Source organism: Temnothorax longispinosus, chromosome 1, assembly GCF_030848805.1.
Source record: "Temnothorax longispinosus isolate EJ_2023e chromosome 1, Tlon_JGU_v1, whole genome shotgun sequence".
NCBI lineage: Eukaryota > Metazoa > Arthropoda > Insecta > Hymenoptera > Formicidae > Temnothorax > Temnothorax longispinosus.
In genome coordinates, this window is record NC_092358.1 from 16,466,884 (window position 1) to 16,610,232 (window position 143,349).

The window sequence follows — 143,349 nt, forward strand, 5'->3', positions numbered from 1 at the left end:
AAATATAACGCGTGCAATTTAAATGTAAATAATAGTTTTATCATGTATCAGAAATGTTTCTAAACCATTACATCTGCAATATTGTAGAAATTCACTGCCTGCAATTCAATTTTTCATTACCTACGCAATCCTTCAGAAATTTTTCAGAAATTTTTTAAATGCAATGTTGCGTTTGATATTGTTTGAAATCAACGTGTAAAAGAGAGAGAGATTGTATAGTTGCGGCAGCCAAGCATTCGTATTGCGGTAGGTCGGCACGCGCGAAGTAGATCCGACCGCGTAGTAACCCGCGCGCTCGAGAGCGGTCGAGCGCGAGCTTCCCGCGCGCTTGCGTAGGGATATCTGGAGGGGCGTGCAGCCCGGGCAAGGAACTCATTCTGTTCCCTGATTGCGTGCACGATGCTTCGTGCTCTGTTGAGATAGACCGATATTATTGCGTCATATTGTTGGTGTCGCGTATTTCAGTTTCGGAATTATCTAACCGTGTTTCATATTATAATTAACTATTCTCAAGACTTATTCCACGAGATATAATTAACCCTGCGAATATTACTGAGAGGAATCCAGGGATATCCGTCCCGGCGAGCCACGAGGAACGAAGGAAGGCAGCCATTTGCTGCAAAACTTGAGAGAGCCTTGACGATAGAAATTCAGAGCCTTTTCGCCGTAATAAAGTTCAGAAAGAGAGAAGGACTGAGATTTTTATATATATATATATTCCTGGTGAGAATATTCGAGGTGACTTTATCTTCTGTGAAAGGTAACATGTTTAAATATATTATCGTGAAAACGTTAGACTTTCGTCTACCGTTCCTGAGTGTTAACGTTAGACATTCGTCTGCCGTTTCTAGAGAGAGAGATCATCAATCCTCTCAAGATTAGTCTCTGATGATACAAGCTTCACAGAAATCATGAAAAACAAGTGAGAGGAAAACTTCCTCGCTATTTTGTTTGGACAGACAATAAAAGTTATCTCGAGTCTTAATTGTTACTGAGCTCAGTGTAAAGTAAAATCAGTTAAAAGAAATTGTGCGGTTGCAACCAAGTTTCGTGAACTGTAAAAAGATAAACTTTCTTACTGATTTATGATGTATTATATTATCTTGCGAACATTTTATCTATTTCTTTGAAAATAAGTATTGAATGAAATTGCGTTCTGTGCGAGACATAATCCTTCTTTTGCGTTATTATCAAATTCATTTCTGTGCGTTTCTGTAAGCATTAATTACTTGATTTTAATGATTATTTCACTAAGTACTGTGTTAACTCTGATTGCTCAAATATATTGTTTCTGCGATTCTGAATTAATGTATCGATTCAATAATCTTTGTGAATTCTGTCTATTGAGAAATTCTTACACTTTGTAATTTTGTATCAAATACAGGATTAAGCTAAAAGAAAATTAGTAGCTTTATAGAAGATGTCGATATCTGATAAACTTGAACAAGTTAAAGAGAAATAATCTATATTTACAAATCACAGATTGATACATTGATTCAATAACTATATTACTTATTTTTGAATTTATATGCTGATTGAATTGATTGATTTGTTGAACAGTCCTCTCCTAAAATCACATGTTTCTTTTATTTTTTAATTACGTCAACAGAAACTCTGAGATTACGTTCCAGGAATATTTCCTCGGTAATTAACTTGAGAATATATAGAAACAAAGATTCAGTGAATTCCACTTGTATTTCATCATCAATAACAGGAAAGGACTGTACTATAATAATTATGAAATTGTTTACTTTGCTTGTTCTATTCATTTCTTGTATATTCATTATATGATTTATAACCTATGTATAATAACTTGTTTAAGAATACTGAGAAGGTTTTGGGCAGTTTCCCTTCTCCTGAGCAACGAATGTTGGTATTCTTTGTCTAATTCTGCCAAGTCGAGTCATATTAAAATTACTGAATTCATTAAATGCAATCTCTCTCTCAACTACACCGAATTCTTAATTATTTGTTCCTTCCTCATCTAAATCTGGAGTTCAGGCTTGTGCGCGAGCTTGTGCAAACAGATATGTTACAAAAATATTATTTGTGCAATGCAAACGTAATATTACTTTTATAATGTTTCAGAAATAGTTCTGAAATATTGCATCTGCTACATTTTTTTGCAATATTACAGACACTTACAAATATTGTAAACAACTTTCTGAAAGATTTCAGAAATATTGTCAATGCTATATTATAAAAAACATGATGCAGGTACATTTCTGAAATATTTCAAATGCATAGTTACAAATGAAATGTTAACGAAATATTTCTGTACTATTTCCGAATATTTCAATAATTCAGCAACATAACATTCCGAGTGGTTAAGAATACACATTATAAAAATAATATGTAAGATAATAATGAAGATAAACGACATTGGAATCACATTTGAAACGATAGTAAGAGTAATCAAACATGGAACAAACATAACAAAATGAGTCAAAAAATAAAGAAAAACTGAAATGTCAAAAGGGAGAGCTTTTCCGTGTTGAGATTCTGTCAGAACTGCGATAGATTTAATTTTATCTTTTAGAAATTAGTTTAATTAAAGGACGACAAAACTAATATCTTTTTATAATCAACTTCATCTATGAGTATTCTATATGTATAAAAATCATTCTATGTATAAAGTCATCAAAAAATAAATACTTTACGAGATATTTCATATTTTAAATTCGTATATCCCTTACAGAAAAATGTTAGTAGTTAAATACTTAAAAGAATCAGTGATTTAAATACTGTCAATATTTATTTGAGAAATACTGGTGGTAGTGATAAAATACTAGGTGAGTGATTTAATATATATGTAGTAATATAAAAGTATTTACCACTACCACTCGTATTTTCCAATTAAATACTGACAGTTTTAAATCACTGATTTTTTTAAGTATTTAATCAGTATTAAATTTTTGTAAAGGCGGTCACTCATCTAAGTGTATATTAGTAATCGCGCCCATGCAACGTTGCTTGACTTATTCGCTGATCAAACGGATTAGCGGTAACCTCCTGACTCCAACGCTTCCTCCTTCTTGGTTTTACTTATATTTAACATAATCTTATAGTTTTATATAACAGTAAGAGTAAAACTATTAATTCTTTTTTAACTTACTCTCATTAATTAAACACATAAATATTCAGTTCAGTACTTAAGCATTAACATTAAAATACTGGCCAGTGATTTATTTCATATGGAACACTCGGTCCAGTACTTCAGCACTGAACATTGAAACCCTCATAAGTAATTTAATACAAGTATTCAATACTCATTCTGTATTAGATGTGATTTATGAAATTAAATGTAATTTATGAAGGTAGGGACGAATATTGAATACATGTCTTAAATCTAATACAGGATCGACGAGTTTGAATACTCGTCCTGTATTAGATCGCGATTTAAAACAATTAGTGTTCAATACTCGTCCCATCCCAGGTAGCACATATTATAGTTTCATATACGTTTTTTAAACGTATATATTATAGTTTCATAATCGTAAAGAACCATTAAGAAACGTTTGAACAAAAATGTTTTTGAAACCATGATTTAAGAAACGTATTTTTTACGTTTCTACAATTAACAGAAATACCTATTTGTTAAATTTTTTATTTCAAAATTATAATTTGTTTTATCTATATATAACAACCTTTTTTGAAATATTTAAATTTATATTGCACTAATTATTGCACAAAATAAATCACTTTATCCATGCACTTATATCCCCTTATTTACTTAAATTAATGTTGTCCTACCGGTCGTAATCTATTTGTCATCGGACAAATCTGAGCTTAGAAAACTTTGAACGTGGCCATCGAAAGAACATTTATACGTGTGTTCCGTTTTAAAGAACTTCTATGAACTGGTGCACATCAGTAATGCAATTAAGTTAGAGTGAGACAAGTATATTTTGTTTCACTTCAACTTTATTGCGCACGAATGTGCAGTAGTTCACGAATTGCTTCGAAAAAGAATGTCATAGATGGTATATGCATAAAGCTTCTAGAACATTCTCACGCATGCCTCAAAAACGTCATAAACACGTACAAAAGACGTGAAAAGTAGGAATTTTAAATGTCTTTATCTAAAATGTCTTTATCATTAAAACAAAACGTTTCTATAATAGGTTTTTAAATGTTATTTTATCGGAAAAGAAACATTCCATCGAACGTTTTTCGAATGGACATTTTTACTTATGAGAAACGTTTCTAGAAATCAGTTATAAAACGTTTCGAAAAAACGCTTATAAAACATTTCTGAAACGTGTATGTGCTACCTGGGATACTTTCACAAATTATATACTCTGACCTGTTATAGTGACATACTGATGTGCAAAATACTTGGATTAGTGATTCAAGCACTAATAAATACTCAATTGTAGTACTTTAAATACACAAAATAAGTACTTAATTATTATATATAACACTTTTTTGTAAGGGATATTGAAAATATCATAACAAAATTTAAATTAAATATCTCAGGAAATTCTTAACGAAAGAGAGCTTTATTATGTTTTGAAAATGTCTTGACAAAGGCTACAAGAATAATGCAATAAAAAAATAGGAGGTCCAGTTTAAAAAATTTAAAGTGACTTTAACTTGACCTTAAGGCCGTCACCTAAGATCAAACTATAATAAGGTCAGTAAATAGATCTTTTTAAACCCTACAACTTATGTCTAAAACATTTTTTTCTAAAATGCATTGTTTATGCGAGATATTTGACTCATAATTGACTGTACTTATACCACAGTATAACCATACCCAGTAGCGACACTCAGCCGTCTGACCCGGAATAAAATTTTAGTGCGCATGTGCGAGTCGTTCCATCTCACAACATGGTTGCGCCCAGTTGCACTTCGAACATCGTAGGTAACCTCAACCTCCATAGTTTTATGACATGTTTTTTATTTGAATAAATTTTGTCTCTTTATTAGTGATAAAAAATTCCTGGCAAAAACAGCGTGTGTCGTGCTACATTAAAATGAAGAAAGGTGGATATAGTTGTGCCATGAAGAGTTGTTCAAATATTTCTGGGCGTGAATCTAGTCCCAGTTTTTTTCGTTTTCCAAAAGATCCAGATCGGTAAAAATAATTTCCATTAGCGGATTGTTAATTGAATTATATATCAAGTGTTTTCTCATTAATATTTTATACAAAACATTTTTCAGAGCAAAATTGTGGTTGAAAAAATGTGGTCGCAAAATTAATACGTCACCAGGAAATTTATATAAAAATTACAAAGTTTGTGGTGATCATTTTAAACGATTTGAAAAACAGACTTCAACCACATGCAATCCCCGAACCAATGGAAAATGATAATAATGAATCTTTTGACTTATCAAGTGAAAACAACGTAACATTTAATTTGAGTGATAATTCTGAGGAAAATACAGTAATATCAGGTAAGCAGTTTTGAACCGTGTGTGTGTGTGTGTGTTTATGGTTGGAATATCAAAAATTTGGTGAACATAATTACTATATTTCAGTTGAGTGTAATATCATTAAATCTAACTGTGATAAGCAATAATTGGAATTATTTGAAACTGGCTTTTCAGACAAGGTTGAATGTCAGTCAATATCAGGTAGTAATTTTAGTTTAATGTAGAATTAACTAATGCTAGTAACATAAAATTTTAGTGAATTAGAAAATGAAATTGATGTATGGTTATTACAATTTATATATTCGTTCTTTCTTCGTAATAAATGGAATATAATCATTAATTTTTTAAATTTTGTAATTGATGTAGTATTTTTAAATATTACAGTTAACAATCATCACGGGCAGTATGAACATGAGCAAATGGAATCAGTGTCACATTAATATGCTCAAACAGAGCTACAACAGTTGGATCAGTATGCTCAAACAGAGCCACAACAGTTGCATCAGTATAGTCAAACAGAGCCAAAATTTTCTAATCATTCCCCGCGCAAAAAAATTTTGAGAGGCAGAATTGAGGCGTTACATCGAGAGGTCCGAAAATTAAAACAACAATTAGAACGACAGAAAAATAAGATACAAACTTCAAAAATAAGACACAAAAAAATGTCCTTGAATGAATATTGTGAAGCTACAGACGAATTTCTACCACCAGAGATTGCAAATTTTGTAAAAACTCAAGTACGTCTTAGTAAATATAAGTCAGCCAAAGGACGAAAATATTCGCTTCCATTTAAAAAGTTTTGTTTAGATATATTGTTTTCTGAGGGAGGCAGAGTTTATAATTCTTTTGCACAAAAATTTATCCTTTCCAGTGTAAGAACCTTACAACGCATGATTGAACATTTGAAAATTACTCCAGGTTTGCATGATTTTGTTTTTGATATTTTGAAAAAAAAGTTACAAGCTTCTTCGTCACCTCTCGAGAAGTATTGCATTTTATGCATTGATGAAACATCAATTAAAGCAAATCTTTATTATAATATAAGTCAGGATGAAGTCATTGGGTTTGAAGACTTGGGTGATGGTAAATTAGATCTTCCAGCATGTAATGTTGCAGTTTTAGCCCGGTATTCATAATTATTTAAGACCGTCTTAAGTTCAATCTTAAGATGTTATGAACCAATCACAGAGCCGTATTAGCGTCTTAAGACATTACTTAAGACGATCTTAAAGACTATGAATACCGGCCTTAATGATCAGAGGGTTTTGCAACAATTGGAAACAACCTTTGGCTTACTTCTTTCTTCATTCTTCTTTCTCTGCTAGGATAAATTAACAGCCATTATTCCTCAGGCAATTACAAAACTGCAAAATGCGGGGTTTAAAGTAGTCGCGTTTGTTTCAGACATGGGAGGGAATTTTAAATTAACCGCTAAATAGTCATACCTAGGTGTGACAGAGAACAATCCATTTTTTTTTTGTTTAATAACGAGCGAATCTCACATCTTTTTGATTTACCTCATATAATTAAAGCTGTCAGGAATAATTTCCATGACAATATTATTGAGTATGACTCTAAAGCGATATCTTGAAAGTGCGTTGATGATTTATTTCAACAAGATCAAACTAGGCAATTTCGACTTGCACCTAAACTCACTGATAAGCATATGAAATTTTCAAATTTCGATAAAATGAGAGTATATTTGGCTACACAAATTTTGAGCTGTACAGTGAGTAGTAGCTTGAGAAAAATGGTAATTTTTGGAGCTTTTAAACCTGCGGTTGCTTCAATTGCACTTAGAACAGCAGATTTTATCCAAAATATAAACGATTACTTCGATTTATTCAATTCATCTTCGGTTCAACATCCATCACAATTTAAACAAAGCTTTTCGAGGAGCGCAATATCAATTAGAATTTCTTTCAAAAATTAAAGATTATTTATCCAAAATAATGATATTTAATAAAGCTGGTGTTAATATTTCTAATAAAGTTCAAGTTTTCAAATGCATGAAACATAATATAAATTCTCTTCTTCAAATGTGGGAACATTTGCAAAATGTGTCTTCAGAAATCCAATTTTTATTATTACGACGTTTTACTCAGGACTGTTTGGAACACTTTTTTTCGGCTATTCGAGGATTGAATGGCAATGTTATTAATCCTACCCCAGTTCAGTTTTTTTATTCGTTCAGAAAAATGTTCTCTATAAAATATTGTACTGCTGAAACTGGAAATTGTAAAAGAGACAATGCTGATATATTTGTAGCTATTACAAACTTTAGAGAAGAGAATTATATGGATGTTGAACCCCAGACAGATGACATTGCACCAATACTTTTGGATGATCATGATTATCGTCAGATGGACGTAAACGAACAAGATGAGTTCCGATATATTTGTAGATACGTAATACGTAAATGTCTTCAAAAACATTCGTGTGAGATTTGTTCTCAATATGCAAACTCGTACATCGACTTAAATGAAATTTCATATTACTGTTTCTTTAGGGCTTACAATTCTACTGAAGATAATCCTTTCGGAAATTTATCTATGCCGCACGATGATTTCGTAATATATCTTAAAACGTTAAAAAATTTATTTTTTTCTAAAATTGAGGAATTGATTGTACAAAAGCATATAATTCGTAACCTCATTACCATTTTTGAAGAAGTTGAATTTATTCATCCGTGTCAACATTTTCCGCATAATTATTTATTGAAATTATATGCTCGAGTACGACTATTTTATACATTAAAATTTATCAATTTATTAATAAGCGTTTCAAATCGCAATCCGGATACAGAAAAACTATAATTTTACGTCACGATTAGATTTAATGTCTATACGTTCTTTCCTTATAAACGCAAATTATTTAATATCTATTTTTATAAAAGCGACTGTGTTTTCGTTAATTAAATTTATTATTGAAGTTCGTTTATAATTTTATTATTATAAAACTAAATGTGTTTGGCAACTTTGTGCATGTGAAAATAATGTATGTGTTACTTTCTGAAATAAATTTTTATTATTTCTGCTACTCCTTTTAACATTTCTGCTACTTCTTTTAACATTTCTACTACTTCTTATATAAGTTTATTACACAGTAACAGCACATAGTAATAGTGAATATTACATGTTTTTAATTATTCCAATTATTGTTTCAGTTGACATTGACATCTGGAGTACATTCTTTCTACTAAAGGATGTCCATGAGGAACAATTAATTTAAAAAAATGGATATTAATATTTATATTTTACTAAAATTATCAGTAAAAATTATGAAATTTTAACGCATCTCGGAATAAACATAAGAATTTTTTTTAAATATTTTTATGCATTTTTTACTCAATGACAAAACAAATAAAAATATTAGCTTTTGCGCCCAATGATCTATATTCGCTTAAATTTTGAGCTCAATAATTATATATATTTTGTATACATTTTACAATTCTATTTACACAATAAATTACGAAAAATTTTAAAATAAAATGATACAAAATACACAGAAGTGTTATTTCCATTTCTTCTACTTCAAGAAATGTTATGGATTTTAATTAAAATTGCGCAAAAAATATTTTTTTATTACATATACTCATATAAATTTTTTTATTATATATGTACATTTCAAACGTAGCGCCGGGTACATCTAACAATATGGCGACGTGACTTGAAAACAACTACATCAAAGGTGCCGACACTCAGTGTCGCTACTGGGTATGGTTATACTGTGCTTATACTTTTGGTTCACCCTATATATAGATTTCAGTGCTCCAAACGCTACTGCTGCGCATGCGCGAGTGTGCGCGTGCTCGGAATCGCAACTCTCAACCTTACTCACCGCCGTAGAGTTAGCAGACAAATTGAATATTTTGGAATTATTCTTTTTTATATAATTTGGGAATCATTTGGGGAAGTTTGGGAAAATTGTTTAAACATTTGGGAAAGAATAGATTTTTTGTTATTAACAAAATTTATCGAGCGTCAAGTTAGCAGATAGTGACTATGTTTAATGTTTATTATAAATGGAATCGACTGGAAATCATTTGGGGATGACATCTTCATTGTAATTTTTATTTGGGAAAAGTCGGTTTTTTTGTAATTTAAATAAATCTTTGTATTACTTAATGTTCTTTTTCGCTGCACTTCTGCACTAGTACAACAAGTGAACTTATTGCACTAGTTCAGAAGTGTAGCGAAAAAGAACAGACCATTATCGGCAGTAGTGTGAAAATTACATATTTTTCGGAGGAGCAGCGAGTTGCTTACGTCGAGACCGTCGAGTAGACCTCGACATGACAACATACTCCGAAAAGAAAATTTGTAGATGTTATTTTCTTCATATATACATTATTTATATCTTATAAACAGAGTAATTCCTTTATTTCCTTTTCCATAATCGTGGTACATTAACTCGCATGAGTCGGAAATTCATTGGGTTGAAAGAAGAATTCCTTTTCCGTCACGCGGCTACATTTATCACTAATCCCAGCAAACGCAAAAGGATTAAAAGATATTGAAATTTTTTAATACTTTTGAATCCCTTTTTTGGCGGAATTAGATGAAATTAGATGGGATTCGAAATGAGATGGTCCAATCCCATGGAATCCAAAAAAGAAAAATTTCAATTCCATCCAATCCTATGGAATCCGTAAAGGTTATGGAATTGCATGGCATTAGATGGTTTAGAAAACGTCTCGCGCCTCCGTTAGGCGACCAAGCGCCGTTGTTCGTCGGTGAGCTTTTGTGTATGCCTAAGGGCATTACACGCACTACTGCCGACGGGCAATTAGCTCGAAAATGAGATTTGTAAGATCTGTCAGGCACCGTAGGCAGTCCCTTTACATAGCGGTCGAGACGAAACTTTGAACTCGAGAAGATGCCCCGGCCTAGCGACCGGAAATAAGTTGGCAATGCAAGTTCATATTTTTTAATTTACTATAGCTCAAACGATTGCTCCCTAATTGCTCCCTCAGAATCGACGATTGCTCCCCTTTTAAGATTATTATTTTTCGAGATATTTAATAAAAACGAAAAATTTTTAATTTTTATTGAAAAACATATTTATAATAACTCTATGCAACTTTATAGGGCATAGAATGATTGCTCCTTCATTGCTCCTTATTGCTCCATCATAATTTTAATGATTTATTGCATTTTTATTGAAAAAATAACAAATTAATCATTTCACAAGGCCGCCTATTGTAACTATGGCTCGGCAGCGCATGCGCATGCTACCATAACTATGCGCATGCGCGATAGTATCTGTTAGAGCTTTTACGAATACCATAGCGCATGCGCGTATGGCTTCTGCTTTCTGCTCATGGCTCCTGCAATTTTATGTGCTTCCATCTTAACTATTTCTCGCTTCGCTCTATTGGGATTTTTAATCGCTCCATTCGTATAATTAATTTTGTATGATATTTTAGCAGAGAACTGTTTATTTTCTTGGAAAAATACATTTCTCACAGTCTTCTGCAAGTATATCCAACATAAAACGATTGCTCCTTAATTGCCCACCTGTCAGCATTGTGCATGAGCCCTTATTGACGTTAGGCTTAGTTTCCACGCGTCGCGTCATCTGTCGTTAAAGCCTCTTGCACAATGCCAGGCAACAGGCAATAGGAACAGGGAATAGAAATCAGAAATCATGTATAAATGCAGAATAAACAGTGACACAATCAATAGACACAGAGTTTCAGTCACGTTGGAAATTCTGTGCCTATTGCCTGTTGCCAACCAATCATAGCATTCGAACTTTTTAGGTTGTAATTAACGATTTTTTTAGTTATTTCCTGTTCCTATTGCCTGTTGTCTGGCATTGTGCAAGGGGCTTAACCAATCTAAACATCCCATTACAAATAATGTAATAAAATAAGATGTTTTGATTGGTCGCGACGGATAACGCGATGCGTGACGCGCTCAGTGGAAACTCGGCCTAAAAGGCTGAGTTTCCACTGAGCGCGTCACGCATCGCGTTAAGCCCGGTGTCCACGATGCAAGAACTGTGTCCAAGTTTCGATTTAAAGTCCGGTGTCCACGATGCTAGAACTGTGTCCAAGTTTTGGTTTAAGCCAATCATCTTGCAGCTCTTACAGAAAAGTAGCAGTTTCATTGGCTTAAACCGAAACTTGGACACAATTCTTGCATCGTGGACACCGGGCTTAAGCCAATCAACTTGCAGCTCTTACAGAAAAGTAGCAGTTTCATTGGCTTAAACCGAAACTTGGACCCAGTTCTTGCATCGTGGACACCGGGCTTTAGGCCCGGTCTACAATGGATGTCGGAAGTCGGAGTCGTAAGAAATTGACCAATTACAATCTATTATTCTCCTTGCGGTCGAAAAATAATGAATGGTCAATTGATTGGTCAATTTCTTACGACTCCGACTTCCGACATCCATTGTAGACCGGGCCTTATCCGTCGCGACCAATCAAAACATCCCATTTTGATCCCGTCACAAGTAATGTAATAAAATGGGATGTGTTGATTGGTTAACTTGTGATGACGCGACGCGTGACGCGCTCAGTGAAAACTCGGCCTTAGTGCCCATCTACAATAACTACAATAGGTGTTTTAAGCCCTAAGGGTGCCTCCCCATGCAAGACGGAATCTCGGAATCATTCTGATTGGTTAATCCCATGAGGCTATTGGTTAGCCTCATGAGACTAACCAATCAGAATGATTCCGAGATTCCGTTTTCCGCGATTCCGTCTTGCATGGGGAGGCACCCTAAGCCTTAAGAAATTGTTCAATCACAATTGAATTTGAGGAGAATAAATTGACTGTGATTGGTCAATTTCTTAGGGCTTAGGGCTTAAAACACCTATTGTAGATGGGCACTTAAGCCTTGTGTCCACATTGTTAGAACTGCGTCCGAGTTTTGGTTTAAGCCAATCAACTTGCAGCTCTTACAGTAAAGCAGCAGTTTCATTGGCTTAAACCGAAACCGAACGCAGTTCTAGCATCGTGGACCAAGGCTTTAAGCTATATCCACACAAACTTGCATGAGCCCATAAACATAAGCATAAGAGAATTGATTAGTTCATATGTATGTGCATAATGAAATAGACCAATCAGTTTTCTTATGCTTACGTATTATGCGTTATGCAAAAGTCTGTGTTTCTCGCTTTAAGGCCATTGCACGTAACAAAGTTTTAATTTTAATCGTAAGGCCGTAAGAAAATAAGACAAATCACACTCAATTATTCTTCAAACGCGAGGAAAATAATCGACTGTGATTGGTCTATTAATTGTTTACAGCCTTACGATTATGACTAAGGGCTGGTTTATAATAGCCGTAACCGTTGATTTAAGCCGTAATCTTTAAGAAATTGACCAATCACAGTCGATTATTCTTCTCACATTCGACTGTGATTGGTCAATTTCTTAAAGATTACGGCTTAAATCAACGGTTACGGCTATTATAAACCAGCCCTAAAACTTTGTTACGTGCAAGGGCCTTTAAGAACGTTGCGGACGTTAAGTGAAACGCACTCATAAAAAATTTTGATTGGTTGATACCGTTCAGGCGTAAACATAATGCAAAACACAAAGCAATAAATTTTCAACCTATCGGAAGCCGTGTATCAATGCATTCTGTTCCTATTCCCTATTTCTATTGCTTGTATTGTGTTGCGCCCCTAAAGCCCCTTGCACAATGCCAGACAACAGGCAATAGGAACAGGAAATAACTAAAAAAATCGTTAATTACAACCTAAAAAGTTCGAATGCTATGATTGGTTGGCAACAGGCAATAGGCACAGAATTTCCAACGTGACTGAAACTCTGTGTCTATTGATTGTGTCACTGTTTATTCTGCATTTATACATGATTTCTGATTTCTATTCCCTGTTCCTATTGCCTGTTGCCTGGCATTGTGCAAGAGGCTTTAACGACAGATGACGCGACGCGTGGAAACTAAGCCTAACGTCAATAAGGGCTCATGCACAATGCTGACAGGTGGGCAATTAAGGAGCAATCGTTTTATGTTGGATATACTTGCAGAAGACTGTGAGAAATGTATTTTTCCAAGAAAATAAACAGTTATCTGCTAAAATATCATACAAAATTAATTATACGAATGGAGCGATTAAAAATCCCAATAGAGCGAAGCGAGAAATAGTTAAGATGGAAGCACATAAAATTGCAGGAGCCATGAGCAGAAAGCAAAAGCCATACGCGCATGCGCTATGGTATCCGTAAAAGCTCTAACAGATACCATCGCGCATGCGCATAGTTATGGTAGCATGCGCATGCGCTGCCGAGCCATAGTTACAATAGGCGGCCTTGTGAAATGATTAATTTGTTATTTTTTCAATAAAAATGCAATAAATCATTAAAATTATGATGGAGCAATAAGGAGCAATGAAGGAGCAATCGTTCTATGCCCTATAAAGTTGCATAGAGTTATTATAAATATGTTTTTCAATAAAAATTAAAAAATTTTTGTTTTTATTAAATATCTCGAAAAATAATAATCTTAAAAGGGGAGCAATCGTCGATTCTGAGGGAGCAATTAGGGAGCAATCGTTTGAGCTATAGTAAATTAAAAAATATGAACTTGCATTGCCAACTTATTTCCGGTGGCCTAGCGGCGTCGACGCGAACTGCCGGTAATGCAGATACCGCGCGGGCGTGTACTATTGGTGGCGCGTACCGCCACAGGTTTAAGGAGGTTGAAGCGATCCAGTTGAGTCAATTGACGGTTTAGAAAAAAGTTTTTTATTAGGTCATTAAAAAATCTGTATTAGGTATCATTTTATTCTCCATATGCTGCTATTGCATAAAACGTATAGTAAAAGTATCATATTATGCATCTTTATATTTTAATTAGCTAAAAACGAAACACTTTTTTGCCAATGCCAACTTGAAAACTTGTAGTATTGCTAATTATTTCAATATAAAAATGGCATGAATATATGTTTTGCCGTTGATAGAATGAAATAATGATTCTTACTGGTAGTTCCCTTGACAATTATATAAGCTATCGATTTTTTAATAACTTTCCGTCGATTATATTAAATACGATTGAAACTTGGCAACGTTTCACTTTTATGGGGTTGGTAGCAGTACTCGCCTCTGTGTTGAGCCACGTAACGGCAGTTGCTAAACGTAAACATGCCGGTGAATTTTCTGTCATTCTGGATAAGAGGTTAGGTGCCCGCGTTTTGGCTATACCCAAATCCTGTCGGTATGTGCACGTTTTTGGTTCTCTTCCGTGCTGTGTCTACTATTTTGTAGTAATGTCAACGATTTTAGGGTTCTCTTTTATGTTATGTTCACAATTTTTTGGTTTTCTTCCGTTAGATTCATGATTTTTTGGTTTTATTTCCAAAGAGAATCAAAAAATCGTGGACATAGCACGGAAGAGAACCACAAAAATGTGCACATACCGACAGGATTCGGGTACAGCCAAAACGCGGGCGACGCTGCGTTGCCACATCTACCTACTCGCGAACTATCAACTGCTATTTCAGTCTAATTTCGATCGCTTTAACTTGTAATATATTTGTTATTAGATGGTGAATACGTGTTTTCTTGCGTTCTAAATGTTCGCATTAATTTACTGTACGCGTAGGCACGTTTTTTGAGCGTTTATATAGACTAGATATTAAAGAAAATTGGGATCAATCATCGCCGTCAACGCTTTCTCCATCTAACCCCATGTAAAACGACGCATTTTTGGAAATTAATATCTCAGCTTCTGGATGGTCAATAAATCTGAAATAATTCTCACACATGCGGTAGATCCTATACTATCATATATATTTTTTACAAACTAAAATCTAGAGTTGACCAAACTGCTTCAACCTCCTTAACACGGACACTTTTCAATCCCTATCCTGGCATTCAATGGTATTTATTTTATTGTCAGAATAGACGGAATTCAATGGAATTCAATACGGAAATTTTTAATTCCTAGTTTGGCATTCAATGGTATTCATTTCGTTAATGGAATCAATGGTATTCAATGGAATTCATCACGAAACTTTCCAATCCCTAACCTGTCATTCAGTGGTATTCATTTCGTTAACGGAATCAATGGTATTCAATGGAATTCATCACGAAACTTTCCAATCCCTAACCTGGCATTCAGTGGTATAATATTTTTGTGTCGGAATTGGATGGGATTCAAAAAAGACAAATTCTTTCCAAAATAAGGAATTCCATGATATTGAAACTATTTCAATCCCTTTTTTGGACAGAATGGAATTCGGAAAGTCCTTAATTGAATTCCTGGCAATCCCGTTTTAATTCTTTTCAATCTTTTTTCGTTTGCTGGAATAATAAGAATCTATCTTCTTTTCTCGTTGTTTTAGTGTGTATCTTATTTGAGACAAACGTGCGAGCAAGCGAGAGTGTGAATGAATATATGAAAAGTAGAATAAAAAAGAAACAAAATGTAAGATAGAGAATGAGAATAACGAGTATTATTTAGATTGTGTTAGCAGATTCTGTTATACTTTTGTTAGCGTTCTACTGACAAGTATTTTGTGTTAATGCATAGATTTCATTAAATTTTTAAAAATTACAAAATAATTACATTGCTTTTGCATTTACATTCATGCTTATTAGTTTTTACATTATTTCAATTCTTATAAAATACTCAGACGGTTAAGTCTGTCAAAAGCAGAGTATCTGCTACAAATTTTTGTCAGCAGAAAGACTACAGATTTGATGACGGTTCTGATATATTACATGCGATGTCAGTAGAACGCTAACAGAAGTATAACGGAATCTGCTAACACAATCTAAATAAATAATAAATGCTAACACAATATAAATAATGCTCGTTATTCTCATTCTCTCTTACATTTTGTTTCTTTTATTCTACTTTTCATATATTCACACTCTCGCTTACTCGCACGTTAATTTGTCTCAAATAAAGATACACTGAAACAACGAGAAAAGAAGATAGATTCTTATTATTAGTGATAAATGTAACCGCGTGACGGAAAAGGAATTCTTCTTTCAACCCAATGGATTTCCGACTCATGCGAGTCAGTGTACCACGATTATGGAAAAGGAAATAAAGGAATTACTCTGTTTATAAGATATAAATAATGTATATATGAACTATATATGAAGAAAATAACACCTACAAATTTTCTTTTCGGAGTATGCTGTCATGTCGAGGTCTACTCGACGGTCTCGACGTAAAGCAACTCGCTGCTCCTCCGAAAAATATGTAATTTTCACACTACTGCCAATAATGGTCTGTTCTTTTTCGTTACACTTCTGAACTAGTGCAATAAGTTCACTTGTTGTACTAGTGCAGAAGTGCAGCGAAAAAGAACATTAATACAAAGATTTATTTAAATTACAAAAAAACCGACTTTTCCCAAATAAAAATTACAATAAAGATGTCATCCCCAAATGATTTCCAATCGATTCCATTTATAATAAACATTAAACATAGTCACTATCTGCTAACTTGACGCTCGATAAATTTTGTTAATAACAAAAAATCTATTCTTTCCCAAATGTTTAAACAATTTTCCCAAACTTCCCCAAATAATTCCCAAATTATATGAAAAAGAATAATTCCAAAATATTCAATTTGTCTGTTAACTCTACGGCGGTACCTTAAGCCCCTTGCACAATGCCAGGCAACAGGCAATAGGAACAGGGAATAGAAATCAGAAATCATGTATAAATGCAGAATAAACAGTGACACAGGCAATAGACACAGAGTTTCCGTCACGTTGGAGATTCTGTGCCTATTGCCTATTGCCAACCAATCATAGCATTTGAATTTTTTAGGTTGTAATTAACGATTTTTTGGTTATTTCCTGTTCCTATTGTCTGTTGCCTGGCATTGTGCAAGGGGCTTTACTCTCTGGCCAGAGAGAAACCTTAAAGGCCTTCACACATAAAATCCCGTAAGAACGTAAAACGTAAGCGTAAGAAAATCGACCAATCCCAATCGAGTATTGTGCTGTTCGTAACCCCAGTAGGGGAAAATACTCGATTGGGATTGATCGATTTTCTTACGCTTACGTTTTACGCTCTTACGACATTTTATGTGTGAAGGCCTTAAAGGTGGAAGCACATAAAATTGCAGGAGCCATGAGCAAAAAGCAGAAGCCATATGCGCATGCGCTATGGTATCCGTAGAGCTCTACAGATACCATAACGCATGCGCATATGGCTTTCTGCCTTCTGCTTATGGCTCCTGCAATTTTATGTGCTTCCACCTAGGCTTGGGCAGCAGGCTTCTTTCGAACATACGCACTAGATTCATAGCTGAGAGGCCGTGATATTTTTAAGGAATGAAATTAACGACTCGTGATGGAAACGGAAGAACTTTATAGCGTCAGTATCTCTCCGTTAGTGACGAACCCATTCGCGATACAATGGTCACCTGATAATCAAATCTCGATAATCACGGAGAAGGGCGTCCACGTACTTGTAAGTTACTCTTCCATCGCAAAAGGTTGATCTCCGGTACTGCATTTATATCGAGAGGGAGATCGAGCAATTTATTTCTGCAATTTACACGATCTTTGAGTTTTATATATACCTGCATCGTAGTATTTTTAAGAGATCTCAACATCTCGGGTACTCGCAACTCGTGCGTTCGCGTAAACGAGTCACGGTGCGTCTCGCTCCGCGTGTACTTGGCGCGAGACACTGCCGTGTCTATTGATATTTTTATGTATAAATGCAAAACACCAGCTAAGTAAAGCAACTGAGGTAACCTAACCTAACCTAACCTCGATTCTTTGTATTACAGCAGTTGGAACCGTCGCCTATGTCACCGACTCCAGCTTTCAAGTTTACCCGGTCTTTCATATATCCTCCTGACACTTTTCCAACATGTGCACTTAAGAACGAGACGGACATCTTGATGGGGCATCTGATGCGCAAAGACATTTATTCGCTTCTTATGAATGATGTGATTACGCCGAAATTTGATGGAGCAACTGACAAATTTCCAAGAATAGTAAAGACGGCGTGGTCGCCGAAAAATTTGATCTCTCCAAATCAATGCGTGTTAGCGATATTAACCTCGGCAGGTGCGGTTGATTTGCTGCATAAAGTTTCTAATAATTGGTATTCCATATGCGATGTTTCATCCCTGCACTTAAAAATGATAGGAGGTGAAATCAAAACTAGTCTTAATATATGTAATTTTCCTAAGAAATTAAATAACCAGAGTGCAAGGATAGCTAAGAGGATAAAGGAATTGCAAGCTTGCTCTATGACGTGGGGTGAACTTTCCAAGACAGGGGAAACTTCCTTTGCATATTTTCCCGTAGCCTATTGTAGTGGCGACATATTGATTTGGAGGGTCCCTAGAATATCAAATTTTACAAAAAGCTTGGAGCTTGTGTTTGTTGGTACAATATATTTAAATGATGCATTAAAAGCTAATGTATTATGTTGGATCACTATTAATGTAAACGAGCATCTGATCATTGTTGGATATTTTGATGGAAGAATATGTGGCATAAAATTAACGGATAGGGATAATATTGTAAAAACAATATCGGTAGAAAAATATGTCAATCCTGATCATGTAGCAGTTAATTATTTGTATATGATTCCTCGAGATAAATCAGATATAAAGATTCTTGCCGCTAAGGGTTCTTTCCTCTTGTTGCTATGCATAAATTCGGCGGGAGAATTGAAAAATATACGACACTTGCATGTGCAAGAATTCACTATTACAGGTAAGAATTATAGCTTACAGTTAAATTTTATAAATGTACTTTATATTATATATAAACGTTTTAATTAATCTTTAAAATATGTTAGGATATGTTATTTATTGTTTTATATATATATTTATATATATATATATTGTTTTAGGTATAATTCCTATTGTTGCTCAACAATTTCTAATCACCACGCAAGACAGTCATACTTTTGTCGTTGACACACAATCGAATGATTTAGTTAATATCAGTATTAAAAGTCATTTACCACAGACACGTGTTCAATATTTAGGGCTCGCTTATTCGCCAAATAAAATAATGTTTACAAGTATAACTAGTCCGAATACAGTATACGATCATCTGGTGATGAGGGAACCAAGTACAATGCATATCTTCACTTTAAGAGGTGCAATATGTGATCCACTGTCTATTATTAATAATAGCACAAATCTTGGAAGCATATGGGATTGTATGGAAGTCCTTAGACTAAAAGCTGCGAAGGCAAATGATCCCTGTGCGGTACTTTGTCCAATTCCGAAGAAACTTGAGCCGCTATCGCTCTACAAACTACAAATATCAATGTGGATGACGGTGATAAGGAGCGTATGCACGACGAAGAAGCCAATGCCGAATATGGATCACGTAAGAGAGTGTAAGATAACGGAAGCGCTCCCGTTAATCTTCCTACATTCCGCTTGTGCATATCTTGAAAATTTGATAAAGAAGAATACGCTGTCGGAGGATCAAATGTCTGCTGTGTTTCTATTAAGACGATATCTAGAGATATACCAAGGTATAGATGAGGATACGAAGAACGAAGATATAAATCAACGCATTCGGGAAATATTAAACACGACTACATACTATCCAAATCAGATAGAAAAGTGCAACCTATGTGGCGAAATAATAGATGGATGGCACGTCAGATCGTGCCCGCGGGGCCACAAGTTACCTAGATGTTGCACGACATTGTTGCAGATAACGTTGTTGGAATACCGTGTCTGTCAGATATGCAACCAAATCTTTCACCCGTGCTTGGAAGACATGTACGAAGAACCGCAATGCCAGTTCTGCGATATACCTATTTTACGCAACTCGTATGACTTTGATGCAGAAAATTCGGAATTGTACGGAAGGAATTTGTCGCTATCACGAATTGCCGATACCACGGAATCATCAAGAGATCCAGAATTGGAAGAACCATCCGACAAGCAAAAACGAAGTAAATGGGATACTTCTCATACGTATTCCGTAATTGTGAATGATGACGACGACGAATCAGGTAGAATTACGGAAAAATGGGAGGAATTTTAATTGTGATATTAGACATTAATACAACACGTACACAGATACGCAAGCGCGTGTATATGTGTGTGTGTGTGTGTGTGTGTGCGTGTGCGTGCGTGCGTGCGTGCGAATATCTACGTTCATACTCGTATTTGTTTTTACAAATATTTTTGTAAATAGATTCTACACAATTGCATATTATTATTGGGATTCTAATTTTTTGGAACTGGAATCAATATTTATGGATTTTACTTATGTAAAAAACGTATGACACAATCAACGACTTCAGCATTAGTATATACATGTATATTATCATTTGGATACATTGCTGTATATTTAGTACTTATATTAAACTTATTATTTAAGAATATAATTTTCGGGATACTTTAAAAGTTGTGGGAAGTTGTCTACTTCCTTCTGTGGAATATGATCTAGTCGGACAGGGACGGCTGTTAGCTGTTTGATTTGATTACTAACATTTTTCAACATATCTTCAGGTATTTTTTCATCTGGAAATATATGCAGTCTTTGCATAGTGTACCTCCGTTGTAAGTTTTTCGGCAGTGCTCTGTATACAGCTTTTTCTACAATCTGTTCCAATTATATACGGTTATATAATTAAATTAATAAAATTTTATATTATCGTGCGCTTAGAAATCGCAAGAAATCAATTACCAGAGTTGGATCCTTGTAATGTAATTCCCATGCAAGAGTCCAAGTGGCACCTCCGTGATACGTATTATGATGAAAGTACACACGTTTTCGCCATTCGTCTCCGCGTAAGGCGATCTCCTTGCTGTTTATCACTACTACATGATCGCCGCAAGAATCTATATAAAAATTATTAAGTACATGTTAATAGTCCACATCAAAGTTTTTTTTATAATTACGCTTATTACATTTTTTTATCTAAAGATTTGGATTTGCGATGCATAATTAGGTCTTTATATGTTTTTATTCTATAGTATTTTATATAGTTATATAAATATTTTCGCTCTATGAAAATAATTATAGGAAAAAATCTTTTATTCTTATTCTTCCATTGTTTTAATCTTCCATAGTTTTTCTGTACAATAGGACAATAGGTGCATAGATAAATGTTCTTTTTCTCCCTATATTAATATTTTCATATAAATTGCTTTATTCATAAGAATACAAAGAAGTTAACGCTTTGTTATATGGAATTAAACTTGTATAAGCATTCCGAAATAATGAAAACTTAGCCAAATCTGTCAAGAACAGATTTTTGAAAGTGTCTGCTACAAATTTTGTCAGTTCAGATAGAATGTCAGCAGAAATATAATGAAATCTGTTAACAGAATATAAATAGTATAATAGCAGATTGTAAAAATTGAACACAGAATCTGCATTTTTATAACCATTTAAATGTTTATGAAATAATTTTGTTCAATAGGCTATGTAAAAACACAAATGCGGATGCACAAGTGATATCAGATCTCTGTTGCAATATTTAAACAAATCTGCTACCATAGACCTGTTCTTTTCAGCTGAACTTCTGCACGGTTCATCTTTCCTCTTTTTCTTTTTATGTTAGAAAGAAAAAGAGAAAAGATTGAACTGTGCAAGAAGTTCAACTGAAAAGAACAGGCCTAAGGGCCGGTATCACAGTCTCCGATTAACGTGATCCTCCAATTAAACTCACTCTGCATCTCTTTCTAACTGTCCCTCTAGAAAGAGACGAAGAGTGAGTTTAATCGGAGGATCACATTAATTGGAGACTGTGATACCAGCCCTAAAATCTGTTGTTATACTGCAGGCAGTTTGCTTGTTGGGAGAAAGGAGTTATTACAATACATGATACTTACTCAGTGGATGATATATTGGCTTGTACATTCCCATAAGATAATGTTTTATTACTTCAGCACTCTTGTACGGATCTTGCCATTTTGCATCGTATATGTGCCAAATGCGAGCAAATGTTCCCCAATGCTAAAAATAAATTGGAAACAAACGTAGATTTTGCAAAATTTGCAGTGAATCTAAAGATAGCAAAAACGACAAGGGCTGCATTCCGGTATTCACTACTAGGCTGTTTCGATATTTACTGCAAGTACTGAAAATCTATTCTATAGTTTACGTCACATATATTATAGATTTTCAGGACGCAGTGAATTTTGAAACGCAGTTTCTTAGTGACTGAGAATCCGTGATACGCATGACGTATGTTATAAATTTTCAACATTAACCCAAGCATACTCGAACGTACAAACATTCGCTAATTATAAATAATAAGTACATAAACATGACGATGTTATTGTATGCAATATCAACGAGACACAAACCTGTCCTCGTCGCGCGAGTGACATAATAATTTTTTACAATAAACGTCTTATTCACTTTTATGAAACAATTATTGCAAGTTATATCATATCTCATGCAGCTTGAGGTTAAGGATACAATAGCCGGCTGCGTTTTGCCGAACCTCTGCTTAGCTAAGCGCAAAATAGCAATTGAATGTGATTGGTTCTTACCTTTGGATCCAACCAATTACACATAGCGTTTTCGATTTGCTACTCGACCCTAGAGTCAGATAATAGAGAAGCGACATTGAAGGGAATAGTCTGATTGGCTAAGTAAATCATGTGATCCAGCGCCATTTTGTTTCTCGCTTATGGTTAAATAATAGCGTTTTCGATTTGCGACTCAAACCGACTCGGGTCGCATCATGTATACAGGACTCTAGCATCATTGACATGGAATACATACATATGTATGTATTCCACGTCCATTGATGCGACCCGAGTCGGGTCGAGTAGTAAATCGAAAACGCCATAAGTAAGGTTAATACACGTCTGTGTCTCGCTGCACGTGAGACAGCGCAAGACATTACGTGGTTCCGTGTATTCGCGAATTAATAATTGAAAGGCCTCTAAGCCCCTGATTGGCCTAGTTTACACCGATCACTTGATACGCGTATTAAATAGTAAATAACTAGCAAATAAGTCTGATTATTGGCTGATCAGTTCAAATATACTATTTGATACGCGTATCAAGAGATCGGTGTAACTAGGCCATTGTGTAACAATAAGCCCCTTGCACAATGCCAGACAACAGGCAATAGGAACAGGAAATAACCAAAAAATCATTAATTACAACCTAAAAAGTTTGAATGCTATGATTGGTTGGCAACAGGCAATAGGCACAAAATTTCCAACGTGACGGAAACTCTGTGTCTATTGCCTGTGTCACTGTTTATTCTGCATTTATACATGATTTCTGATTTCTATTCCCTGTTCCTATTGCCTGTTGCCTGGCATTGTGCAAGGGGCTTTGTATCAGAGAGAAACCTGAGAGCGGCCACCGGGATCATTCCGTTCCAGCGGACGTATACTGACGCGCCGCCTGAGAAAGTGGACGTCAACTACGTCGTTACGCTCGGTAACGGTACACACATGGTTCGTGTCCGTGCTATGGTTCGTGTCCGAACTACTCAGATGGAGGGGATATGCTGGTCGCGCAAGCCCCTCTTCTGTTCGTGTACGCTCGGCACTCGGTAAGCTTCGAGCGGGGAGAGGACAGACATACGATCTGCTGTCTCTTTCTCTCTTGAGCTGGGACATTGCCGGCGCGGCGTTGCCGTTAGCACGCGCCGGCTATACCACATACCACAATGCCACGCATTTCGGGTTTCGCGTCTCGTGTCTCGTGTCTCGCCGAGTGCCGAGTCTCGAGTTGGCAAATTGACGATGCGCTATACGTTACATTTGCGTTTATATTTACAAATTTTATTTTTTTTATTTATAAATAAATATACATATATATGTATATATATTAGAAGTTTATAAATATATAAAAATTGCAAATATAATTAATTAATAAATATTTATAAACTTAAAAATTAAAATTCGCAAATGTAATGTATAAAAATCACGGTTCTATACATATGCTTTTCTATCTAAAAAAGTCTTACATTAAAAACCTTTACTTTAGCATAATAATATTTACGTGTAATATTTAAATGAATACCAATAATTATATTATTAACTATGAGAAATAATTGTAGTTTATAATGTTCTTTTACTCTCATTAAATTTATTTTACCTATGCATGTTTAATTGGCCAAATTACGGCTAAATTACAAGCAACAACAAAAGGATATTGGATAAAAATAAAAACATTTTATTAAATAAACAATACACGTGGGTAACATTTCGACTGTACTTATTATAATTTTAGTCTTCTTCGGAACGGATTACTATGAATATAAAAGAAGAAGATGTAAATATTAAAACATGATAATGTTTCAGTTAACATACTAAAACATTAAACATTAGTCTACTAGACTAAAACATTAAACAATTTCCTAACAATATAAACAAAATAAACAAATAATCTAATTGAATCACAAATATAAAAACGCCGGAATAATCGAATGAAACCATGGCAAGATTATTTATATTGAGAGGTGATAAAATCTCTTCCGTCAGGAAGAGAATGTAAACAATTATTAACGGGAATATTCTGATTTAAAATATCTTTAAAATAGATATTTTTCAGGAATTTTTTATAGGGAAACAAAAAAAGTGAATAACGTTAAACTTTGCATGTTCTCTTCACCTTATTTTAAAATTTTATTTTTATTTAAGTAACAAAAATGCTCTTTTTTTCTGTTATATCCTTGTCACTATAAATGACAGACGGTGTAAATAATTCTAGCTGTTCTAGGTATCTGAAACACAAAAAGCTAAAATTTTCTTTCTCTAAAATTTCTAATTCTGCAGAAGTGTGGCTATTGTCTGAACTAAAATTAAATCAATATTTCTATTTTGTGTGTGTAAAAGCGGCTTTTTTATTAAAAATATTATAACTTTTTTCAAAATTTTATTAGTATTTTATTTAAAAAAAAAACTAATAAACAATGTTTATTCTAGTTCAGACGATAGCCATCACTTATTTTGAATAAGAAAGTTTTTGGTTTTTACATTTCTGATATTTAGAACAGCTAGAATCATTTACTTCATGTCTTATTTACGTCTTTTAGTGATCAAGATATAACATAGATAAGAATATTTTTCTTACTTAAAAAATAAAAATATATTCTTAAAATAAGATTAAAAGAACATGCAAAGTTTAACGTTATTCGCTTTCTAGCTTCGTTCACCTAATTAAAAATTCCTGAAAAATACCTATTTTTAAAGACCTTCCCCGGCTCCAGTCGTGCTCAACTTGTATTCATGCCTAAAAAGGAAAATTTATTTTACTAAAGTTAGGGCCAAAGCACATATGACAGTCGTAGTCGTGGACGTAAGTAACGCACAAACTTTGGCGTATCCTGATCTGTCAGGTCGGGTACTATATACGACCGTCGTATATCGCTACGCCATGTTATGTGCTTTGACCCTTCATTGTTTATATACAAAATATTACATATAACAACTAAAAAATAAGAAGTTAACTTCACGCGTGAGAACTCATGCGGCGTTGCCAAGTAATAACTGACGCCTCTCCTCTTCTGTCATTCCTGAACCGAGCGAAAAATTCATCAAATCGCGTACTTTACACTAGTATTTCTCGAAAACGCGTACCGCAAGGTTATTGACACTTATCGCATATTATTTCTATTTTTATGGATTATATACTAGTTTTTCAAAAATATTTAGAGAAAACTTTTTTCACAATTTATTATGTCTATATTACAATAGCTCGGAATAGGAATTCCATGTTAAAAGTTGAAACTTTAAAGCTCAATATCTCGATTTTTAATATCGTAAGAGGTACTGAAATTTATACCACGCATAAAGCACACCTAAATTAATGTATATTCACAGTTTTAAAAAAAATCTAGAGAAAATCGATTTTTCGGAGAACGTCCTTAAGATCTTTCAAACTAGAATACGCCCTTGTAATTTATTATTTGTCATTAACATATTGTTATTAATTACATACATATAAGTGTGAAGAAGCATATGGTACAAAATAATTTTAATATTCAAATGTAATAATAAAGAAATCAATTATTTACATTTTCTACTGTGTGTGCGTGTGTGTGTGATATTATTGACAAGTTTTTTTGCACGTTTACATTTTTTTTGCAGATTTATTACACGCTTAACTTTCACAAGTGTGATGTGAAATACAGACAAGATTTTTATTTATCTGTTATAAGCGTGACTTCAAATGCAAGATTACGTTTAACATTTTCAATCTGCAAACGAGTGATCAGCAATATGATCCACAACATGTAGTCTTAAAATACTACGATTTTCTCTAGAAGCACTAGCGTATAATTTATTCGCCGACATTACGAATTTCTTCTGCAACAATCACATAAAATATTGAACAGTTTTCTTGAACGATTATAACAACGTCTGCATGCTTTTGCATCATTAACCCCCCCGCGAGGCCACACCTCTTTTTTTAATACGCCCCGGCCACACGCGTGTGAATATGAAAATCCAATTTGTATTTCTAAACATCGTGAATATTATTAATTAAACGGACATATTTTACATTTAATTATATAAATTTGTGTATTTTTATGTTGTAAATTTTTTATCACACACAAACGTCTTGCCGTTGATTATTATTGTCATTAAGCTTTTAAAAAATAATATTTATCATATTTAGAAAAACAAATTGCACTTTCATACTCACACGCGCATTATATGCATTAAAGAAATTTAAAATATATTTTAAAAGTTAAGATAAGTTTCTGTCTCTATATATAAATTAACTCTTTCTTCCAAGTCTGTCAAAATTTTTTGAAAGAATAACATTTGCAATGAGACAGCATTTTCTTTAAAGAAGAATAAACATTTTTTAATAGGATTATTATTTTAGAATGAGAATGTGAACAATACCTTAACAAATTAATAATGCAAGTACAGACGTTGTTTCAACCATTCGAGGAAACTGTTTAACATTTTATGTGTTGCTGCAGAAGAAATTCGTAATGTCGGCGGACAAATTATACGCTAGTGCTGCTAGAAAAGATCATAGTATTTTAAGGCTACGTGCTGTGTAGATGATATTGCTTGTCCCTCGTTTGCAGTTTGAAAATGTTTGATTATTAAAAACGTTTGATTATTAAAATCTTGCATTCGAAATAACGCTTATAACAGATAAACAAAAATCTTGTCTGTATTTGACATCACACTTGTGAAAATTAAGCGTGTAAAAAATCTGTAAAAGAAATGTAAACGTGCAAAAAAACTATTGTCAATAACATCACGCATACACACACAGAAGAAAATGTAAATAATTGATTTTTTTATTATTATTACAATAATTTGAATATTGAAATTATTTTATACTATATGCTTTCTAATACTTATATGTATATAATTAATAACAATATATTAATAACAAACAATAAATTAAAGGCGTATTCTGGTTTGAAAGATCTTAAAAATAAGTATTTTTCATAAATGGGAATTTTTTATAGCGGAACTAAGAAAGCGAATATTGTTAAACTTTGCATGTTCTTATTTAACCTTATTTTAAGAATTTATTTTTATTTTTTAAGTAAGAAAAATGCTATTTTTTTCTATGTTATATTTTGCATGATCACTAGAAGGTGTAAATGACAGACGGAGTAAATGATTCTGGCTGTTTTATAGGTATCAGAAACCCAAAAACAAAAAATTTTCTTATTCAGAATAAGTGTGGTTATTGTCCGAACTAGAATAAACATTATACGTTTATTAGTTTTTTTCTTTTAATAAAATACTAACAAAATTTTAAAAAAAGTTATAATATTTTTAATAATATAAGAGAAATAAGACCCCCCGTTTTATGTGACCGTTATACAATCAATCAATATTAAATAAGCCGTTTACGGCGGTCCGAGCTTGGATCTTAATAGCCTAATAATATTTTTTGTGTACTACACGTATATTTTTTCCAACCTTAATAAACTGCGCGCCGACATAACTTGTCAGACTTACAACACAGCTCCTGTGTTGGAGTAGTAAATTCTTTACTATTATTTAAATCGATTTAATTAGAGGGGAATGAGGAGATTTTACTACTCCAATAGGAGCTGTGTTATAAGTCTGACAAGTTAGTCGGCGCGTAGTTTATTAAGGTTGAAAAAAATATGTGAATATAGTATATAAAAAATATTATTAGGCTACTATAAAATACAAGTTCAAACCGTAAATTGTTTATTTAATATTGATTAATAATATTTTTGATAAAAAGGCTGCCTAGAATGGAAATATTGGTTTAGTTTTAGTTCAGACGATAGCCACATATACTTCTTCTGAATAACAAAATTTTAGCTTTTTGCGTTTTAAATACCTGTAGAACAGCTAGAATTATTTACACCGTCTGTCATTTATACCTTCTAGTGACTACAATACCTATAATATAATAGAAAGGAAAAGCATTTTTGTTACTTAAAAAATAAAAATAAAATTTTAAAATAAGGTGAAGTGAACATGCAAAGTTTAACGTTATTCACTTTCTTTGTTTCCCTATAAAAAATTCCTGCAAGATATATATTTTAAAAATCTTTTAAATCAAAATACCCCCGTTAATAATTTTTTACATTATCTCCCTGACGGAAGAGATTTTACCACTTCTCAATATAAATAATCTTGCCATAGTTTCATTCGATTATTCCGGCGTTTTTATATTTGTGATTCAATTAGATTATTTGTTTATTTTGTTTATATTGTTAGGTGATTGTTTAATGTTTTAGTCTAGACTAAATGTTTAATGTTTTAGTATGTTAAATGAACATTAATTATTATGTTTCTTGATATTTATCTTCTTCGTTCGTAATAATCCGTTCCGAAGAAGACTAACTATAGTCGAAACATTAACCGTGTGCATTATTTGTATAATAAATTGTTTTTATTTTAATCCAATATCCCTCTTTTGGTGCTCGTGATTTGGCAAATTTAATAAGAGTAAAAAGAACACTATAAACTACCTTTTTTTCTTGATAGTTAATATTTTACTATTATTATGCATTTAAATATTAAATTTAAATATTATCCCAAAGTTAATGTTTTTAATATGACTTTTTTTCTAGATAAAAAAGCATATTGGCCAGAACGGGAATTTCTATACATTACATTTACGAATTTTAGTTTTTATGTTTATAAATATTTATTTAATTAATTAATTTTATGTTTAATTTTAACGGTACAAAAACTACGGAAGTACATGATCATACGCGATTTTATGTTTAATAAAATTTATTTATTAATTTGCAATTTTTTTGTAAATATAATTGCAATATTTATAAATATAACAATTAAAACTCGTAAATATAAACATAAATGTAACATAGCGCATCGTCGATTTGCCAACTCGAGACTCGGCACTCGGCGAGACATGAGAGGCGATACCCGAAATGCGTGGCCTCTAACAGCTCAAGAGAGAAGGAAACAGTAGATTGTATGTCTGCCCTTCTCTCCCCGCGCGAAGCTTGCCGAGTGCCGAGCGTACATACACTGACAGAGGAGGGGCTTGCGCGACCAGCACATCCCCTCCATCTGAGTAGTTCGGACACGAACCATAGCACGGATACGAACCCATGTATCGTTACCCGAGATCTCTCTGATCGTTACCTAGCGTAACGCCGTAGTTGACGTCCACTTTCTCAGAGGGCAGATTAGGACAGGCGTCCCCCGAAGCGGGATGGCCGCTCTCAGGTTTCTCTCTGGTTGTATATATTCCGATTTCCTGCGTATTCTTCTATTAATTATGACGTAAGTACTCTCATGTATATAAATCTTTATATTAAATATAAATTATTCTACCTATTGAAAGGAATGTTAAACTTCATTGTTTTTTATGAGAAACATTCTTTTTCCTCTTCAGAATAAAGTGCTGTGTACATCATATACGTGTTAAAATACTTATAAAAGTAAGGGACGGAAGGTAGGAGACGAGAACAACAATGAAACTCTTATGTTTCATTGTTTTCCTAGAAATAAAGAACAGAAAGCTAGATGGATTAACAGTATTAGAAATATTAATGGATCTACTTGGGAGCCTAAGGACCCATTGTTTGTGTGCTCTGTAAGCTGCAGTGTAGCAAATATATACATATACATATAGCGAAGTTATTTACTGATAGCATGCACATTTTTTCAGGAGCATTTGAAGCAGGTCCATTACAAATAGAGACTGAAAAGAATGAAGCAAATCCATTACAAATAGAGACTGAAGAGAATAGAACAGACCCATTACAAATAGAGACTGAAAAGATTGGAGCAAATCCATTACAAATAGAGACAAACTCCGCAACAATACAGCTTGGATACAAACCCATACAGCACAGATTGTTGCAGAAAGCTTCTAGAAAGGTTTCAAACCTTTCTGGAAGCTTTCTGCAAGGTTCGAAACCTTTCTGGAAGCTTTCTGCAACAATCTGTGCTGTATGGGAAGGTTCAGATGTAAAAAGAGATTGTTTAGATGTATGCACATCAACTGTTAATTCTGTAAGTTGTTTTTTAAATATTGTAACAACTTCAGTTCTTGCCTTTATATTCCTGTACCAACACTGTGATATATATCCTTGTACAATGATTTGTTCCATACCTGACTAGTGAAGCAAGTCTGAAAGATGCTTATTTTGTTCCATTTAATATGTATATGCGTTATGTATGTACATATATACGCGTGCATAGGTATATGAATCTACTATAGATGGAACAGTATGAGTATCTTTCAGATTTGCTATACTACTGTAGCATGGGACAAATCATTATTTATGGGTGTAAATGAAGAGAAGGAATAATTTTCAAAATAATTGTTTATTTTTCTCAGGTTGAAGGAAGTGCTGTACCTATACCACTAGCTGTTAGCGCAAACTTAAAGGGTCAAATATCAGGGAAAGTTAAAATATTACTCTGCAAGAAAGCAAATCCAAAACCTTTGGTTGCAACGATCGTAATATTGCCAGCTGCCGAGGAAGATTCTGAAATCTGAAGAGCACAATTATTCGAATTGTAATTGAGAGTTGAACCAAGTACAAATATAAAATAAATCATATTTTATTTAATTTAAAATGAATTTTCTCTTAGGGTAGACCGGGGCGCGTTGTCACACGGGGCACGTTGTCACATCGGCTTTATTTAAAAAACTAATAACCACAGGGCAGCACCCGTCATTCCCAAAACGTGTTAGTGTATGCCCATCTTTGGTGTGTTTACAGTGTTGAGATTGCTCCAGCCGTGTTGACGTAAAATCAACTTGAAAGTTTTTTGCGACCGTAAGTAAAATTTTATTGTCTAATATTCAACGTACTGGACATGAAGCTTATGTTTTTTCAGAATAGACCTTTATATTATCTTAAAGTATGTACTTTTACCTACCGCGTGCAATACCTAACCTTATGAATATCTCAAACGTGTCCGCCATGAGGCTGTTTGAAGTAAAAAAATGCCCTCGGGGCACGTTGTCACGAATTTGATGGGAATCTATTGCGAATCTTCGGATGACGCGCGATAACGAGTAAAAATATTTTATGTTTAATCACCGACATGATTATAAAAGAAAAAATGTGTATCAATAAGTTGCGCATTCGAGTGGAATTCTTGTATTCAGCTTAAGACGAAAACTTCGTGCTTTTTGTACTTTTTTGAAATAAAATAAATGTTTCTGTGAAGGATTTTACTTTTTTACATTGCAGCGCACTATAATATATTAATATTTACGTTGAATACAGTTTGGATAACATTTTGCATGCAATTACATTTGATGTGACAACGTGCCCCGGTCACAAGCGACCTATCGTTATTTATTGTTATGTAACAACTGTAAAGTAACAATCACACAAAATTTGATACTGTCCAATTGAAGCTGAGGGTTTACTCGAAATTTTGGCATATCAAAGTACTCTTAAATATTGAATGTAAAAAATACAAAAATGAACCAAATGTGTGACAACGTGCCCCGGTCTACCCTATAGATGTCAAATAAATTGAATATTATTGTCTCGTAGATATATGTATCTATAAAAAACGTAGTAAAGTTATAATATAAATTTTTTTACACTATTCCTCAAAGAACTGTATTAATAATTTACAATAAAATACACAGTACGTTTTCATTTACTTTATTATGTATCTGCAAGTATAATCTTGTGAATTAATATATCTTTTGTTTTTTTTATTGTATGTACATGTTACATTGATTAAGGCAACAAGAAGCTATATTCATATCCATATCAGGTGTGTTGTGTATTAATATAATGTTTTATAAGCATTCTGACTCTCTAACAACTTTCCTTGTATATTGTCGACATGTTTCAAAGTAAACTTTCATATCTATATACATAGAAGATAAAATTGCGTAACTAAAATTAAAAATGACGCTCTTTTTGATATATGATACAACTTTTCAAAAGATAAAAAGATATAAATACATGTTTTTACAATTTCAGCCCGATTAATTTGTATAAATAATTCGTTTTTGTTATTATTAAATTTGCTAAACTTACAAAATTTTCAATAATTAATAATCAAATAGACTATAAGAATAACAGAAATGTAATTTTTTTTTTATTCAGAAAAAAGAAGGACCATGGGGAGAGCCCATATGGTCTACATACATGAGCTCCGGTAACTTAGCCGGTCAACTTCGACTTTATTAATTTTCATATTTTTTTATCGTTTGTTGGTCGTTTGTTGGTGATTGTTGGCTTAATTACAACGTTTGTTGGTTCTTAATTTTTTTTTAAATTTAAAAAGAAAAATTAGCATTAAGTTAGCCGGAAAAATTTTATTTTTAATTTCAAAAAAGCCTAATCGATGCGTAATCGTATGCTGATGATTGTTGGTCTAATTTTAGCGTTTGTTGGTTTATTATTAGTCTTAAAAACAAAAAAAAACGAAAAATTATCTCAAATATTAAAGTAATCGAAGATTGGTTTATTTGCCTACGACTTAAGCTTTATTTCTATCAATTTAAGGCTAACATCTATAAAACTGCCATATGAATACGGACCTTAACATCGGCAGAAAATCGCGAAAAAATCAAGAAACATGGTGTATAAGTTTATAAGTTCTACTTTTAAACATAAAATTGTGCTTAAAATGGATTAATTATGAATTTATCATTTTCTTCCCATGAACTCTTCATTCAAGACGCCTAATTGTCAAAGTACGTATAAAATAAATGTCAAACTTACCATATGTGCTAAAAAAAATGATAGAATAAAGTATATCATACATACCTAAATGTGATCACTTAAAAACATGATACAGTGTTTCATGATATGCGCATTATGTTTGCGTTTAAAGAACTGAAATTTAAATAAGTTGTATTTTTATAAATAAAGATTATTTATGTGATCATTAAGAATATATATTATTTTATAAGAATATAAGCTTCAACCTGATTGAATTTACATAAAATTGAAGAGAATTCTCGTATTCATACGTGAATATACGTTTCCTAGTAGAATTTTCTGAAAAAAAACCTACTTCTCCAATGTATGCTTCCGTTTCTCACTTGTGGAAAGTGTTTTACTGTAAAAATTATAGATTTGTTTGAAGTAACAAAACGTCATTTTTTTTTAAGAACCTTATTATTTCATACAATTTTCATATAGATCCTAATGTTCATGTCTTTTACAATAAATAAGTACTATATGTATCTCAGGTCTATATATTCCACTTCTTAGCAAGAACTATTCTTACAAATTATCTGCCAATCTTCGATTACTTTAATATGTGAGATAATTTTTCGTTTTTTTTTCGTTTTTAAGACTAATAATAAACCAACAAACGCTAAAATTAAATCAACAATCATCAGCAAACGATTACGCATCGATTAGGCTTTTTTGAAATTAAAAATAAAATTTTTCCGGCTAACTTAATGCTAATTTTTTTTTTCAAATTTAAAAAAAAATTAAGAACCAACAAACGTTGTAATTAGGCCAACAATCACCAACAAACGACCAACAAACGATAAAAAAATATGAAAATTAATAAAGTCGAAGTTGACCGGCTAAGTTACCGGAGCTACATACATGAAGCGGAACTAGTTGTAACGCAACTTCATACATTAAGGTAGGCGTCTCGCTACGTGCTAGTCATGTGACTGTTTGTAGGTTTTCACGTTCAGAAATATATTTCAGGCAATTTTTGCTAAGGAAAAAATAATTTTATGAATTATGGTGTAAAATTTCATACGTGACAAAGTATGTTACTTTTTCCAAATTATGTGATTTTTCTCATTTGACTCCGTTTTGATCAGTTGATCATGCGAGTCGTCGAGAAAGGTTATCATCTTCTTTTTGATTGAATTTTGACAATTACTGAGAAAGGGTTTCAAAACGCATGACAGGGGTGTCAATCACTATCCAATTCGGCTAAAGGTGGAAGCACATAAAATTGCAGGAGTCTTGAGCAGAATGCAGAAGCCATATGCGCATGCGCTATGGTATTTGTAGAGCTCTACAGATACCACAACGCATGCGCATATGGCTTCTGCATTCTGCTCATGGCTCCTGCAATTTTATGTGCTTCCACCTTAAGAAAGACGAGCCCCATAACCTGCAACTACAGTGATTAGCCAGCGGCATTGCCAAGTCTTCCCAACCTCACCTCGACCAAAAAATGTCTGCTCGATTACAGCATTTTCACTAAAATAAACTAAAAAATTAGCAGCAAAATATCTCCGGTAACCTATATATTTTATGGTTGCATCGGATTCTTCGAAATCTAATGTACAAAAAGCAATGTTTTTTTCTCACTTCATCTAATCGAAAAATACGAAAATATGTGATTGAAACCGTGATAGAGCCTTCTTTTCTGTATGAAGTAATGCAAAATTTGTGATTTTCGAGATCGATTTTCTAGAGTAAATAGTCGGTAAGGAGCCACAGAAAAAATCGACTGCAAAGCTGATCATATAATTTGATATAAAATCCGAAATCGAAAACTTTATCTAATACATGCCCTGACGAGACGACTACCTTAAGGCCCTTTACATGAACGCCTCAATAGAGGCGTCCCAATCACAATTCATATTTAACTAAAAATGGAGCATATAATAAAATAATTATTTCGCAAGGGAATGTCGCCCCAAAGGGGGCGAGACATCCACGCATCCGCGCACACAGCCCCTAAAAAATTGGAAGAAAGTCCCCTCCTTGTCTAACCGGAAAATCCTAAACATCACATCACAGCCCGCAACTATAACTAAGCTTAAGAATTTAGAATCTATTAAAATACACTTAAGAATATGATAACTTGTTAAAATTAAAAAAATAAGGTACATCTAGATATAAAAATTATAAACATTTAAGAAATTTAAAAAACTAAAAATTATAAATTGAAGAAAATACAAACACAAAAATAAAAGAGAGAATTATAAAAACATTTATTGCAGTTGCACGAATTATTTCTATTCATATCTACGAACTAAAATATACGACTAAATATTCGAAAACTTGTACATACATCAACTCAAGTTAAGCAGAGCACATCTCGACGGCGCATAATTAACGGACCACAAATCATAAGAAATGAGGATTTATATTAAATGAAAATCGGCAATGAGCATATGAACTCCTCCAGAATGAATGCCACCTCCGGTGAGGGGATTTGAAGTAAAAACTCTAATAAGAAGGGGCCGTATCCAAACAACTTGGAAAGGGCCTTTACCAAAATCTCGCGTTGCTTGTCATACTGAAAACAAGACCAGAAAACGTGCTCAGGGGTCTCCAGTTCCCCACAATATGGACAGTCCGGGGAGTCCACGATGAGGAACCTAAACAAACTGTCTCGGAGAGATGTATGACCGCATCTCAAACGATTAATAGTTGTAAATGCTCTTCTTTTCATAATCATCCCATCAAACCACGCCGTCTTAAAGTTGAAGTTATCATGATCATAAAAGACTGAGAAAAATCTGGATCCTCTAAAGATCCTTTCCCCATAACCCCACTCGATTGACTCTTTGAAGGTTTCGTTTTTCCATAACCGCTTTAATTAATAGATGTAATTTTTCTATATATGTTCATTTAGTTGCAACTTTCCCCATAGCCATTTTCATTCCTATAAAAATAAATCTTATATTTTATAAAATTATGGATACAAAGAATTTTTAAAATAGCACAATATAATTATACATAATATTTACGATTATTAAAATTATACATAGGTTTATTGTGTTGTGTAAATAATGTTCAGAATATATACTTTAGAAAAGATATGGGATATAGCTTTCATTACGCTGTAATATATTTACGGCAAGCACACCGTTTCTAAAATGGACAGTTTCTTATACGCACTTTCCTATTCCATATGGAGAAACAAAATGGCGGCTTTATCGATATATCGCACCTATCGATTTCAATGTCGCTTCTCTATTATCTAGAGGTTTGTTCGCGTCGCACGCCCCACCATGCTCCTACTCACTCCAACGCACTCCAAAAACTCATCTGCTCCAATCGCCACCCTTTATCCGTGATCCAAGTGTCTCTGGTGTATATTGGAGTATGCGACGCGAACAAACCTTAGGACTCTACTCGACCCGACTCGGGTCGCATCAATGGACGTGGAATACATACATAGATATGTATGGCTGTGTTTCTTTATTCACTGCCAGTACTGAAAATCTAGTTACGTGACGCAAACTATTATTTTCAGCACTGCCAGTAAAAAAGGAACACGGAGTATGTATTCCACGTCAATGATGCTAAAGTCCTGTATACATGATGCGACCCGAGTCGGTTTAAGTCGCAAATCGAAAACGTCGTTAATTGCTACTTTGCGCTTAGCTAAAGGCCTTCACACATAAAATCGCGTAAGAACGTAAAACGTAAGCGTAAGAAAATCGACCAATCCCAATCAAGTATTGTGCTGTCCGTAACCACAGTAGGGGGAAATACTTGATTGGGATTGATCGATTTTCTTACGCCTACGTTTTACGTCCTTACGACATTTTATGTGTGAAGGCCTTAAGCAGAGGTTCGGCAAAACCACCGACGAGATACTATTAAAGACTGACAACCCTGGGTAAATTTTCGTGACTGCCCGGGGGCCCGGTGGTAATTGAAGAATACTAACATTATCGACTGTTTTGGCTATTCGACTATTCCAAAAAAGGGAGTTTTACCTTATATAATCACTGTTTTATCATCAGAAATGTACAAATCTTTTATAATTTTTTCAATATTTGTATCTTTTTATATCTTTTTGATGTAATTGACAATTATATATATGAAAATACTTTACAATAAATATATATAGAGGAATAATATATATATATATATATGTAGGTCCGGAGGTATGTTCCGGGACTTTTATTTTTTACATCGGTATATTCCAGGACATTTGGCAGTTTCCAGGACTGTCCTGGAAAAAATTTATGTCCTACGGCACGTTTTGGGATAGTTTTTTAAATCTGATTACATATACAGGGTGTATCATTTTAAGTGATTCAGCTGAATATCTCTTAAAGTAAAAGAGATTGGAAAAATTGTTTCAGACAAAAGTTGTTTGGTTCGAAGGGGGACATAAGATGGTGTCATTGGTTTGACCATGGATGGTCGTTTAAAGCTCACGTGAACGACACCTTTAATTTCTTAAATGGAAACCCCTATTTTTCAATGCATATTCTTGTAGCTAATCTCGAGAGCTTTTCAAAACACTATAATAAAGTATTTTTTCGTTAAAAACTTTTGGAATTAGGAGGCTTGAAAGTTCTAGTATTTTGACATAAAATACAAAATATCTTGTAAAACATTAATTTTTTGGTAATACTTAATACTTACCTTAATACTTTTATGCACAGAATAATGAGACGAATCAATTGGTATGAAAAAAAGACATGGTTGCTTTCAAGAAAAAGTATGCAGATGCGTGTTGCAAATTACATATTTTTTCTTAAACGAACTATGCCTTTTTTTATACCAATTGATTTGTCTCATTATTCTGTGCATAAAAGTATTAAGGTAACATTACCAAAAAATTAATGTTTTACAAGATATTTTGTATTTTATGTCAAAGTAGAACTTTCAAGCCTTATAATTCCAAAAGTTTTTAACGAAAAAATACTTTATTATAGTGTTTTGAAAAGTTCTCGAGATTAGCTACAAGTATATGCATTGAAAAATAGGGGTTTCCGTTTAAGAAATTAAAGGTGTCGTTTACGTGAGTTTTAAACGACCATCCATGGTCAAACCAATGACACCATCTTATGTCCCCTTTCAAACCAAACAACTTTTGTCTGAAACAATTTTTCCAATCTCTTTTACTTTAAGAGATATTCGGCTGAATCACTTAAAATGATACACCCTGTATATGCGTTATATTCCAGGACTGTACATTTCAAAAAACGTAAACAGTCCCGGAACATACCTCTAGACCTACATCTCTACTATTATATAAAGGGGAAAAGTTTGTACTGTTGTTCGGAGTAATCTTAGAAACTATTGGACCGATTTTGAAAGTATTGTATATGAAGTAGGGGTAGAATTTCCCGGAGAGTGCTATAGGGTGTATAGTTTTTTGTTACCGGTCTTCTGGAAACCGGTTTTTCTAATTTCTTCAATTTTTCGGGAAATAATTTATGGAACCTCAAAGAATTATATACGAAACAGGGGTAGAATTTTCCGGGAAGTGATATGAAGTGTATAATTTTTCGTTACCGATCTTTTTTGGAACCGGTATCCGAAATTTTTCCAATTTTTCGGGAAATAATTGACCGAATCTTAAAGAATTGTATATAAAACAGGGGTAGAATTTCCCGGGGAATGCTATAAACTGTATAGTTTTTCTTTACCGATCTTTATTGGAACCGGTATCCGAAATTTTTCCAATTTTTCGGGAAATAATTGACCGAATCTTAATAATTGTATATAAAACAGGGATAGAATTTTTTAATAAAGGGGTTACCAATTTCTGTCTAAAAAAAATCTACGTAATTGTTCTGATTTCTGCAAATTTTGAGATTTCGAGCTAAATTTTTTTTTATGGATAGAATATTATTATATTGAATTTAGCGAGAATCGGTAAAAGGGTTGCCGATTTTTGCTTAAAAATTGTGTAAGTTATATATCGGGATTTAATAACGGATACTGATATTTCTAAATTTTATATTAAATATTGAGAATTGAGAATTGAGAATTGAGAATTGTTTACCCAGGCGTTTTTTCGGGAATTTTGAGATTGCTCGCTCGCGATATACACAGAACCTCGATTTTTCAATTAAAAAACCAAGGAATAAAATCGATAATCAGTAAATCGGTAATCGGTAAGTGAAATATCGAGGTTCTGTATACATCGCGAACGAGCAATCTCAAAATTCCCGAAAACACGCCCGGGTAAACCAAGGGATGATGTCGCTGATCGGTAAGTGAAATATTGGAAAAGCGGAATTGACTCAATAGTGTGAAAGTAGAAAAAGACCAGTTACGACATGTTTAATCCACGAAAACATTTATGCGGTCCGATTTGAAATTAGAGGCATTTAGTTATAATTTAAATTACGAATATCAATTTTATCCGAGTGTAATAATTGGGAAAATGGATGTAATATGTGATCATTATCAAGTAAAAAAGTTTAAAACTTAAGCACCTAGAATGTGTTATTTATGCAGGAAAGTTAAACTACCGTCTTTAAATCAACCGACACACTCCTTATGAGAATTGTTATTATGTTTGTCCACAATAAGGATATTGAAACACAAATGAAGTCGTTTCAAGAAAAACAACTCCCGGGCGAAGCCCGGGTAACCAGCTAGTATATATATATATATCGGGTGTAACAAAAAGATCGGGACCCTGGATTATCTCGGAAAGTTGACGTTTTCGGAAGAAATGTTTTATACAAAAGTTGTTTGGATCGAAGGGGCACATAAGATGGTGCCATTGGTTTTACCTTGGATGATCGTTTAAAGCTCACGTGAACGACACCTTTAATTTTTTAAATGGAAATCTCTATTTTTCAATGCATATTCTTGTAGCTAATCTCGAGAGCTTTTCAAAACATTATAATAAAGTATTTTTTCATTAAGAACTTTCAAGCCTTATAATTCCAAAAGTTCTTAATAAAAAAAATACTTTATTATAGTGTTTTGAAAAGCTCTCGAGATTAGCTACAAGAATATGCATTGAAAAATAGGGATTTCCATTTAAGAAATTAAAGGTGTCGTTCACGTGAGCTTTAAACGATCATCCAAGGTAAAACCAATGGCACCATCTTATGTGCTCCTTCGATCCAAACAACTTTCGTATAAAACATTTCTTCCGAAAACGTCAACTTTCCGATATAATCCAGGGTCCCGACCTAAGCAGCATTTTGACGTCCGCCCGACGTTAAGATAAACACACTTAACGTTGGTATCCAACGTTTTCGCTATGTCGTTTCAACCCTCTTTTGCACTAATTTGGGGAATCAAATTTAAGTTGTACCAACGTTGGGATCCGACTTATATATAAGTTAAATTGAGGTTACATTTTTTCCACCAGTTTTAAAGTTGGTATAAGTAATTTTTGTAAACTTTGATTTTGTACACTCTGCTAGACCTGAGGTTATTTTTTCACAACGTACATTTTAGGTGTAGTTTTCGTGCTTCCATTCAAACCATATGACGGCATTGGTGTAATAAATGTATCATAATACGTACTTATCAATTTGGCACAAATAAAATGGCTTTAGAGGAAAAATATAGTTTGCGCAGTCTTTGATACTATTGTAATTTTGCCATAAATACACGAACCCAGCTCTGAAAATGTATAACGAAACCCATTTTATTGATAAATGTGGAAATGATAGGTCGAAATTAGACGAATCCTTTCTAAAATATTCCAATTTACTAAATATTCTAATAAATAACTAAAATTTTTAAAATGTAGATTTTAATTTTTTTTATCAAAATTACTTTTAAGATAAATATGTTGTCAAAACCTTAACAACAGATATTATATAAATGCTTTAAATTGTTAATAAAGTGCGTTAAAAAATATAAATCTAAATATACTGGAAAATGGCGGATTATTTGCCTTCCTCTTTGAGGAATGAAAATGGCGAAGTCAGCGTTCCACACTATATCAAACTTTACGTAGTAAAAGGTGCGATAAATTCTACTAAGATTTGTCTTCTCGTATAAAATAATGAACTTTTTCAGACTTTTGCAAACTAAGTAGTATACCACTGTAGGCAAAATTGTACCTATATTGACTAAAAGTCTTAACAAGGTCGCTAAACTGACTTAACATGTCGATAAAGTATCGATTAGTTGAAAATTCTATACTAGATTTGCGAATGAGTCGTATATCTTAACCAAATCCGACCTATGCAATACCATCTATGGTGATCTAGAGCATGGTTATGGCCACGGTCTTACATACAGGTCTGGAAACTTCAGTGGTGGGGGTAGGTCGCTTAATGAAGTTGTTTTTAAGTTCTCTAATAGCCACTAGAGTCGTTGTGATCGATGTTCACGTTGTGGCGAGGGACGCCGGAGGCCGGGAGGGATATCTGTCATATGAAATTTGGCGGAGTGGTTTTTTTTTTTTTTTAATCCTTTCACAAAGCAATGTGATAAATAATAATGCTTTAAATAATTTAAGACTATAAATTAATGAAATATGTAGATATATAAAATAAATACGAGTTTTTATTCTGAAAATTAAGAACAAATAGAAATATCTTTTTATATGTTTATTTTTATCCTTTTTTTTTTATTTTTGTGGGTATAGCTAATTATTATCGGCCACTAAGTTTTTTTGAGATATAATTAATTAATAAAGATTAAATATGTCTATATATTTTTTTAACAATATTCAAACTGTTTTTGAAATTGATTTGATATAAAAATATGTTTTAATTGTTATTAATTATTTGATAAATAACTGTAGAATATAGTAAAGAGTGATTTTCTCCAAATTTTTAGGGAATCACGTTCTTGTGACAACAAAACGATTTAGCAAGTATTTGCGACAAAACGCGGTTTCCCTTAATTATTATTAATTTTTTATTAACAACTTATTCTCTAGCGGTCGACAGCAAAGAGCGATTCTCTTCAAATTTTTAGGGAATTACGTTCTTGTAATAACAAAATAATTTAGCAAGTATTTGCGACAAGACGCGGTTTCTCTTAATTGTTATTAATTTTTTATTAACAATTTATTTTCTAGCAGTCTTTAACAAAGAGCGATTCTCACCAAATAATTTAAAGACCGCTACAGAATAAATTGTTAATAAAAAATTAATAACAACTAAGGGAAACGCGTCTTGTCGCAAATGCTTGTTAAATTATTTTGTTATTACAAGAACGTGATTCCCTAAAAATTTGGAGAAAATCGCTTTTTGCTATCGATCGCTGCAGAATAAATTATTAATAAAAAATTAATAATAATTAAGGGAAACTGCGTCTTGTCGCAAATACTTGCTAAATTGTTTTGTAATCACAAGAACGTGATTCCCTAAAAATTTGGAGAAAATCGCTCTTGCTATTCTACAGTTATTTATCGAATAATCAATAACAATTAATTAAAACATTGTTACATCAAATCAATGAAAAAATTGTTTGAATATTGTTAAAAAAATATATATAGATATATTTAATCTTTATTAATTAATTATATCTCAAAAAAGCCCAGTGGCCGATAATAATTAGCCTACGATACGTTCGTAGCCCCCCGAGGAACCCACATGACATTTCAACGTCTCCTTCCCGCGAGACGTTTCGCTGTTAGCGCCCGCTGCTAGCTTCAGCTATACGAGTTTTCGGGTTACGTTTATCTGCGGACTTCGATGACAGCGACGAGTCGTGGCTATGCTAGAAACTAAATGCATCTTCGATAAGCGACCATGCCCCAACCACTAGAATTAGCGGTAGTCTCCAGACCTGTATCACATGTGCCTGTATGTAAGACCGTGGTTATGGCAGCCGTGCACTGTGCAGCCGAGCGAACGCGCTCTCGAGCTGTGAACCGCGCGGCGCGCGAGCGTTGCTTCCCGACAACGCGACGATAACCGCGTGAGATGAGATGGACCGGTTCGACCGTGGATCGTCAAAATTCGTCGCATAGTCCTCGTAGTTCACGCACGACGCCGCGAATTACCGTCGGCGATGCCCGCTTGACGCAGCAGTAATCTGCTCTACATTCTTTTAGGCAAAATTTGTTACCATTTCTCGCGATTTCTTAACGTCAGTCAGAAATGACCACAGGCGACGTTTCACAACGTTAGCGTTTTACAACGTTTGATAACAAAACGTTGGTTTACGTTGGGAATTACGTATTGAAGTCGCTCGAAAAGTGTGGTGCAGAGTATAACGTCAGGCGAACGTTAAATACCTTAACGTCGGGTAATAGGACTTAAACTGTTTCAAAGGGCCTAGCGGAGTAAGCATGTGAAATCGGCCCTTGATCATACAGAGCTGACATTAATGTCACAAGTTAGTACCAATATGATAAAACTTTCCACCAAATATTATTTTAAAAAATTCATTTTTTTAGAAGTTATGCAGGGAGAAAGTAAAATAAAGAAATATATTTTTCTCGAAAACCACTTGACCGATCTTGATGAAAAAAATATATCTTATGTAGACTAATAAAACTAATTAACAAAAAAAATGTCCAAAATGTTTGCCAAAAAAAAGACCAAAAAAAATTAAATTTTTTAATATCTTTTTAGGGTGATATTTTCGAGGTACCCCTTTGAAATTTTTACGAAAATTTCTCTTAAAGTATCCATTATAACATATATTTTTTTCAATTTTTTTTAAATGGTGGAACATAGTTCAAAATACGAAAATCGTAAGCGTCGCGTCACTCCGGCGCACAGTACAGTGCCATTCCGCGTTGCAGGTGTTTGATGTAACTTTACTAGCACATACTTACGTACGTCTGCAATTAGCCTATAATATGTATACTTTTTAATTTTTATAGTTTCCAGAGTTTACCACGTGGAGGTTGCAGTACGGTTTTAAACACCTTATTGGGGTGCTTTTTTAACGTGAGTCCCCTCGCCTCTCACTATATTTCCGTAAAATCGGGGTGCTTTTTTAACGTGAGTCCCCTCGCCTTCCACTACGTTTCCGTAAAATCAGGGTGCTTTTTTAACGTGAGTCCCTTCGCCTCTCACTACGTTTCCGTAAAATCGGGGTGCTTTTTTAACGTGAGTCCCCTCGCCTTTCACTACGTTTCCGTAAAATCAGGGTGCTTTTTTAACGTGAGTCCCTTTGCCTCTCACTACGTTTCCGTAAAATCGGGGTGCTTTTTGAATGTAAGATCCCTCGTCTCTTATTACACCCTACACCTACGATTTATTTAATCTTCTTCACTATCGCTGTCTATTACTGGAATGTTATTTGTTTTCTTAAACAGATCGCTAATGGGCTACAAACAATTGGATGCTGCTGTCATATTGCTGCAATTATATATTATCTATCTTATGCAAGATATTTAGCGAAAATTTTGAAACCAGCAGAAATACTGAGCGATCTGTTTAAGAAAACAAATAACATTCCAGTAATAGACAGTGATAGTGAAGAAGATTAAATAAATCGTAGGTGCAGGGTGTAATGAGAAGCGAGGGGTCTTACATTCAAAAAGCACCCTGATTTTACGGAAACGTAGTGAGAGGCGAGGGGACTCACGTTAAAAAAGCACCCCGATTTTACGGAAACGTAGTGAGAGGCAAAGGGACTCACGTTAAAAAAGCACCCTGATTTTACGGAAACGTAGTGAGAGGCGAAGGGACTCACGTTAAAAAAGCACCCTGATTTTACGGAAACGTAGTGAAAGGCGAGGGGACTCACGTTAAAAAAACACCCCGATTTTACGGAAATATAGTGAGAGGCGAGGGGACTCACGATAAAAAAGCACCCCAATAAGGAGTTTAAAACCGTACTGCAACCTCCACGTGGTAAACTCTGGAAACTATAAAAATTAAAAAGTATACAGTTATAGGCTAATTGCAGACGTACATATGTGCTAGTAAAGTTACATCGAACACCCGCAACGCGGAATGGCACTGCACTGTGCGCAGGAGTGACGCGACGCTTACGATTTTCGTATTTTTAACTATGTTCCACCATTTAACAAAAATTGAAAAAAATATATGTTATAGTGGACACTTTAAGAGAAATTTTCGTAAAAATTTCAAAGGGGTACCTCGAAAATATCACCCTAAAAAAAATATTAAAAAATTCAAATATTTTTTTTGTCTTTTTTTGGCAAACATTTTGGACATTTTTTTTTGTTAATTAGTTTTATTAGTCTACATAACATATATTTTTTTCATCAAGATCGGTCAGGTGGTTTTCGAGAAAAATACATTTTTTTATTTTACTTTCTCTCTGCATAACTTCTAAAAAAGTGGATTTTTAAAAATAATATTTGGTGGAAAGTTTTATCATATTGGTACTAACTTGTGACATTAATGTCAGCTCTGTATGATCAAGGGCCGATTTCACATGCTTACTCCGCTAGGCCCTTTGACGTTGGGAAAGTGATAAAAAAAGCACGTCGTAATTTTAACGTTAAGGCAACGCCCAAAAAACGTTAGTAATTATAAGTTACATTTTATAACTTTCTTGGACCGCTTACAACGTTGTGATTAGTAGAAAAGTAGTCCTTAGTCGGAAAGTTAACCGAAAAATGCTGCTAGGGGACCTTTTTGTTACACCCGGTATATATATATATATATATATATATATATATATATATATATATAATATATAAAATTTATAAATATAAAAATTATAAATAAAACAAAATAAATATTTATTAACATAAAAATTAAAATTTGTTAACGTAATATATAGAAATCCCGAGTTTTTTATTACTATTTTCATTGACTGCGTTTACACAGCTCGATTTACGCCGATGTTATAACATTGACGTTATAACTATAACTATACTGACGTTAAATGCCGTGTAAACACTCTTTTACGACGAAGTTACCACATCAATGTAATAACTTCGTCATAAAAGAACGTTTAGACGGCATTTAACGTCAGTAATTATAACATCAATGTTATAATTTCGGCGTAAATCGAGCCGTGTAAATATGTAGTCAATGAAAATAGTAATAAAAAAATCGGGATTTCTATGTATTACGTTAGCAAATTTTAATTTTTATGTTTATAAATATTTCTTTTATTTTATTTACAATCGAGCCGTATAAACGTAGTCATTAATTCAGGAAGGAAAGAATTTTTAGGGGTCAGAGGAACAGCTACGCATAAATAAAATATATTATATATTGATTGTTATTTTATTTAAAAGCCAATCAATTACAAAACGTTTATTATATGAAAGTAGTATAAAATGTATGTATTACCTGAAAGGATTTTACATATTATTTAGGATAGTAGTATATGTTTATGCCCGAAATTCTTTTTTCTTCTCCGGCTCCGCCTCTGCCTCTCCCTCTGCCTCTTCCTCTACCTCTACCTCTACTGTTACCTCTTTCTCTGCCCCTGCCTCTGCCTCTCCCTCTCATCGCGGTATATACAACCTCTATTAAGCTGAACCCCCCACCAGCGCAAATCAAGTTCGCACTAGGTAAAAAATTTAGTGCTATTTAGGTGCTAATTAAGTGCCCTAGTCCGAATTTTGGTGCTCAAACCGTTTAGCAGGAAATCGCGTTAAAAATGGGGGGTCCAGCTTGCCATTAAGCTGGACCCCCCATATCAGAAAATGGTCCTATAGAGAAGACAAGTACACTATAATTTAGTACTAATTAAGTGCTCTAAAATAACGATAAAATATTGACAGATTATAACATTTATTTAAATATACCACTATATATTGAACACAGTACCGTCGCGGTCGACAAAAACACTTAAAGACCCAGATAGCCAAGTCTGTTCGAACAAATAATGCCAAATACTTGCTACAAATTTTGGTTTCAAGAATGGTACAAATTTGCATCAAAATTTGTTTTATCAAATGTTGTCGACAAACTGCTAGCAAATACGTAGCACAACATGCGTACACAATTGACGCCAAATTGATACCAAATATCGAGCAAAGCTTAGTAGTACCTGATAACAAATTGGCATCAAATTGCCGCTAAAATTAGTTGACAAAACCTAACGCCAAATTAATGCCAAATATTGAGCAAATTTTGGTGACAAAGCTTGAGAACAAATTAACGCCAAATACCGACCAAAGCTTAACAACTAATACCTGATAACAAATTGGCACCAAATTGCTGTTAAAGTTTGTTGACTAAACCTAACACCAAACTGATGCCAAATTTTGGTAACAAAACTTAAGAACAAATTGACGCGCTCGAATTCCTTCGCGTTTTGCAAACGCCCGATCGTTTCATTCAGATGGCGCGACGCATGAGTCGCCACTTTCAAAGCGCCCCCACCTCATCCTTTCTCGCTCTCGTTCAGTGTCATGGTCGCTCTTTGCTGCGTTTCTTCGGACGAGAAGAGTACGTTTTCTTTCTTTCGTAACTGATTGAGCCAAGTGGCACGTATTTTGGAGACCAACCGAGCGAGATTCGACTTCCCAAGTAGAGCTCACCGCCAGGAAAATGAGAGCTGCGGCAGCTTGCGTCCGAGAGGGAGGATTGAGGCAAGGAGTCCGATCCAGCGAGCAGGGCTCTTCCGATATTCTCATTTGGGACGCCATATTGGAAGATCGACATTGATCGTAGTAGTACAAGGGGCGCTGTAAGGTTAATTCTCGTCTTGAGATCTTGGAATTGATCTCATTCTTGTGACTCTGGTTTATATTCTAGCCCTAGAATTGATCTCGTAGACAAATGCAGTGGCCCCCCTCTCTTTTCTTTTCTTTTCTTACTTTGATTTCAATCAGTAATCCAGACCTCTTAATTCCGTCCTGTAAGATCTGGTTAATTCTCGTCTTGAGATCTTGGAATTGTTCTCATACTTGTGACTCTGGTTTATATTCTAGCCCTAATGTAATTTTAATATATGCATTACAATTTTACACTGTCAAATAATAAATAATATTGTTTGATAATAATAACAACAATATAGATAATAGTAACAATTTTATTACTTGACTTATTTTATTTTCTTTTTGACAACTCGTATATACATTAATTGTGGCTAAGGTCTATACTATGTCATAGTGTAGATCTTAACTACGTTTCTGGCAAGTCAGTCCAAAGTATGCGGCTTTATTCTTTATCCTTTTTATCTATAGCAATTTTATTTTTTTTTTATTTTTTAATTATTTTTTATGTTTTATGTATCAGGTTTCTGAAGAAGACTAAGTATATAAAGTCGAAACGTAAAACGTTAATTGTATTTAAAATTTGTTTAATTAAACGAGATTTTGTTTTTAAAGAGTGAAAACAAGATTGGCCCCATTTTTTTCGCATTCGATTTTGGTCATGAAGTAGGTACCAAACGAAAGGTCTCGTCAATCTGATTACGGATATGTCAGTCTTAGAGTGTACCTATTTACCGTTCCAGAGATATCGGGCTCCAAAAATTCCAAAACCAATAGATGATGCCTGTTATGAACGTTCTCGGTAATGTCAATCTCGGGGTAGGATATACGACTCGGGACTCGGGTCAGAGAGAATAATCTTTATTGTCTTTTTGAGGAGACCGATAGCTTTCATGGTCTCTGCGTTACTGGTTTTGCCGGTTTTGGAATTTTTGGAGTCCGATATCTCTGGTATATACAGTATATACAGTATATATGGTATATATACTGGTGGTATATACTGGTATATACAGTAAATAAGTACGCTCTGAGACTAACATATCTGTAATCAGATTGACGAGACCTTTCGTTTGGTACCTACTTTATGACCAAAATCAAATGCGAAAAAAATGGGGCCATTTGCCTATGAACACTTGTTCTCACTCTTTAAGTTGATGACCTTTTTATAACTCGAAAATCAGCCAGCCTTCTATCCTATAGTTTATTTTGTACTGTTATTTTTTTTAATTTAGTTAATATTTTTTTCCATTAACACATTTGTTATACTGATTGTGCAGTAGAAAATCTGAAAAAATAAATGTTTTTAAAGAGTAAAGATAGTATATATTTTGAAATATATGTATTTTATGTAAACATAACATTTAAATTTATTTGCAGTTTATTTTAGAACATGCCAAAAAACACCGTTTCATAAGCTTTCCAAGAAAGTTAAAAGGCAGAAAGTGAATGTTGAAGTTGTAGAAAAACTCAATTCAACAGATTCTTTAATTGAATTCGATCAATCGCATATTCAGCAAGCACATGTTTCCGTTAAAAAAGCCAAAGTTCCGTAATACCAGATTTTCTTCATAATCAAAAAGAATCTGAGCTTTCTCATTATTCTTAACTTTTTCATCATTCTGAACTTCTTCACCATTCCGAATTTTCTAATAATTCTGATCATTTTGAGTAGGGAAGACCGGGGCAAACTTGACACTAGACTTTTTGCTAATTTAAATCTATCGCAGAAACTTGTTTTTCCTACTGTAAATGCGTCTTTATGTGCTAGTATTATCAACGGGATTTGATGACATTCTAAGTTATGGTGTAATTTTTAGCGCGACATAAGCGTTTTTGATGATGAAAATTAATTTTTTTGATCTCTCGAAAATTTCTACTCTTTCATCGAGCTTTACTCTTGCAAACCTATATGTAAGTGATTTTCATGGGAAATTTGATGCTCTATATGAATCCGATAATTGTTTTTGGATATTTTCAAAATTTTCATGTTTTTAAAGTGACAAAAGTGAAAAGCGACGTCCGGGGCAAAGTCAACACCACGCCGTTTCGTCGGCTCCCAGTAACAAACGATGCTTGTCATGCAGCCGTATGGCTCATGACAAATGTATGCGCACGTCCGATCGCGAGTTTACCTGCATTAATTGTTTTTCAGACATGATTTTAGATGAAGATAATTGAAAGTTCAACAATTTTTTATCTCATTATTTTAAATAATTGTTCTAGCTACTTTATTCCGAATTTTTGTACTTTTTAAGTACACAATAAACAATGTATTTTCATTTTCAGACAGCAAAAAATAAGTTCCAGATCAAATTGTGTCGATCAGATAAAGTGTTGAGTTTGCCCCGGCGGGGTGTCGAGTTTACCCCGGCATTTTTCAATTCGAAAATTTGTCTTTGCGTCACTTTTCCTTTCTTAGCGGCAAAACAAAGCGACGTACAGCAAAACTTTCTGAATCAATTTTGTACCTGAAGGAACACTCTTTAAATATATACCATTGAATTTGCCTAAGAATTTTAATTAAATATTAAAAATTGCCTTTAAAAAAATAGTGTCGAGTTAGCCCCGGTCTCCTCTACTCTGAACACTTTGCGAAAATAACGATAATTATAGAGATATATTTAACATTAACAGACACACCGGCAAACGAGGCTCATTCAGATGACAACGATAATAACTCTGAAAATTGCGAGAATAGTGATAAGAACAATGAGAACCAAAAGAACGATGAGGAAAAAAATTTCCCATAAAGATATTTTATAAATTTATAAATTCACATTGTATAACATTTACTGTAATTAATATATAATTAATTATTTTATTGCCACCGTTAGATTTTATAAATGTCTTATAATTTTTTATAAATATAAAGATTTTTTTTAACATATGTATAAAATAATTTATCAATAAATCAATAAAATTGTAAATCAATAAAAAATTATAGGTGTTTTTTATAATTTAATGCTTTTAATTTTCCCTAAAAAAGTATATTTTTGTATTTATTAATGGCTACGTAACATGGCTTGCTGCAATTTGGCGTCAACCTATGTCATCAAGATTTGCTCTGTATTTGGTGCCAATTTGCTGTTAAGTATTGTTCTCAAATCTTGTTTGATATTTGATATCAATTTGGCGTCGGGTTTTGTCAACAAACTTTGATAGCAATTTGTCAACAATTTGCAATTAGATTGCTGGCAAGCTTTGCTCGGTATTTGGTGTCAATTTGGCGTCAAGTTCTTTCGTCAAGGTTTGCTCGCAATTTGGCACAAATTTACTGTCGAGCTTTTGTTGGCAAGCCTTGTTCACAATATGGCGCAAATTTGCTGTTGAACTTTTGCTGCCCTGTTTTGCTCGATATTTGGCGTCAATTTGGTGTCAAGTCATGTACACAAGCTTTGCTAGCAAAACACAAACGTATTGCAGACACAGATCGCACCGGATTTGTTGACAAGTTTTGCGCGTATTTGGTGTCAATTTGTTTACAATTTGCTGACAAATTGTTTACTAGGGAGTTACTAAAATGATCGAAAACATTTATTTAAATATACCACTATATATTGAACACAGTACCATTGCGGTCGACAAAAACACTTAAAGAGTTTCTAAAATGATCGAAAACATATATCATCAAACTATTCCCAAATCTGAGTTTATTGCTAACAGTAAAACAATTACGATAATTAATTTAGACCAGCCGTTGGCGCTGAGCACTAAGTTCCGTCATCTGATCGTCTATATACGAATTAGTTGCTCGCATGATTATAGTATTAAAATAATCCTGAGACATTGTACTTTAAGAAAATACCACGATTCGAATTTAGTGCTAACTAGATAGCGTTGAAATTAATTAGTTTATCCGCGAAGCGCGCGCTCCATTGATTAATTAATTAATTTCAACACTAAGCAGCTAGCACTAAATTCGAATCGTGATATTTTTTTAATGTACAATGTCTGAGAATTATTTTAATACTATAATCAGCGAGCAACTAATTCGTAGACGATCAGATGACGGAACTTAGTGCTCAGCCCCAACGGCTGGTCTAAGTTAATTATCGTAATTGTTTTACTGTTAGCAATAAATTCAGATTTGGGAATATTTTGATGATATATGTTTTCGATCATTTTAGTAACTCTTTAAGTATTTTTGTCGACCGCAATGGTACTGTGTTCAATATATAGTGGTATATTTAAATGAATGTTATAATCTGTCAATATTTTATCGTTATTTTAGAGTACTTAATTAGCACTTAATTAGCACTAAATTATAGTGTACTTGTCTTCTCTATAGGACTATTTTCTGATATGGGGGGGTCCAGCTTAATGGCAAGCTGGACCCCCCCCATTTTTAACGCAATTTCCTGCTATAAACGGGATAAATCAGTTTCAGGTTTGATCGCCCATAAAATATTAGACATCTACACTGGATTCGTGTTCAGCATGCATTACTCTTTATAATCAGCATGCATTTATAATCACGTACCTCGAGATTTGGAGAGCAAATATTATTGCAGATATTACAAAATTTCCACACGCAGACAATTTCACTTTTCACCACAAAAACACGTTTGCCCTCGTAAAAATCATAACACGGCAGGTCACCCTCCGAAACTCCGTTGGTCACATGGGTACCATAAGCAACGTTTACAATGTTAATAGCGAGTTCGCACAATATACAGGTTCCGAGATATTTGATTAGATGGATTTACCCCGTAGACGTTTTAGCCCCGGTCTCCCCTACTCGAGATGTTGAAATCTCGATAACGAGTGAACGGATCAAGTTCTAAGTAGGCTTGATATATTGAACCGGGGAGGATAAAATGTGTGGATAGCAAAACGCGCTTTACGCGGTGGAGAAGCGGGAAAGAGGTGCGAGTGGTGGAGGAGAAAAGAAAATAATAGTTCCCTGTAGGCACCGGGGCGGCTGCCCTCCCTTCGTTACCGCCGGATATTTCTTTCTCTGGCAGTCTGATAAGCGGAAAATTTTCATTCCGCGTGTACGCACCGTACCTCGCGGCACCGGCTACTCTCGCTCGAGATATTAATTCTTAATCTGTTATCCCGGTGAGATTCTCCGGCAGATCGATCTCGCGGCCAAGATTTGCTTCGTGCGGCGCGACACGGTCTATTAAATCTCGTCAACCGCCTCGCGAGAATCGGCGACGGTGTCCTGATTCTAATAAGTATATTTCACGCATCTGGTGCATCTCGGTCACCATCGGAATGAACCGGATCGGTGTCGTAAATAATAATAACGTGGATGAAATGGCTATATTCTTTTTTATTCGGTTTTTGTCTTTCTTCTCTCTCTTTCTTTCTTTCTTTTTTTCAAAATTATCATCCGTTTTTTAATGTATATATGGAAACAGGTCCATTTCTTGAAAAAAAAAAACAAGCTCAAGTTTTTGTGAAATGTTTGTATTTTCGCTTGACGTGACACACATATATCATATAATATGACATTATTGTACATATTTATATGGCTTTGTGACAATTGTGTGTTCGTGTGCGTGTAAAGAATGATTATAACAGTCTGTTAACATTGCCATGATGAACGATTCTTCGTGTATCATCTTCATTTTAATAACGATATAGTTCCTAGTCATAAAACTATATATTTTTGTTTACATAAATAAAACGGTAGCCAACTTATTGTTCGATATACACGGTATATCGTATATTATCACAGAAAGGAAACCTTATTTTTTTGTATTTTGTGAAGCTGTGATATATACACGTTTGTAGGACATATGTATAGCGTATCAATTTTTCAAGTTGTATTCTAAGTTAGGTATAGGAATGCTTAGGAGAAATAGAATATCTAGAGTTACTCGGTTATCAAGTAAAGATCCGGTATAAAGTCCGAACATGATATAATGATTTTTGAGAAGAAAAGATATTTTACCGTAAAACAAAAAGTTCCAAGATAATTGGGTAAACAAACCATTTCCATTTTTTGGACGATGGAAATTCAAATAGCAAGAAGTTGAATATATTCTTAAATAAATATAAAAGTGCAACATAATGTTTATAAATAGTGTCACGTTTATTACAAAAGTAGATGTAAGTAGTAGAACAGTCGTGTTTCTTACAATGATATAGGAAAGTTTATAAAGTGACCTAGAAATTCCTGGAAACGACTCTAACATATAATATACAATCAATGTTTTTTGTGTTCTTCAGCAATTGCTCGTATTTACTCGAGTACCACAAGGCGAATGGAATGATCAGGGAAGATAGAGTCATCACGGCAAACGCGGCCCAATCGATCTATGAAACATAACAAAACGGGATTATAAGGCAATAAAATTTAACTCTACAGTATATACATGGACTATCTAATTTTAAACTGAGACTTTAGGCAATAATTATTGTAATTTTGTTATAAAGGAAACGATACATATATAACTGAAATAGAATAATTATAATCTTACTCGGAAAGAAAAAAAATAAGACTAAATATCGTGTTATAAATTAAGAAAATAATGCACAAACAAGTAGCACAGTTATAATGTGTACATACTGTAATATTCGCGGCTATATAACTCTGATGATCACTGGCGATCATTGAAGTCTATTGCCATAAATAGTACTCTCTCGCTATCTCCGGTGGCTCCGCGGTTACATGGCTTCGTTACATTATCGTTACATCAACTTTTTACAGATGCAGATCACGTTCAATGTATTATAACTTTAATCACCCATGTCGTGGCGTCGCATTAATTTTTAATCATAAAATTTTCGATGACGAAAATCTTTATGGCGATAGACTTCAATGATCGCCAGTGATCATCAGAGTTATAGCCGCGAATATTACAGTATGTACACATTATAACTGTGCTACTTGTTTGTGCATTATTTTCTTAATTTATAACACGATATTTAATCTTATTTTTTTCTTTCCGAGTAAGATTATAATTATTCTATTTCAGTTATATGTATCGTTTCTTTTAATAACAAAATTACAATAATTATTGTCTAAAGTCTCAGTTTAAAATTAGATAAATCCATGTATATGCTGTAGAGTTAAATTTTATTGCCTTATAATCCCGTTTTGTTGTTTCATAGGTCGATTGGACCGCGTTCGCCGTGATGACTCTACTTCCCTGCTCATTCCATTCGCCTTGTGGTACTCGAGTAAATACGAGAAATTACTGAAGAACACAAAAAACATTGATTGTATATTATATGTTAGAGTCGTTTCCAGGAATTTCTAGGTCACTTTATAAACTTTCCTATATCATTGTAAGAAACACGACTGTTCTACTACTTACATCTACTTTTGTAATAAACGTGACACTATTTATAAACATTATGTTGCACTTTTTTATTTATTTAAGAATTCAACTTCTTGCTATTTGAATTTCCATCGTCCAAAGAATGGAAATGGTTTATTTACCCACTTATATTGGACTTTTTGTTTTACGATAAAATATATAGATATATAATACATGTCACTTGGGCGAAATTATACAGGCGAAATCATAAACTAAATGTTGAGATATTCGTAACTTACACACATTCTTATGTATATGTACGGTCTTATTCATCATTACTCATCATATAATACTAATGACTAAACTTCATGTCGTGTTGCTATTTGTACTCGTCCAATGGTACCGCTTTATTTTTATTTTACATCACAGTTTTTTTCCAGCAAATATGAAATTGGGTGAACAATATAAACTTGAAAACGTTCAAACAGCAACATTCCGTTGCAGGTACAATCCATCTTTTCTGATTTTAACGACTTCCTGTATTTGCATCGTTCAATAGTTAAATACGAAAATGTGTGATATGCCATGTGTTTTACACACCGACTAACAATTTTGCAACATCAATTATATAGCCACATATATGTATATATATTTGAATATAGGAACAACTATACTTCTTGTATAACGATTACAAAGTACATTCACGATTTGTTAGTATTAAAGCAGAAAATGAGGTAGAATTGTGGTCTCAGTAGAAAATCCTTTCTATTGAGAATCACGACAACCGTGAAGTTAACCAGAGTTTCAACATTTTACAGTTTGTACCTGCTGATCGGTATGCTACATGAGTCCTGTCATTCAATTTTGTTTGAAAGTATCAAGACTTTATAATGCTGATAAGTAAAAAATTTTACACCAGAATCCAATTTAGAAGTATATTACGGCCGATGAACACACGTTCAACATTATGACATACGCCGCATATTTTCATATCGAGCATATTTTTCGTGCACTCCGCACACGTCAATAAATAGCTGCACCGTCTGCACGGCATAAATAAGATTTTTTCTCTACTATAGCAAATTTTGCATGATCTTTCATCCTCGTCGCATGGCTTGTCACCTTGGACAAATTGTTTTTTGCTGCTAGCCTCTCCTGATATGGCACTTAATTCTGCAGCAGCAAAACTCTCAGCATCAATATCTTCCTCAATTTTCTCGCCGAATTTATTAATTGCAGATAATATGTTATCCTAAAAAAATAAGTAAATAAATAACTTAAAATTAATGTTATTATATTCAACACAATTATCTCATTATTTTTTAAATCGATGGGAATATTTATTACAAATATACAAATTGTACAATTCTAATATAACAATATATATTTTGTTAAATACTCACTGCTCCAATATCCGTTCTCCCAGTAATGCTGCTTACAAATTCCGTCCCTCTAGTTAAAATCACATAAGGACAATATGTGGAATAGTTAATGTGCCTTACCCACGGATCATCTTCTGGCTCCCAATACCTTAATCCTCCACCACAGTGATGGCACAATGTTTGATCGCCACTTCCCGTGTAATAGAAACCAGCAGTTGCTAGTGTCTCTTTAGTTTGCGATATTTCTTTAGGCCATCTGTCGAACGAGGCTAATCTCGCAGCATAACTGGCATATTCAGGATGCTTCGGTCTTGAGGCCATCCCTCTCGCTATTCTTGCAGCAAAACTGACATATTTCGATCTTGAGGCCATCCCTCTCAATTTATAAATCACTCTTTCTTCAAAGTAAGCCTTGTTATATATTCCACATACATCCACTCCTTTAGGCACAAATGCCGGAATCATGTTAGGATCTGTACCGATCGGCACGTTGCCGCACGGAATATTATGAATAAACCGACACTCCCGAGACCATCGTTGATGATAGGCCAACGGATTGTCATCCACCTGCCATATGCCATATATTTCTATTGGACATTCGAAACATTTCACCTTGTCGCTCTCTCCAGTATAATAAAACCCAGCCGCCGCGAGTTTCTCTGGCTTTATCCATAAACCGCTTGTCCATGGCCAATTTTTGAAACTTTCCAACCGGGTGGACTCAAATCGATAATCGGCATATGTTTCGTCGAAAAATAAGTGAGACGTTATTGGTGAACTGGGTGGCAAATGACATTGAGGAATCGCGTAGTGTTCGACGCATTCAGTCATTTTCTTAATGTTTGTAAGGATGCCCTTGTGAACCTGTAAAGAAGAAATAAATATCAATAGATACTTAAATTTAAATATAATAACAATTTGTCAAAAATTTTACTCAATGTATACTTAATAAACGATATAAACAATAAATACATTATCATTTAATTAATATTTAATTCAATATCCAGCATATATAATTGCTGTTTAAAAAATATGTCACTATTGCAAATTACATAAAGCTTTTAAAAATGAGGTAACAAAATTTAATTTGATGTGATTTTATAGTTATTTATCTCCTTCCAAACCAATATTCTTATCTAAAACACCAAACTCTTACTTTTAGGAATAATCCTAACACTTTAAATGTCTCATTTTGTATACATTGACGATAATAAAAGTATAAAGCGTGTTGTTTTTATATTTGTTTTTAATTTTATATTTAAATTATTATTTTAAACATTAAAATGTAATTTCTGTACTCGTCTAATAAAGTTATTTACGTTTAAGAAGATTAAGAAAGTATTATATACAGAGGATAGATAAAATAACGTGAACACTTTGTAGTGTATTTCCCAGTTCGTATATGTTCACCATTATTTTGTCCGTTCCCTGTATGTGTGTATGTGTACACTGCCCGTCAACGATTCCTTTCCTGATGTAAGGGGGGAAACCCCAAAGTTCTAGTGATTTTAATAGAAGTAACCAACAGCGTCTCTAGGCTTCTATGTTCCCCGCCTCTTATTTCAGGAAAGGACGGATCGTTGACGCGTAGCGTACATACATACACACGGAATCTTTTATCAGTCTTTATAATGGTGATAAGTAAAAAATGGTATAGCAGAATCCGCGAATTATTTATCACATGGATAAAGACACTATGAGATGTACAATTGTATAGTATGTTCAACAGGCTTATGACATGATTATTACGTGGCATATTTTCATATTTTTCACACACTCCGCACACTCCAATAAATGTCCGCACGATATGAATAAGATCCGTACTTCTCTACTGTAGCAAATTTTGCATGGCTCCATGTCGCATGGCTTGTTACCCTGGACAGTTTGTTGTTCGCTGCTAACTTCTCCTGATACGGCACTTACTTCTGCAGTATTAGTTTCTTCAGAATAGATCGAGTTTTGAGAGCTTCCGCTAGCAATACTCTCAGCATCAATATTTTTCTCAATTTTCTCGTGTAATTTATTAACTGCAGATAATATGTTTTCCTAAAAAAATAAATAGATAAATAACTTAAAATTAATGTTATTATATTCAACACAATTATTTCATTATTTTTTATTTAAATGGGAATATTTATTATGAATATACAAATTATACAATTCTAATAACAATATATTTTGTTAAATACTCACTGCTCGGATCGTTCTCCAGGACTGCTCCTGTCCATTTACTTCCTGTACAAATTCCACCCCTTTAGTTAAATACACATAAGGACAATATGTGGAATACTCAGCGACCTCAGCGTGCTTTACCCAGGGATCATCTTCTGACTCCCAATCCCTTAATCCTTTACCACAGTGACAGCACAATGTTTGATAGCCACTTCCCGTGTAATAGAAACCAGCAGTTGCTGGTGTCTCTTTAGTTTGCGACTTTTCTTTAGGCCATCCGTCGAACGAGGCTAATCTCGCAGCATAACTGGCATATTCGGGATGCTTCGGTCTTAAGGCCATCCCTATCGCTATTCTCGCCTCACAACTGACATGTTCGGGACGCTTCGGTCTTGAATTAAGCCATCCCTCTCAATTTACAAATCATTAATCCTTCAAAGTAAGCGGACTTAAACATTGGACGTGATAAAAGACATGCCATATTGTTCTTAGGCTCAAATGCCGGAATCGTGTTAGGATCTGTACCGATCGGCACGTTGCCGCACGGAATATTATAAATAAACCGACACAACCGACGACCCCGAGACCATCGTTGATGATAGACCATCGGATTGTCATCCACCTGCCATTTGCCATATATTTCTATTGAACATTCGAAACATTGTATCTTGTCGCTCTCTCCAGTATAATAAAACCCAGCTGCCGCGAGTTTCTCTGGCTTTATCCATAAACCGCTTATCCATGGCCAATTTTTGAAACTTTCCAACCGGGTGGACTCAAATCGATAATCGTAAAATAAATAATTGCTATATCTTTCTTCGAAAAATAAGTGAGACTTTATTGGTGAACTGGGTGAACTGGGTGGCAAACGATTTTGAGGAATCGCATAGTGTTTGATCCAATCAGTCATTTTCTTAATATGTTCTTTTAGAGATACCATTATGAACCTGTAAAGAAAAAATAAATATCAATAGATGCTTAAATTTAAATGAAATAACAATTTGTCAACAATTTTACTCAATGTATACTTAACAAATGATATAAACAAGAAATACATTATCATTTAATTAATATTTAATACAATATCCAGCATACATAGGCAATATCGGATTCTCTTATTTTAACAAACATGTCTAAACAGCCAGGTAACTTGTCAGGAACAGATTCCTGTAAAGTCTTTGCTATAAATTGTGTCAGCAGAATGGCCACAGATTTGAAACAGAATCTGACATATATGATATTGTTGGTAACACGCTGGCAGATATATAGCAAAGTTTATCAACCAGATATGAGTGCAAAAATCAAACAAGCTGACATACTTGTTACACTATTTGACGCAGAGTGGCAGAAAAAATTGAGTGGAATCTGCGTTTGCGTCACACCTGTTGAGCTGGCCCCTCCATCTTGCAGAAATTAAAAAACAAATAACGCAAAATTAGAAGCTATTTATGACTTTTCATATCCCGCAGATTAAAAATTTTGAGCTCGTCAGACTAAACAGGAATTTAATATTTTTTGTGGGGGGGCTGAGTCAACGTTGACTCAGCCTCTCACTACTTAAAAATAGAGATATTGAATCGATCTTTGCGGCAGAATTAGGAGCTATTTATGAGCTTTTGAAGTGATATAGTTTCGATTTTTGAGCTCATCCCCTTAACCCCCAAACAATCCTTTAATTGATTCAACTCAAGAAAAAAATGTTGAGAAAAATTAAAATATATTTTATCGCGGATACCTTGTAGCTCAATAATCAAAACGCGCGTATTTTAAGAGTTTATTCTTAGAATTTATACGCTATACAAGTTATATCCGCGATACAATATATTTTAATTTTTCTCAACATTTTTCTCTTGAGTTGAATCAATTAAAGGGTTGTTTGGGAGTTAAGGGGATGAGCTCAAAAATCAAAACTATATCACTTCAAAAGCTCATAAATAGCTCCTAATTCTGCCGCAAAAATCGATTCAATATCTCTATTTTTAAGTAGTGGGGGGGGCTGAGTCAACGTTGACTCAGCCCCCCCCACAAAAAATATTAAATTCCTGTTCAGTGTGACGAGCTCAAAATTTTTAATCTGCGGGATATGAAAGCTCATAAATAACTTGTAATTTTGCGCTATTTGTTTTTTAATTTCTGCAAGGTGGAGGGGGCCAGCTCAACAAGGGTGTTTGCGTCTGCCGATAGTCCGATAGTCAGATTATGTTGGCAAAATTCTTAACGCGTCACCTGTCCTACATTGAACTTTCGGTACAGGCTGCGTGGGCCGCCTCCTATCGTCGAAATTAATAATTTTGCTTACAACATATATTTACAAGACTATAAATTCATTATTATAGAAAATAATACTTGAGAAAAAGATGTAACAATGTTGCCACGACAATGGTAACTACATTATACATAATATTTAAACATTATATAATACATAATTTTGAAATATTCTTATAAAATATCGTATGGTAATTTTTATGAAATATTTTATGATGTTACACATAATAACGAAGATATCAAATTGCCTGAATGGAAAGTTCAACGTGGGATCATGGCGGATTCATGCGTGAGGCCACGTGAGGCGCACGTGGCAAGAAGCGTTATATAGATACAATTGACGCCAATTTTCCAGAGATTTCCGATCGAATGCTGACATACAGTGGACACTGCGGAGTTCGTTTACCGAATGAAACTGCACAAATGTGTGTGCGGTAGGTACTATACGCGAATACAATGTCGACGAGCACGTGGTGTATTAGCGAGCAAAACAATATGTAAGAATGAGTTTTAACTGTTATTTTTAGCGACGCTATTTTTCCCTGTGTGGAAAACACTACATTGCCGCTCGCCTGATATATTTTATATTAACGCGAACGAAATAAGAGAAGGAAAAAAAAGACCGAAAAAACTTACATCTAACGTTCCGCATCGACAAACCGGGACTGCCGGAAGCGATCTCGTGCCTCCAATGCCTCGTGGCCCTCGTGGTCGACTGAGAACTCTGAGAAGTGAGAAGTGGGAAGTGGTCGACACCGCCGTAGAGTTAGCAGACAAATTGAATATTTTGGAATTATTCTTTTTCATATAATTTGGGAATCATTTGGGGAAGTTTGGGAAAATTGTTTAAACATTTGGGAAAGAATAGATTTTTTGTTATTAACAAAATTTATCGAGCGTCAAGTTAGCAGATATAGTGACTATGTTTAATGTTTATTATAAATGGAATCGATTGAAAATCATTTGGGAATGACATCTTCATTGTAATTTTTATTTGGGAAAAGTCGGTTTTTTTGTAATTTAAATAAATCTTTGTATTAATGTTCTTTTTCGCTGCACTTCTGCACTAGTACAACAAGTGAACTTATTGCACTAGTTCAGAAGTGTAGCGAAAAAGAACAGACCATTATCGGCAGTAATGTAAAAATTACATATTTTTCGGAGGAGCAGCGAGTTGCTTACGTCGAGACCGTCGAGTAGACCTCGACATGACAACATACTCCGAAAAGAAAATTTGTAGATGTTATTTTCTTCGGTAAACATTCCGTTTAGGGGACCCACCTCCGATGGCCTTGACCTTGATATATGTTGTCAAGGTCACCCTTCTGAGTGACCTTCAGAAGGTTTTAGTCGGGGGTCGCTTTTTATTAAAAAGTTATTAACAAAAAAAGTTTGGAAAATATAGCAGCTATTTTGAGTATTGGAAGGCATAAATGACTAATATATATGTCGAAATAGTTCACGCATACACTTTTCACGCGAACCGAGGTTTACCCACACCCCCCCTGCTTTCGGGGGAGGTGCGGTAGCCCCGAAATAGTTTACGCATACACTTTTCACGCGAACCGAGGTTCACCCACACCCCCCCTGCTTTCGGGGGAGGTGCGGTAGCCCCGAAATAGTTTACGCATGGGTTAGCTGACGCGGTTTAAACAATTAAATACTGTTAAAGCGCGTCATCTAACCTATATAGATTAGTGACGCGTTTTAAACAGTTAAATACTGTTAAGGTTATTCTACATAGAAGTCGTAGTCGTGAGTTGTAAGAAATTGACCAATCACATTCGAAGTTAAGGAGAATATTCAATCTGTGATTGGTCAATTTCTTACAACTCACGACTACAACTTCTATGTAGAATAACCTTTAAAGCGCGTCATCTAACCTATATGTAGATTAGATGACGCGATTTAAAAGTATTTAACTGTTTAAAGCGCGTCACTAATCTACAAAAACAGGGGGTGGGGGTGAACCTAGGTTCGCGTGGAAAGTATGCGTGAATTATTTCGACATATTTATTAGCCATTTATGCCTTCCAATACTCAAAATAGCTGCTATATTTTCCGAACTTTTTTTGTTTATAACTTTTTAATTAAAAGCGACTCCCGACTAAAACCTTCTGAAGGTCACTCAGGAGGGTGACCTTGACAACATATGTCAAGATCAAAGCCATCGGAGGTGGGTCCTCTATATAAACAGGATGTTTACCAAAATTTAATAAAATCTATGCATTAACACAAAATACTTCTCAGTAGAACGCTAACAGAAGTATAACAGAATCTGCTAACACAATCTAAATAAATAATAAATGCTAACACAATATAAATAAATGCTCGTTATTAATTCTCATTCTCTCTTACATTTTGTTTCTTTTTTATTCTATTTTTCATATATTTATTCACACTCTCGCTTGCTCGCACGTTTGTCTCAAATAAGATACACTGAAACAACGAGAAAAGAAGATAGATTCTTATTATTAGTGATAAATGTAACCGCGTGACGGAAAAGGAATTCTTCTTTCAACTCAATGGATTTCCGACTCATGCGAGTCAGTTACCACGATTATGGAAAAGGAAATAAAGGAATTACTCTGTTTTTATAAGATATAAATAATGTATATATAAAGAAAATAACATCTACAAATTTTCTTTTCGGAGTATGTTGTCATGTCGAGGTCTACTCGACGGTCTCGACGTAAGCAACTTGCTGCTCCTCCGAAAAATATGTAATTTTCACACTACTGCCGATAACGGTCTGTTCTTTTTCGCTACACTTCTGAACTAGTGCAATAAGTTCACTTGTTGTTCTAGTGCAGAAGTGCAGCGAAAAAGAACATTAATACAAAGATTTATTTAAATTACAAAAAAACCGACTTTTCCCAAATAAAAATTACAATGAAGATGTTATCCCCAAATGATTTCCAATCGATTCCATTTATAATAAACATTAAACATAGTCACTATCTGCTAACTTGACGCTCGATAAATTTTGTTAATAACAAAAAATCTATTTTTTCCCAAATGTTTAAACAATTTTCCCAAACTTCCCCAAATGATTCCCAAATTATATGAAAAAGAATAATTCCAAAACATTCAATTTGTCTGCTAACTCTACAACGGTGAGATATTTTATTACTTTTATCAACAGACTTAGAGCCAATCATTATAACCTGGGAGCTTCCCTTAAGAGAAAAGGTTATGTCGACAGTGAGAGATGCGAGTGTGGCTGTGAATGCGAAGATATTCATCATTTAAGGAGGCTCTTACCCGGCTGCTCTAATCAATGTAGCAACTGAAAAATTATCATTAATAATTGGTTATAAAATTATCGGAAAATTAAATAAAAAAATAAATGATGATTTTTACATAGTGTAAGAGTAAGTTATATGTTCTATTAGTGTAAATATTAAAATTTATACAATAAGTCAGTTGACTACGTCAGTGCTAAAGAGCAGAATAATAACATGCGCGTGTTACAACGTCGTCTGTAGCAGTCTGCAGCTAAAGTGAGGTGTAGCCGTGTAGCGTTGTAGCGATTGATGCGATGAAGAGATGGAGCCAAAAGAAAGATATAACGTGAGAATGCTGAGAGGGAAAATGAAAGGAAAATTCTCGAAAATAAAGGTTGCAATGTCAATGCGCGAGAGAATAATTATGCCGCTACCATACAGCGCAGAGAAAAGACATGTGCAAGTGAGGTTAGAAACTTCGCGCGATTTTGACACTCGGAAGATCATTCGCCTAACCTGTCGTACGTCATATTAAAACTACAATATCTTTTATAACTCATCGTCAACACCAAGTTTTCTTCTTATCATTAGAAAGATTATTATTTTAACTACAATTCCTTAGTTTTTTGTTTACCTGGCTCGCAAACTTGCCAAGAAAATACATCACTTCCGATAAAAATTTTAGTGTTTACCATATGCCCTGTGTTAAAAATGCGAATTTCAATACTGATATTTTTTAAATTTTTATCGTCAACCTATGCTAAAGTTTTGGGCATCGGTTCGTTGTGGTTCACTTTACAACATAATTTAATTTCATAAAGATCTGTCGTTTTATGATCGAGGTAAGAGCCTCCTTAATGTTGTGATGTTGTAAATACGACGAGCGAAGAGCCACTTTGGACCTTGAACTGAGAGAAGCCGGTTTTACCGAAGAAATCGACATTTACCGTCTCATACAAACAAAAAACTGGGACATTTTGTATAGGATTTTCAAATTTGTCAGATCTACGGGCAAAGTTATATAACGCTAGATACAAATAATTTTTTCAGTAGTATATAGTTTTTAATTATTCAGTCTTATGGATTAAGTGATTTAGTGTTAGAGCCACAAAATCTTTTAGGTTTAGATTATATGTGCCAATTTCCATGAGTGAATAAGGCACCTAACCGTCCTCACCCGAGGACACCATAGAAAAAACCCCCATTATAAATACGTATGTTTTATTTACAGAAAAAAAAATATGACGGATTGCAGTGCGGATTATTGTACGAACTCATCGAGCAAAGGCTTCCAAATGTGTAGATTTCCCACAAGAAGAGAAAAGAAGAAAACTGTGGATCGCTAATGTTAACCGTGCAGACTGGGTTCCTGGAGTGAGTTCGACATTGTGTTCAGTAAGTATGGTACAAACATAATATATTTATTTGACTTATGTCCATTTTTACCAATATAGATTAATTTTAATCACGGTTTAATCTTTTTCTAGTTCTTAAAATTAGAGAAAGATAAAAGGTAAGTTAAGCCAAAGTCAAAGTTAATCTGCATTGGTAGAAATGGATATTAATGATAAGAAAAAGTTTTAAAATAAATTTTGCTTATTTAAAAGTTAATGTTCTTTGCATTTTTTAAAAAAGATCACTATAAGTATTAATTACTACTTATCATTTTTACTATTAACTATTACTTATTATTTTTAAGGACTAAATAGAATTAACAAAAATAACAAAGTTTTAATACACAAAAATAATCTATATTTTATTGTTATTTCTTATTTTTCTAATTAAATTGCTCAATTTTTTTTTCAGATTCATTTCTCAGATGAGATGTGGGAAAAAACACGGGGAGGTAAACGCCGCTTGAAATCTACAGCAGTTCCAACTATTTTTGGTGATCGTCTGATACCAGTAAATACATCTGAAGAAGATGATAAATCAAGGAATATTCCTGCTCATGAAAATTTTAATGAAACATCCGCAAGAAGCACAGGAAGAAATACCCGTAAATAATGGTAAGATCTCATTACATTATAGTAGTACATTTATTAGTGGTAATATAAAAATAATTAAACTGATCTGTTCCAATTTGAAACAGGTAAAAACGTGGATTATTCCCGCGGAATTTGATCACGCCGAGGCGGAGTCGAGGCACTTGATTTACGAAGCGGACACCGATGCGAATCACAAGCTGACGAAGAACGAGATTTTGGAGAAATACGACATCTTTGTCGGATCTCAGGCGACGGACTTCGGAGAGGCGTTAGCGAGGCACGATGAGTTTTAACGAGGTGCAATCTCATAAGAAAAAGAAATTACTAACGAACAAATTACTTATAATACTTAAAGCTATTTAAGATCTAGTTTATCTACGAAAAAGAATATTTATCTACTTGCGCGCCTTAATAAATAGATGTGTTATATATCAGTGGGTATTCACATAATTGATACAGTAGATAGAAGGAATGCATGAAATGCTATAACTGCCAAAAATTGTGACTGAAGGATATAATATCGAAGTGTGTGCCTGTAAATCTAAAAACAACTCTATGCCCTGCAACTCAACAGTAAGAAATACACATTCACTGTTAATTATTCCTGTAGCTACAGTCGTTTCGCTGTTTATGTATAAAATTTTTGAAATTCCCTGACACTTTCGGCTTATTCTATTTCTTCGATATGAATAATTGTACAAATTATGTATATTTGATATTTATTACAATTTATGTGTGCAACTATTAATCAAGCGTATATCTTTTTACAATTTTGTAGAACGCGCAATATGTATTTAAATTACATACAGAGACCAGTAAATCATGTAATATATAATGCAATTAAATAAATAAATACTCATGTATATGAAAATATGAGGAGAGAAAAAGATAATATAAACTCTGAAATAACAATAACATATAGGTACGTAACAAAATTGACTAATTGTAAGAATAATTCAATGTTATATTCAATTCAAAATATAATATGTTTCTTCAGAAGAGAAATATTTCATCATTTCACATATTCAAAGAATGTTCGACCTTAATATATACATATTTTATTACGTATGGAAGTATTACAAATTAGAATTTCGTACATCATCTTACATTTCAAAGGAAAAAAAAGTTCATTAACGAAGGATGCGATAAAGTTACGTATGGCATTCTAGTTGCGTAGAAAATTAGGACTTATTCGCACATCTGAAGCAACGAATTAATTGTAATGTCTTTCTTGCCGTGATTGGCATCATATACTGATTTGATAACTTCCTTGTCAATATTTGGAAACATTTCTGCGATCTGCAGAAATGTTGTTAAATGTTGTTATCATCACTTGTTTTGACAGTTTGTGTATCAATAGGTTAAGTTATTACTATAATGTAATAGGAATTGTACAATTAAGCTAAATAACACGCGCGTAGCGCGCGTCGATCATGTCTAATTATATAAAATATACACATTTGCATCGAAACACGTTTGAATTTTGCCGCTGAACATACCACTTCCGGTTTTGAGACAAATGGCGACGGTTAGTCCAATCCCTTCCTGGAGGATCCCTAGCGGTGACAGCTGACAGCGCAGCAGCGCCGCGCGGCTGCATATGTGCCTACGTGGTCTCCGGAGTTTATGTCAATCGTGTCAAGTCAAGTTTGGTCAAGTTGTATGTCGATCGTGCAATCGCGGCCAAGAGGCTCATGCCCTAGTCGTAGTCACTAGCCAGTTGTAGCTGCGTGAATCTTGAGTACACGAACGAGAATCGTTGGACACGTGCGACTTACGAGCGTCCGCAGCAGCCTGTCTAATGTAATCGACGGCGACTGGACGAAAGGGGTGATTTCGATGGACCGCCTGTCCGCTATCATTATCGTCACCGACGATCGACGTGACGAAGCATACCAATTCGATCATCGTTCGACGGCTGAACACCGTGGCGCTTAGCCTCTCGGTAGTGAGTCGTCATGCTCCCGGTTTCAGAGACCGTGCCAATTTAGGGAGACTCGAGTAACAGTGGCGATGTCAGCGATGGCGAACACCGCTGCCGCCGCCGTCGGCGGCAACCCGGAGAACGCCTCCAAGTTCTTGGAGGCCCTGCAGTCGGACCTCAAGGTACTCGCCTCAGAAACCAAGAAGAAGTACCCGCAAATCAAGGAAGTACGTAGCCACGTAGCCATGAGACTGTCATCTGTCTTATCTTAAATCAGTTGGACCTTGAAACCAAAAGTTTAGTTTTGGTCTTGATTTGGTTTCTCATTGAAGTTTAAACTAAAACTTGAAACTTAAAGATCTATAACAATCTATATATATTCTTCATATAGAATATTAGTATATTCTATGTGGAGTTGTATATTGTAAGTTTAGAAGCTGACAGAGGTGTGTGTATGTGTATTCGAGTTATATTGAAAGATATAGAATGTAATAGCTTATGCTATTGTTTATTATAGTAACAATAATGAATTAAAATAATTTATACTGAAGATAGCATATTGCTGCTTGAACATAGTAGCTGTCATGGCTTGTATCTGTTACAGTCATGCGAGGAAGGAATCGCTAAGTTGAGAACAGCCTCAAGTAACCCAGGGACACCAATATATTATATTGTAAATCAAATACTTTATCCTCTAGTTCAAGGGTGTGAGAGTAAAGACATAAAAATCATCAAGGTATCAGAGAAGCTATACTTTATATCTTTAATTTAAAAAAATTAGATCTTATATATCTTATATATTAATGTTATTATACAAGTTTTTACTGTTTTCCAGTTTTGCCTGGGCATGATGCAGAGGTTAATAACGCAGCAAGCGGTAGATCAGAAAGGTGCTCGATATATTACCGATACTTTGTGGTTGTTGATGGAATCAGGTACGGAGGAAGTTAAAGTTTTGCAGACTGTAACGCTGTTGCTTACAAGTAATGCCGTGGTGCATGGAGATACCTTGGCGAGAGTAAGGATCCATTTATGTATCCTTTTATCTCTTTTTATCTCTGTTCAATAACATCCTTGATATTTTATTTAAAATTATGTCTTTTCAGAACTTGGTGCTTTGTTTTCGGTTACATTTTACAAAAGACTGTACAACGATAAACACAGCTGGTGCTACTGTAAGGCAATTAGTGTCTTTGGTGTTTGAAAGAGTAGTTGCCGAGGATGAGCTGAATCCTGATCAGCCAGAGTCTGATGAGGTGAATTTAGAGGAACTAAAAATTCCAACAAATCAAGCGCCTAAAGGTCTCGGCCCTTGTGCTGCAGATGCATATTTGATGTTTCAGGTGTTTTTTTATTTACGTAATGCTTATGTAATTATGTAAATCTATACATAGAATATAATATTATGGTTTATTATTTTGTGTATTTGATTTTAGGATCTAGTACAATTGGTGAATGCCGATCAACCATACTGGCTAATAGGCATTACTGAAATGACTAGAACTTTCGGTTTGGAACTGCTAGAATCGGTTTTAACAAACTTTTCATCGGTCTTTTTTAAGGTAAAGATCTGAGAGATTTGTATTTTTAAGAGATAGGAAAATTATTTTAACAAGATCTTTCATATAGTTATGTAAGATTATATATTATAAAAATATAATTTTTTTAGCACTCAGAGTTTAGCTTCTTACTGAAGGAGAGAGTGTGTGCACTTGTGATAAAACTGTTTTCGCCTAACATCAAGTATCGTAATTCAGTACCAGCATCTTTGCAACAAGCTACACCTTTAGATAAACCTTACTTTCCTATTAGTATGAAGCTGTTGCGAGTTGTATCGATTTTGATACAGAAATATCATTCTTTATTGGTAAATATTTCTGAATCTACACATAATGATGTATTTATTGTAAGCATAAGTTAAAGTCACATTCCGATGCTTTAGGTGACAGAATGTGAAATATTCTTATCCTTAATCGTGAAGTTTCTGGATCCTGACAAACCTACCTGGCAAAGAGCTTTAGCGTTGGAAGTTTTGCACAAAATGACAGTTCAAGCAGATTTGCTGACAAACTTCTGTGAATGTTATGACTTGAAGCCACACGCTACAAATATTTTTCAAGATATTGTTAATAGCTTAGGCGCATATGTACATAGCCTCTTTGTAAATCCACAAATGATGAGTCAGACAGGTACAGATGTATTACATCACCGCGATAAACGGCTGAAAATTAACACGGCGCGAGACACTACTATGTTTCTTGATAATGTTATTTGCTGTATTTTTAATAGTTCCGTTTATTTCAAAGTCTTTTTGCATGCATAATGGTCAATCCTCCACATTTTTATTACTATTCGAAGTATCTGTATATTCTTCTGGGATGCTATATGACAATTCTTTGTTTTTAATAGCAGCAAGTACAACTATGCCTCAAAACACAGGTTCACCATTATTCACAGGAATGCCTATCGGGCCTGGCGTATCGCCTCAACCCGGTTTTTATTCACGCGGTATTTGGTTACCAGTAGTGGCAACATTTACAAGTGGACAAGCTAAGCCAACTTAGTAAGGCAATTTATGATGATATTACATTTTCTTGATAACGATGACAGCATTAAAGATTGATGATAACGCACAGTTATCTTTCACAGCTTGGAAATGTTGGATAAAGTCGAACCGCCGCAAATACCGATCGGTTATGGAATCAGTATAGCTTATGCATGCTTGTTAGACATTATAAGATCGATCGCATTGGCTATAAATGGGTCGAAAGATGATAATGGCGAAACTCAGATTTATCAGCCCAGCGAATCCGAACGAAAACTTCATGTACAATTGATAAACTCTAGTTGGTGCGGTTTATTGGCAGCTCTCAGCCCGTTAATAGATGCCAGGTAGCAGTCTTGCATAAATTATTACTATTTTATATAATATGCGAAAAATATGAGGGTACAAATGCATCTGTAAATTTGCAGCACGGACGAATCGGCAACAGAAAATGTTTTAAAAGCAATTCAAACCTTCGCGTCTCTTTGTGGTCAATTGGACTTGCAAGCACCACGCGATGCCTTTATTACTGCGATATGTAAAGCATCTCTACCGCCTAATTACGCCTTGACTGTACTGTACAATGCACCTCAAGGCATACCAACCGCGAGGCAGCAGGACTCGATTCAATACAACTTGACAATGGGTGAACCCGATTATAGGCAACAAGTAGTGGCCGTTGGCACGCCACTACCAACGGCATCGTTACCAATTGGTAGGATAATAATTCGCTTATGCGATCAGTTATGTACATCTCGCTATTATTCGATTAAATCACATTAATTACATTCAGGTGCTCATCAAGGTCCCGTCATGTTGACCGCAAAAAATCTGCAATGCATGCGTGCGCTGTTGTCGTTGGCCCATTGTCACGGTAGCATACTCGGTAGCGCATGGCACTTGGTACTTACTACTCTTCAACATCTCGTTTGGATACTTGGTCTAAAACCTTCTACCGGCGGATCGTTGAAAGCTGGAAGAACCGCAGCTGATCCGAACGCCGTGTTGACGAACGCGGTTATGGCGGATTTACCTGTACTCAGCGCTATGCTCAGTAGATTATTCGAGAGTAGTCAGCATCTTGATGATGTCGCTCTACATCATTTGATAGATGCCCTGTGCAAACTGAGCCACGAGGCTATGGAGCTGGCGTATTCTAATCGTGAACCTTCCCTGTTTGCCGTTGCTAAACTTTTAGAAACAGGCCTAGTCAACTTACCACGTGTGGAAGTACTTTGGAGACCATTAACAAACCATTTATTAGAAGTTTGTCAACATCCGCACATTCGTATGAGAGAATGGGGCGTGGAAGCGATTACGTATCTCGTCAAGATGGCTCTTCAGCATAAATACCCGCAGCCACTTCGCGACAATCAGAAATTGCAAACGCTATTGCTAGGGCCATTGTCCGAGTTATCGTCTGTGCGTCACGGAGACGTTAGACAGCGACAGCTAGAATGTGTTTTGCAAGTGCTTCACGGTGCTGGGGAGACACTGTACCATGGCTGGCCTTTAGTGCTCGGTATTATAGGAGCGGTTTCCGATCATCATGGGGAGACTTTAGTACGCATAGCTTTCCAATGTTTACAGTTAGTTGTAACTGACTTTCTACCGGTAATGCCTTGGCGATGTCTTCCGCTGTGCGTCGATACGGCTGCTAAATTTGGATCGCAGACACAAGAACTGAACATCTCGCTCACAGCTGTTGGTCTAATGTGGAACATAAGCGACTATTTCTATCAGAACCAAGAAAAATTGTGCGTTTGCTTGCGCGGGGATTCGTCATCAGTATTCCCCGACTTTCCTGGTACAACGAACATGCCACCATTCGATAAACTCTGGATGTGTCTCTACGCAAGACTGGGAGATCTATGCGTCGATTCGCGACCGGCTGTACGCAAATCGGCAAGTCAAACCCTATTCTCCACCATATCCGCACACGGTAGTCTCTTGCATCAACCGACGTGGCAGGCTGTGCTCTGGCAAGTATTGTTTCCACTGCTAGATAAAGTGAGAAGCTTGTCGAACTCAGCTAGCAGCGAAAAGGTCGACACAAGTGGAAACATACTTATTCATCATAGCAGAAATACAGCGCAAAAGCAATGGGCAGAAACGCAGGTTTTAACGTTAAGTGGCGTAGCCAGGGTATTTAATACGAAACGTCAACTGTTGCAAATGTTGGGGGACTTTCCCCGAGCATGGTCATTGCTTCTCGAATTCATCGAGAATTCCGCGCTCAGTAAAAACAACGAGGTATCGTTAGCGGCACTGAAATCATTCCAAGAGATCCTCTTTCAGCCGAAGGGAAGCGACAGTACTGAGGTGATTCAGTCGAACGACTCGGAAGGCTTATGGACGGTAACGTGGCGCGTGTGGCTCAATATTGGAATGGAGAGCACCGCGCCTCCGCAGGAAGGCGACACGGAGCCTTACGTGCCGTCCCAGGCATTCCTAACTGCGCTGATGCATATATTCCCAGGTGTTTTTCAGCACATTAGGAACAGGTTCACCGGACCCGATCTGCAAAAATTATGTATCGTCCTGAAGAATGCGGTGGCCGTTCCGGTGCACGGCGAATCAACGCCGTACATCTTGCCGTCGGTGCCCGACGTAGTTCTCACTCACTTGCAAGACGAGGTGCTGCATTCTACGGAGCTCCTGCAAAAGGAAGCGTTAAACGGCCCGGAGAATTTGCGCATGATGATCGTACTGATATTCCTTCAGTTGCTGAGCTTCTCGAAGCTGGCGTGCGAAGCCCCGACCTACGGTAAAATACCCACGAAGCACATCTCCCAGGTCAGGGGTGCGTCCGCTGACTGGGTCACGATGAATTACGTTCCGTTTGGCGAGAAAGCTCTGTCGATGGTCGTGAGCCTGTACCAGAAGACTGCGCACGAGATGGCCGTGATCGACGGTCAGGTGTTGAAGCATATCGTGGAAGCGCTGCACGTGCCACTAGCCATGAAATACGCGTGCCCATCCGCGACCACGTGGAAACTGGCCGTGACTAGTCTCTTAGCCGTCCTGCACACCGGGCTGCCGCTCGCCAGAAAATATCCCGAGCAGTTCCAGAGCATGTGGCTCGAGCTCGCGAGCACGCTAGACGATTTCTTGTTCCCTAAAAGGTAAACTGTCACCTCTCTGATGAATCTATGAGGTCTCTGACGGATTCTTTATCTTATTTACTTCGAAAGCATGGTAAGAAGTGGAATTTTGCTCGGTCAATTGCAGTGTACTGAATGTAGAACGGGGTGTAGAGGAGATCCAGGCTGACGAGGCGGTAGATTGCCAAGTTATGGAGTTACTGAGGGACGAAGTGTTACCACATTCTCTGCACATACCTCATCAATTTATACTGAGAGTCGTTATGCTTTTAAATAAAGGTTCCATACATTCGGCTACCACAGCAAATATCGGTACGTATAATATCTAAACTCTGTTTACGAAAACTGCTCATGAATTGAATATTTCTCCAATGAAAAGGGATGCTGTTTTCTTCCACAGAGAATGGAGCTGAGACAAAGTTACGGGAAGAATTCGCGAAAACTTGCTTCGAGACTTTGTTGCAATTTTCTCTATTAGACGGACTGAACAACGACACGGAAAATAGTCCTAAAAATAGTTCAGAAAGTGACGAGGGTGGAATCGCCGGGCGTTTGGCAGTTACAGCCCTTCTGCACAGATTTCAAGAAGTTCTACGGCGATACATTGAAAGCGAGAGACGCAGTGGAAAGTGCCCTTTGCCTAGGTAATAGTACCGAAGCCTTCTGACAAACTGGAAATTTTAATTTTATTTCAGCGGATTTTTCATTTTGATGAATATTTTATATTTAAAATGCAGGTTATTTTAAGTACTTATTATAGAAACCTTTTCTAGGTACAGATTGTCGGAGATATCGTTTGTTCTGAAAGCCGTTGCCACTCTTGTAGTATCGCTCAAAAAAGCGCCTCCCAATAAAGGTGCGTTTTTATTTCCCATTTATTTTGTATGAAGTAACATCGTTATGTACTTAATAAACGATTGTTTACATATTAGTTGAAAGATCGGTATGGGAGCAGCTGATCGGATTATACCCATGTTTAGTGGAATGCACGATCGCGACTACTTCTGGTCAAGTATCTAGGTCCCTGCGGGAAGCTCTGTTACAATATCACGATTTATTGCGGGCGCCAGTTCACAGCACGCCAACCCCGAATGGCGTTTGACCAATACATTCTTTTCTTTTCATTGAGAGCGCGGATTTGCACTAATAGTTAAAATACAGGGTGAGTAATTTGCTTGTATAACGTTCTGAACGCGTGATGAAATAAATAATGATTTTCTGATTTCGTATAGAAAAAAATGAGTTTACCGCATAATTACGCTCCAATAGTAGAACAAATATCATGTTAAGTCTTTTGTTGTAAGCGTGATTTTAGTAGTCGCGAAGTAATCTTCTAGATCGCTGCAATTTATTCCGCTCATCTGTCGATATACATATTATTTTTACGACGTTGCAGTACAATAATCAAAATGCGAATAGAGTTTTGTAGATTGACGCTCTTATCATGTGAATTTTATATAAATTTGCGTAATTTTTGCCGTTTTCGACTTCGTGATCATGTCAGGGAGAATAACGAAGAAGAGATCTCTTTACGAAGATCTATTAACTAGCTAGCGCAGTAGCAATGCAAGGAATTTACATTGCAAGATTGTTATACCGATTAAATTAAATTCGAGATAGTTATTAATGACAAATTAGAAAGTGTTTGAAGTACATGAAATTGTGAAAGAGAATTTATTAACTAATAAATATTCTCCAGAGAGTGTAGAAATTATGTGTTCTAATAGCGCAATCGTAGTTTGTTATTTCTATTCCGAGTATAGGACAGGAGGAAACGCTGTATATAGCGAGGAATGTACAAGTCAGCTTTTTTAATCGATGTTGTAAATATTAATATGATATATATGTACACTGAGATGCACATGCGAGGTGATTTTATAAATAACATAAGAATTTTATCATTTACTATTCTTACAAATTACGCGGCGTCGTAAATTATATTATCAAAATGTAAATATAAATCTATATGCAGATTAAATAAAGCTCTTTATGAGTAGCTATTATTTATGCGTTTCCGTTTCAGATTCCACAATATCCTTGTAAATCATAAATGTTCCTATCTTAAATACTTAGAAAAATTAAATTAAATCGAATATTAACAGGGTATATAATTGTTTTATCTGAAAAATAACATAATGTATAATGCAATATGATAAATGTCTATTGAATAATGCAAGAGTTATTGGTCTATTAGTGTAGAATTTATTTCAATTTTGTGAATCATTTAGTTGGATGTTCAAAAAGTTCTTAGAAAATAGAGTACTAAAAATAACTATTGTAATATTCCATACTCAGTGTTAAATTGAAGATTGCCAGAAAAAAGAAAATGTAAAATTTTATTTCTTGAGAGACATATATTTATAAATAAAATATAATCCAGAGTACACGTACGTATGAGAACGTTCATTATAATATGTAGCATACATATACAGAGTCTGTCAGCATTACGCTTTTTCTTCATATTGATTAGAGATTAAATTAAGCTTAAATGAAAACTTCAATAATATGATATTACTGATAATTTCTAAATTACCATATGAGCAGAAAATTTGGGCTATGCAAATTTTATCATTTTTAAAATTTCGGTGGATCTTACTGCAGTAAAATTTCAAATCATTAATTAACAAGAGTATTTTGATAATGAAGATGTAAAAATCATAACAATTTTTGTTAAAATTGACTCAATTTTTATAATGTTATGAATTGGTAGACAGAAGTTGACAGAAAATGCGCAATATATCTATATATTTAAATTAGGTGGTATTGTCTATACGTGTAATAGTTGCTTTAACTAGTTCCTTTAATTTCTTTAAGTGTAATTTTTTACATGTATACACTTCGATTTACAACAATTAATTCTAGTCATCAATTTATATAACGTATTCTTAATAGCGAGAGCCAGCTTATGTAGCAATAAGCATTTAACGATTTTACATAATTGCTTAATTGGTATATTGTATGCTGTAAAATTAAGAAAATTCAATAACGAAACAACCACGAAGTCTTTGAGGATATACTTAGATCTATAGTATTCTATACTTTAACAGAACTAAACTATTGCTTAAGGGTTGGCAGGAGACACGGTGGAGATCTCTGTCGGGTTGGCTTAGCTGCGACTCGCTGCGAGTCCGTATTTTATTTATTATAAATTTTTAAGAGCAAAAATGCAAAATCGGGCTCTGTAGCTGACTGCATTATTATATAAAGAGTATATATAAAAAAATTCACGAATCCGTAATTCGTAATAACAAGATTTCTCATAAAATAAGTTACATAGATTCGTGAATTTTTTTTTATATACTCTTTATATAATAATGCAGTCAGCTACAGAGCCCGATTTTGCATTTTTGCTCTTAAAAATTTATAATAAATAAAATACGGAATAAAGTGCAGTTTAACGTGCACTTAGTGCATAAAGTGCACCTGAGTGTACCTGAGTTTGCCTGGGTCTCCTGCCGACCCTTAATCTACAAAGTAAATTTAATGCCTGCGTTATATGACGCGTTCACGCGTAAGCATTGTCATCAATAGATATAATATAATACATTTCTCTACTTAATACACATTTTGTCTATCAACACAGTTATATACTTATTTTTTAAATTAAATCTTTTGTGCATACATAAATGTCGCAATAATTTATCTAGAAAGATGCGCACACAAATAATTATGTATACATTATATCAAAATATGTAGAAAGAATAATTATAGTAGATCTCGATACATTTTTATTTATTTCAAAATATCTCACGCGTATATTATAAATAAAATACTGTCCTATTACAAAGAAGCGGGACGCAAATTAAATCTTAAAGTTAAAAATAGCAGTATATGCTCGATAGATATGTTGAAGTGTTGGAACAAGCAAGTGTACATTTACCGTAAATATGTTATTCGGTTTCTTTGTTGATTTTTTTTCCTTTTTTTGCCTTAATTCTAAGAACTTTTAATATTAAATATATTTTACCGTTAATTATTGTCTGTCATTTTAACTTGAAATTTTCTATAATTATTAATAGACATAATTTATACCATTATACCATTAATAATATTAAGGTTTTCATCAATATCAAGTACGGTGATAAAGGTATAGTCTCATTAATTTATCGTGTAGATGCACGAGAATCATGTGCATGCTAACGATATATATCTATATGTGTGTGTATATATATATGTACATATATACAGGGTAAAGCATTTAAATTGAGACACTTGGTTATCTTGAAAAGAAAATATTTAAGAAAAAATGTTTTAGGCGAAAATTGTATTGTCTAAAGGGGGAAATAATGGTAAAATCAATTTTCTTAAATGCTTTCTTTTCAAGATATTCAAGTGTCTCAATTTAAATGCCTCACTCTGTATATATACACACATATACATATACATACATATGTATAGGAGTAGTATATATGTATAAGAGTGACACTTATATATCTTAAATAATATGCAAGTCTTTCATTTCAATTACAGAATGCAACGTACTTAAGATTATATTTCTCTCTCCTGTTTTAAAATATCACTTATGATTAATTTATTGTCATTATATATTTGGCAATTTTTACTATCTAATAATAAAATATAGGTAAGCACACTGTGTGAGGTTTCAAGAGTTCAGAGAGGAAAGTATTCGAGCCGCTGCACATGCTCTTTTATATATCACTTTAATGCTGTTCCTTTTATAATGAATGAGTAGATTATTAATATCCATGTTATTAGAGAAGTTACATGTGGTATCGGTATAGATAAATGCGATTGGTAACATTGTATAATAGGTTTTTCTCTTCCTCGTAGAAGGAAGATAATGAGGGGTTGACAATTACTTCAAATCGATCCATTAATATTTGTATAAATACGCTTAATATCTTTACTCTTTAATAAAGTTTGCAGCTTGCTCGAATCTTGATCTCGAGATTGTTCGACCAGTCTCTAGTTTGTAATATTAGGCACTGGGTCTCAATTAAGAACCTCAGCCTTAACGACAGTATTTTAAAACAATCTATGATATATTGTAAGTAACAGCCTTTCTTGAAGAAGCCTTTCTTGTGTGAAGTCTATCTCACGACGAACAAGATGTCGCGCGAAGAGTCAGTTCGAGAGCTCACGTGTTTGTCAATTGTATAATTTGTAATTTCTTCAATAATCGTGACATTCGTACGACAGTTGAATAAAAAATTAATTAAATTGTTTTAATTACAATAAAATCTTAATCTATATAATGATTTACGGAGTATAAAGAAACAAGAATTAAATGTTTGACTTTCAGTTCTAAAGATTTCATTCAAAAGCAATGATTTGCGAAAATTGACGAGCTTTCGGTTTAACTGTGTCAATTGTAACCGGCGAGAATAAATATGAAATATCCTATCAAAGGTATACAACTGTAATAGATCTTTATTTTGCCGAAATAAAAGATAAAAACGCCGAAATGAAAAAGGATCTTTTTGCAAGAATATTATATCTTTAGCTACAAATCGGTAGCTTTTGTTACTATATGTTTTAACAATCGTATCAAATTAAGTTTTTATAAGAAATCAAATATTTATTTTAACAACGTCAATTGGATTTTATTTTTTAGAAGTTTTTAATCTCTTGCCTTAACTTGTCACTCGCTTTGCTACTCGAATTAATAACATCATTAATTAATTTCTGCTAAGACGTAATGAAATATAAATTATCTGCACATCTATTACAGCCGTGACAACGGATATAGCCATAAATATTCGCACGTAACATATCTTAATATGATAAACAATAAAAACGCTAATATCTTGTGTTGATTAGTGTTTATTAAAATTCATCAAAAATTTTAAGAGAAACTGGGGATCAAAGGGTGTATCATGTGATATGTTTGTGCATTTGTGTTCGTGTGTGTAGGTAATAATATATATGTGTACATAGATATGTAGTATTTAAATATACAAGTATAAAGTTTTCCCGGTCAGAGCGCGGGCCTTCAATTAAATATCAAATTATATGTATAATAGTTATATCTTATATCCAGCTTTTTTTCGCATTTATGTCTTTTGTATGAACTACAAAAGCTGAAAGTGATTATTACTCAGCATGAGAGCTACGGAGTAAGCCACACAAATAGTCGTCCTACGCAGTTTCAATTTTTTTAAAAATAGAATTACAAGAAACTTTTACATTTATTGTCATTAAGATGATCATTTTTTAACCCTTAATTGTTTGTTCAACATTCGTTATTACAGTGCTGCATTTCTTGCCTAGGAGATGACAAAATTGCAAATTTACTAAACATTTTAAATTTTATAGGTAAAATATTGAAAGACGTACAATTTATATTGTCCTCATTACGTTGCCCTTCTATTCTTACATGCATTATGCATGCATGCGAACATTATTTAAACATTTAAGGGTCAAGATGTAACATTGCTTGCACGTACAACTAGCATCAATTATACCCGCAAAAAGCCTTTGTCTTATTCTCGTTTTATAAGACATCAGAAATAATCTTTTTCCTCGTTTTTTTCCTTTTTTCTTTCACTACAATTTATATAGTCATGTATCCGTATTAAGAACACAGAAGTATTGTACGCACAAACCTTTTCTTAAGAATAATTATTGTCTTTTGTTTCCAATATACATCGGCACAATATAATACTCATCTTGATGGATTATCGAAGAATATACTAGAGCTTTACATTAAGTTAATGTACAATGTCAAAATTTGTTACATATAAGTCTTACTAGTTTATTGTCCAAGTACCGTTTTTTTAAATATATTTAGAAAGAAGCGGGGATGCGATCATTTTATTTGGCACAGCTGCAAACATTTACATGCAAACATCCCCGAGAATATTTCGCCGTATTTAAATCGAGTATCGAACCATGCAACGAATATCTCTCTTTCACAATACAACGAACTAATAAAAATAAAACGCATATTTTACAAAATTAAACTAGAATAATCGTAGAATGATAAATAATATAATTTTACATTATATTTATGTAAATTATTTGAATAATAAATATTTAACGTAGAAACAATATTAACAAATCAAAATATAATACAACAACTTATTATATAATTAAACTGATCTTAGACGGAACGATTGCTATCACGTGCGCCACAGTTTTTCACTTAACAACATCAAATGTCCGATGTTCTCCAAGTGACGTTTTCTTTCCTGAATAGTATTAAAAATCTGCACGTGGAAGCTGTATAAATGATTCAGTCAATGCAACTGCGCGTTGAATCGCATTTGCGTTTTCGAGTTTTTTCGCAATGTACTCGACGGGCGATTTTCTGGCGTCTACGGCATACTTTTGAAATCCGATTTAAGGTAGGCGTCTCGCTACGTGCTAGTCATGTGACTGTTTGTAGGTTTTCACGTTCAGAAATATATTTCAGGCAATTTTTGCTAAGGGAAAAATAATTTTATGAATTATGGTGTAAAATTTCATACGTGACAAAGTATGTTACTTTTTCCAAATTATGTGATTTTTCTCATTTGACTCCGTTTTGATCAGCTGATCATGCGAGTCGTCGAGAAAGGTTATCATCTTCTTTTTGATTGAATTTTGACAATTACTGAGAAAGGGTTTCAAAACGCATGACAGGGGTGTCAATCACTATCCAATTCGGCTAAGAAAGACGAGCCCCATAACCTGCAACTACAGTGATTAGCCAGCGGCGTTGCCAAGTCTTCCCAACCTCACCTCGACCAAAAAATGTCTGCTCGATTACCGCATTTTCACTAAAATAAACTAAAAAATTAGCAGCGAAATATCTCCGGTAACCTATATATTTTATGGTTGCATCGGATTCTTCGAAATCTAATGTACAAAAAGCAATGTTTTTTTCTCACTTCATCTAATCGAAAAATACAAAAATATGTGATTGAAACCGTGATAGAGCCTTCTTTTCTGTATGAAGTAATGCAAAATTTGTGATTTTCGAGATCGATTTTCTAGAGTAAATAGACGGTAAGGAGCCACAGAAAAAATCGACTGCAAAGCTGATCATATAATTTGATATAAAAACCGAAATCGAAAACTTTATCTAATACATGCCCTGACGAGACGACTACCTTAATATTTCAAACAAACTGCGCCTCACTTAACAAAAGATATAAAAAGATTATTATTAAAAAAAAAAAAACAAAAAAAAAACAACGGCGAATAGTTCACTTTTCTGTGAAATTAAACTTATTGAGGTATTTTATTTGAAATAACTGAACAAATTTCTATCATTTTTGACCTATACAAGCCGGATTTTAAGAGAGAGAGAGAGAGAGAGAGAGAGAGAGGAAGGAGGGAGGGTGGGAGAGAGGGAGGGTGGAAGGGAGGGAAGGGGAGAGAGAGAAAGAGAGAAAGAGAGAGAGAGAGAGAGAGAGAGAGAGAGAGAGAGGAGAGAGAGAGAGAGAGAGAGAGAGAGAGAGAGAGAGAGAGAGAGAGAGAGAGAGAGAGAGAGAGAGAGAGAGAGAGAGAGAGAGAGAGAGAGAGAGAGAGAGAGAGAGAGAGAGAGAGAGAGAGAGAGAGAGAGAGAGAGATTGCAATTTTAGGTTTTATACTGCAAGAAAAATTCGTAGCTTTTAGGGGAAGTTTGCTTTTTCTGAGTTTCTCCGATCAAACAATTGTTGTATGTTTTAGGAAATCTACTGTAATATTCATCTTTTTTCCTCTCTGATGTTTGATATACCTTACAAATTTCACACGCGGAGAAACTTAAAATCGACGAAAACATGCCGTTTTATGTCAAATTACTCGTTTTGATGCCGTTGCGAAACATCGAACTGCACAAATATATGAAAGAAACGCATGCACATCGTCAATGATATTGACCCGATATGTAAATAAAATTTATTTCATGCATCTAATATTTAATTTCATATTTAATGCTATTTGCGTTATAGAGATATGCATGCGATATTCAGATGTATTTAGGAAATATAACTTTTTGAAGCTTTCAACTCAATAGAGATTACATTCAATCCGTTTCTGATACACATTTCCTTTCCTAGAATTCATTTAGGATTAAAACTCGATGCGGAAGAGGACCGCCCTTTTCGCAACTGGATGTCGAAAGGATTTCTCGACATTGGCCGATATTGGATTGAAATTTCTGATTTGCACTTACGTATCGTTGACACAAAGATTTAAAGGTTCGCGCGGAGATACAGGTGCTACAGGTTCTTCAAAATGCGCGCGATCTTCGAGATGAGTGTCGTCGCTTATTTTCTTGCAGTCGCAGCTTCGGTGATGACAGCTGCAACCGGCTGCAGCTGCGTCGTCGGTTACAGAGCAGTCACAAACACTAGTATGCACGCGGCAGTTTTCGGATTTGCATCGTTTCCTCGCAACAGTTCGCAGCATACTAAGGTAACATGTATTCTCGCGAAAGAGGTCCGCTCCTCTGCGAAAAAGAAAATGTACACGATCTCAGGTTGTGAAGGCGATAAATTTGTAAAATAATGCGATATAACAACGTTTTAATTTAAGAATCTATACAGCATGTATGTCCAAAATCGGGACATAAGATGTCTTAAAGACATCTTTAAGACATCATTAAGACGTCTTATGTTCCGATTTTGGACATGGTGGGGACTTAAGAAACATAGAAGTCGTAAATGCGAAATCAAATATTACGCGCGATCTACAGGATTTAAGTATGTTAGAACTCGAGAAGAGAAAGAGAGAATTTGGAAAGAAGTGATTACACACACAATAAAACTTAATTGAATCTATAGATTAGAGATTACTGCAACGTCGGATTTGGGAAAAGTTAGAAGAAGGAGTGGTGGAGAAACTCTGAGAAAGTTTCTTATATAAATTTTACGTAGAGGTAAAAGAACTTACCGACCACGCTTGACCAATGTTAGGCGCGTTGTTATAACGCCCGCGTTGATTGTAATCGTAATTGACTTTTGGTGTCATTTCTAGAAGTGTGGATTGGAGCGATGGGTTGGAGAATTGCTTTCGCGATTGTTGTTTCAGATGTTGCTCTTCGTTTATTTGATCTTTACCCTCTCTGAAAGCGGCGGCTTTCGCTATCATCTCTTCGGCTAAATGTTGCTCCTGAAGCACATATCATTTAACCGATATTTGCATATATATATATATATAGTGTATTAAGAATAAATATAAGAATGAATTGGTCAGAAATAAATATTTTTTTGATAACACGACCTGATAATATAATGCAACTCATATAAGATATATAATATTATTGAATCTTCTCTTTATGGATATAGTGATATCGTTTCTACGAAAAATCTTTCGAGATAATTAACATACCAGCCATTTTACAAAGTATACTCTTTAAAAGTTGAAGAGTGAAATATCACTCAAAACGAGTGAAATGCAAGTGTAACGAAAAGTGAAAATTGAGCCTGTGTACTTCGAGTGATTCGCCACTCTAAGAAAGAGTAAAATTGTGCTCTATAAGTTGGAGTGAAATCGCACTCCATTTGAGTAAAAGGGCACTCTTTTCGCGTGCAGTAGATCAGTGTCCGTAGGAGTGAATTATGTCACTCTACAATTTTGAGTGAAAAATTTCACTCTTTTAGTTTTTCAGTGGATCTTTAGTGAATCGTGATTTACTATAGCTTTAGAGACTTTTAGAGTGAGATTGTATCACTCCGGTAGAGTAGCCGCTCTAAAAATTTGAGTGAAAAATTTACTCCTACCTCATGAGTGCTCGTATTTACTCAAATTAGAGTGACAACCCTCTCTTCTGGAGTGACTATCGTAATCACTCTATGAGATTTAGAGAGCAGCAAATTAAACGCAAATTTTTATGATGATAAGTGTCCAAGAAGCATTAAAAGAAAACTCAATTAAGGTGACACTGACCTGTAATTCACGTGCTCTCTCAGCCTGGAGGAGATTTTTGAGCGTTTCGAAACTACCGGCTTGAGGAACTTGCGGCGAGATACCGCCGACGCGGAAGCTAGTGCGACGATTGTTCGGCGTGTACGGGCCTGTGTTCACGGTCCCGAAATGTCGCGAGAGGTTCTCGATGATCTTCATACGCGCAGGCGACATCCGCATCGCGTTTCGCAATCTGTTTCCTGCCGGGGCTTTGTGCACCATCCTTCCATAAATCGGTGCACCTCCGGCGGCCCGGCTACGCGGTCGTCCGGCGTGTCTCCCTGCGAATTATCATTATACATATAATTCTTCACTTTCTGCCTATCGGCCCTTTTTGCATCAGTCTCTTTTCTGCAAATGCCACTTTGCGCGACGCAAAAAACTGTCCCCCTCATTGCGTGAAAATCAATAACGCCGCGAGAGCGAAGAATCCATAGCGAAGAAAGCCATAAACTGTTCGACAGATACATGCAAGAAGCATTTTTAATTTTATTTAATTAAGCTTTGTTATGATGCGAGTCTTGCCGAGTAGAAAAGCTTTCTAAGGAAACGTATTCTTTTATGCCGAAATATTTATCTATTATCTGGGATCTCATGAATATTAATTGAAAATTATCTGAGGCAGATGGAATTGTTTTGCTCTTTTGTTTGGTTTTCAGAAAGAGACAGGGACCTTGTTAAATCACCGGTTAATTAATGTTCGCAGAATTGGTTCCTACAGGAAAGAAAGTTGACGTTTCTCTCTCAAAACAAATTAGTTGAAAACTATTTTAAATTAACGGCACACGTTTTCGGAACAACAGTCGTACGCGACATAACATATCACGATCGTGATTGAAATCATCGTGAACTACGTGCGTTCGCCGCGTGGGTGGAAATGAGTGATGTCAGGTCAAGAAGCCCGTGTATTGCGGGCTTCGACGGATGAAAGAGGTTTTGAAAAGGACGCTGACGTTTCGCGTGGGCGAAAAGGTGTCACGAATTTCGTAGTTGGTGGCATCGGGGCGTACATCTCTTGTGTGTAAATTAGATGTTAATCGAGCTTGAGCTCTGTTTTCGCGTTTGTGTAAACGCAGTGAGTTAATTACCTGCTAAACTAATAATTCACGGTATGGTGATTGTGAAATATATATGATTGAACAACCGTCGATATTTAAATACGATACTTCTCGAGCTTAAATATACTCAACCAGATAGTAAAAATTCAGATTCCAAATGTTGCTCCGTCAAATGAATATTATAGAAATGTAAATGAAATCATTGTATATATTCAACAGAAGAATACCCATTATTAAATAAACATATTTAAAACATATATAAAATAATTAAAAAAATTTTATTAAAGCCTTAAAAAAATGTGATAAACAAGTAATAAATAATAAGCCAAAGCTTTTCTAACAAAATATGCCATTCAATAACAAAGCGCCTTTATGCCTTGACCGGCGCTACAAGACGTTACTTTGAGCATCAGGTGACACGATCATGATTTTCATTTTTTTATTCCAAAACTATATTTTTTAAAAATTTTTTAAAAGGAAAATTATATGTTAAAATCGATACTAGTACAATGTTTTTGCAAAAAAAATTAAAGGTGTCACTCTAAAGAAACACAACAAAAAAATTGTTTGAAAAACTCAAAAAATTTTTTCAGCTGTATTATTTGTTCAAAAATTACAAAATATTTTCTTTTAAACATCATTATTGATACCTACAACATATATTTTTTTCATAAAAATTGGTCGAGCCGTTTTCGAGAAAAAATTTTTTGTTTTTTTTTTCTTCCTCCATAACTCCTTCAAAAATATAATTTCAAAGTCAATATTTGCAGGAGTTCAAGGTCACATGGGTACTAACTTACGACGCCAATATCAACTTTATACTTGCGGGGGCAATTTTTACATGCTTATCCCCTATGCCTTTTCCTAGATATATTTTAGTAAAATTAATCAAACATATTTTATATTTTAATGTAATAGATATTAATATTTTTTATTATGGTAGATATTTCAGAATAGCTCGCATAAAATTCTTGGTGGTACATGTTGTCTCACAACTACCGTAATTTCAGGGTAAATTTTAAGAGAAAATTCTCTCCGTGCATTTTAAGATTTACATGTAAAAAATAAAGATATTCTTTAAATAAAAATATTCTTTCTTTTCTGTGAAGTATAGTTAGCATTCGAGCAAGATTCTTTCGCAGAACAGAATTGAAATGGACACAGTGATGTTAATATTCATCATAAAATCCCATTTTTTTAATACCAAGATATTGTTAAATGTACTTAACAGACATACATACATAACAAAAAATTCATACTCTTATTAATTTACAACTTTTTACAACTCCCCTTTTATCTAATGTTTACTCCTGTCAAGATTTTGTGGTCCCTTAGGAGTCGTTGCTGAAATTAAATAAGTTTGTTATTTATCTTTGCATTTTAACTATGATTGAAGAGGCCAATTTTTTGATTTAACTAAAAATCGCACAGAGGAGGAATTAAATAATTCGAGCGCGATGTGTGTTAATTGCGCGTTTGCTTTGCACGGGGGCAATCGGATTTAGACGCGGTCAAAGCGCCTACGAATCGAGCCTGCGATGCTATTCGCGCTTCAAAGCGATAGGTAACCAACATTCCCCCGATAATTAGCCTGAATCGTAGCGTACACTCGTTAGCGTAAGTGCCTGACGCATATATACGTGGGTAAAGTGGCGCGCTTGACCCACATGAGAAATAAATTTGGGTGTGTTTCTATATGGGGCCAACAAATTGTGGTTGGTGCAACACAAAAATGTAGGTTGGAAAATTTAGTAATTCATACAAAATACACTGAACAAAAATATGGTTTGTATGGAAAAAAATTTGTGATTGACTTATTACTCAAATTTTGTCCTCTGAACCAAAAGTATGTGTTGATATTACTAAAATTTTTAACCGAATTTTTTTGTTGCGTCAATCGATTATTTTTGCACGGAAAAAACGATTTTGCTGAAGTATTTAAAAATTTTGACTAGCTAGATACAGATCTGAAAATAATTTTGTTGCACCATTAAAATAATTATAGTAGGTCACTGAAGTATGATGATAATGCTGTAAAAAATTTTGACATTTTAGCAATTAGTTCTACATATAATTATTTTAAATCACATTGCGTGAATCTATAATTATTTTAATTATGTAGAACTGATTGCTAAAATGTCAAAATTTTTTACAGCATTATCATCATACTTCAGCGACCTACTATAATTATTTTGATGGTGCAACAAAATTATTTTCAAATCTGTATCTAGCTAAATTTTTAAATACTTCAACAAAACCGTTCTTTCCGTGTGTAGCCATTAATGTATAGCACATAAAAAAATGCATAAACAGTTAAAGTCGTTTAAGTATTTTTATTTATCACATTAACGAAAACATACAAAATTATCGTTAGTATTGCCGTAGCGCAAAATACCTGAAGTAGGAAAAATGTTTATCAAAGAACTAAAATCCATCTCAAAACTGTTGTGTCGCATTTTGTATGACTTGATAAGCATCAATATGTGAGTAGTATCCAATAGTAAATAATTTTTGTAAATTACGCATGCTATATTTTTTGTAACATTAAAATATTTTAAATCATTCCAAATACATAGTTCTTTTACACCTGCAGATGTTCCAGATAATTTTTTAATATCTTAATCATAATTACTTTTGGTCCTTCTTAACGAGGGTTCTGATGTACATAATATTTGACATTGTTCTTTGGTAGCTCGACAAAATCGCAAAAAAAAATGACTCGAGAAACTCTCTGAAAATCCTAAAATACTAGTAACACCTAAATTATCACCTAAAATTAGAGCTAATGTGATATATATTATGTATCTTTTATTATTGGATACTATTTCAATACCGTTTGTTTCCAAAAGTTTTAATTCTTCAATTAAAATATTAAATGTAGTACGATTCCCATGAATCATTCTATCAGACGCATGACAAAAGAGCTAAAAAATATGATTGGACCAGTCATTATTTATACTTAGTTTATGAATAGTGAAACCAAAATATGTTAATTTAAAAGAGAAATAAAAATAACTTTATAAGTAACTTAAAAGTAGGACAACTCTTTAATATTATAATTTTATAATATTGATGTTCTCTTTCAACTACTTTCTTTAAAAACAAAAAGGAAAAATTACTGAAAAAGCAGCTCTATATCTATATTGATCTAGATCTATAATATATTGATAGATCGTAATAAAACGATAAATGCGAAGAACCAGTATGACGACGCCGATATTTTTTAAAAATAACGCATATCACAAAATTACAATCATAAATTGTTTTATAAATTTTACACGCAAACTTATAATAAAACTAAAAAATATTTTATGAATATGTAACTTAAGGTAACTGTAAATACCATCAATAAAATCAACGTATTACGCAAAAAATAAATAAAAATTTTAATCAGGAACAATCTTCATAATATCAATCTTTTTCTATTGAAATTGAATACAAAATAAAGTATTTTATGAAAAATGTCAGTCAGAAAACTATTTATGTAATAACTTAATCAGAGATTTAAATCTCAATTTCAATTAAGAAAAAAACATAATGATGTTAGTCTTTGTTGTGTGTGATGGTCTTTATAGAATTTAAAATAGTCAAAACTGATGAATTTTTACAATCAAACTCAGTTTCAAATCCATATACGGCGCGTTGTAAGAAATACCATATTTTTTCGCATTCTACTAGATACTTTGCATTAAAAACCTGAAAACTCTTGAAGCATATATCCACTGCTTTACGCACGGTTGCAATTTCGTACTTTAAATCATCAATGATTACTTATGAAGTAATGTCATTCTCATCAGAAACCAGAAGTACAAATGGCTGAAGTTTAATTCCTTTATGTGCACAAAAATTTCTCCGTTCTTCAATAAGATTCTCAATTTCTCCGGGAATCTACAGAAAGATAAAGATAACGCTGTAAGTTGTAGAAATATCTCTCTAGTAAGATACATTAGAGAAGCTTACCTTCAAAGAGCGGAATTAAGCGCTCGCACCGCAATGCAACTAATGCGTCTCGTACAATATGATCCGCCATAGCATATTTTACAATAACCGTAAGAGTACACCATTGAAAACAGAGGTCCTGTGTGTTAAAAAAAAGTCCTTGTTAAAATTTTTGTGTAATATACAGACTTATACGAGGAATATCGAATGGGCAGTATCGAGCCCGTTAAGTAATAATGCGTAGTACACGCTTATCCGCTCGTTACGGAAAGAGAAAATCTCCGGGTACTTATCGTGGCTGACCTTGTCCCCGCTGTCGGAAATGGCTGGCGGACGAGTCTCGATGCTTCGCTGAGATCAGCAGAGATCCGTCTTTTGCCCGACGTGCGCAGACGCCGATGTATCCTGAGGGATTTCCGGATGTCGAGTCGATTTCCTTTTCTTCGCTTGCTAATTGCCAGCACGCACCTCTCGCACGTTATCACGAGCACGCGCATTCGCGGCCACGAGGCGTGGAACGCGAGGACGCCTCGTAAACACGTGTACAAGATTGTTGTTCGTTTCGAAACTATTGTCGTCCGTTATAAACCATTAATCACCCGCGAGGAGGTGCGGGCGGCGATGGAAGACGACGACGACGACGGCGACGTTCGTCACGCATAGCAAGCACACACGCGGGGCAACCTCCCGGTAAACCTTCCGGTTTACACGCACCGGGAAACGCAGATCCGTTGGCGATTATCTCTCAGGCCGGCCCGTCGGCCCGTCGGCCGATCACCGCCGTCACGGTCTAAGCCTTGAGAAAATCTTTCTCTACAACTATAAAGTATCTCGTTCGTATTTCTTGCAATGAATCGCCTATAGCAACTGGGTCCACTAAACTGCGCAACGAATTCCGAATTGACTTTCCGAAACTGTGGTATCAGTACCGCGGACCGTGATCGAATGACGAATGACGCTGTGATGGTGTAGCGCTCTCTCTCTCTCTCTCTCTCTCTCTCTCTCTCTCTCTCTCTCTCTTTCGCATTGTCGCGACTCTAGCGCGGACCGGCACACAGAAGACGATCGGCAGCGCGCCTTTTTCTTCCGTCGCCGCGTCGTTGTCGATATTGCGCGCTTATTTTCAACCTATGATTTTCAAGTGAACGATTTTGTTCACGCAACAAACACAATTATTTAAGATACGATGAGATGGGCAAGTTTGTTACCGTAACAATCAAATTTTATTGTAACTAGTAAATCAATTCAAACATAAAATTTGGTTCGTGTAACATTTCACTTGCTTCCCGTAATATGGTTTTTTAAGTGCATATATAAAAATTACATATTTAGTCAACAAAATGGTTTAACCAAAGAATTTTGTTTTATTTAACCAAATGGGTTTCTCAGTGCACATGTGCGTCGCGTATTTGCAAGATGGTATTGCCAGCCTGCCTGGGTGCAGGTTTGCGCTGTAACTCTAGTGGGCTACGATGCACCACTCGATGCATAAAATCGATAAAACGCACGCGTTTTTTCCCTTACATCCGCCCGTTTCACCCCTTCCCCCTCCCCCTTCCCAACTACACGGCGCTTTTTTTATATCGAGAAAGATACATCGATTTGCGCAAGATTTGCGTCTTAATTATTACTGTCAATAGCTTAGCGAGATAAATGTATTTTCATCAAGTCGAGCCCGACAAACAAGCGATCTTACGAGGAATAATACTTAATTACCTTTGAAATCGTTTTGTACGCAATTTTACATTCAGCAAGCGACACATACACATAAAAATTGAAAAATTATACAAAAAATTTGCTTACCTTCCAACTCTTCTCGCAATTTCAATCGTGTAGGAGCGACAATATCTGCGCAAAGCCAATCAGTTTTTTTTTATTTTTGCAAATTTTTTATCTTACGTTTAAAGAAATCATCTCTATATCATTTTCTATATCCTGTCCCCGGACGGCAAAGGCGAATCCCCGAATTTTTAGAAAGATCTCGCCTAAGTTCCGTCGCGGCTTCGTGTAACGAAGCAAACGTAAGGCTCTTACCTCGCGTGTATCCTCTGGATAATTTAATGCGATCGGGAAACACTGCGGTACGCGGCCATATATTGGGATTGAACGAGTACATGGGATATCCGTTGGTGGTTTTAGCGGCTCTGCTCTGCCTCTTCGTGTACCTCCACATGGCGCGCAGCTCGTCGCACGACGGCTCGGTCAGGTCCAATCGTTTGTCGCCGATGTCGCCGTTACTTCCCGCCTGCGGATCGATGTATCGCAAACCCGCGACAAACGACCCGCTCGTGTACGTCAAGACGAAGGCGATGCACACGGCCGCGGAGCGCATTTTCTGAAATCAGAACGATGAAGACAAAATGATCGTAGATTGTCGCGGCGGTGATAAGCGCAAGGTGTATTGTCGTAGGAAACCTCCACTCTTCAAAGAGTTGCTTGCTTCCGTTTCTTTGATTCCAAAGATTTTCTTACGGCATATGATTAACGAGGAAAATTAATAAAGATAACATAATTTTTTTATCTAAGATGAAGGTGAATTTACTTTGTATTTTTTTTACCTAGATAAGATAAAGATGATTCTATTTCTTTATCTGGATGACCATCTAATTTTATTTATATAGATACCAGTGAACACTGCAAATGCCTAATATTTCTTGAATTAGTTTTAAAGCTTTCATAAAGTGTTTCTTGGTTCCATTTGATTTTTCGTATCTACTACAGAATATAATTTTATAAATTTTTAATATACAATACACTGTATACTCTATAAATATTTAGCTGGATATTCACACAGAAAGAAAAAATATTCTTGATTTGTGAAAATATCTTTAGTTTCAACGTGGAAATCTTGAAATGAGATTATATTGCGTTAAACGAAGAGAACTTGCTTGAATGAAGTCATTATATAGTTCAACCAAGAAAGAAATATTGAAATAAAAAGTTAAAATTCTTATAAAAAGATATAGATTGTTTCGTATATAAACAAGATGACTATAATCTTATTCTAAGAATTTCAACTTTTTATTTCAATATTTTTCTCTTGGTTCAACTATATAATGACTTCATTCAAGCAAGTTTTCTTCATTTAACGCAATATAATCTCACTGCAAGATTTTCACGTTGAAACTAAAGATATTTTCAAATCAAAAATAGGGTAACTCCGGTATATATGCCACAGCTAAGGGAAACTTAATTTATCGTATTTACTATGTTTAAGGCAAATAAATTATACTAATAAAAACTTTATACTGTCCACTACTATAAAAAAATAGAAATATGAAATATTTATTTTTTGTATTTATTTAAAAAAACTTTTAGAAACTCTTGCATTTTTGCCATATATCCCAGAAGGGTGGGTTAATATATGACATTTATGGGTGAAATATACGCCTTATAAAAAATTACAAATAATGTTTATAAATAAGGCAATAAAATGTCATAATAAGTTATAAAATGTGCGTAAGAAGTTTATTAAGATGTAAGAATGATAAACAAATTATAAAACTGAAAAATTTAAAAAAGAAAATAGAAGAGCGATAGATGCATTAAAAATTATTGTTATACGATCTAAAAAAAGAAGGAAAAAGAACACATAGGAGATTTCGAGTTTTACAAAGTGTCTGTACTATGGCATAAATCCCGCACGCTAACTTACCGTATATCCTAAACAGGAGGGATATACAAGATATTAAGTTAAACAAAAAATACAAGAGCTATGCACTTTTTTTGTATGCTATGTATTTTTTGTTTAACTTAATATCTTTTATATCCCTCCTGTTTAAGATATTTTGTTGTACTCCATCATTTACTATCCCTCTACACTTATGTATAATGAAATAACCATTAAACCTTTTACATTCCCTACAGTAATCATTTTACGTAGGTCGTAACACAAGATCGCGCTTCTTACTACGCTGAGAAATCGATTCAACTCACGACAGTTTCGTTAATATTAACAGTAAAGAACTGAAATTACAACATAAAACTAATATGGCATAAAACCACATAACAGAATAATTGCGAGCAAGTACCTTTATTCCTTCTATTTTTTCTGACATCTGCGGCATAAAACACCGCGCGGTGTAAATACCGGAGTTACCCTATTCTTTTTTTTGTGCACATATATGTATTTTAACGCGCATGTTTTTCTCCGCGCTGGGAAAGTGCTAACGCTTACAGTTTGTCTTTTATATCCACTTAAATTTGAATTATATTATACTTCCATTAAGAATTTCCTTAATAAATGATTCGTGAAATTAAGGTTGAGATTTGTGGCCTCTTAGAAATTGGAAGCGAGTATTTATACTCATTTACTCTATGTGAACAATTAGGTACTGTGGCATTTAAGAAAGACATACCATTTGTTGTAATTGCAACAATTATTTTCAATTTATAAACTCTTCTTTACGAGAGAAAAGAAGGTTTTAAGATTGCAAGACAGCAAGAAATTTCTCACAAAAATATATAAAGCTTTTACGAGAGATATCACGTAAAGTCGTAAAATCACAAGTTTCTAAAATGCTTAAAGTTCTCGGATTTATTCTAACGTAAATTCCAATCGTGAAGTATCGTAACTATTTATCAAGTTTTATTTTATTCGTCGAGTTATATGAAAAGTAGATATAATATTTCACAATTCGCAATTCGTATTTGTAGCAGTGCGTACATATTTGTAAATAATAATGAAACTGGGTAACGTGAAATCGAGTAAAGCAATATATTGTTAGACTCGGCAAACTGTCGAAATGTTTTCTGCTGTAAGCTCGCCCGTGGAGCGGGATCAGGCAAGCGTGCGTCAAACAACGCACATAGACAAATAGTATATACGCACACGAGGAAAAATGGAAAATCTCGAAACTCGGCAATATATACTATTGTCGATATACAATCCGGTAGATATGTATTCATGCATTCCATTACGCGCATGGTTACCGGGGCTTTTTTCGAACAATTTCTTAAAATAAATGAGAGAAACGCGATCTCGTAGCTGCAGGCTACAAAGTCTAGAATGTTGATGCATTAGCATTTCACAAGTAACCTTAGTACATAAAGTATATTAAAGTATGTAAGTTTTTATGCGTAAATTAATAGAGAGCGCTCTTCTCTACAGGTTTACGTTCCATTTAATAAAATTTAACTCTTCTATTAAATCTGGTTAAGTTAGAAAAATAATTAACTTATCTAACAAGAAGTTGTTGCTTGATGGTGGGAAGTGCACTTTACTTATACGGCTCGTCAGAGGGATAATTTTGTACAATCTTAATTACCGTCGTATTGCACTTTACCTCGCACGGTATAATGAATCCGGCTGTGACAAGAAAAGAGGATATCTTTTCCCCGACGACACAATCGAAATTTTTTCGCATCGGCATCTTAAGGCCATTGCACGTAACAAAGTTTTAGTTTTAATCGTAAGGCCGTAAGAAAATAGACCAATCACACTTGATTATTCTTCAAGCGTGAGGAGAATAATCGACTGTGATTGGTCTATTTTCTTACAACCTTACGATTATGACTAAAACTTTGTTACGTGCAATGGCCTTTACCGTGCGCGTGAAGAAGCTTCGAGCTTCCATCGGGAATGCATCAAAAGGCCAAATACGTGGAGCAACAAGCTGTTTGTGCCACATTTGCATTAATTAAGCACTAGCGCGTGTCGAGTGGCAACCAGTTTGAGAAGGCTGAAGTACTTTAATAACGCTTGTCGAGAGAATCCGATCGAATTCGCTTGAGGCGAAATGTAAATTGGATCGAAACCGTTTCTCCCCCGTGGCATCAGTCTTGCTTTTCGGAATAATACCGATAAATCAAACTGGAGCTCCGAGTTTTTCCCGTTTGATTGCATCCCAGTCGGAAATTTGCGGAACTTTTTTTAGCTTGCGACACGAGAGTTCTTGCTTCAGCGTTTGTAAAGCTTCGGCAATTCTGCGAGTCACGAAGGATACCGAGGACACTCGTCGCAAAGGGTATATACGCGAGCTCGGCTGGCAGTTTCGATTCTTCCGATACCTGGCCGATATATCGTGTTCGAGCAATTTCTGCAGAAACGAGCGGTTATTTGCTCGGGTAACTTCGACATTGAAATGTGAAGGTCTCTGCCTTTTTCCCTTGCTCATTTTTCTCCAGTGTGATGTTATTGTGCACGTGCGCGATCGCCGGTAATCCCTTGATACCGGAATCATTTCTCTTCAGGTACCGGAAATTACATTGGGTCCGTAATATCTAACGTCAACTATTTAGAATTGTGATAGAAAAAGGCAAGAAAATAACATATAAGCGATAATATTTTAAAATAAGTTTCCAGAAAATCAGCAGATTTATATTTATTCACCCATAGTTAAAAGTGTCAAAATTTAAAGGTGACGATTTCATACTTTTTATTATAATTTTTGACACTGCGTATTTTTTATCTCGCTGTTAAAATTCTCTACAAAATTATTTCGAATGCTTCAGGATTAATTCAATAATAAAACTATAAACATAATTTCAAATCCAATAAAATATCATAATATTTAATTTAATATCGTATTAGGATTTTGTGCAATACCTACAATTATATTATCAGCGACTAAAACAAACTGAACTATAACAACGTAATCGTATCTCATTGTTTCGGCAAAATAGTTAGAATAGTTTCGATATAAGCACGAATATTGAACAAATGTGTGGGTGGAAGCATGAAATCCAATTAGGAACAATTAGCTTTACGATATGTACTTCCGCGGCATTTTAGCCGCGCGCGTTACGTTGATTCGTTCGATCGGCCGGCCGATCGTAGGATGCATTCAGAGAAGTATGATGGAATGTGCATCGATGCGATGAAAAGTGTGGACGGAAACAGCGCGCCGTGCCGCGGAAGCTCTCATTGTTCCGCGGCGCTGAAGCGAAGCGCCCGCGCCGAGGGAATTCAGGCGCCGTGGCATAAAGCTCTCATTATTCACAAAACAGGGATGATAATAATCTCCTCTCGCTCGTGTGTTGGCATTGTCTCGCTAAATAATCCGCGAAATGCAGTTTACAATATCGTTTTTTCGATTCTAAACGTGCTAAAACCAGTTTTATACGTATTGTAAAGAATATAAGAAACACAAAGAAGAGCACGGCATACTTTTTTTTACCTTCCAAGATCAAAGCTGAAGAAATCTTTATTATGATTATTTTTAGTACAATAAATTTTTTGTAAGCCCTTATACATGCAAATGCATGTTACAGCGCGTGGGTATTGTACGAATTTTAATATATTACAATATATTACAGTAGGTATATATGTATACACATATTGTGGCGATCGTGGCGCAGAGAGTTGTGCGCTGCTTTAGTAAAAGATCCGAGTTCAAATCTAATTAAAATCGTCAGTTTTTATTTGATCGCCACCTCTCGGAAGGAAAGGGGCATCCTACCGAGAGTATTTTGCCCAGTGAGCTATTATGCCACTTTACTTTAACAAAGAAATTTTTCGAGGACACAGTACTCGCCAAGGTACAACTTTTTTTTTAAAGATAATTTTTTTAATGATATTATTCTTTCCTTTAGTATGTTAAACATCTTTAAGCAATATATGATTTTAAAGGTAGTATATATCTTTATGCTTTTATATATTCCGCAATATTTTATTTGTTTATTCCGTGACGCATTTTACCACATGCACGCATACCAAATTTGAATAAAATATCTTTAAAAGTTTTCCAGATTTTTAAAATTTTCATATTTTTTTTCACAACTTTGACACCCTGTATTTTGAAAACGAAGTAGTTTAGGACATATGTTTATAGGATCTTTTCTTCCTAAAATAAGCCACAGAATATACCCTTCAATTTTTTGTACTTACTTACGAAACACCTTGTATGGTTCACTGATCTTGCCATAAACACCCCTTTATAGTGCCGTTAGGAACGAGCGTTAGATTGTAGGTCCCATATATCTGATCCACACGGAAAGAACGGAAAGAAATAATTATGTAGAAAACTCAAACTGATTGCTAAAAACGTTGAAATTTTTTATAGCATTATCCTCATACTTTAGCGACCTACTATAATTATTTTGATGGTGCAACAAAATTATTTCCAGATCTGTATCTAGCTAAATTTTTAGATACTTCAGCAAAACCGTTCTTTCTATGCAGATATATGCAGAAGCCGGGTCACGACGCTTTGAAACCGAAACAATACGACGATAACAATGAAGGTAATATAACACACTCACGCGTGCACACACACAATCAATTGAATGAGCTTTGGAAAAAGCTATTTAAAATTCGAGTCAGATTGCACAAAAGTCAGTTCTGTTTCATATTTAATTAAAAATTTAGTCTTTATTCCAATAATACAATATTATAACGGCGCGCTTTATTTTGCACATTTTGCAAATAATAATCATTTTATAGGACATTGAGGATTAACGAGATTTTAATTTCTTTTTTTTCCGAGACTGCACATTTCTTTCACGTCCGTGCACCGCGTGATTATTACGGACGTGTATCGCTATTGAAATGCAATCGGATTACACCAGCGAGCCGCTGTACGTTATTGCACTTTTGCGGAGAGATCTCGCATTGTCCCGCATTTACATTCATAACACGTGAAATTCACCTATCCATTACTGGATACATAATTTCTCGTATAGTGAGGCACGGCATGTATGCCGCTGTACGTTCATTATCGGGTTTTATCAGGATTTGGTTCTCTTTAACGGAGTGACACGTGCTTTCACTACGTGACCGCTAAATATATTCCGCACGCGTGGTCCTAGGGGAGACGTCGTCACAATTTTTTTAGTGCCGATTTTTAACAACAAAACAAATAATTTTAATAAAATGTGGTATACTGTTGTAAAGAGTAAACCCTTGGTTACAAAATTTATACGGGCATTTTTGGTCTACGTCGCTTTGTTCAACCGGTATAGAGTAAAAACGACAAAGGTGCAAAAATTGAAATGTCAAAATTGCCGGGGCGGAGTCGTCACTTCATTCTTGAACTGCATTTTAAATAAAAATTCATAATTCCGATCATGAAAAATGATAAAATACATTTTATATTAATTATTTTTTAATAAAAAAAATGGAAACATTAGTTAAAAACACAATGGCGGAAAATTACAAGAAAAGCGCACGCACTTATGTACTCTACGCTCGCACGAAATGCATTTGTTTCTCGTTAGCTCTGTTCTCTGTCATCTCTGAGCACACGCAGGACATATTATCCAAATCCTCGTCGGAATCCGACCACTGCTGCTTCCTTGACTTTGATTTTCGACCGAAGTCTCCATGATATCGTACGGCCACGTCATCCAAGTGTACTGTTTCATCATTATTCTTCTTCAGCCAGTCGTTCAACGTAGTTCTCGGGATTTTGTCTTTATTTTATCTTTTGTCTTAATTTTGTCTTACTTTGTCTTATTTTGTTTTAATTTTATCTTTTTTCACCGCAAGAACTGCCTTCCTGAATTGTTTCTTGTCGACGCGAGTCGTTTTGCAATGGTACGTGCGTACTATTTTCTTGCAATTGAGAAATACAATGACGCATTTGCAACGAAAAATAGAGTGAAACCACCGGGATAAAGTCGTCACAGTGACGAGTTCGCCCCGGTGGTTTGGTGACGACTTCACCCCGGACACTGATTTTAAGTTTGATCGCTCATGAAATATTAGAAATCAACAAAAATAAAAAAACTTTACTGGATTTGTGTTCAGCATGCATTACTCTTCAGAATAATTTATCTCGAGATTCGGAGAGAAAATATTTGAAATATTAAAAATTTTCGACGCGCAAGAAATTTCACTTTTGATCTCCGAAAACACGTTTGTCTTAATAAAAATCACAACATGGCGTATAATCTCACTAAACTTCGTTCGTTGGTCACACCCAACCATAAGTAGCGTTGAGCACCATAAGTAGCGTTTACAATATTAATTCACACAACATATAGATTTCGAGATAATTGTAATAACGACTTCGCCTTGGTGACGACTTTGCCCCGGTCTCCCCTACTTAAATTTTTATCACAATTAGATATGTATATAAGTAAGATTAATATAGTATATTGCAATATTAATTTATCTGGATATTATGCAGTTTATTTTGCAAATATTAGCTTACAGATCTAACAATGTATATTTACCTTAAATTACATGAAACACAGAACTATTAAATTAACTACACATATACGTTGGGTAAAGATTGAAAGCTGTCTTTTCGCAAAAAATTTGAATGGATTTTCAGCATTTCATTATACACAGCATTGCTGTGGTATATTCTGTATGAATATAGTAACAGAACGATCACATAGAAAGATTTTTTTTTATTTTTGATATATAAATTTTTCTTTGGAAAACTGACGCTTTATTGTACGTTTTTAAGGGAGTATTCTAATTTGAAAGGTATTTTTTAGGAATTTTTTATAGGTAAAATGAAAGAATTTTGTAGGTCAATGAAAAAAGTGAATAGCATTAAACATGTTCTTTTAACCTTATTTTAAGAAAATATTTTCATTTTCTGAGTAATAAAAACGCTCTTCTTTTTTATGTTATATCCGGATCACTCGCAAAAAGAACGCATATGGACAGTGTAAATAATTCTAGCTGTTCTATAGTTATTTAAAACGCAAAAACAAAAAATTTTCCTATTCAGGAGAAGTGTAGCTATCGTCTGAACTAGAATAAACATTAAATGTTTATTAGTTTCTTTAAATAAAATACTAACAAAATATTGAGGAAAAATTGTAATATTTTTAATAAAAAAGCCGCTATTTTGTCCAGAATATTGGTTTAGTTCTACCGTTTTTTGCGAGCTTCTAATGACCAGGATCCACTTTTAAAAAAGGCGTGTTACCTGAGTGAATTTCGTTTGTATCGTAAAATTGAAGCCTCCTTTTCCGCGATGCCGATTGGCTATCTCGATTGATTGCCGCGCCGCGTAGCTTGCTTCATCCCGTGAGGGACTGTCATCGCGGAGTGTGGCGAGTTTCGTGCGTGTAGTGCGTCGTGTGTGTCATGATGTGACAGCTCGCGTCGTGTCGCGAGGTTAATCGTCCCGCGTCGTGTCGCGATTATTATACAATAGCATAATGTTAAAGCTAAATGGCGCGCGCGAAGCACGCGCGTCTGTAGTGTCTAGTTTCCATTTATAAAAAAGGCGTGTTACCTGAGTGAATTTTGTTTGTATCGTAAAATTGAAGCCTCTTTTCCGCGATGCCGATTGGCTATCTCAATTGATTGCCGCGCCGCGTAGCTTGCTTCATCCCGTGAGGGACTGTCATCGCGGAGTGTGGCGAGTTTCGTGCGTGTATAGTGCGTCGTGTGTGTCATGATGTGACAGCTCGCGTCGTGTCGCGAGGTTAATCGTCCCGCGTCGTGTCGCGATTATTATACAATAGCATAATGTTAAAGCTAAATGGCGCGCGCGAAGCGCGCGCGTCTGTAGTGTCTAGTCCACTTTTAAAAAAGGCGTGTTAACTGAATGAATTTCGTTTGTATCGAAAAATTGAAGCCTCTTTTCCGCGATGCCGATTGGTTATCTCGATTGATTGCCGCGCCGTAGCTTGCTTCATCCCGTGAGGGACTGTCATCGCGGAGTGTGGCGAGTTTCGTGCGTGTAGTGCGTCGTGTGTGTCATGATGTGACAGCTCGCGTCGTGTCGCGAGGTTAATCGTCCCGCGTCGTGTCGCGATTATTATATAATAGCATAATGTTAAAGCTAAATAGCGCGCGCGAAGCGCGCGTCTGTAGTGTCTAGTCTTCTTCTAAAAAGGGCATGTCGTAGGTATTGTTGTCACTTTTCCGCGATGCCGATTGGTTCTCTTGCTGCGCTTACTTCATTTGCAGCTGTTATTGTATATTTTAACAGTTGTGTGTATCAAGGAGTTAATAGTGTAATAGTAATAGCATAATGTTAAAGCTAATAGCGCGCGCGAAGCGCGCGTCTGTAGTGTCTAGTATAACAAAAAAGAGCGTTTTTGTAGTGTTCCCTTACAAGGAAACGTTTGAAAACAACAGACATGTATTTCTTTTAATGGCTTCGAAGCATGTTTGGGGGTTCTCGAAACAACCCCTCAATAGAAATTTTATATATTTGATTACGAGTGAATATCTCTGAAACCGTGAAGTATGTAAAAAATGTTTTAGACAAAAAGGCTACGATATTAAATGATCTCTATAATCGTGTATTTAGATTGAAAAAAAGGTCATATTTTTCAACATACCTCTTTAATGTTATTTTTGCAAAAATATTCTATTTTGCAAAAAAATTCAATTACATGATTGCAGAGATCACTTAATATCGTAACTTTTTTCTCTAAAACATTTTTTCGTGTACCTCACGGTTTCAGAGATATTCACTCGTAATCAAATATATGGAATTTCTTTCGAGGCGTTGTTTCAACCCCTAAACATGCTTCGAAACCGATAAAAGAAAAATACGTGTCTGTTATTTTTCCCTACTCTACATATCCGTAAAAAGTCGCCGAGGAAACGGTTTAAAACGTTCCCTTGTGAGAAAATAAAAATATATTCTTATAAGGCTTAAAAGAACATGTAAAGTTGAACGTTATTCGGTTTCTTCGTTTAACTTCAAAAAATTCCTAAAAAATCCTTTTTTTACGACCTTTCAAACCAGAATACTTCCTAAGTATATAAATTGGAAGAGGCTGTAAGGGTCATACGCGGTTCTTACTGCGTAGTATCAATATCACTGATTTATTGTTCAATTACATCCATCCGTACGTTTCGGCTCCAATTTGAGCCATCTTCAGCGGTATAATATTAAAAAGTATATAATAATACACTATTCTCCTTTACAACATAGTGAGTTTATTGATTGGAAATTTCACAGAAACATAATAAGACTAAAAGATCCATATCTGTAAAAGTATAAATTAAAAGATGTTACAATAGGGTTTATTTAAACAATTCTAAGATAACTCACCAAGTAGTCTGGAGAACGAATACATCGCAATAAGTCAGATAAAGAAATATAAAAGTATGGTATAAACGTCTGGTAAAAGTATAATCTGTACAATGAGATCCGGAGATCTTGTCGACACGACGCACAACACTGATATGATTCGGTATTACAAGCAGGGGCATGTTTTAAGTCAAACATCGGTAAAATAAATTGAAAAAATGTAGGTCAAAAAAGTAAGAAATAACACATAATAAATATTTAATATATAAAGTAAGAAATATAAAAGCTAATAAATATTTAATGTATAAACAATAACACGTGATCTGACGAAAGACAAAATGTATTATGGACATGGTTTACAATTTATTTAAAATAGACACGTATATGCATGGTGCAAAAACTCTGTATCGGTTTGAGAGTTAAGACTATTCTTTTGTAACTTCCTTAAGTGTCTCCGTTGTTGATATAATTATTTTAAGAAACATTACCTTATTCAAATACGACGGTTGATCGAATTCTCGTGGCTGCAGCGATGCGCAATTTATTATTCGATACTGTGATTTATTATTAAGCCGCGGTGGCGGCCGAGTCGAGCTGAGCAACATGTGTTTTCGCCAGTAGATATATTCGCAAAGGAACAGCATGTATATCGGGGAACGGTCTATGCATATTCAAGCTTTGCATCTGCACCGTTACACATGTCGATCCGCTCGACAATTCCATAGCCGGCTGCGTGCCATCGGTGCGCAACGCTATTGAAGATTCGCGAGAAAAATCAGCCGACGAGAACCGATCCACCCATACGAGATACATAAAATCGCGGCGAGAGATGGTGAACTTGCGAGAAAGTTCGATTATCTGAATTACACTAGAAATATACGAACGCTTGGCGGATAAATCGATTCTTCGAGCAATAGAACGAAAAGCACTTCCGTACTTTTCAATTTTTCCTGTTTCGCAGAAATGGAAGTCCCGCGTGTAAGCAAAAGTGAATAAAATCGATATTTTGGCTCTCCGCGAACTGGAGACTCGTATAGTACGATTTCTTGGTCGATATATAATTTGACATTTTTTTCTATTATGCAAATAAATGATCTCTATAGAGACTTTTCTTGTTCGCTTCGCGTCATTAGCTTCCTCAAATATCACGTGATTCTATTTAAAGTAACATAATAATTGAATAGTATCACGAGAAAAGAATATACATGTCGAAATTATTAATGACGAGTATTCTGAATATATATTACGTGCGCTTCGAGCTTTACGGAGAAAAACGGATTTAGGTACTTCGGAAGACGATTTAGTTGAATGAAAACAAGTTTTTATTCCGGCTTGCATGTAAATTATATTTGTAGAGCGGAAATGCGCTGGTCATGAAAGGTGACGTTGTCATGGAAAAAATAAATAAATAAATAAATGGAAAAAAAAAAGAAAGAAAGAGAGAGAGAGCAATTCGCTGGAAAAACTCCGGATTTTTCATGATAAACAGCGTACAAGCCGTTTTAATACATTTTGCATCACTTCGCTCAATCCGGCGTGTATAAATACACTGAGAGTCGGGCATGCACGTAATTGAAGTGTAACCGTTGTAAATTCATCCGCGCGATACTCCCATCAGTTTTACTTGTCGACGACAGCTAGATGCGCGATATCCGCTACCGTCAAATTAGGTCGCGAGGAGAAACGCTAATTGCCGTAAGTTTGCTCACTCTTTGCGGAAACATGTAACAATAATCAACATAATTTTACGAAACTTTTCTTCGTATTTTGTTGATTAATTTACCGCCTGCTATAAATTTAGGATTATAATAATATCCTAATATCCTAATATCCTAACATTATCATAATATCTTAATAATATTTTATGGAAAAATATATAGGGTAGGTAGTCCATCAATGAACCAGTACACTATGAACCATTGCAATATTTCATATATGTAGTGTTGCTATATAGATTGTGCTTGTTGTCATGCAACGATTCGCATTTGAACCCCTCTTCGGCTCCTGGCAAATCGCGCGAAAGACGGCCGTTTGAGACCACATTTTGTGATTTTTGGGTGAAAAACTAAGTTTTTTTTCGTAAGTTTTACGTATTTTTCATGTTTTTGTTGTTATATCTATTATTTTTTTCCTTATTCTATAATTTTGTGTGTATATTTGGCTTTATAATTCTGTAAGCAACTTTCTTCTATTACATTATTTTACCGTATTTTTTGAAGATTATCATAAAAAATGTTATATGTCTACAATAAACCATTTTGTTCTTTACTACAGTTATTTGTGTTATAAGTCTTATTAAACTGACTAGTTGTTACAATAAATAATAATCTAAGTAAGAAAAAGTCTGATTAAAAATAATAATTTTGATTGAAAGCTTCAAATAATGAAAACATAACATATATAATTAAGTTAGCTTTAATTTAAAGTCATACTATCCTAATCTTACTTATCATGTCTTATAATTATATCTTCCCTAAATAAACATTTTAAAACATAGTAAAACAAAAATAACACTAACAATTCACTGTATAAAACATGTGGTTTATTGTTAATAATGGCACACACCTGTACACAATGAACCATTTGACATAGTTTTAAAAAATTGAAATTGTGGCTTTTTAAAAATGACTTATAAGTCATCTTATACAGTATGTAGCCAACTAAATTCATGAACTGTATGCAAAAACACAGATCTCCAACTCAATAATTGAGAGAGATATAAGCCTCTGAAATTTACATGGTTCATTGTTGGACTACCTAGTAGGTACCTAGTACCTACCCTAATAATATTCTAATAATATTATCATCGTGTAATTATTCGCGGTAATTGCCTTTGATATCCTACCTTACGGAGCAATTAAAGTCGACAAAGAAAATCATGAGAAAACACTTCTCTCAAAGCTTTACGTTACGTGAAATTTTTTTTGTACAGCCAGACTTACATTACTTACAGGCATCCTTCGTCGACTCTTATTCCGCATAAATGGGAATCGGCTGACATCTTGACGAGGGATAAGCGCGCGAGGGCGAGAATATTGCGGTGCCTTTTTACCCATTCCGCCAGGATCGATCCTTCATTCGGACGATTCATCCGGGATCGCCTTTGGTAAACAAACCGTAGCAATTACCGTCCAAAATGGCTGTTCGAACTTTATCGGAGAGTTAACAGAAGCCGCTTGGAGAAAATGAAATGTCTGCTCTGCTACGCCAGAACTTCGAGTTTCTCTTACAAAAGCACTTGAAGCCCTTCTGCTTCCTTTACTTCAATATTATATATCTTCTTTTATTCTTTTTATATACAATAATATTTAATATATTTGTACCAGCGCGCGAGTGATATCCATTTTCGATTTTTTCTCCGTTTCTTCAAATAACGCATAATGCTTTAAATAAACATTTACATTATTCATATTTATCTTTAATTCTTTTAAATTTAGAGAGCAAAAGTATTTTTTATCATGGATTTTTTTTTTATCAATCTCGATTGATGACAGAAAATAATATAAAACGTTCGACACAAACGGTATTATTTGATCAACGACATAAATATTATAATTTGCTGCACTCATCTCCCTTCCCTTCGCGCGTTTAACCCTTAAACTACACACTGGGTCAAAATGACCCAGTAAAAAAATTGTGTCGCATTATCTACCACTGAAACGCTGAAATCGGGATCTGTCGCGCCATATCTTGGTAGTTTTAACCTCTCTCTAGATAGCGGTACAGTCGTTGTAAGTCAGCCGGCGTCCGGCTGTGTCTGGCTGCCGTCCGCGTCAAACGTTCCGAAAATCACGGGTCATTTTGACCCAGTGTGTAGTTTACGCATTTTGGGGGTGATTTTTTTTTCAGTCTTTTTGAGCTTCTTTCGAACAATTAAAGTGTAAGTAAACGTTTAAATATGCTCTGAAATTTTTTTAATCAGTTGTTTATTAATAATAACACTGAATTATACATAGATGCACTAAAAAAAAAAATGTTGATTCAAAGAAATATTATTTGATTCAACTAAATGCAGCGGTCACGGGCTGTCAAGCTAACATTTGTTAATTCAAAAAATATTATATTTAAATAGATTCAGAATTTCCTGATATTACTCACGTATATTTGATTTAAATATATTAATATTTGCATTAAACAAATCACTACAACTAAACGAGTTTAGTCAAATTAACAACATTTTTTTCTCAGTGTGTCGTACAATCGAGGGCAAATTTCGGAACCGGTTTTCAAAAAGATCGGTAACGAAAAATTAACCACATCATTGCACTCCCCGGAAAATTCTACCCCTATTTCATATACCTTTGGTAAAAATTTGGTCCACTAACGAATGAGTAGTTCGCGGACAGACGGACGGACAGAGACAAACAGTCGGGTTTTATATAATGGTATGATTAATATTTTTTAACATTGTTTTGTCTATTTACTATAGTTCGAATTGTTTCCATGCCCTATCCATCGAAAACAAATCGTTCATTAACGAATCTTGAAGCGAATGTGCTACCGATTTATATTGCTTTCGGTTTTCCAAATAAATACCTTTTTTGAAATGTCAGCTTTCGCGCGTATTTTTACCTTAAAGTATATAATCCAGAGAGTATGCAGTTAAATTTTCACGTAAAAATATTGAAAATTTAGAAAGTTATTGAATATTTCGTAAAAAATAGCAATTTTTTGGTTTATAAACCATATTTTGAATTTTTGAACCATAAAGCTTTATTAATAACCTTTTACAAACAATCTGACATTCATTTTGAGTGTTGCAAGAATGCACCCTTTTAATTTCAGCCAAAAAGAATCAATCCCCCGTTTGTGATAATTACGCAAAGTAGCGCTGGGTCAAAATGACCCAGTGTGTAGTTTATGTCTCAAATAGGTAGTGTGTAGTTTAAGGGTTAAATTCTAGTAAATAATTAAATCGATTAATTTAATGTGGTTCGTGGGAACGTTAAACTATGTCATTTACATCGGAATTTCTACGAACACGAGTAAAATGCGATGCGCATCACGTTCGCTATTTATTTGCAACGTATTTAATCAAGAAGCGATGGAATATATATATACACGACATATACGTGGAAACAATAAGAAACCGCAACCAATATCTCAGATACATTGTCATGTCAATGCTGTCGTACAAGGCCGGGAAAATGCATCTCCTATCACCGCGGGTGCTTAATCAAACGCAGAGAAACGGTCTAAATGAATTATTCAACGATTCACAAGCGTGCATGTAAAACAGAATACGTGCATCAATGGAAAATTAACACGCGAATGAAAAGCTCGCACGCCGCACGTGCTTTTCATAATTTCTTACGCTTATTGTTAAATTTATCGATTTAGTCACATCGTATATTAGCATGCTAATTTACAGTTGCTTGGGAATGCGACGCGTAGAAGCTGTTATAAATTAATTTTTAACTAGAGATGAATTGCATTTTATTTCGCAATTGAGTTAATTCGATTATTGGTAATGTTAGCGGAAATAATGAATTGCACGGGAATAAAATTATTATATCGTTCGAATCTCATGCATTCATCCGTTGCGCATCCGTCATCCATTCGTTACCATTGAAGATTAATCGCCACCACGGCGATGCACTAGTTTGCAGCCGCATTCGCAAAAGGTATTTGCCATTCAACCGGTAATTTGTTAGCCTTAGAGAGTTCTCTCTCTCTTTCTCAGGAACTCCCGACGGTACATATGCTGAAGTTGTATAAGGCAAATTATTTCCCGGTGACAATTCAAAGGTAGCTATTTCCAGGCTGCGGTCTACGCGAGCCTAAAGTCAAGTAGTACTTCGTAAGCCACGCGCGACGGACTCGCCGTATTTGTTCCCCTACCGTGTGTTAAAGGCAATCTATCTTGTTCTCCTTTTATTGTTACAATGACACTAGCCGTTTGGTGTATGTGACACGTATAGCCTTCGCGGTCGTACAGCACTCGCTTATTGACTTGCGGTGAGCAGATCATCTTTTATTTAATTATTTTACCGGATAGAAATTTATGTAGCCCAAAAACTAGCTTACAACTTTGAGAGATAAACAATAAATTTCTTATTTGTCCGTAATATATCCAATAGGTATCATCCACTAAATACAGAAAAATAGTGGATTTAAAAATTTATTGGTTTGCGTAGCAAAGAACTGATAATTTATTTTTCCAAAGCAACTTATTTTTTACTCTACCTGTATTTGATCGTATAACAATGTTCAATTTTAATTTAAGTTTAAATACCGATCAAACTGTTCGAAATAAAATAAACACATTAGAACACTTTAGAACCGGAAGAAAGAATCGAGAAAATTTTAGTCTGTTGTCAAATCCCTCGTGTTTAAGGGGAGATTTGGAATTTTCAAATTATTGCCAGGGACATCTAGAGATGAAGGCAAGATAAATTTGCTCTGACGTGTATGTTATATAAAGCTACGTTTACAGGAGAGACAGATCAACAGATTTCTCTATTTCCCTCCATATTTCTCTATTTAGATATATTCCTCTACTTTTATTCAGATATAAAGGATTGTTGATTAAAAAAGCAGTTAAAAATGAAAAATTAGTAACTACGAGCAACGTTTGTGGAATGAATGTTACGGATTTTCATTAAATTAGTGATATTTCCTGGATTATAACGAGTAAAGAATAAAAATGCGCATTTGACGCACCTGCGTACTCGACTTTGACATTTTATGCACAAAGATTTATGATTGTCGTTTTTTGTGTGGGATCGATTGCTGTATAAAGAAACAGTGAAATTATTTCTTTTAATCTCTTAAAAAAGTATACAACACAATATATTGTCTGTAGTAAAAAAAGGAATATTTAATAAACATTATAATAAGCATTTATACCTTAAATGTTACATTCAATTTTTGTAATAAGTTACGTTTATTCAACCATTATATTCTCACTGAAATATTACCATTAGTAAAACATTTATATAAAAATCTACCTCCTTTGTGTTTTCTCCTTTTGTGTTTTTTATAGTGTTTAACAATTTTAAATACTATAAATACCTACTATACTTTAAATATACTATTAAATTATTCTTAGATGTTCTATTATATTAAGTTACTAGTCCATATCTATATATTAAATATATTATTAAATTATATATATTTAAATATACTATTAAATACTATAGGTAAGTATTTAACAGTTTTAAAACTACTAACAATGAAAATATTATTGGCTTTCTTTTTCTCTCTCGTGTGAACGCAAACGATGATAAAAAAACTTGAGGGGAATAAAATCTCTTACCCGCGATCAGACAAAAATTCAAAATTCGAAAAAAATTAAAAAACAAATCTTATATAAAGCAGAGAGGGTCCAACAGTTTATGACACCCGATTTTATCTTAGCGCGGCTTTTTTACCGTATCAGTACGCCATCGTATGCAATAAAAGGATTCCTACGACCCGACGTGACGGTTCTGGATGATAAATGTGCTAAACAGCGCGTCAATATAAAAGAGATAATGGTAAATGCCGCGAATATACGATTCGATCGTAAATCTTCACGCGCCCTCGCGCGCCAGCACAATCGCACACCTCTAGATTTTGTCCCCTCGTTCGTTTTTTCATTTTCGCGCATCAGATTTTATTCGCATTTCTATTCAAAAAATTTGAAATCGTTGCGTTAACGACTCACTATAGTTATTTGTGTAACAAGTGCGGGAAGTTGAGAATTGGACACGGGTGCGGAGTGGACGCACGAGCCGAAGGCGAGTACCTTCTATTTACCGAATTATTTAAATGCAACAGGTTTTAGATAAAACCATCTCTTATTTTGGATAATCAGATATTGCGTAGATGATTTAATTGTTTGATATTGGAAGCATATCTATTGCAAATTAAATGTAAATTGTTTTCTGATTAAAAATTATCTTTGAAATAACTTTTCTAATTTGCCTTTGATTTCAAGTTACCGTAATTGATTTATTAACTCTGTCGTTTTTTTTGCGTTTGCAATGAAAAAATTTTTATCTTTTCTCTTGTGTTTTTTTTAGTATTATTGCACGTTGGTATAGACTTTTAAATCAATATGTCGTTGGTATATAGAAGTTTTAATTAGTCAGAACATTTTTTTCTCGTGAAATGATATTCTCAATTAACTTATTTATTCATAGTTTATATATATATAATTATATATATTCTGTATTTATGTACATCATATAATTTTAATATATGTACAAGTTATAATTACTGCATAATAAATTTTTTACTTTTCCCTACTTTATAACAAATTAATAATGCAACATTTTTTGCATTTTTATTACATAATATTGATAATGATAAATTGTGGGCAGATGTTGTTATAGTTATAGATCAAATATAAAGTTATAGTTAAATGTTATATTAAATATAAAGCTATAGTTAACCATAGTTAAAATAGAAAGTTATAGTTAAAATAATCTATTTTTTTGCTCGGGTACCTTTTACCGTGTCGGCGATTGATGACTTTTGAATAATATTGATTTATTCAAGTTTGAGAAATAATATTCGAATAAAAACAATTCTACGGTTCCTATATTATTGACAAGGTGTTACGTCACGATAAAAATAGCGTGAATGATCCATTTATTTAAGAGTTGAGAAATCTCCGTTACGCAAATCATCGTAACGATCTCCTCCTCTATCTGTGAAAACGCATCATGTTCGATCATGGTTCCGTGGGAATTACGTTTCTGGCACGGTTCATAAATCATTCGAGTTTCGACAGGGAAATAACGAAAAAGCGCTAAGCCGATTTGTTAGAAGGACGAAAAATGACGCGATCTTTCTCGAAAGCCCTTTTCACGCGAGTGCGTCGAAATGGAAGGGTTGCAACAAGTGAGATTCGAATCCGACAGGTACATCCAACCCTGAATTATTTGTTGCTTGTAAATATGCAGCGTTGCACGACGCAGATTGCAGAATATTTATAATTCTTTCACTAAAACTGCTTAATTCGGCTTTCGCATATTTGCAAAATTTTATTTTTCTCATTATTAAAAGCTTTTATTTTATGGGTTTTTTTGCATGTACTACAATTAGTTTAATTAGTTTCTTTTCCCATACGCGTACGCAAGCACTATAAAGACACGTAATGAAATAATAAAGAACTTATCGACTATATAAAATATAAAAAGATTGTAGTAGTAAAATCCTCAATATTGACTGCAAAACCAATTATAATGCATCACCGTAATAGTTTCCGCTAAATTAATTTCTACTAAATTACGATCGCATTTCAATTATCTATCGCTACCTCGCTGTCTATTAATATTTGTACAATTTCGTACACGATTAATCGAAACGCAATCAGATAGCTCGCTAGAGTAGAGTTACGCAAAATGCGTCATTCGTGCGCGGCTGACATTTTGCAAATGTTGTCAGCTCACATTAGACTAACGCGAGGATATTATCGCGTTTGTGCCTCGTGTTTATTCATTACGACGCCGTGTATTAACGCAGTTTAGCAAAGTTAAGCCGTGATTAATGGCCGACAGTCAAGGCACGTAATTAGAATGCAAAACCCATCGATGTTTCGCGCGTGATGGAACCTAATCGGGTCCAACGCGATTCGCGCAGCCGCGTTTTCTTGCAGGACTTCTTTTCCCGCAGGATGGCGAATAAAAGCGAGGATGTGTATTTTTTTCACGACGGTATGAATAGCGATGTGGCGCTTGCGAACAATCCAGTGAATATAATGTCCCAAATCGGGACATATGACATCTTAAAGATGTCATTAAGATGTCTTACAGACGTCATATGTCCCGATTTGGGACGTGCGTATTGTCTGGAAACGCGCGATAGCCTACCGGAATATCATCGCCTCTGCGTGGGATGCCATATGTTAAAAATCGCCCCGACATTTTTCGCCGATCGACGGCTTCCAATTTCGGAACCTGACCTACTTTCGACCGACCCGAATGGGGCAATAAGGGTTTTATGACCATTCATATGTGGATGTAGTAACTCCTGCGGTGTGTTAATCATAAAATATTCTATTCTTGTTCAAGGTTACGCTTGGTATTATCTGAGTGGGAAAACGAATCTTGAACCCTAGCAAATCTAGGACGGCTCGTTGTCACTGCATGCAATATATTTGCGACAAGATCTCTCTCGGTGCTTCTACATTTTTATTTGTCAATTTTGTAATCTCTCTCTTTCTCTTTCCTGATTTAATTCGCATTCTCTGCTTCTCGTAGAATCTGTCGTTTATATTTTTATATTTATATTTTTACAACATGTTTTTAATTTTATAACATATGTGACAACTTTATTCGATTAATTCAATTAATAATAACGATAATCTCTCAAAGCATCGGTTTGAAAAGTTTTCCGACATTATTATCTTCATAATCGCGAGGTAATTATAGATTAGACTTTATTCCAGTAATTTCATACGATAGAGAATTTTAATTTCCTTAAAAAAAAGTCACCTTGTACAATCGGCCCGATCGATGAACTCGTCTATCGAAAAGTTATATCCGTCATTTGTCACTCATTCTCCCGCATGACATTTCGCGTCTCGCGGAGACTACGCCTTCATTCTAATTCTCCCGCTCTAATTCCGACAGTCTCATTAGAACAATTCCTTCTCGTCGGCAGAATCCCGACGTCCTTCTCCGTACGTCGGCGTCGCAGCCTCTTCTGGTGCAACGGTGGCATAACAGGTTGTGTGTCACCGAGAGAGCGCGAACGCCTAATTCTCATTAATCAGCGAGGAACGCGGCGCGAGACGCACGTCAGTTGTGACATTCGGAGGCTTCGCGATGCCTCGCCCTCGCCCTCCAGCTCGTCTCGTGAACTATCTCTGTAGAACTAATCCCGCAGCACGTAGTCTCGTGTCTTTTCTATTATTCTGGAAAACTTATTAAAAATCTAGGGAAAAACGGTCGCGGTCGCCGGTAGAACGACACGTGAAACGCGAGTGTAACGGCGAATCAAAGAGTGAGAGAGAAAGAGTGGGTGTGCGCGGAAATAGAGATCGGAAGGGACGACGGGTGCGACGGAGGGACGACGACGCGCTGGCTGGTGGTGAATGAACGAGAATTGGATTCACTAACCTGCCTGGCCAGTCCGCCCAGTCCGGAAACCGTGGAGCAACTGAGAGAGATGGTAGCGTCGAGGCGACTGTCCGCGGCTCCACTGCCTTGGCCGTACGAAACCCACCCCCGCGGCCGCCTTCTCTCTCTCCGCCACCCCCGTCGTCGATCCTGCCACCACGCCGCCGGGGTCCCTGTTCCTTGCGTTAAACGAGGATGCTCTTGGAACCTCGCTCTCTCTCACGCCCCGTTCATGCTTTCATTCGCCTCCTTTCCTTTCTCTCTCTCTCTCTCTCTCTCTCTCTCTCTCTCTCTCTCGCTCCTCCTCCACTTCCTCCTTCTTCTCCTTTTCCTTCTCCTTTTCCCCTCTCACACCTTTCCCTACGTCACCCCCCGACCATTTCGTTTCTATCTCACTCGCCCGTTCTCTGTCACGCTTTCTTCCGTTTCTTTTTTGGAAGATTCTGGGACTCCACCTTCGCGCAGGATTCCTCTCGGTCTGTCACTTCCCTCTCCCTTGCGCCTCCCCGCTGTTGAATTTTCCCCTAAAAACCATCCTATGGACGAACGTACGTCCGGGAAACTGCACCCCTCTCTCGTCAGTGACGTAGTTGTCGGTTGGGGAGCCCGCGAATTTTGCGGGCGGCGAAACGTCGAGTAATTGATGCGTTAAATCCGCTCGTTATTTCTGGGAAATAACGTGGGATTAGGATATACGCCACGTGTGGCTTTAGATAATAAGGCAATTAGAACCGCATGTGCATGTGCAGCATGCGTTAAATCACCTGAATTCTCAAAGCCGGACCGATCGATATATCCTCCTGGTTATGAATTTTTTGAAAAAAGCGAGTGTAAAGGAAAAGTTTAATTTCTTAATTGCACGCAAGTAGGTCACGAGGAAGTATCTAAAAGTGAACGAAAATGATGTTAATGAGATATTTTTTTTTCGATATTATATAATAATGAGGCAACGTAGCTCGTCGAGAAGTAGACGAGTGAAAAGGGAGAAGAGAGATCTAACTATTCCGGAATACCTGAAAGCCTCTTTTGTACCGTCGTTTTGATAGAATCCTCACCTCGCTGCAAAATCGGAAGACCCTTTTCCTCCGTCCACCGTCTTACGTTTTTAGAAAACGCGCGCGACGCGAGAGATGATTTTCCGTGAAATACATTTTATCCGATGCTTCGTCGGAAAATCAGTCGGATCCGCGAGAGCAAAATATTGCAGCGCACGTAAACGCTCCGGAAATAAACGCGACGCCCATTACGCCAGTTCCTCGAGGTCTGGGTAAGCACTGCATCATATGAAATGTCAAAGGCTAGCCTTCGCGCGCGGCTATATAGAGGGAACTTAATATTTTTTCGCCCACGTATCCTGTGGGTCGGTCAGAGGGAGAAATTGTGAAAGGAACTCTGGCCGCGCGCTGAGGCCAATGGGCTCATAGAGCCGCCATGCGAGAGGTAATAGCTTCTTATTGACCTAAGTAAATTGCGCCGTCGAAAACATCGTCAAAAAAACCAGTCCGCACGAGAATTATCCGCCCCGTTATCCGCTTTTCCGTTTTAGAAGACCGAGTTTCTCCGACGTTCCATTTGTCCGCGTGTTGAGCGTTGATTAATGTTGTGGCAATGTGGATTAAATATATTTATCGGCAATATTTTACAATACTAATTAACGTACGATATAGATAAAGTTATATAAAAGTTCCCTAGTAGCACAATATCTTGGCAACATGTTGGCTGAATATTGGTTGTATTGGGATCTTGGCCAATATTTCCCAATGTACAGCTAATATTGGTTGACAAAATGCAAGTGCACTGCCAATATTAGCTCAAAAAGAGAGAAAGTTTACTTTACAATATAGTACCAACATGAAAGATTAGTCGCTACCCAACATAAAATTGGATATATATTGTTAGCCAATATTGCTGCAATAAAGTTGTTCTACTAGGATTATTTTTGAAAAATTTAATCGCGTAGATTTGGAAATAATTTTACTTATTTACTCGACATTGTTAAACCGAGGATTGTTCACGCAAAGGTGGCAATAAAGTTAAAGCACACGCGAAAAACAACGAAAGATATATTCACTTATCAAGAAATCTTTTCGGCACAATCTACGAGATAATTTAAGTTCTATCGAAACACGGAGTTACATCAGAAACTGCACTTATGTTCGTTTCATCCTCGCGGCTCCTTAATTATATTAATGAACTTGCCGGCGGCTAAGTGCCGAAGGAGAGCGAGTTTCCGAGCTTGCAAACTTTGGAGCGAAAAACGCCAATGAGGCGAACAGACAGCGGCGGAAGCTCGTGGCGGCAAAGTGTATACGGCGAACTTTTCCCATTTTAGCCGTCCCTTCGAAGAGGGATTTTCACCCTAATCTTTACCGTGACTGAAAGGACGGGTGAAAAGTAATAAAAGAGGCGATTGAATCGACGGCTGTTTAATCTTACGACCACGCAAACCGAGCATGTTAGATTTATTTGCCTTCGGAAAGGAAGATAGCCATTCTTCGCGCGCGGAGAATGCAAAATATTCGATTCGCGGGTTATTCGCACGTTAAATCGAGTACGGGGAATAACGGGGGAGTCGAGGACTTGTTATTTATTGCGTAATTGCCATATCGAAAGGTTAGCTCTTCGCGAAAGCTGCGAAATTCATTCACGGTTGTGGTTCCGGGATTAAAGGGTAAAACGCCACGAAGAAGATACTTGGGGGCGAGAAGCCGCGGCGAGCGAGCTATAACGATTTTGACTCCCGGATACTTGTTGCGCAGGCGAGCTGAAACTTAGCTTCTTTAAGCTATATTGACTGCAACTAGGCTATGTCCTACCCCCGAAAAAAGTCTGGGTAGCCAGGGATGCAGCTTTGCAGCAACGCACGATTAGTCTTTCGACAAACAAAGGTTTTTATCGATTAATTAACTATTATTGAATATTATTATTTACTTCAAATATTTGTGATATTTTATTTATTTAACATTATTTATTTATTTAACATTATAAAGGCGAGCATATTATAATTCATTTAAGCAATAAATATCAAGACATACTTTTTTAATGAATAAAAAAATAGACACATTAGTTGTAATAACTGATAACAATAAACATAAATAATTAATTTTAACTGCATCGAATAACAAAGAGGTAAATCGTAATTGGAAAAAAGCTTGTCAAATTTTTCAAAAATCCTTTTTCTGGTGCCAACTCCAATATTTGAAGAGCACGATTATGATCTTCGGGGTATATAACGCCTACGCGTTTAATATAGCACAGCACGAATTGTTACGACGTTAGTTATTACGAGAAATGAAACGAGATATGTGTGACAATGCCGGATCTATTAATATTGAATTGGAAGTGTACGCTGTCAGCAAGAAAATTAGAGCATGATTATATCACAGCAATTATTTCACACACAGACGTTTATCGTGCCGAGAACAGTTTTAAAAAATATTTAAGATATTATCTATCGGAGTAATAACGATCTAACATTAGTGTACGATAAGAATCCGTAAATGAAATTAATATGAAACAGCGATTGGTGCTGAAGTTATTTCATATGGGAGAGAAATAATAAAGCGGAATAATAAAGCGGAGAAAAATTATTTAGAATGAATTATGGTATTTTGATGTATTAAAACAAGTGTGCAAAGCGTAATATTAACAGATGTCATATAAGTGCAAACAAGCGTGCAGTTGTTAGTTAAAACTATTCTTTTATTTATACAAAAAGACTTTAAAGTAAATACTTTTACTGTTAAAAATGGCTTTTATATAAGATTATCGTTGCTTCTGTAAGGAGTACTTCGTCTATAGGCCAGTCAAATTAGACATTTGAGGTCGAAAGTGATGCAAACTTTTTTATTCTTTTTTAGGCGTGTAGGGGGTGTTTAGAAAAGCTTATTTCTGAGTTGTCGTGTTATTTGACCCAGAGCTTTTTGAGGGGGAAAGGGGAAACCAAAATTTTCGCGGTTTTTTGCATTTATCTCGTTTCGATTAATAGATAGCACTTTTTCGCTCCTGAGAAAGTTGTAGGGCTTGAAAAAACGAAGAAAATGAGCGGTAACTCGTTCCGATTCGTCAAAAATTGAGCCCAGGGGAGCCTCCGCAAGTCGCGCGTGTTGAGCCGAGCGTTCGGAACTCGGCGCGTTTTTCGCTTCTGTCTCTTTTCTGATAAATGCAATCGAAAAATGACTAATATGAAACTTGTAGAGAATAAAAATACCTACCATTAGCCGCACATTACATCAAAATTCATTGAAAATTGCATACAGTAGAGAGTCCGAAAGTCATGTGATCGGCACGAGAAATAGTCATTTTAATTTAAGAAATTGTTCAGTTACATTAATTATTGCATATTAGTCATTTTTCGATTGCATTTATCAGAAAAGAGAGAGAAGCAAAAAACGCGCCGAGTTTCGAACGCTCGGCTCGACACGCGCGACTTCCGGAGGGTCCCCTGGGCTCAATTTTTGACGAATCGGAACGAGTCACCACTCATTTTCTTCGTTTTTTCAAGCCCTACAACTTTCTCAGGAGCAAAAAAGTGCTATCTATTAATCGAAACGAGATAAATGCAAAAAACCGCGAAAATTTTGGTTTCCCCTTTCCCCCTCAAAAAGCTCTGGGTCAAATAACACGACAACTCAGAAATAAGCTTTTCTAAACACCCCCTATACGCTTAAAAAAAAATAAAAAAATTCGCATCACTTTCGAGCAAAAGCCTTTTTTTTGTCTAATTTGATTGGCCTACTAATGTCTTGTCGTGAACGCCATTCGATAGATGCTATCAATACGCTAAAATGTAAATCATAAGTGATTTAAATTATCACATCTTATCTGGTAAAACGCAGTCCTTATCTAGTAAAAAAAAATAAACGTTGATTTATTTCGCACATTAAGCCAAATAGTTTTAGCCACTTTTTATCGCGAAACGAAAGGGCATCGGCGCAATGTCGATCGTACGAGTAATTAATACGTTCGGGCGGCAAATAAATCAGAAAAGTTTCTCGCATCGACAATTTCTCTCACGGGTGCTTGGATCGAAATATGAATATCTCTCTCTCTCTCTCTCTCTCTCTCTCTCTCTCTCTCTCTCTCTCTCTCTCTCTCTCTCTCTCTCTCTCTCTCTCTCTCTCTCCCTCTCTCTCTCTCTCTCTCTCTCTCTCTCTCTCTCTCTCTCTCTCTCTCTCTCTCTCTCTCTCTCTCTCTCTCTCTCTCTCTCTCTCTCTCTCTCTCTCTCTCTCTCTCTCTCTCTCTCTCTCTCTCTCTCTCTCTCTCTCTCTCTCTATCTCTCTCTCTCGTAAAATAGAGCTTTGTGCTTCGCACCTGACGTCATTATGGCCGGACAATGTATGTGTGCCGTGTCAACAATGGATGTCACGCCGCAGTGACGCACATTGTGCCACCCTGGGAAGTCCTTTTCGAAATAGTCCGATGAATCGGATCGGGAAAGTTACAGATCCCGGATGATCGAATTAAATGTAGGCGGCGGTTAATAGGAAATTAAAATTAATCATTTGGCCGCTGATTCCTTTTTCTCGTCAACGACCCTTTTAGGGGGACGTAATACGGCAAGTGTCGCCGCAGGCGATAAAGTGGGAAAGAAATTTTACCTTTTACTATCACGTAAATTACGTAATACGGTGAAAGAATTATCGTTATAACGTGCGTCTGTGTATAGAAGCTACCGAGAAGAGGTTTTTTGCTATATTAATAAAAAGATGAGGTTGGTACAATATATATTTTAGACATTCTTTTTTTATCAAATTTTTTATTACGAACACTTTTCATAAGGCTGTTATATATCTCAGTACTGAAATTAACCTTCGCCCGCAAAATTCTATTCATTAATTATTCAGTTAGTCCGTTAAAAAATGAGATGTGATGAGATGTTTGACAACTTTGAAGGATCCGTTCAAGATCTCTTCGATCCTCGAAAATTGCTTCGGAGACGAGAAATGCAGATGAAGATTTGTATAGCTTTGACACATCAATATGCAAAATTTCGGTATTAAGTTAAATTACAGTCGAGATTGATCGTGATACAAACTAAAACTTTATAATCGATAAAATATTCTATATATATATATATATATATAGAATATTTTATCGATTATAAAGTTCATATTATATATATGAACTTTATTTTATTCATATATATATATATATATATATATATATATATATATGAATAAAAGGGTGCAAATAATTTTTTGCTTGCAAATCTTTTAACATTAATTGGGTGACGTTGGAAAATATTTCGGAAAATAGTTTCTCCGTTGATTGCATTGTACAAATCTATATTACTCATAAAGTTAATGTCAATATATTGCTTTTTTACGATTATATTACTTTTCTTGATATCTTTTTAATATAAAATGTTTCCACAAGGCAATATCCAATATTCAATAGTAAATTCTTATTTGCACTTTAATTTTTTTTACTTTAATTTTTTATGGCTTTTATTATAATTTTTACTTAAAAGTAATTTAAAATATCTTTTTTATTTTATATGAAAGATAATTTTGTAAATTAAATCCATATATTTGTGACAGTACGCAGTTCTCATTTAGATAGGTATATTTGCTACTTTGTCTCTTTTTGCTCTTAAGCAGGATTCTTTAATGTCAATCGTGTTTTTAACCGATGTGCGGAAGTGTAATAAGCGTAGGATGAGGTTTATTATGTAAAGAAGCTATACGCCCTCGCGGTCAATTTTTAGGACACTGTATATACTAGAAACACAGTCGGAGAAGTAAGCAGAGAGAGTGAGAGAGACGGAGAGAGGAAATCGACAGACAGAATGTAGAGGAGCGTGGGAGGTAGACAAGGGTGGAAACGACGAGGATATCAGGACAAGCACGGTCCTTCACTCAGGTACTCGTGCGGTACGCGCATTTTTGACAAACATCGAGCGCATAGTTTTAGTAAAGTTCTCGCGCGCATTATATGTTTCATCTTTACTAGGTATTAATTTTGTCCTCAGGTATACGAGGGAGGTACATGGATACGCTTAACGGAATTTGCGCGTATAGGCGTAAGGTGTCCAATCGTACGAAAGAAAATTTGGAACGCATAGTTAGTCCAAATTGGATGTTTTCCTAAAGTTGTCCATAATCTCTTTCAAGGATATTATCTTGGATATTATCTTCTTCATTCTTATTTAGAGAATATCTTTATTTTTGACATGTAAATCTTAAAATGAGATTATACAGCGTTAAACAAAGATAAATTACTTGCATTAAAGTATTATATGTATCTAGTTTAATAAAGAAAAATATATTTTTATTATTTAAAAATAATTTTTGTTAATGGAAAGGAAAAAATATTGGATAGAGAATAACAGTACTTTCAAACCAAAAATATTCATGTTATAACGATAAAGACAGTTTAATCTTATTTTAAAATTCAATATTCTCTATGTAAATACAAATAATGTTGACTCAATTTTATTATGTTACAATGAAGAAGAAGAAATCGGAAGAAGAAGACATCATTAGCATCAAAATAATCATTGTACTCTTTATGTGACAATTATAATATTCGAATTAAATTATAATATTCTTGAAATACAAGAATATAACATTATTTTAAGAAAATTATATATTCTTGCTTATATATGAAACAATGTTTGTGTTGATTTGAATATATATTTGTCTTGAGTATAGACTAATTTTTTTCTGCGTGGGGGGGGCAAACGGGTTAATACTTTTCAATTTTTTAAATACTTTTTCTGGAACAGACTGCGTGCTAGAGGAAGCAGATTTACGAAAAGATATTTCTTTCCTCTTTTTGTTTCGAGTGCATATTGGATATTCTTTGTTTTCTCAATCAAAATTTCAAGATTCGCGCGTTCTACAACTTCTTGTTTTGTTATAATAATATTATTGCGTACTTTACACAATAACGAATCGGGAATGCTTTCATATTCACATTTCAAATTTATTATTTTAATTTCTAGTTACTTATTTAGGTCTCGTGGGAACGTGTTGTGAATTATAGTTCCAGCTTTAAGTTCTCTAATTTAATTCTTTTCGTTGTCTTTCACGCTAAGATTATGAGGCCAAGCGAAGCAGACGAGTAGCGAATGGGGGCACTGACGAATAATTAATTTAATAATTGTCGTCCACCCTAATATAATATAGTGTAAGCTTTTTGCATCAAGTAACGAGTAAGTAAATCGTAACCAAGCGCGTCGTAAATTCGTATATTAAATTCAATGACACGCAATGCGAAATCGAGGCGTCGCCCGTATATTGGTCATCATTCATACTTATAATGTGTGTGTCAGTATGCGTGTGTCCTACATCTCGAGCGAATCGGCTGCATCGAGCGCAACGAGATTTAACCGACGGAATAAATATTTGTGATCATTTTTGACCAAATAATGCACACGCAATTTGTAAATTGTGTCAATTTACGTGTCGCATAAAATTTCGTATGTATATGCAATTAATGATAAATGTTATTTCCGCTTGTAGAAGAATGGCGAAAGGAAATGTAAACCGAAAAACGGATTACATTAGTAAATCGGATTTATAAAATAATAAGTCTTGCGTACAAATCGCATTGCAATAATAAATCGACAATAATCACTTGTTTAATCTTCTGATATTCCATAATATATCACGAGGTATTGCATAATGAAATTTCGGTTGGCTGATATATTCTACGTAACGTAAAATTTGATATTTTCGTTAAAATATATATCTCTGTATAATTTCCGAGAACATCAGCTTTGATATCTTATGTTTCTGTTGAAACGAATATATTAATAACAAAGATATTAATAATAAAGTATAGAATTTCTGTATGTAAATTAAAAGCACGTAACTGAGCAGGCGACGCTTTATTGAATGAAAAAATCTCGAAGCTGTGCAGTTGCACAGTTCGCTGTACAGTTTCCCATTCTGCGGACATTTATCAAAATATAGAAGCGCTTTCGACGGTAAAATTTCGCAGAGCAAAAATAAAAATGTAGCTTTAAAAGTGCCAGCGCTTTAGACGGTTTCACAAATAGAAGGAAAAAATAACTGTGGAATTTATTATAATATATTTGAAGCGTACGTAGATGTCCCGATGCGTTTCACTTGTAATTGATTTTAATCACTTAATTATTTCATCGCCCGCGTATAACGATTGTAGAGAGGTCCAGGTTCGAATCCTGGCTGTGGTGATATTTTTCGCAATAAATTCTTTACAGTGACGTAATAAGGATGTTTATTAACATCAAAAGTTAAATCAATTATCAAGTTAAGTATGTGGATTTACTCTTCCAACAAAAAGCTGACAAATAATCGGCGCGCAGTTTATTAAGTTAGAAAAAGTATATAAAATTCACACAGAAATATTATTTTTAGACTACCAAGTTATTAAACTATTCAGCTTGACTGAAAGTGGCATCTTCTCTCTAATTTATTTAATTTACCTATTTTCTTTTAGGCTCTCACACACAGTTTTCCTTGAATTTCTCTATTTTATACCGCGATTATCTTTGCGATTTTCTATTATGTTATTTATTAACATTTAATATCGCTCATTTGCGTACAATCTGCGCCTCTACATGTTTTGCTTTTAACTGATTTAAGTGAGACAAGTTAAATTAGTCACGAAAAGTTTCTCAAAAGTGGAACGACTCTAAGAGCTACTATCGCGCTTTGATTGCTATAATTTACATACAAGGACATTAGAGGAGGATATTCAATAAACGTGATAAGCTATTCGTACTTGTACTGCAAACGATCGCCAACGGTGTCTCTAATGACAATAAGGGGTGCTGGGGATGCAGATTACCTCAATGACCGCCCGCCATGCATTTCCAAGAATGCGCAATAACCTTTGCACGTTAGAAATGTTCGGCATATTTGATGTACGTTATTTCAGAGAGTGAAACTATGATGCTATATGAATGCGCTGGAACTATTTCCTCACTTTCGACAGAGAGAAGTCTCGAGAGCGAAAATTACACTTCTTTCACGTGATAAATTCTCGTCCAGCGGTTCTAACGAGAAGCGTTGCAGCTGCATTTCAATAAATTAGAACTCTAAATCATGTAATTAATGTAATATTAAAATGATCAATTACAGCATTTGTATTGTATATTTGTATATAATTCCTTACATTTTAAATAATTTAATTACGTTTGATAGTATTGCTTAATTAATTTTATCTGAAAATATAATCAGAACGCGGCCGCCTACCTCTGCTGATTACTCGCAGAATAATTATGCGTAATGGTAGCCTTTGCCTGCGGGAAAATCCGTGTCATCGCGACGCAAAGTGAATTAAAGTCCTCTCGGATGCCGCGAATTGTCTTAATAAATGGAATTTATTAATTCCACGCCCACGATACTCCGCGCGCGAGTCAAGGAGAAATATGAGCTATAATTTTCTCACGAATTTCTCGTGATTGTCCTTTTAAGTGATAGCGATACGTTGCATAATTAGGTTCCAGCTTGCGGAGAACGAACGTGCACTCCAGTATCTGCGCGCCACAGCAGCCCCATTACACTATTAGGAAATCTAATAATACTTTCTATAATATCATTATCACTTTAGACTGCAACGTCACTTCCTGCAAACATATTTTACGAAAACGTATCGCCGTAAAGGTAAGACCGTAAAATTTTCAAGAGAGAAATAAAAAGGATAGTTAAACAGTGTCGTATAGAAATTAAGTGCTTAATAACAATAAAATAAAGCTATGAAAATTTTATCGGTTCTTGTAAACGTAACGTGGATATGCGAAACTTTTGCAAATAATAGCTTCATTATAAAAAACCTAGTCACTGTAAGCACAAAGTTTTAATAATACGACTTTCTGTGAGAAATTGTATTTAACCGTGCAACTTCTCTTTGCGCGAATGAATCCATTTAATATTAGCAATTAGCGTTTATTAACTTCTTTGTACCTCGACTTCCTCTTTTGACAAATAGGAATCCACTCAGTCTAGAGTATCTTTTCCCGCGACGGCACACGCCTTCACGCGCTCTCTTTGTCTCACTCTATGACATCATAAATCTCTCGACTCTTCTCTTGCCTCACTGCAACATCTCTTATAACCCTCCTCTAAATCTACACGCGCCACATGATATCTACTAGACAGTGAAATCCGACCCGGTGGATCAGTATCGTGTCAATAATTCTGAACGGAGGATCAACATATCGGCAGAAACAATTTCGCGCGAATGGAATGTCCCGTGGGATCCGCCTTCGCGAATCACACCGCGTAAGCCTGCAATTTGTTGCAAAGATCGAGAGACTAATTTCATATCGCCGTATACGTGAGACGTAGCTCTCGATTATACGAGGGGATTGATGAATTTGCGAACGTAAGAGGAAGTATCAAGTACCTCAGTCATTATATTCTGGACCTTATAACACTAGATATTTAATTAAATATTTACCATGACAGTATACGTGCAATATTTATGGATTTTGTTATTATATATATATGTTCTGTACAATTTATATGTATTTAAATGATGTACATACGAATAATATAAGCGCACTCAACATTTTTATATTTTTTTTAGGAAAAAACCCAGGAAAAAAGTAGCAATTTATACTTTTATATTCTATACATTTCTTGTTGTATCTTCTCTTGCGTATATTTATAATACAGACGTTTTAAATCTTTCGCAAGCGATGTAAATGCAAAGCAGATTACACGCTGGTCATTTCCGCGTAATTCCCCGACTTAGAATAAAAGACCGTCTCTCGGATTCCCCGTTTTCCCGCGAAAGAGGTGCCTGCGGTCGATTCCTCGAAAGTATCCAGAGAAAAACTCTTCTCCGAAAGCTCATGTTAAAATGTACAGTAACATTCTGTGAATGGGGATTAAACAATGAAGTGAATTAAAAGTAAGGATTCTCGCTCCCGGGAGAGGAGACGCGCCAATTGGAAATTGCGGGGAGATCTGGAAAGTTAATAGGCTGAGAGACCAGAGACGGAAATGAGTCCCCGAGTACGAGTTTGTACCTAGTCTAGAATGCGCGAATCGCTCTCCGATTCCATTCACTCTCCGTCCGTTACTATACGCTTCCAGGGACGACGTGACTACTGGCTGCCCTATAAATGCCACGACGGAACATGGACGCACTCGGATCTTGCATCATTGTTACAAACCATTCTTGCCGAGCTCATGATATATATATATATATATATATATGTATATATATATATATATATATATATATATATAGAGAGAGAGAGAGAGAGAGAGAGAGAGAGAGAGAGAGAGAGAGACTCCCAAGTAAATGTTAGTTGAAATTTACTGAAATTTAATCGACTCTATTTCTGCCCAGAAATAGAATTGGAGGAAGGCAGGAAGTCAGTTAAATAACCTTATAAATTTTAGTTAATTGGTCAATTAGCAGTAGCACGATATATTAGTTCTTTACCGATAATTACTTTGTCCTTATAAATATCAATCAAAGTTAACGCAAGTTGTTTTCTTTTATGTCTTCTAAAAACAAGATTTAAAAGAAGAAGTCATAAAAATTGGTTGAAACTAATTGTCTTTTCCTAATTAAATTTATAAAAAAGAGGAAATTAATCGGATAAATTCAATGTTGACAGATATTCATTGTTCACAGTTTATGAAAGTATTAATTAAACACGCTTTTCGATTGATATCGACGAATGTGTTTATGAGAATATGTATGTATAGAGTTGCAGACTCACCGACATGTTGAGCTTCCTCGGCAGCGTGAAGCTAGCCCGCGGCAACATCACGAGTGAAAACCGAAAATTTATGAATGAACAGTAATACAGCTGGCCCGGTCGATAGAGCGGCACCCCGCATGCCCTCGCGCCGACCCACCCTCGGCGTAGTAATCAATATAGAAGAGGGGGTTAGGGCGACGAGGGGTATGGCGGGCGCGCCAAGTCCATTCAGTAGAAACGGCAGGTCTTGCTATTGATTGCGTGGGCAGCTAAAAGCGACTCCCCCACTTTCGGCCATTCAGCGGACCGCAGCAGCCTGTGGGGATGGCAGGGGTAACCTGCCAGGGGTGAGGCTCCTGAAGTGGTGGATGATGTGTGCATGGTCTATATGTTTGCATTTGTATGTATGGTATGTCTGTGTGCGCCGCGGGCGCGCATGTATGTACGGGAAAGTGAGTGGAAGTGGCGTAGGTGGAAAACGAGGAAGGGGAAACAGCATTTTCTATGAGAGTCAGGGCTGGCCGTAATTTTCGGGCGCTATAATTTTCCAGGCGGCGTTTAGAAGGCTACAAATAGATGCGCGCAAATACCTTTAGTAGCAAAAAAGCAGAAATTTTGCTGACTTTAATAGTTATTTGTGTAACAAGTGCTGTAAGATGAAAGCTCGTGCGTCAACTCCGCACCCGGGAATTTTCATTTTTACGCACGGCTTGCACACCCTATTTTATGTTGCAAGTGCCTGGAAAGTGGTCTATCACGCACGCGTAGCGTGCGTAATGGGCCACTTTCCATGCACGTGTTGCATAATAAGTCTTTAAGATGGCTGATCTTTCTTTAGTCTGAGATAAAATTTGAGGCAAATGTTCTGTATCTCAACATGGTTTCCACAAAGAATTTACTTAAGGCTCTTGGGTAGTCACCGCGGCCATATTGGATTCTTACTATCGAGGCGAGGAAAACACCCAATTTTGTTGTGCATGCCATTTTCAAATAAAAAGACATTTCAATAAAACATCACTATAGATCGTTTCAGAACACTTCCGAAATTGGCCGAAAACTACCCTTTTCCCTCGACAATAAACAAACAGCCATAAAACGAAGCCTAAACATACGGGAAAAACAGCCATTTAACGACTATCGAAAGAAGGTGAAAACGTTCCTTCCGCATGCAAATCTTACTTTTCGGCCAATTTTACGACTTTCACGAATACGTTAAACGTTAGAGCATAAGCACAGAGCGAATAATAAAGAAATAGCACGCACAACAAAATAGGTTGTCAACATGTCACAAGACAGAATTCTCCATTGGAGAGAGTGAGAGGAGAGAGTTCTGATTTCTGCCGCGACGCGTCGTCGCCACCGTCAACGCAGAGTTCTCGGCTCAGGGACCAGGAGCCTTAATTATTACGGAATAATATTGGTTATTTCATTATCTTGAAGAAATTTATTTGCAATGTGTATCTGATTTACCAATTATCGATCGAGGATATATAGTACTAGCATGCCCCGCCGGGCTTCGCCCCGGAGAACATGTGTAGTAAAACACGCAAATAGTCTCTCTCTCTCTCTCTCTCTCTCCCGCTCTGAAAAATTTTGTAACCGATTTCCAAAAAGATACCAATTCCCAAAAAGATCGGTAACGAAAAACTATACAGTTTATAGCACTCCCCGAGAAATTCTACCCCTACTTCATATATAATTTTTTGCGATTCGGTCAATTAATTCCCGAAAAATTTGAAAAATTTCTGATACCGGCTTCCAAAAAAATCGGTAACAAAAAATTATACACTTTATAGCACTCCCCGGAAAATTCTACCCCCGTTTCATATACAATTCTTTGAGATTCGGTCAATTATTTTCCGAAAATTAAAAAAAATTAGAAAAACCGGTTTCCAGAAAATCGGTAACAAAAAACTATACACATTATGACACTCCCCGGAAAATTCTACTCCTGTTTCATATATATTTCTTTGAAATTCGGTCAATTATTTCCCGAAAAAATGAAAAAATGTCGAATACCGGTTCCCAAAAAGATCGGTAACAAAAAATTATACACTCTATAACACTCCCCGGAAAATTCTACCCCTATTTTATATACTTTTGGTAAAAATTCGGTCGAATAGTTCAAGAGTGTATAAAGGACATACATACATACATACATACATACATACATTCATTTTTATATATATAGATAGTAATATTTAAAATTGGTAATATTTCATTCCGATGTGTGTGCGCGCGTGCGCGTGTATATGTAATTTATTGTAACAGATATTAATTTTATTACTATTTTTAATATATTTTGAAAAGGAAAGATGCTTAAGTATTTACAATAATGGATGTCATTTTTATTATTACAGGAATTAATTATAAATATATATTCATTTCTGTACTCTCGGACAGCACACATGTCCAAAAGCGGGATATAAGACGTCTAAAAGACATCTTAGACGCCTTACGAAAAAAAGATGGCTAAAAGACGTCTAAAATTTTATATCCCGATTTTGGACATTGTGCTGTCTAGGTCGTATATAATAAATAGTTTTTCTCCAATTTGTAGTAAAAATCGTAGACCTACAGGTTTAACAATATAAACGATATTTATCACAATGCAATGTGAAAAATATTGCTTTGATATTTGAATTATGTCAAGCAACTAAGGTTTTCGATATTAACTGGATTTAAAATTGATTTTATATCTTATCAGATTATTTATTTATAAAACTTGTAATAAAACTTGATTACAAACTTGATGTTTTGGCAAAATTTGTCATGTGACTTGCTTTTGGAAAGATAAATCAAATGTATTTATACTTGATACTTGTAAAACAATTTGTCATATAATTGTAGAAATCTTTAAAGTGTTTAAAGTATATAACAAATTTTGTTGTTGTTGTTGTTGTGGTGCTACAGATTAATTTGAGCTTTACTCTTCTGAATTAGAATCGGAGACTCTTTTTTCAAAGAGATTGTTAGCGTCACGCCCAAAACAATTGTAATAAAATTGTATAATAAATTAATTATATTGTGATAATTGTTTTTAATATAACTCCTTTCAATTCATTTGTCATACAATATATATATGGATAAACTATTGTTTATGTTGCCAATTTTTGTTTGATCTGCAGTTGATAACTGATCAACTATTGATATTATTTTCACTCCCAGCAAATTTTATAACCCAGATCTAACCATAAATATTGGCACGATGGCCGCATAATGCATGTACGCGTGCATGGAATGCTGTTATATATGTGATGTCCAGATACTGCCGCACCTGACGAGCACAGTGACGGCACTTAACGGCGCTTAACGGGCAATGCAGACAACATGCTAGCATTTTGCAGGTCAAAATTTTTGGCATTGTGTATAAGATATAACAAACAATACTTATCGTGATAGCACCGTGCTAGCACTGTTTGCTTATCCCTTAATTAATTATACGTTTTATACATGACTTTAGTCTATTCATAAAAAAACAAAATTGTTTTTTCTGTCACATTTGTCTGTACTTACAGAGGGTGATTTTATCGAAGGTTGGTATATTAGTTCTCATGCTATCAATCGTCAATTTAATTATTTTTACCCCGATAGCCAAGCGTGCTAGCACGACAGTGCACACTGTGCTCAGTATGCAAACACTATGCTGTCTCTGGCTGGTATTTATAGTCGGTTCTTATTTCAAGACCGTCTTAAGATGGCTCTGTGATTGGTTCATAACATCTTAAGATCGTACTTAAGGGGATCCTGGAGTGACAGCGACACTGACATAATCGGTCTAAGCAACCCTGGAAATATTTCTACAAAATAAAAAAAATAAAAGTGTAGGGGAGAGTAGGGTAATTGAGAACGGCGGGTAATTGGGAACAGGCTAGATAAGTAATACATCCCCCCGCACTACACCGTCCCGAACCTATTCAACGGCTGCATGCAGGCTGCAGCAGCCTGCGATGTTGCCATCTCCCATTTATGCTACACCTCTCATGTCTCCTTGCAGTGCCAGACTAGAGTCAAGCTCAACAGGGTCTTCTTTCCCCGCTAATTTTTCCAAGCCCGGTCCCTTGGCAGTGGTTTCGCTAGATAGCAGATAGGGACAGTGGGAATCTCGTTAATCCATTCATGCGCATCACTAATTAGATGACGAGGCATTTGGCTACTTTCATCACGCCCTTTGGCGCATCTTACCGCTTCGAGTCAGTGCGGTTCCTGAGAACAACGGGACCCGGCTCGAGCGATCTTGCAGGATGCATTGGATCGCTCCTCTGCGCAACGGGTTACCCCAACAACAAGGATACGAGATCCAGCATAACTTTCATCAAGAAATCTCAGTTAGGGGCGAAAGACTGTACGATCGGAGCAAGGCCTACAAAGATTTCGGTCAAGCCCATACTTCCACTCATCCAGCTAACCACCACCCCTGAGAGTCCAACACCTTTTAGCGGGGTCCCGGAAGGTGCCACCCGCAAAGACACTCCCCGGGAAGGGCACCCCGCCGCCCTCAATACTCGTGTCGAGCCTCAGCTTACGTGTGACGAGTCGCCGTCGTGAGTGTCGCCACTCACTACCATGTGTCGCATCAGCTGATCGTTTGATAGGTATTCGGTACATGGTGGCCCAAGATACCCATACGTTACCCTGACGGGAATGTACCCGATGACACCGATCACGTTGATCGGCCGAGTGCCCAGGGTGTGCACTCGTATCGCCTGAACCCCGTTCGCTACCCGGCAAACCGGGTACCTGGCGAGCACCAACTTGGAGGTGGGGCAGACTTGAGGCTGTGAGATCTTACGCCTTCTTGCGAACGAGCAACTACAACCCCACGGGGCAGGAAGAGACTAAGGGTGGCAGCCCCCCCCCCGCGCCTTAAGAGAGTCATAGTTACTCCCGCCGTTTACCCGCGCTTGCTTGAATTTCTTCACGTTGACATTCAGAGCACTGGGCAGAAATCACATTGCGTCAATAAAGCAGGCTGCAATCCCACTCTCCCCTACTACAAAAAACTATAAAATATAATTGCCAGAATCTATTAAATTCTACATGAATTTAAGAAGTACTACAAAACACTACATGAAAATGCTAGAATTGGAACACTTTTGTAAATTTTTGTATTTTTTTAGTGCATCTTGATCTATAAATTTTTCGGTAAAACTACGCCAAACTACAACTAATACTGATATTCTACACATTTCTATATCTATTTGAGTACAGTAGATTACAAGGAAATACTAGAATTAAAACACTTGTGTAGATTTTTCGTAGTTTTTGTCAAAACTTGTAGTTATATTGCTACAACTTGAATCTATAAATTACGGACACCTACTATTAACGATGTTCTATGTATTTTTATACCTAAATAAGTACAGTATACTACAAGGAAATACTACAATTAAAACAGTTTTGTAAATTTTTGAAATTTCTTGTGACAACATCAATTGGACTACACATTTTTGGAATCCAAACTACATATTTTCACAAAAAATTCTAAATTTACAAACTTTTATTCCAATTTGCATTTCCTTAGTATATTTTAGTAAGAAATAATGGTTGAAAAAAACCTCGATTCGAAAATATTTTAATACATAATAAACATATATTTTTATGGTACATTTAATTGGTTTTAATGGTACAATATATAATAACAAACATTAGTCTCACAAATTATTTATGAATACACAGTTACTTTATATATATTGTGTTTAAAATTGTTTTCGACGTTGCAGCATATTTTTTGTTAAATAATGTTGATTACAAAAAGAAAAAAAAAAGCGCTTCTTTATTCTAACTTATCTATAAAATGAAAAGCGAGTCATTATAAAAAAAACCTTACCCAGCACCACATACACACATGTCTAAAACCGCATAAGACGTCTTTTAGATATCTTTTAGCCATCTTTTTTTGTAAGACGTCTAAAAGATGTCTAAAAGATGTCTTTTAGACGTCTTATCCCTGGCGGAAAAAATTTCTATGAATAACTACCAAATTTAACTAAAAATAGAAATTTATACATTTTTGTTGAAATATTTAATTTTTTGTAGAAATGGTTATTTTTTTGTAGAAATATTTTCGAAATAGTATCACAAATTACAATGTTCTCAAATCAAGAAATTATTGCAAGTAGTATTTTATGAAAAACTACAATTTATAAAAAATAGTACAAAGATCTACAAATTTTAAAAATTTAAGAAACAAAATCTTAAAAAATTAAAACATCTGCTTATTTATAGAATACTACAAAAATTTACAAATGTGTTCCAATTCTAGCATTTTCATGTAGGATTTTGTAGTACTTCTTAAATTCATGTAGAATTTAATAGATTCTGGCAATTATATTTTATAGTTTTTTAAATTTTGTAGAAATATTTCCGCCAGGGATGTCCCGCTTTTGAACGTGCTTGCTGTCAGTTATTTTTTTGCAGAAATATCTACGAAATAGTACCACAAATTACAATGTTCTGAAATAAAGAAATTATTGCAAGTAGTATTTCATGAAAATCTACAATTTAATAAAAAATAATACAAAAATCTACAAATATTAAAAATTTGAGAATCAACAAAATCTTAAAAAATTAAAACATCTGCTTACTCTTGTAAAATACTACAATTATTATAATTGACTATAGAAATCTACCACAATTTACATATCGTAAAACTATACAAATTAGAATCTAATCCAGTTTTTAGTTTCTCATAAAATACTACAATTTTGTATGAATAGTAACAAATATCGATTTGTTTGTACAGCTAAAAAATCTATTACAATTATGGCTAATTAAAATTTGTAATTTTTAGTTAAATGTTACAAGTTCTTACACAAATCTTCCAAAATTCATTTATTATTAATAACTTCTTAATTCGCAGAAGTCAAAATACTTATGTTTTTATTTTCGTATAATTTGCTGTAAGACCCAATAGAAAAATACACAAATGTACAATTTTTTACCTAGTTAAATTTCTGACTCGTGAATGATTGTAATTTCGCATATAATACTACAAGGTCCTATAGACAACGACAAAATTCTTAAGCCTTTTACGAATCGTGAATCCATGGAAATCTACATGTATTCGCTTTTTTAGATTTTTATAAGATACTACAATTTTCCATGGAAAGGTTGAAGGTTTGGTTGAAGGTCTGTTAATTTTCATGTAAAATTGTAGTATCTTATAAACATCTAAAAAAGCAAATTTATGTAGTGAACGGGGATGTATAAGCCCGGGTTTCGCCCCGCTCCTTTGACTCTGGCTTATACATGCGAGAAAATGTGGTAACGTCACGAACTTGAGTCTCGCTGTTCTGTTCATATGACCGTGGTCAAAACTTGTATTTCACATAATTTTAGAGCGAGTACTCCTCCGTTAGCGCTCGTAAAGGTTAGGTGCTTAAGTTTGAGGTGGTGTCATATTATGGTGCTGTATAAATACTGGCTGTACACTTTTTGCGTGGGTGCAGTCGCTGCGACGTTGCTAAATCTCCATTGTTATTCGAAGCACGCTACGTGAACTGTGATATGGCCTGTTTCAATAGCCAATATTACAAAATTTTACACGAAAACCCTTGTTTTTCTCAATATTTCTGAAAAGCTTTAAAAGATCTATAAGAGCTCCGTTTTTTGAATCCCTGGTAGGCCGTCTTCATATAATTAATATCTCGTTTCCTGCCTCCAGGAACCCCTCTGCCATAAGAGCTCATGTTAAAAACTGTGATTTCAAAATTTATTTTTGCAAATTTTTACACGATAACCGATGCATTTTTCTGGCATCTCAATTTATACGCCCATTAAGTTTTTTTTTTAAATTTTTAGATACATCCATTATCTGTAGAACCTCCTTTACGTTATTATATTGCGATCATATACATACAGGGTGTTTTCTAAGTAATACATAAACTTGAAGGGGATATTCCTTGACTTATTTTAAGAAGAAAACGAAGCAGTTTAGAGCACATGTTTATAGGACTTTTTCTTCTTAAAATAAGCCAAGGAATATATTCCCTTCAAGTTTGTGTACTTATTTAGGTAATATCCTGTATAATAATCCAAAATCTGAATGACACAAAATTATCATTTATTAATAATTCTATTAAATTAATGTATTTACATTATTTAATGTATTTACATTATCAAATAATTACATTAATTGCATTAATTCGAAAATGTGATGACAAGTATGTTGATGACAGCAATAAATAATATTAAACAATTTGTATTAATAAACTATTTTATGGTAGTATTATTTATTTTTAGGATCAATATTGATTAAGGATTTTATACTTTTCTCTGTGAGCACCATTAAGATATTAAGTATATATTTTTTAAATATTATTAAAATAAGATATGTTATTTTACATTTTTTGCTGCTATTAATGTTTATTAATAAATTCCGGTAAAACAGTTTTTTTATGTAAAAATATATAAAAATAAAATAATTATACATAAAATATGTTTGTATAAGTTTTCTTCTTCTTGTATACTCTTTATCGGTGTACATAAGAAAAGTGTGCAAGTAGAAACTTGCACATTGCTTCCTCATAGTTTTTAAGTGTGCAAGTAAAAACTTGCACATTGCTTTCTCATAGTTTTCAAGTGTGCAAGTAGAAACTTGCACATTGCTTCCTTATAGTTTTTAAGTGTGCAAGTAGAAACCTTCGCTCACAAAGCTCCTCTATGAGGAAGCTTGTATTTTATTTGATACATAATTATTAGTATTTATTTGTTTTGGCTTTCTCATAGAGGAAGCTTTGTGAGCGAAGGTTTCTACTTGCACATTTAAAAAACTATAAGAAAGCAATGTGCAGGTTTCTACTTTCACACTCAAAAACTATGAGGAAGCAATGTGAAAGTTTCTACTTGCACACTTTTTTTTATTGTGATAAGCTTTATTGCGGCTAATATTTGTTATACTAATACCTGTTATACTATTACAAAAATCAATTAACCCTTAAATGCTCCGTGGGGTACAGCGGACCCCAGACCCTTTAGAATGAAATGTTTTCAAATGTTCTTGCCAAAAATGGAGCTCATGCTTCCATTGATGATAGTTGAGTGATTGACCTACCCGTTTGTACACTTAGCAGTACTCAGTTTACTTAATTTTTTATACTATGTTGAAATTGAAATTTTAACAATATAAGCATTTTATTCTCTTTTCTAAGCCTTGAACAACATTAAAAAAAATTTTCATAACTAAAGATTAAAAAATCAATGAGTAAGGAGACATTTTTCATGCTGGGGACTTTTAGACCCCTCATGTCATTTACGAGATTCTTGAGAGGTGTGGCATTTAAGGGTTAAATAATTAATGTTTTTACTAAAATGATCCCTACTAATTTTTACATTACATGGTCCATATATGGACTTTTGCACATGGACCTTTGATCGCGTATAAAGCTGGGTCTAATCAACCTAATCTTAAAGAATTATATATGAAATAGGGGTAGAAAGGATTTAAAAATATAATAAAATTAGAAATAAACCGATATCTCAAAATTTGCGGAAATTAGAGCAACCACAAACTTTTCTACAAAAGTTCTAAATTTTATTAAAAAAGAACCGCTTTACCGATCATCGCCAAATTCAATCCCAACCTTCCTTACATGATACTCTATCGATTAAAAAAAATGTATCTCAATATATAAAAAATTACGGAAGTTAGAGCATAAACAAACAACAAAAGCGTACATACATACATACAAACACACACGCACGCACGCACGCACGCACGCACGCACGCACGCACGCACGCACGCACGCACGCATACAGACATTTTGTACAAAAGTGATTTTTCGACGTTTTAAAACATTCTAAACACTTTGCCAAAGATGCTTGAAAAAAAATTTTTTCCCCAAAACAAAGCTTCCTCTATGAGGAAACAAAAATAGTAAAAAAAAAGTAATTGAAGTAATTAGGAAAATAATTTTTGCATTTTTTCTTTTTTATAAAAAGTAAAATTGTGATTTGGTTATATAATATTCTGTATATAATTATAAATCATAATTTATACGTTTATTACATTTATATATGATTAATTAGAACATTAAATTATTAGAAATAGGCATTAAGCAATTTTTTTCATATCCTCAAACTTCATTTTTAATAAAAAAGCATTGCAAAAAATATCATTTTTATTACTTTTTAATTTTTTTACTTATTATACACACAGAGATTATACAACAGAAAAAAAACATATTACATGGATATATTTTGTAATAATAATATACATTTTTTTTTACCGGAGTTCTATCTCGGATGTTAAATCCATTATGTACATATAATATACATTAATATTATATATATATATATATATATATATATATATTCTAGGTAGTAGAATAACGTCTATATATATATATATATATATATATATATATATATATATATATATATATATATATATATATATATATATATATATGTAGGTCCAGAAGTATGTTCCGGGACTTTTATTTTTTACATCGGTATATTCCAGGACATTTGGCAGTTTCCAGGACTGTCCTGGAAAAAATTCATGTCCTACGGCACGTTTCGGGACAATTTTTTGAATCTGATTACATATATATGCGTTATATTCCAGGACTGTACATTTCAAAAAACGTAAACAGTCCCGGAACATACCTCTAGACCTACATATATATATATATATATATATAGATATATATATATATATATATATATAGATATATATAAAGACGTCACTCTGCTACCTGGGATATGTATATATGTATGTATATAAGCATAGCAAGCGTATGATGAATTAATGTCAATTAGGTAATTTTTTAATTATTTAATCATCAATAACTTTTGTATTGAAATCCAGTTTTTATGGAAATATGAGATAGATTTTTTTAAATGGAATTATTAATGATTGACTTTGATAGAAGTTATAATATTAAAGAATGTCGTTGTGCGAATTTAAATCGCACAGCTTATTTTGTGTAATTACTGACAAGTGATACGTCATGTATTATCGCAAATCTCAATATGATACGAGTCCGAGAAGCGTTTCTCCCCCCTTCTATCTTGGTTTTTTCACGTATTACTCAGAAGCGCTATTACGTACGCACTTACAACGTTCTACGCCACGTCCGACGAAGTATCTCGTTAGTCTGTTATCTCATCGCATCAAAATGGCTTCGACCTTTGTGCTATTACTGATTACTCTGGTCGTCATTGGCGTTCTGAAAATTGTCTCTGTGCTGCATCACGCGTATTTTTACTGGAAGAATAAGGGCGTACCTTATTTGCCAAATTCGCTATCGTCTTTTGTAACAGTTTGGAAAGTGTTTTTGGGCTACATCACATTCGCCGACTATTGCGAATATGTATACCGTTACTTCCCAAACGCTAAATATTTTGGAGGGGTGGATTTTTTTACGCCTGCCATAATTTTGCGCGACCCCGAGCTGATTAAAGACATCATGGTGAAAGATTTTGAACATTTCCCGGATCATCGCACCTTCGTTGACGAAAAAGTGGAACCGCTGTTTGGCAAGAACATCTTCTCCTTACGCGGAAATCGTTGGAAAGAAATGAGGAATACGCTGAGCCCCTCTTTCACCGCCAGCAAAATGAAGTTCATGTTCGATTTGATATCAAAATGTTCTCACGACTTCGTCAATTATTTGGTCAACCATCCGGAGCTCTGTCACACGATCGAAACGAAGGCGGTCTTTAGAAGATACACCAATGACGTAATTGCTACGGCAGCCTTTGGCATAAGTGTGAATTCTATGAAAGATCGAGACAATGAATTCTATATAAGAGGAATTGAGGCTACCAAATTTTCTTCCGGGCTACTAGTAACTATTAAGATCATATTTTTACGTGCGTGTCCATGGCTCGCTAAATTAATAGGTCTAACTTTTTTCCCGGCGGCTACGTCCAAATTTTTCAGGAAGATTGTAGGGGAAACCATTAACGCGCGCGAAACACAAGATATCGTCAGACCGGATATGATTCATTTGCTAATGCAGGCTCGGAACAAGGACAGTGCCAGTGCGTCCAAAATGACATTGGATGATATCGTTTCGCAAGCTTTCATCTTTTTCTTTGCTGGTTTCGATACCTCCTCGACTCTGATGTGCTTTGCTGCTCACGAACTGGCGGTTAATCAAAATATTCAGGATCGCCTGCGCGAGGAGATACAGCAGCATCTTGCCGAAGGAAACGGTGAGATTTCTTACGAGTCGCTATCGAAGATGTCTTACATGGACATGGTGATTTCCGAGACTCTCAGAAAGTATCCACCGGTGATCTTCATCGATAGACTTTGCACTAAGGAATACGAACTACCTCCGTCGCAACCAGGCTGCAAAAATGTGATCGTCAAACCTGATAACGTATTGATGTTTCCCGTTTATGCTTTACATCGCGATCCAGCATATTTTCCAAACCCGGATAAGTTCGATCCCGAAAGGTTCAGCGAGGAGAACAAGGACAACATTGTACCGTACACTTATATGCCATTCGGTCACGGGCCTAGAAAGTGTATCGGCAATCGATTTGCTCTTATGGAGACTAAGATTCTGATAGCTCATCTTTTGCAAAAGTTTACTTTCAAGACAGTAGAAAAAACCGTCGAACCAGTTGTATATACTAAAAAAGAGTTTACACTGCAACCTGTTGGCGGATTCTGGATTGGCTTGGAGAAGAGAGAACCGTGAAAATCTTGTGCGAAATACATAATTTTACGATATAGTTGTATTCGTAAAAATATTATCGCATTTTTAACTTTCAAACTTTTCAACGTTTTTAAAGATGATTAAAGTGTACAATAAGAGTTATTTATGATGTATTATCATCCAATGCACAAATCAAATGATTAATGATGCTAAAAAGAAATGAAAAAAATTGATAAGCATGTGCACTTGTTTAGACGAGTATACTCGACGTGATCAAGATCATCGTTTTTTATGACTTATATAACTTCCACTTGTTTTTATGACTTATGTAACTTTCACTTGTAATACAGCATGAATAGAGACGGTACCGTTAATTCTTTACAATAAGAGTGAATATTTGTATCGCGCAAACATTTATCGCATTTTATTGCTCTTTACCTAGAAAAATTGGTTTGCAATATCGACAAAACAATATTGTTGACCAATTATTTTGTTTATTTTGTTTTATTGGCAAAATAGTATATAAAAATAAAGACATTTTTAAATAAATGAACAAAACGTAATTGTTCATTGTACTGAATTATTTTGCTGAAGTTTATTAATTGGTTTAACACAGCACTATTGTTGATCTGACAAATTTTAACATAATTAACATATTTTTTAACAAACAATAATTAATTGTACAGAGAAGAAAATAATTTGCTAATTGTAGAAGACATTTTAAAAATTATTTTCGACTTTTGGGGTCAATACTTGTCATGCGTAAAAGTGCGATTTCATTGGCGCTAGAAACCAGCGGCAGCGTCAAGAAAATGTAGTGGGGGAAAAAGTTCAGACCGTCTCAACTTTTTAGCGTACCGCAAAATTCAACGGAACTTTTTCCCCCACTACATTTTCTTGACGCTGCCGTTGGTTTCTAGCGTCAATGAAATCGCACCTTAACAAAGCAGCTTCACCCCACTCCTCAGTAACGCTAGAGCGTGCGAGCGTCGGTCATTCCGTGGCAGTGCTTTGTGGCGGCTAACTAAATTATTTTGTTAGAATAACGAATCATTTTATTGGCCCTGTAACAACACAAAAATTTTGATATATCTACAAAATTTTTGCTTCTTTAAAAAATAATTTTTCAGGTTGTTGAGACAATTTCTTTTCTTAGTTCAAGTTACTTTCATTTTTAGTTTATATTTTCTTGTAATTTGTTATAAATATAAGCATTGGACGTTATCTATATTATTATATTTTTTGAGAAAATATAATAAAATCATTAACAATTGATGCAATACACGCACAATGTGCGTATTATATGCGCATTTATCGGGGTCTCAGTGATGCATATGCAGTTACGCGAGAACTAGTGTCAGCCGTGCGCGTTGTCACGATCTTAAATTAGTAATAACTCGTGAACTGTTATTACTACGTCAGCAGTTGGTTAGGTTGAGAAATATTATAAACGCCGTTTCGTCAATTTTAATATCCGGATTACATGTATTATGGTATTATGGTATTCATGTTTTTCGTTTGAATCTTCTAATCAGCTTCGGGCGACTGCGGCCGAATACAAGTAACGTATTAAACTTTTGGAAAGAAAAGAGGTTTTCTGCGTATGATGTAAAATTAGTATTTTATCGTAAGAAATTACTGATAATATAAATTGCAATGTTATCAGTATATCACGTACATATACATGTATGTATACGCTGACGGGTGTATGTGCAATATAGAGGAAGTGCAAGTGTGGTGGAATATTCTAAGCCTTTCTTAAGAACACTTGAAAACTATTCAAGATAACTGAACTCAGTTTTCACTGACAATGAGTTGTAATGTCAAATTTTGTTCTAATGTGTTCCTAAAAATTTTTGTTTATCTATAGTATAAGTTTAAGGATGTTCTGATTATACAATCCCTGACAAAAGTTAGCTTTCAATAAGAAATTACTAAAATGAAGACTTTGCATGTACGTCAAACAACTCAAAATTGTTTATATGTTAGAAAGGATTACCGTTAACAGTTTGAGTATGGTTTTTTGACATTATTAGTATTGTCTAAACAATTAAAAAATAAAAAAATTTTAGCAAAAAGTTTTGAAACTTAAAATACAATGTCTATGATGTATGTTTATAAAAAACGTTTTAGAAACATCTCACCGGTTTTATTTATATTTACCGCAAAAATGTTGGATCTCCATACGGGATAATGTTGATTTTACCAATTTTAAACTTAAACAATTCTTAAATCGTTTAGTAAATCACTTACAGAGTATTTTTAATTTAATTCAAAAGAAACATTTCAAAATTTCAGCCATTTCTGAATATATTTGAAATACCTCCAATACATCCTTAAAATTGTTATAACTCAGCAACCCCGTTTAGATGGATTCGTTTCAACTTTTTCAGGAAGACTAAAAGAACAATCTCATTTATCGACTTCTTACTGTTTTGAAGATATAGCCAAAACATCCTTAAGGGGATGCTGGAGCCGTCTGTATAACCGACAAAATTACCATTTTCTATGTTATCGACTAATATATCTGTCCTTGTATAGACAAAGATATAGACAAGGATAGCACGCTACATTGCACGCACACATACGCACGATGCACATCGACATTATACTTTTATATTACGCTTCCAAATCTTGATTTGGAGGGTTTATCGATGTTTTTTTCTTGTTGTGCAATTCGGGGGAACTTGTTTTCGCGTTCGTACCAATGGTATATCTCTTATATGAAATACATTTTGTGACGAGCTGACAGCTCGCCGCAACTCGAGACGCCATATTGGGATAAAAGTAGGATAAGGAAATCTGTACTTCCGTAATTTTTTCTCGTTTTCTATATAAAATCGGAGTTCCCCCGAATCATTAATGTATGTACTGCAATTCTGGAGAAGGATTTTTAATTCTGTCAAATTAATACGACGCTACGTGCCGACAAAAAATGCCGGTAAAACAGACGGCTCCAGCATCCCCTTAATGTTATATCAATTTTCTCAAAGATAAATTTTGTGGAAGGATATAATGTGGAATAATATTATCTTATGATATGACGTCTTTAAGACGTTCCGATTTAGGATATTGTACTCACTAGCATTCTCGGTAAAAAAGAAAATTCTTATGAGACTGATGGTATTTAAAAAGTTACTATTTGATTAACCTCCTCCGTTTGACATTTCAGGGAATTCGTATACGTATTATACACACAAACACATACACACATACACGCACGCGCACGCACGCACACGACCATTAAAAAAAAATGCGATTTTTCTACATTTTAGAACATTCTGAACATTGTAAACTAAAAAAAAATTTTTTTACGAAAACGAATTAATAAGGTTTCTCTATGAGGAAGCAAAATAAGTAAACTTATTTACTCATTTTTATTTATGTAATAATTGCAAATAAAAATATTATTTATAAATTGTTGCTTCTATATATCTTAATGCATGCAACAACTTATAAATAATAATTGTTTAATTTTTTAATCATTACTAATAAGGCGCATATCAATAAAGAATCTATAAAACGTTAAGTTAACGTCTATTATTTATCTATCGAATCTCCATGACACATCTATAGTTATAATTTATATATAACGTCTAAAAGATATCTATGAATACGTCGAATAGAAGTATGAAACGTGGAATTATACATAAATGTCTAGCAGACGTTTATAGAAAGTTATATAGAAATCTAATGGAGTATTCAAATCACCTATTAGAGGTTTTTGTTCTATGTAGATGGTGTCAACGAACAAAATTTGGTTTTTGTTTTATGTAAGAATAATTCCATTTTCATAGATATTCAAATGTAAATTAAAAAATTATTAATATTAATAAAATAAATTTTTATTATGTTAATATTTGAAGTTATTATATCTCAGTTTTTATTTATAAAAAAGTAATTAAAGGAAAATATTCTACAACGCGTGACAATAAAATCGAATAATAAAATCTCCACTATCGGTAAAATAGAATGTACAAACACGACAGAAGATAATTGTTCAGTTACCTTATTTTCCTCGAGTACCATATCACCTCAACAAAGTTAGCCCCCCCAAGTGGATTATTGATATATTTTTTTTTACCAATCGTTTGGTGGTTGATTGGTAGTATTTGGTACCGTATTCAAAACGTTCGGTAGTTTCTCGTTTTCCTAGGAAATCAAAAACAAATTTTTCATCTTCTTTTAGCCCCCCCACTTTGACTGTGGTAGTTTTTTTTTTTAATCGATTGGCGATTGATTGGCAATGTTTGGTACCGCATTAAAAACTTTTGGTGGTTGCGCGTCTCTTTAGAAAATCGAAAAAACATTGATCTTTTCTTAGCCCCCCCACTTTGACTGTGGTAGTTTTTTTTTTTAAATCGATTGGCGATTGATTGGCAATGTTTGGTACCGCATTGAAACCTTTTGGTAGTTTCGCGTTTTAAAAAGAAAGAATTAATTGTCAACAAATTTTTAACTTTTTTTAGCGCCTACACTTCGACTGTTGGGAATTTTAAATTCTTTTTTTACCAATCGTTTAGTGGTTGATTGGTAAT

The 143,349-nt window shown here is 34.8% G+C and overlaps 7 protein-coding genes, 2 long non-coding RNA genes and 1 pseudogene across 17 annotated transcripts in view; 5 read left to right on the top strand and 5 right to left on the bottom strand.

The window, feature by feature from the left end:
• Positions 1-4,127: 4,127 nt before the first annotated feature.
• LOC139810921 (uncharacterized) lies at positions 4,128-8,526 on the top strand (annotated as a pseudogene).
• Positions 8,527-17,539: 9,013 nt separating this feature from the next.
• Positions 17,540-20,986, top strand: LOC139812135 (uncharacterized). Its single transcript, XM_071776759.1, has 3 exons — positions 17,540-17,792; positions 18,118-19,057; positions 19,197-20,986. The coding sequence occupies exons 1-3, from the start codon at positions 17,673-17,675 to the stop codon at positions 20,354-20,356; spliced, it is 2,220 nt and encodes a 739-aa protein (XP_071632860.1). The 5' UTR covers positions 17,540-17,672; the 3' UTR covers positions 20,357-20,986.
• Mrpl13 (mitochondrial ribosomal protein L13) lies at positions 20,614-22,792 on the bottom strand. The gene is made up of 4 exons (XM_071776794.1): positions 22,633-22,792; positions 22,156-22,279; positions 21,005-21,159; positions 20,614-20,920 (listed from the first exon to the last, which is right to left on the bottom strand). The coding sequence occupies exons 1-4, from the start codon at positions 22,654-22,656 to the stop codon at positions 20,687-20,689; spliced, it is 537 nt and encodes a 178-aa protein (XP_071632895.1). The 5' UTR covers positions 22,657-22,792; the 3' UTR covers positions 20,614-20,686.
• Positions 22,793-23,712: 920 nt separating this feature from the next.
• Positions 23,713-67,251, top strand: LOC139812163 (uncharacterized). Of its 7 annotated transcripts, none has more exons than XR_011731821.1 (9): positions 23,713-23,728; positions 29,908-30,012; positions 30,125-30,325; positions 30,401-30,747; positions 31,076-31,257; positions 31,333-31,520; positions 65,429-65,592; positions 66,004-66,206; positions 66,290-67,251. It is a non-coding gene; the product is annotated as an uncharacterized lncRNA (long non-coding RNA). The 7 variants fall into 7 exon arrangements; XR_011731820.1 differs by lacking the exon at positions 23,713-23,728 and adding an exon at positions 23,729-23,745; XR_011731823.1 differs by lacking the exon at positions 23,713-23,728 and having other exon boundaries at positions 28,984-30,012; positions 66,290-67,107; positions 67,183-67,251.
• LOC139812142 (death-associated inhibitor of apoptosis 1-like) lies at positions 53,354-59,190 on the bottom strand. Its single transcript, XM_071776769.1, has 4 exons — positions 58,727-59,190; positions 58,358-58,579; positions 56,555-57,397; positions 53,354-56,403 (listed from the first exon to the last, which is right to left on the bottom strand). The coding sequence occupies exons 1-4, from the start codon at positions 59,045-59,047 to the stop codon at positions 56,062-56,064; spliced, it is 1,728 nt and encodes a 575-aa protein (XP_071632870.1). The 5' UTR covers positions 59,048-59,190; the 3' UTR covers positions 53,354-56,061.
• Positions 67,252-67,767: 516 nt separating the features above from the next.
• On the top strand, positions 67,768-75,761 carry Mon2 (Mon2 homolog, regulator of endosome-to-Golgi trafficking). Of its 3 annotated transcripts, none has more exons than XM_071776751.1 (15): positions 67,768-68,336; positions 68,714-68,845; positions 68,945-69,127; positions 69,216-69,452; positions 69,546-69,671; positions 69,779-69,976; positions 70,052-70,298; positions 70,519-70,672; positions 70,759-71,001; positions 71,083-71,369; positions 71,448-73,779; positions 73,886-74,070; positions 74,159-74,402; positions 74,538-74,614; positions 74,691-75,761. In XM_071776751.1, exons 1-15 carry the CDS (start codon positions 68,199-68,201, stop codon positions 74,858-74,860), a joined length of 4,953 nt encoding a protein of 1,650 aa, XP_071632852.1. In that variant the 5' UTR covers positions 67,768-68,198; the 3' UTR covers positions 74,861-75,761. The 3 variants fall into 3 exon arrangements, with proteins under 3 accessions (XP_071632852.1, XP_071632841.1, XP_071632845.1); XM_071776740.1 differs by having other exon boundaries at positions 67,769-68,336; positions 74,532-74,614; XM_071776744.1 differs by having other exon boundaries at positions 67,769-68,336; positions 70,522-70,672; positions 74,532-74,614.
• A 779-nt stretch (positions 75,762-76,540) lies between these two features.
• Positions 76,541-113,644, bottom strand: LOC139812149 (uncharacterized). Its single transcript, XM_071776782.1, has 6 exons — positions 113,539-113,644; positions 91,626-91,926; positions 91,395-91,439; positions 84,577-84,875; positions 83,581-83,799; positions 76,541-83,137 (listed from the first exon to the last, which is right to left on the bottom strand). Exons 2-6 carry the CDS (start codon positions 91,921-91,923, stop codon positions 83,099-83,101), a joined length of 900 nt encoding a protein of 299 aa, XP_071632883.1. The 5' UTR covers positions 91,924-91,926; positions 113,539-113,644; the 3' UTR covers positions 76,541-83,098.
• LOC139812181 (uncharacterized) lies at positions 87,971-90,577 on the bottom strand. The gene is made up of 3 exons (XR_011731827.1): positions 89,895-90,577; positions 89,613-89,730; positions 87,971-89,540 (listed from the first exon to the last, which is right to left on the bottom strand). It is a non-coding gene; the product is annotated as an uncharacterized lncRNA (long non-coding RNA).
• A 23,608-nt stretch (positions 113,645-137,252) lies between the features above and the next one.
• LOC139812194 (cytochrome P450 9e2-like) lies at positions 137,253-141,926 on the top strand. The gene has a single exon (XM_071776854.1). It carries the CDS (start codon positions 137,318-137,320, stop codon positions 138,851-138,853), a length of 1,536 nt encoding a protein of 511 aa, XP_071632955.1. The 5' UTR covers positions 137,253-137,317; the 3' UTR covers positions 138,854-141,926.
• The window catches only part of LOC139810986 (VWFA and cache domain-containing protein 1-like), a 6,118-nt gene continuing 2,630 nt past the window's right edge, over positions 139,862-143,349 (bottom strand). The window contains exon 6 of the mRNA XM_071775002.1: positions 139,862-139,875. Within this exon, the coding sequence (XP_071631103.1) occupies positions 139,862-139,875 (14 nt within the window). The remainder of the gene's footprint in view (positions 139,876-143,349) is intronic.

Bases quoted from the DNA above. Each gene is read 5' to 3' on its own strand.
- LOC139812194 (XM_071776854.1), top strand. From the start codon at position 137,318: ATGGCTTCGACCTTTGTGCTATTACTGATTACTCTGGTCGTCATTGGC.
- LOC139812149 (XM_071776782.1), bottom strand. From the start codon at position 91,923: ATGCGCTCCGCGGCCGTGTGCATCGCCTTCGTCTTGACGTACACGAGC. The intron at 91,440-91,625 runs GTAAGAGCCTTA...GGCTTTGCGCAG, and splicing joins ATCCAGAGGATACACGCGAG to ATATTGTCGCTCCTACACGA. The intron at 83,138-83,580 runs GTAAGTTCTTTT...TCTTTTTCGCAG, and splicing joins ACATTGGTCAAGCGTGGTCG to AGGAGCGGACCTCTTTCGCG.
- Mrpl13 (XM_071776794.1), bottom strand. From the start codon at position 22,656: ATGTCACTCGCGCGACGAGGACAG. The intron at 22,280-22,632 runs GTTTGTGTCTCG...ATTTATTTTTAG, and splicing joins CACTCGCGCGACGAGGACAG to CATTGGGGAACATTTGCTCG. The intron at 21,160-22,155 runs GTAAGTATCATG...ATTTTTATATAG, and splicing joins GCCAATATATCATCCACTGA to ATTCTTGCGGCGATCATGTA.
- LOC139812135 (XM_071776759.1), top strand. From the start codon at position 17,673: ATGGAAACGGAAGAACTTTATAGCGTCAGTATCTCTCCGTTAGTGACG. The intron at 17,793-18,117 runs GTAAGTTACTCT...TTTGTATTACAG, and splicing joins AGAAGGGCGTCCACGTACTT to CAGTTGGAACCGTCGCCTAT. The intron at 19,058-19,196 runs GTAAGAATTATA...ATATTGTTTTAG, and splicing joins GCAAGAATTCACTATTACAG to GTATAATTCCTATTGTTGCT.
- Mon2 (XM_071776740.1), top strand. From the start codon at position 68,199: ATGTCAGCGATGGCGAACACCGCTGCCGCCGCCGTCGGCGGCAACCCG. The intron at 71,002-71,082 runs GTAGCAGTCTTG...GTAAATTTGCAG, and splicing joins AGCCCGTTAATAGATGCCAG to CACGGACGAATCGGCAACAG. The intron at 74,071-74,158 runs GTACGTATAATA...TTTCTTCCACAG, and splicing joins GGCTACCACAGCAAATATCG to AGAATGGAGCTGAGACAAAG.
- LOC139812142 (XM_071776769.1), bottom strand. From the start codon at position 59,047: ATGGCCTTAAGACCGAAGCATCCCGAATATGCCAGTTATGCTGCGAGA. The intron at 58,580-58,726 runs GTGAGTATTTAA...TTATTTTTTTAG, and splicing joins CCTGGAGAACGATCCGAGCA to GAAAACATATTATCTGCAGT. The intron at 57,398-58,357 runs GTACGGATCTTA...TCTTCTTTACAG, and splicing joins AAATTTGCTACAGTAGAGAA to GTTCACAAGGGCATCCTTAC.